The sequence below is a fragment of the Canis lupus genome, chromosome 25 (assembly GCF_011100685.1).
Source record: "Canis lupus familiaris isolate Mischka breed German Shepherd chromosome 25, alternate assembly UU_Cfam_GSD_1.0, whole genome shotgun sequence".
Lineage (NCBI taxonomy): Eukaryota > Metazoa > Chordata > Mammalia > Carnivora > Canidae > Canis > Canis lupus.
Window position 1 is genome coordinate 24,709 of NC_049246.1, and position 144,179 is coordinate 168,887.

At 42.5% G+C, this 144,179-nt stretch overlaps 2 protein-coding genes, 2 long non-coding RNA genes and 1 pseudogene across 4 annotated transcripts; 3 read left to right on the forward strand and 2 right to left on the reverse strand.

Annotated features, from left to right (window-relative positions):
- Window positions 1-21,765: 21,765 nt before the first annotated feature.
- Window positions 21,766-108,213, forward strand: LOC119865888. Its single transcript, XR_005378299.1, has 3 exons — window positions 21,766-22,078; window positions 30,937-31,076; window positions 107,896-108,213. It is a non-coding gene; the product is annotated as an uncharacterized LOC119865888 (long non-coding RNA).
- LOC606761 (cell division cycle-associated protein 7) lies at window positions 56,277-58,786 on the reverse strand. The gene is given in 2 exon segments (XM_038573105.1): window positions 56,277-58,586; window positions 58,589-58,786. Coding segments are annotated over 2 exon segments (1,266 nt in total). The 5' UTR covers window positions 58,737-58,786; the 3' UTR covers window positions 56,277-57,468.
- LOC119865887 lies at window positions 73,664-87,727 on the reverse strand. The gene is made up of 4 exons (XR_005378300.1): window positions 87,671-87,727; window positions 81,846-82,029; window positions 78,135-78,221; window positions 73,664-73,834 (listed from the first exon to the last, which is right to left on the reverse strand). It is a non-coding gene; the product is annotated as an uncharacterized LOC119865887 (long non-coding RNA).
- Window positions 108,214-115,235: 7,022 nt separating the features above from the next.
- LOC119877548 (tubulin alpha chain-like) lies at window positions 115,236-123,368 on the forward strand. Its single transcript, XM_038574482.1, has 2 exons — window positions 115,236-115,578; window positions 121,708-123,368. Exons 1-2 carry the CDS (start codon window positions 115,236-115,238, stop codon window positions 122,184-122,186), a joined length of 822 nt encoding a protein of 273 aa, XP_038430410.1. The 3' UTR covers window positions 122,187-123,368.
- Window positions 123,369-130,326: 6,958 nt separating this feature from the next.
- LOC119865881 lies at window positions 130,327-131,299 on the forward strand (annotated as a pseudogene).
- The last annotated feature ends 12,880 nt before the right edge of the window (window positions 131,300-144,179 follow it).

The following is a 144,179-nucleotide window of genomic DNA, read 5'->3' on the forward strand; positions in this document are numbered from 1 at the left end:
CAGAGTATCCAGTATATAAGTATATAAATGTTTGTGCATTTCCACGTCACTGAGATATCCCCACCTCTTCCCTGTGTAATCACCTATCTTGTTTCCAGAAGTCTTCTTTATTCATAAAAATGAATTTTCTCTTTGTACTTAGCAATGCCTACGGGTAGTAGACAAAATATGTCCTTATACAAAGGAAAGCAATGTGCGTCCGTATACATACCAGTTATAATTCTCAACATTGATATAAGTAGCTATACTCTTAGAGAATTATACATGGATATGTATGTGCACGTGCCTGGGTGCATTTATCTACATGTTCAGATTAGTAGAGAAGAGGGAAAGGATATACTTTGTAATAGACAATATAGCCTCTGTTGGAGTATAGATGATAAATAATAATAAGGTGTGGCCTTTGAGTCATTTTGGAAGTCACCCTTCTTCTCAAATATAAGGGAATCAAGTCAAATTCTTTAATTTGAAAAAAATTTTAAAAATTTGACGACAATTAAGACTCATGTTTCTAACAAGGGCCCATTTGTTGGGCTGTCACAATAAAAATTAACACCAGCATTTATGAGGTCCTGGCTCTTTTCTCCTGGAGGAACTATCTTGCCCATTGTTTGTCATGACCCCTGGCTCTACATGTCAAGAAACTCTTCTTTCTCTGTTGTGCTCTTTGGTCACAGCTTCTGTGAACGGGTATTCTGGGACCCTCCATCCTTGGTATCATACTCCCTCTAAAGACTACTGCTTATGGAAGACTAATGGTCTGTGATTCCAAAAGTCAGTGGTGCAAACGCACCTCATGGAAACCTCATGGTTTCTTTGCTAACAAGATCCCTTCACAAGTTCAAGTTCACTAGACATTGCAATTGTCACTGATGGCAGGCAGTTTTCCCCAATCATATGTATCAAATCTGCTTTATTTTCTGCTGCTTTGCTCCCATGTGCCCCACCTCAATTCAGTTCTCAAATTTGAGCACTCTCTCGTGCTCCCTTCCTCCCTCCCTCTTTCTCTTCTCTCTCTCTCTCCCTTTCTCTCACACTGTCCAATAGAGATATTTTACTGAAACTCTGGATCTTCCATTGTTTGAAGTTAGAATCGGTGGCTTCAGCTTAGAAAGCCCTTCATCCCTTCATCTGTGCCTGCCAGCTGGCCAGTTTGTTTAGGTATAAACCCGTCTCTTCCCACATGGGTTTTAATCCAGCCCACAGAAGCTCGCACAACCTAGCAAGGGTTCATATTCTGAGTCCTGTTTCTAGTTTCTCCCCTGGAACTTTGACCCAGCAAATACATGTGGGTTTTTTTGTTTGTTTGTTTGTTTTCTTTTTTCTTCCTTGTTGCAGATGATGATTAAGTAAATCTTTTCTGTTACAAACATGGATTACTGTTTTTAAAGTCTCCAGTATTAGTTTTCTCACTTTTTGCCATGCAGCTGTTAAATCAATGCCACATATTTTTGGGGTTGGCTAAGACAGAGCCCTGCTTCAAAAAGTTGCATTCTCTGTGAGCTAGGATCCTAATTTTCCATATTGTTAGGAACTATATTTAATAATGAGAAAGCAAAACTATCCATCCAGTGGCCTCCATCCTGGTAGTTCAAAGAAGTCAAAAGGAATGTTCAAGAAACCAATTATTTAGTGATAAGTATGTAAAAACTGCAAAATATGAGAGGCAACTTGGGAAGTAATGGGAATGAAAGACAGCAAAGGTGACATCCCACTGAAAGAAGAGAGAAACAAACAAACAAAAAATATTAGCCCTTTGAAAATACCTGCATTGCACTTTCTTAAATTATGAGTTGGATATGATGCTTAAATAACTAAGTCTTCCTCCAGATATCAAGGAGGCAGATGAAAAAAAAGAAAGCCTTCAAATAGAATAAGTAGATTGTTTGCTTATTATGCCAACAACTTTAGAAGGTCCTGACTTTTTAGAAAGAATAATAAGTAACAAAAAAGTTGTTTAGAAATGGCTAGTAGTACCATTCTCTGTGAACCAAATAAGGACAAAAACATTAGCTACGGCGTACTTACGCATATAGTTGTATATATAACATGGGATTAATTAAAGGCACCTAGGGCATTATTCAAAGGTGGAGAGAGGCAAGTTTGAGGGAGGACCCCCTAAATATAAACAGAGTAGAGAAAAGGAAATTAGTCTGTTAAAGCAATGAGCTTCAAGAAATTGATTTTTACTAATGATAACAAATAGAAATGTTCTCAGGAAAGCAAGTTCAAAAGGTAAATGAGTCCCGGAAATCACAAAGCCGACTTTCGGAAATCATTTCAGCTGTACTTTCTAAAAGTTTATATTGAATAAGAAAAAGAATGAAAATAAACCATCCAAACTCATAGCTACATAATACTGTGAAATTTAAATCTGATAACATGGACATAAGGAAAGAACAATCAGGATAAAGGTAGTTCAAAGATATGCTTCTCCCAGAACACAAGGCAGAGGAACATCCTTTAAGATGTATTTTGTATTTAGGAAGAGATAACCAAAATAAAGCATCAGTACTGTCCTTTAATGTAAACGATATCTGGGAAACGAACTAGGGGTGGTGGAAGGGGAGGTGGGCGGGGGGTGGGGGTGACTGGGTGGCGGGCACTGAGGTTGGCACTTGACGGGATGAGCACTGGGTGTTATTCTGTATGTTAACAAATTGAACACCAATAAAAAATAAATTTATTAAAAAATAGATTTGATACTGGTGGAGCAATTAAAGTGTATAATCCTTTTTATATATTTTTTCCTTTTTATATTTTATTAACATTTATTTTATTTTTTTGCCATTGCTAACAGTAATACGTGCAGATCATGACCTGAGCCCAATGCAGACACTCAACCATCTGAGCCAACCTGGGTGCCCCAAGTATAATACTTTAATATATTATTGGATTTTATATACAAATAGTTTGTTGAGAGCTTCTGCATCTGTATTAAAGAAGGATATTGACTATGGTTTTCCTTTTTTGTAATGCATTTCCCTGCTCTGGTTATTAGTAGGTCATGAAATTATTTAATAGCTATAGGTCCATTTCAATGATTGATTTCTCCTTGTTTGAGTTTTGGTTTGTGCTTTTCAATTATTCTATTTCATCTATATCATTAAATTTGAGGGCATGGAACTATCTGTATTATTCCATTATAATCCTTTTAAGGTCCATGAGATCCGAAGTGATGACACTTTCTCATATCTGATATTTGTGATTTATGTCTTCTCTCCTTCATTTTTGTTAGACTGCTTATGGCTTTTCAATTTTCTTAGTCTTCTCAAAGAACTACCTTTTGATTTTGTTGATTTTCCTCATTATTTTCTTGTTTTCAGTTTTATGTATTCTGTAATTTTTATTATGTCTTCTCTTCTGTTTGCTTTAGATTTAAAATTGTTCTTTTACTCTCATTTCCTGAGGAAGAAGTTTAGGGTATTGATTTTGGATCTTTTTTTCTGATATGATGTAAATTTCCCTCTAAACACTGCTTTTGCTGCATCACACTCATGTTTTTAATATGTTTACATTTTTCTTACATTCAAAATATTTTTTTTCAAAATATTTTCTAATGAGAATTTTTTCACTAAGTCATGTGTTGTTTGGGCAGCCTGGGTTGAGCTTGGAGGCACTAGTCTTGTGTGCCGGGACATTCCAATTACCTCTCCCAACACTTCCGTCACGCAGCGAGCCTAGGCCTTTTAAAAGCGAAGGGTACCTGCAGGCAGGATGTGGAGGTACAGGCCATAAGCTCAACTCTCAGAATTGTGTATGCATGGGAGGCAGATGTCTGCTACCCACTCGGACATGGGAGTTGGAACCTAGCTACACTCTGATTGAAGAAGGCCTTTGGAAATCGCTGTATTCAACTCAGATACGCGTGAGTTCAGGCCCAATGCTTACACATGCTTTTCTCCCAACCTCTCCCAGCCACTAACATAAGGATGTTAGCAGCTACGTCTACACTCAGGCAGGATGCGGGAGGGTAATGCCCTGACTTCAGCTCTCACAGGGAAGCATGCCTAGAAGCCAACTCTCAACTAGCTGTGTTCTTCTGGCAGTGAGAAGGTAGCAGTATTCTGAATCAGGATGTTCCAAGATTACCACTCTACTGCACCTGGAGATACCGTCCAGGTCTGCGTTGTTAACTTGCGTCTTAGAAGCCTCTGGCAAACGTCTCTGGTGAAGACGTGTGAAACTCACCCTGCAGGCAGTGTGGAACTGTGAGGGACTGAGGGTCAGCTCAACTCTCAGGAGTAAGATTCTTTTGGACAAGGCGTTCAGCTACCTTCTCACGTATGGAACTTAGCGTGTAGCACCAGTCTACCACAGGAATTACTAGGAAATCGCTGGATTGATCTTGGTGGCACTAGTCTTGTGTGCCGGGACATTCCACTTACCTCTCACAACACTTCCGTCACGCACCGAGCCTAGGCCTGTTTGCAGCGAAGTGTACCTGCAGGCAGGATGTGGGAAGTACAGGCCATAAGCTCAACTCTCAACGGTGTGTACACCTGGGAGGCAGATGTCTGCTAGGCACTCGCACATGGGAGTTAGAAACTAGCTACACTCTGATTGGAGAAGGCCGTTGGAAATCGCTGTATTCAACTCAGATACACGTGAGTTCAGGCCCAACGCTTCCACATGCTTTTCTCACAACCTCTCCCAGCACCTAACATAAGGATGTTAGCAGCTACGTCTACAGTCAGGCAGGATGCGGCAGGGTCCTGCCCTGAGCTCTGCTCTCAAAAGGAAGCATGCCTGCAAGCCAGCTTTCCACTAGCTGAGTTGTGACCGTGAGAACGTAGCAGCATTGTAAGTCAGGACGTTCCGTCAATACTGCTCCACCGCACCTGGAGACGCAACCATTGAAGCCTGCAGCTTGCCCCTTGCGTCCCATGAGCTTCTGACAAACATGTCCAGTGAGGATGTTCGTAGCTCCATGTGCAGGCAGTGTGGAACTGGGAAGGACCGCGTGTCAGCTCACCTCGCAGAAGGAAGTTCCCCAGAGAGACAGCTTTCAACAAGGTACTCAGGTTTGGAAGTTAGTATGCAGCTCCCTTCTGAGGGAGGAATTCCTCCGAAGTCGCTGGATTGAGCTAAGAGACACTTGCCTCTCACAAAGCTTGCGTCCCGGATCGAACGAAATCCTTTGGAAGCGAAGCGTACAGGTGGTGAGCATGAGGGAGGTACAGGCCACAAGCTCAACCCAAAGGAGTGTGCATGCCTTGGAGGCAGCCGTCTGCTAGGCGCGAACCTGAGAAGGCAGACACTTGGTTCTCACTTCGCTACTGTCCCGCATACAACGAAATGCTGTGGAAGCAGACCGTACAGGCAGTCATGATGGGGGAGTTGTGGGCCATAAGCTCAAGTCTCAGGAGTGTGTATGCTTTGCAGGCCGATGTCTGCTAGACACTTATCCAGGGGAGCTAGAACCGAGCTACACTCGAATTGAACAAGGACGTTGGCAATCGCTGTATTGAACTCAGATAAAGGAGAGTACGGGCCTGTCACTTCCACATGCATTTCCCCCAACCTTCCCAGCACCTAACATAAGGATGTTAGCAGCTATGCCTCCAGGCAGTCAGGAGGCCGGAGGGTCCTGTCTTGAGCTCACCTCTCAATAAGAAGCATGCCTCAAAGGCACCTTTCCACTAGCTGCGTTCTTATGGCCATGAGGACTCACTCTGCAGGCAGTGTGGAACTGTGAGGGTCTGAGTGAGAGCTCAACTCTCAGAAGTAATTGGAAATTAGATTGTGTATATAGGCCCCAGAGCTCAAGACAGGTAGAGAGGATGAACAGAACATTAAAGGAGACCTTAAGGGATCCCTGGGTGGCGCAGCGGTTTGGCGCCTGCCTTTGGCCCAGGGCACGATCCTGGAGACCCGGGATCGAATTCCACGTCGGGCTCCTGGTGCATGGAGCCTGCTTCTCCCTCTGCCTGTGTCTCTGCCTCTCTCTCTCTCTCTCTGTGACTATCATAAATAAATAAAAATTAAAAAAAAATAAATAAAGGAGACCTTAACTAAATTAGCCCTGGAGACTGGCCGGGACTGGGTGACTCTCCTCCCCTTCGTCCTATAGGTGCTTGCTGAATTTGATGATCGCCAACTTCTTTTCTCCCTCCAAATGTCTTAAACCCATGAGCAGGTGTGGCCTAAGCTGAGGGCCCTCTATGAGACTGGGCCACCCCCGATCCCCATCGATATCGGCCAGGTGACTGGGTGTACGTGTGTACGTGTGGAGATACCAACACCGGACACTTCAACCTCGCTGGAAGGGACCTTAACCGTGATCCTGACCACTCCCACCACTCTCAAGGTCGACGGGATTACTCCCTGGGTCCACTACACCCACGTCCAGCCAGCTGACCCACACACCGTTCTCAAGAACTTTGTTCCAGAATGGAAAAGCCAACCGTACAAGGACAATCCCCTAAAGCTAAGAGTGCGCCGTTCTCACTAATTTCCCACCTCCAAGTCTCCCTAGTCTGAGGTTGTCCTTCAAAATAGAAAGGGATTAGACTTAGTCTTCCTACAACAAAGGGTGTGTATGTGGGGGGGGGGGGGTTATGTGCTGCCTTAAACGTAGAATGCTGCTTCTTCACTGGAATATAAATGGGAGCGAGAACAGCAACAAGGTTGGTTAAAATCCTGGTTTAATCATTCCCCCTGGCTCACTCTAAGAGCAACCTGGACCCTTGATTGGATTCTGCATAGGATCCTCTGAAAAAGAGGGGAATGTGGGACCCAGGAAATTTAACAAAAATCCCCTACCCCTGGACAAGCAGAGGAGGACTGATTCCATTTTGTGCTACACCTGCCACCTCCTGTATGACCCCCACATAACCTGCTTATTGCTTAAGGCGCTGCCCCACCCTAGTCGAGCAGCTGGGCACACCCTAATCGGAAATCGGCTCAGAACAATGTAACCCTGCTTTGTGCCCACCAAAACTGCGCGCCAATTCTGACCAAAGTAATAGGCCAGCTCAAATGGATACTATAGGGTAAGATGTAATTCAATCGGCCACCTGCGTGTGGACCGACATGACTGTGCACCTTTCTGTGTATCCCATGGGCCACTGGCCCCTATAAAGCTGCTATGCCTCTTAGTCTCGGGGTCCAAGTCCCTGCTCCGCAGTGTCGGGTATATTTGGACCCAAGCTCGAGCTTGTAAATAAACCCTCCTGCGTTTGCATCGGTGTCGGCTCCTTGGTGATTTCTCGGATTTGCAATCTTGGGCACAAGACCTGGGCCTGCTGCCCTGACCTCCCTTCCAGGGCCACACTGACCGCCCCACAGGCCCTCTGTGCCCAAGGCACACAGACACGGGGATGCGGGGAGGGGAGGAAGTGCCCCAGAACCCGGCCAGCCCAGGCCCCCAGGACAGAGGGAGCACAGACCTCCTAGGTCGCTTTGCACAGACCCTGGTGACCTGAGGCTCCCTGACTGTCACTCTGTCCCAGCCCCTCCTGGCCCGCGGGGCACAGGCTGGGTCCCAGTAAAGTCCGTGGGGTCCTGACCCTGGTGTCTGGCCGCCCCTGGTAGGCACGTGGGGACGTCAGCTGTGTGTGCTGGCGGCGCCCCTGCAGGGGCTGGTTGGGGCCTGGGTGGTGCCCCCTCCTCCTCTATGGGGGTCTCTCCACACCCCGTGCACAAAGTTCCTGGAGACACAGAAACGGGCTGGCTGTGTATTTTCGCACAACACTTTCTTGACTTTCTACAGCAAAGGGGCTCAGAGCCGAGAGTGCGCGCCCTCCCCTGGGGAGGGAGACCTTTCTGTCCTTTAGGCGAGGGCAAGAATCACACGGGGTGGGGGGGCGGGGGCTGGAGTCCCACACCTGGGAGCATGTGTGGACTCCGGGTGGGGGCGTGTGTCCTGAGGTTTCAGCCTGAGAGACGGTTCTGAGGACAGCAGAGCTGACCTGGACCTGCAGCTCATGGGCTCCTGCGCTGGGTCCCCACAGGGCAGCTGGACCCCGGCCTCGGGCCCCCTGGGGCCCCAGCACCTGGAGGAGCCTGCCTTCTGCTGTGGGTGTTGGTGGGGCCCACCGGCCTACCCCTGCTCTCCCCACCCTGGGGTGTCCCGGGATCCCCAGGGCTGCCCTAGGTCAGCGACCTGGATCTGTGAGGCACACCCAGGGCCCAGGAGGCCACATCAAGCTGTGAGAGGGCTGGCTCAGCCCGGGGCCAGAATCCAGGCCTGGCCAGGGCCATGGGGGGCTGGATCCCTAATGGGATCAAATCACCCCAGCCCCCACAGAGCCCGGGGCCAGGCCAGCCCAGGTCCCTCTGGGTTAGGGGCTGGTGTCCTGTGCAGGGTGTGCTGCCCTCCAGGAGGGACAGTGGGAGGAGGCAGGGCACAGTGCATCCTGTGCTCCACCCACCTGCACCCACCCTGTCGGGGGCTCCAGGCATTCCCTCCTCCTTGCAACCCCTGGGTACTCTATGGGACACTAGGGCTTCTGATGGGAGCAGGCTGTCCAGAGAACCCCGGGGAGGCTGAGCATGTCCTACAGGGGGCAGCTGCACCAGGTCCTTGCTGGGGGCGGATGGTGTGGGGGCAGAGGTATGATGGTGGTGGAGTGTGGGGGATGGTGTAGGGGGGATGGTGTGGGGGTATAGTGTGGGTGGGGATTGTGTGGGGGTGTGAGGGGGATGGTGTAGGGGGGATGGTATGGGGGCGATGCCATGGGGGATGATGATGTAGGGGGATGGTGTGGAGGTGGGGAATGAGGGGGATGGCGTGGGGGGCCTGCGGACAAAAGGGCATCCCCTTTCTCTAAGATGCACACGGAGACGTGTACAGATAAAGGCGACCCCAGTCTGGGGTTTGCTGTGACACCTGCCCCTCGGGCCCCGCGTGGTCAGTGCAGGGCCCTGGCTGGACCGGGGGCATTATCTGGGGGTCATCATACTATGTATGTTTACAAATTGCAAATTGTCTCGAATAAAATGCATAGACTTTAGAAATATATAAAGCATCGAGGGTGGGTGTCACCCTGAGCCGTCTGGCCCTCATCGGATCGAAGTGTGTGTCCTGCTCCAGCCACGGCCATGCTGCCTGGCCCCCAGGTCCCCTTACTGCCCCCCACGGCCCCCACCCCAGCCCCCTGCTTTTCAGGGAGCCATCCCTCACCCCTTTGGGGTTCAGCTCACGTAGCAACCCCTGGAGGCCCCATCCTAGTGGCCTCCTCATCCCTGAACCCCGGGGGTGGGGTCACGGGGGTCATCCCCAGCACCCTACCATGCAGCGGTGTGTTGTTGGCTGCTGTTGCTTCCCCCAGCCTCAGAAACCCCGTGTTTCCTACCCAGAAGCCCCCAGGCCTCCCCTGGGGCCCCGAACCCTCCTGGCCCAGCAGCCTCACCCGACCCGGTAGCAGTCCCAAAACATGGTGTGGCTGCCGAACGTGCTGTTGACGTCCAGGCCTATCTGCGAGATGTCCCTGGAGGAGACCAGGGCCTCCTCCTTCATTTCCTGCGGGAAAACCGGGGAGGAGGAGCCGGCGTCAGGGACACAGACCCTGACCTGTCACCAGCTGCCATCCTGGGCAGGGAGCCCTGGGGCCACCATGGGAGTGTGTCCTGCCAAAACCTCCTGCCTTCCCCTGGGAGGCCGGGGACTGCGGCAGTGCCCACGGTGCCCATGGGACCTGTGTGAGGGCCTGTGCCCAGCTGTTGTGGGCGGGGAGGTGACTGAGGGTCAGCCTGGGTGGGAGGGGACAGGGGGTCAGCCCAGGTGGGGAGGGGACATGGGGGTGTTGTGCTCAAGATTGCGAATCCAAGAAACCACTAAGGAGCCGACACCAATGCAAACACACGAGGGTTGATTTACAAACTCGAGCTTGCATCCAAGTACACCCGACACAGTGGAGCAGGGACTTAGACCCGAGGTGGGTTTTAGCTTAGTTTTTTTTTTTTTTAGCTTAGTTTTAAGGGCTGGTCTCAGGGACCTCCAGAAGGGCTGGAGCAATTCCTCAAGTTCTGTTTACATTTTGATATGGGGCCTTCAAGGGCATTGAGCTCTGTTCTTATTCTAATAGGGGCTTCCTGCCCTTGGCTTGGGCTCAGTTTTTATTCTAATGTGGGGCTTTCTAGGACATTAAGCTGTAAACTTTTGGTTTTTTTTTCCTGTAACTGAAGTAATGTAAATTTCAGCTCTTATTCACAGGGGCCTGGGATGGCTGGACATGTGCTAACGCTGAACTTAAAGTGGAATGGCCTTAATTTTCTTGGCCTCCACATGTCCCATCCTATCTAGCTCCTTCCCCCTTCCCCTGAGCTCCTAAGAGAGCAGTTGCAAATGACCTCTGGTGGTAGCGTGTGTTGGGGGACAGGCCCAGGGGTTTGGGATCAAGAAGACCTGGAGAACCGGCGTCCTGGCTGGCTGTGCAGTGGGATTCAATGCTGCAGACTCTTATTCCCTAAGGCTATCTTGACAACTGACTTTGTACATAGAAAAGCTCTCCTTTATCTTTAAAAGATGAAGAGCCAGTCAAAGCCTTTTTTCTCTGCCCATCTGATTGCTCAGATTCCAATGTGAGACATATTTCCTGTTAATAAGGATAATTTACTATCCGTAGTACTATGGTTAAAATATTCTGACACACGTAATTCAGAGGGATGAGGGTTTCTCATCTCTTTCTTCACAGTTCAGTCACTCATCAAGAAATGCATCTTTATGGATTTGGAAAGAACTGAGACACATTATTACCAATGGTCCTATTATTATGTGAAGGATTCTTCCCTGAGATTCTTCCCCTGTTTCAACTGACACTGAAACACTGTGAACTCTTTGGAAGACAAATGTCCAGGAAATAAATGTTATATGCATTGCTAATTTTAAATGCACTTGCAATATGGTGTCTATTATAATAGAAGTATTTTTATCTGATTTTTGCTATTTATCATCCTTTCCTGCTTTCAGGTTGAGGAGGCGTTATACGTGCTCATAAGTGTTTTTCTTTCCTTCTGATATAAAATTCTTACTTTGTTCCCATCGAAGGAACTCTTTAAGAATAAGGCAAAAATTGGGATCCCTGGGTGGCGCCACGGTTTGGCGCCTGCCTTTGGCCCAGGGCGCGATCCTGGAGACCCGGGATCGAATCCCACGTTGGGCTCCCGGTGCATGGAGCCTGCTTCTCCCTCTGCCTGTGTCTCTGCGCCTCTCTCTCTCTCTCTGTGACTATCATAAATAAATAAAAATTTAAAAAAATATTTAAAAAAAAAGAATAAGGCAAAAATTAATCTATTCTTAAAATGTCTCCACACTTGGAGCCTGATTCATTTATGTCAATTTTCAAAATAAATCTTATTGATTAGAAAAAAAAAACAAAGATTTATAGGGAAATTGAGAAGATAGTACAGATAATTCTCATGCACTCGCAGTCAATTTCTCCAATTATCGATATCTTATGTTAGTACGGTACAAATATTAGCTAATGAATCAATATTAAAATATTCGCATTAACCAAAGACCATACTTTATTCAGATTTCCTTAGTTTTTGCTAAGTTACCATCCCTCATATCACATTACACTTGACATCATGTTTTCTTAGGCTTCTCTGGATTTTGACAGTTTTTCAGCCCTTTCTTTTAGTTGTTGAACTGGAACACTTTGAGAAGCAGAGTAGTTTATAAAATTTCTCTCAGGTGGGACATGTCTGTTGTTTATATCATGATTGATCTGTGATTGTGGATCATATACAGAGATATACTGCCATTTTTATTATATCATATAAAGGATAGATACTATCAACATGATTTATCAGTCTCGGGAGGCAGATGTCTGCTACCCACTCGTACATAGGAGTTAGAACCCAGTGACACTGATTGAAGAAGGCCGTTGGAAATTGCTGTATTCAACTCTGATAACGTGAGTGCAGGCCCGACGCATCCGCATGCTTTTCTCACAACTTCTCCCAGAACCTACAAAAGGATGTTAGCAGCTACGTCTACAGGCAGTCAGGATGCTGGCGGGTCCTGACTTGAGCTCACTCTCAAAAGGAAGCATGCCTCGAAGGCACCTTTCCACTAGGAGCATTCTTATGGCCATGAGAACTTTGCTACATTGTAAGTCAGGAGGTTCTATGTACACTGCTCTACTGCACCTGGAGACACAAGCATTGAAGCCTGCAGCTAGGCCCTTGTGTCCAAAGAGCATCTGACAAACATGTCTAGTGAAGATGTTCGAAATTCCATCTGAAGGCCGTGTGGAACTGTGAGGCACTGGGGGTGAGCTCAAGTCTCAGAAGCAAGTACCTTTTGGACACTGCGTTCAACTAGCTTTTCATGTATGGAACTTAGTATGTAGCACCAAACTGAGAAAGCAGTTCCTCACATATCTCTGGATTGGGATTTGAGACACGAGTCGTGTTGGCCAGCACCTTCCACTAACCTCTCACAACCCTTCTGTCACGCATCGAGCCTAGGCCTGATAGGAGTGAAGTGTACCTTCAGTCAGCATGTGGGAAGTACAGGGGATAAGTTCAACTCTAGAAGTGTGTATGCATTGCAGGCAGATGTCTGCTAGACACTTATTGATGGGAGCTAGAACTGAGCTACACTCTAATTGAACAAGGATGTTGGCAATCACTGTATTAAACTCAGATGCCCGTGAGTACAAGCCTGTCACTTCAACATGCCTCTTTCAGCACCTAACATTAGGATGCAAGGACCTATGTCTACAGGCAGTCAGATGCGGGAGGGTCCTTCCCTGACCTCAGCTCTCACAGGGAAGCAGGCCTAGAAGCCAGCTTTCAACTCCCTTATTTCTTACGGCAGTGAGAATGTAGCAGTATTCTAAGTCAGGAGGTTCCAAGATTACCACTCTACTGCACATTGAGACACCTCCCAGGTCTGCATTATTCCACTTGAGTCTCAGAAGCCTCTGAAAAACGTCCACGGTGAAGATGTTCGAAACTCATTCTGATGGCATTGTGGAACTATGAGGTACTGGGTGTTAGCTCAAATCTCAGAAGTACGTTGCCTTGGAACAAGGCGTTCAGCTAGCTTCTCTCCTATGGAACTTAGTATGTAGCACCAGTCTAACACAGGAATTACTAGGAAACCGCTGGATTGATCTTGGAGGCACTAGTCTTGTGTGCCGGGACATTCTACTTACCTCTCACAACACTTCCGTCACGCATCGAGCCTAGGACTGTTAGAAGTGAAGGGTACCTGCAGGCAGGATGTGGGAAGTACAGGCCATAAGCTCAACTCTCAGAAGTGTGTATGCCTGGGAGGCAGATGTCTGCTACCCACTCGAATATGGCAGTTAGAACCTAGCTACACTCTGATTGAAGAAGACCTTTGGAAATCGCTGTATTCAACTCGGATACACGTGAGTTCAGGCCCGACGCTTCCACATGCTTTTCTCACCACCTCTCTCAGCACCTAACATAAGGATGTTAGCAGTTACGTCTACAGTCAGGCAGGATGCGGGAGGGTCCTGCCCTGAGCTCAGCTCTCAAAAGGAAGCATGCCTCGAAGCCAGCTTTCTACTAGCTGCGTTGTTATGGCCCTGAGAATGTAGCAGCATTCTTAGGACGTTCCATCAATTCTGCTCTACCGCACCTGGAGACACAACCATTGAAGCTGCAGCTTGCCTCTTGGGTCCCATGAGTTTCTGACAAACATATCTAGGGAGGATGTTCATAACTCCATGTACAGGCAGTGTGGAGCTGGGAAGGACCACGTGTCAGCTCACCTCGCAGTGGGAAGTTCCCCGGAGAGACAGCTTTCAACTAGGTACTCAGGTTTGGAAGTAAATATGTATCTCCCTCTGAGGGAGGAATTCCTCAGAAGTCGCTGGATGGAGCTAAGAGCCACTTGCCTCTCGCAAAACTTTTGTCCCATTTTGAACGAAATCCTTTGGAATTGAAGCGTACAGGCCATCAGCATGTGGGAGGTACAAGCCATAAGCTCAATCCAAAGGAGTGTGCATGCCTTGCAGGCAGCTGTCCACTAGGCACGAAAGTGACAAGACAGACACTTGGTTCTCACTCCGCTACTGTCCCGCATAGAACGAAATGCTGTGGAAGTGAACCGCACAGACAGTCAGGATGAGGGAGGTACAGGCCATAAGCTCAACTCTCAGAAGTGTGTATGTCTGGGAAGCAGATGTCTGCTACCCACTCATACATGGGAGTTAGAACCCAGCTACACTGTGATTGAAGAAGGCCGTTGAAAATCGCTGTATTCAACTCAGATAACGTGAGTGCAATCCCGTCACTTCCACATGCTTTTCTCTCAACGTCTCCCAGCACCTAATATAAGGATGTTAGCAGCTACGTCTACGGGCAGGCAGGATGCGGGAGGGTCCTGCCCTGAGCTCAGCTCTCAAAAGGAATCACGCCTCGAATGCAGCTTTCTACAAGCTGCGTTCTTAAGGCCGTGAGAACGTAGCAGCATTTTAAGTCAGGACGTTCCCTGAATACTGCTCTATTGCAGCTGGAGACACAACCATTGAAGCCTGCAGTTTGCCCGTTGTGTCCCATGAGCTTTTAAGAAACATGTCTAGTGAGGATGTTCGTAACTGCATCTGCAGACAGTGTGGAGCTGGGAAGGACCCCGTGTCAGCTCGTCTCACAAAAGGAACTTCCCCAGTGAGAGAGATTTCAACTAGTTACTCAGGTTTGGAAGTTAGTATGTAGCTCCCATCTGAGGGAGAAATACCTCAGAAGTAGCGTGATTGAACTAAGAGACACCTGCCTCTCACAAAACTTGTGTCCCATCTCGAACGAAATCCTTTGTAATTGAAGCGTACAGGCCGTCAGCATGTGGGAGGTACGAGTCATAAGCTCAATCCAAAGGAGTGTGCATGCCTTGGAGACAGCTGTCCGCTAGGCGCGAAATTGACAAGGCAGACACTTGGTTCTCACTCCGCTACAGTCCCGCATAGAAGGAAGTGCTGTGGAAGTGAACCGCACAGGCAGTCAGGATGGGGGAGGTAGAGGCCATAAGCTCACCTCTCAGAAGTGTGTATGCTTTGCAGGCAGATGTCTGCTAGACACTTATTGAAGGAAACTAGAATCGAGCTACACTCTAATTGAACAAGGACGTTGGGAATCGCTGTATTGAACTCAGATACACGAGAGTGCAGGCCTGTCACTTCCACATGCTTGTCACACAACCTCTTCCAGCACCTAACATAAAGGTGCTAGGACCTATGTCTACAGGCAGTCAAGATGCGGGAGGGTCCTGCCCTGACCTCAGCTCTCACAAGGAAGCATGCCTAGAAACCAGCTTTCAACTGCTGCGTTCTTATGGCAGTGAGAACGCAGCAGTATTCTGAGTCAGGAGGTTCCAAGATTACCACTCTCCTGCACCTGGAGATACCGTCCAGGTCTGCATTGTTCCACTTGAGTCTCAGAAGCCTCTGACAAACGTCTCTGGTGAAGACGTGCGAAACTCACTCTGCAGGCAGTGTGGAACTGTGAGGGACTGAGGGTCAGCTCAACTCTCAGAACTAAGATGCTTTTGGACAAGGTGTTCTGCTACCTTCTCACGTATGGAACTTAGTATTTACCACCAGTCTAACACAGGAATTACTTGGAAATCGCTGGATTGAGCTTGGAGGCACTAGTCTTGTGTGCCAGGAGTTTCCACATACCAGAAACAACACTTCAGTCACGCATCGAGCCTAGGCCTGTTAGGAGCGACGTGTACCTGCAGGCAGGATGTGGGAGATATGACCATAAGCTCAACTCTCAGAAGTGTGTTTGCCTGGGAGGCAGATGTCTGCTACCCACTCGTACATGTTAGAATCTAGCCACCCTCTAATTGAAGAAGCAGTTGGATATCGCTATATTCAACTCAGATACACGTTAGTTCAGGCCCGACGCTTCCACCTGCTTCTCACAACCTCTCCCAGCACCTAACATAAGGATGTTAGCAGCTATGTCTACAGGCAGTCAGGATGCCGGAGGGTCCTGTCTTGAGCTCATCTCTCAAATGGAAGCATGCCTCGAAGGCACCTTTCCACTAGCTATGTTCTTATGGCCATGAGAACGTAGCTACATTGTAAGTCAGGAGGTTCCATGAATACCGCTCTACTGCACCTGGAAACACAAGCATTGAAGACTGCAGCTAGCCCCTTGCGTCCCATGAGCTTCTGGCCAACATCTCTAGTGATGATGTTCGAAACTCCATCTGCAGGAGTGTGGAACTGTGAAGGAATGGGTGTGAGTTCACTCTCAGAAGCAAGTTCCCTTTGGACACTGCGTTCAAATAGCTTCTCATGTATGGAACTTAATATGTAGCACCAATCTATGACAGAAATTCCTCGGAAATTGGTGGATTGAGCTTGGAGAGACTAGTCTTTTGGGCCTGCACCTTCCACTTACCTCTCACAACACTTCTGTCACGCATCGAACCTAGGCCTGTTAGGAGGGAAGTGTACCTGCAGGCAGGATGTGGGAGGTACAGGCCATAAGCTCAACTCTCAGAAATGTGTATGCCTTGCAGGCAGATGTCTGCTTGCCACTCGTTCATGGGAGTTAAAACGTAGCATGACTCTAATTGAACAAGGCTGTTGGAAATCCCTGTATTGAACTCAGATACACGTGAGTACAGGCCTGACACTTCCACATGCTTTTCATGCAACCTCTTCCAGCACCTCACTTAAGGATGATAGGAGCTATGTCTACAGGCAGTCAGGATGCGGGAGGGTCCTGCCCTGAGCTCAGCTCTCACTAGAAAGCATCCCTAGAAGCCAGGTTTCAACTAGCTGCGTTTTTATGACTGTGGTGTCCTTCTAACCTAACCTATACTTGGTCACTCCAGTCCCCAACTGGGCCTCAGCTGGACCTGGTGCCTCTGGTACTTAGTTTGGCCTCACCTGGACCTGGTGACTGTGTTCCCACCTGGGCCTCAACTGGTCTTATGACTTTTGTCCCCACCTGGGCCTCACCCAGACCAGGTGACTGAGTTCCACCTGGGCCTTACCTGGACCTGGTGAATCTGGTCCCCTCCTGGGTATCACCAGGACCTGGTGACTCTGGTCCTCACGTGCGCCTCACCTGCACCTGGTGACTCTTGTACCCACCTGGGCATCATCGGGATATGTTTAGTCTGTTTCCCAAGTGAGACTCTGGAACATTTAACTTTGGTCCTCACCTGGGCCTCACCTGGACCTGGTGACTCTGTTTCCCACATGAACCTCACCTGGACCTGGTGTCTCTGCTGTTCTTCTAGCCTCACCTGTACCTGGTGACTCCAGTCCCGCTCTCCCCAGGCCTCACCTGGATTTGGTGACTCTGGTCCTCAGCTTGGTTTCATCTGGACCTGGTGACTGTGGTCCCCACCTTGGCCTCACCCGGACCTGCTGACTCTGGTTCCCACCTGGGCCTCACCTGTACCTGGTGATCTGGTTCTCACATGGACCACACCTAGACCTGGTACCCGTGCTGTCCTTCTAGACTCACCTTTAACTGGTAACTCTGGTCTCCACCTGGGCCTCACCTGGACCTGGTGAATCTGGTCCCCACTTGGTCCTCAAGTGGACCTGGTGACCCTGGTCCTGAGGTGGATATCATTGGGACATTGTTATTGTGTTCCCCACCTGGGACTCACCTCGACCTGGTAACTCTGGTCCTTACCTGGGCCTCACCTGGACCTGGTGATTCTGGTCTGCACCTGAGACTACCCTGGATCTGGTGACTGTGGTCCCCACCTGTGCCTCACTTGGACCTGGTGACTCTGATCCCCATCTGGGCCTCACCTGGCCCTGTTGACCATGGTCATCTACTGGGCATAATTGGGACCCGGTGACTGTGTTCCACAACTGGACCTCACCTGGACCAGGTGACTCTGGTCCCCCTCTGGGTCTCACCTGGTGACTATGAACCCCACTTTGGCCTGACTTGGACCTGCTGACTCTGGTTGCCACCTGTGCCTCACCTCGAACTGTTGACTCTGGTTCTTTCAAGGGCCTCCCCTGTACCTGGTGATTCTGGTCCCCACCTGGGCCTCACCGGGACCTGGTGAGTGTGGTTGCCACCTGCACCTCACCTGGACCTGATGATTCTGGTCCCCACCGGAGCCTCACCCATACCTGGCGACATAAGTCCCCACGTGGACCTCACTTGGACCTGGTGAATCTGGTCCTTGTCTGGTCCTCACCCGGACCTGGCCACTCTGTCCGGGTGTTGGGCTCCGTTTCAGTGAGACGTTTCTGAAGCTCACAGGCCTCAGCTGGAGCCTGGAAGGAGGCAGGTGTGGCCCCAGGGACGGGGACGCCGCCTCCTGCATGGCCTCCTGCAGTGCGTAAGTGTCCCGCAGATGGCGCCCGAATCCAGGCCCTGCCCAAGGAGCGTGCATGCGCAGTAAGCCTCCTCCGCCTGCACTAACAGGAACCCGCCTGTGCTTGTGAGGCCTGAGGAGGACGTGGGGTCGCGTCCACGCTGATGAGCCCCAGCCTCCTCAGGACCCGCGGTGAGGCTTCAGGAAGCTGTGGGCCCGCATCCACGCTGACAGGAGCCCCTGGGCCTCCTCAGGATCTGCGGTAAGGCTTCAGGAAGATGTGGGCCCGCATCCACACTGACAGGAGCCCCTGGGCCTCCTCAGAACCCACGGGGAGGCTTCAGGAAGATGTGGCGCCACGTCCACTCTAGCAGGAGCTCCCGGGCTCCTCAGGACCCAAGTTGAGGCTTCTGGAAGATGGGGGCCACATCCATGTTGACAGGAGCCCCGGCCTCCTCAGAACCCACGGTGAGGCTTCGGGAGGATGTGGGGCCACGTCCACACTGACAGGACGCTGACCTCCTCAGGACCCCCGGTGTAGACTTTGGGAAATATGGGGATGTGTCCATGTGGACAGAAGACCCCAGCCTTATCAGGGCCCGTGGTGAGGCCTAAGAAAGATGTGGGGACCTCATCCAACTCAGGACCCACTCTGAAGTTTTGGGAAGATTTGGGGCCACATCCATGCTGACAGGAGCCCCCAACCTCCTCAGGTCTTCTGGTAAGGCTTGAGGAAAATGTGGGGCCACGTCAACACTGACAGGACCCCCGTCCTCCTCAGGACATGCAATTGGCTTCGGGACATATGGGGCTGCGTCTATGCTGACAGGAGCCCACAGCCTCCTCACGACCCGCAGTGAGTTTTCGGGGGGATGTGGGGCCATTTCCAGGCTGACAGGAGCCCCCGGCCTCCTGAGGACCTGCTGTGAGGCTTCCAGAGGATGTGAGGCATAGTCCACAGTGACAGGAGCCCCGTCGTCCTCAGGACCCGCTGACTATGACTCAGGAACACATGGGGCCGCGTCCGCACTCACAGGAGCCCGGCTTCCTCAGGACCCCCTGGAGGACTCTGGAGGCGCCATTGGGGGCCACGTCCACATCAGAAGGGACTCCTCAGAACCACAGGGTAAGTGAATGGGTAGGATGAATGGTAGGGTCAGGGGAGGGGAGGCAGTTAGTGGTTAGGGTTAAGTTAGATGTTAGGGGTTAGTGATTAGGCTTATGGTTACAGATTAGAGGTTAGGGTGAAGGATAAGGGTAAGGGTCAGTGGTTAGGAGTTAGGATGGGGGTTAGGGATTAGGGAAAGGGGTTAGGGTTAGGGACAGGATTTAGAGTTAAGGTTAGGGTTTAGGCTTTAAGGATTAGGGCAGGAGGTTAGGAGTTGGGGTTAGGGTTATGGTTACAGTTAGGGTTGGGCTTAGGTTTGCAGTTAGGGTTAGGGAAGGGCAGGCTCCCCAAAGGGAGAGCAGGCTCCACAAAGGGAGGGCGATGTGGGACTCGATCCTGGGATCCCAGAATCACACCCTGAGCTGAAGGCAGATGCTCAACCACTGAGCCACCAGGCGTCCCCCAGGGTTTGGTTTCAAATCTAGTTTGTCTGATATAAGTACGGGTCCTCCAGCTTTCTTTTGCTGTCTATTAGCGTGATAGATGATTTTCCATCCCCTGGCTTTCAATCTGCTGGTGTCTATAGGTCTAAGGTGAGCATCTTGTAGCAGCATACAGATGGATCTTGTTGTTTTGATAAAGATTTTATTTAAGAGAGAGAGAGAGAGGCAGAAAATTAGGCAGAGAGAGAAGCAGACTCCCCACCAGGAGCCCAATATGGGACTCAATCCCAGACTCCAGGATCACACCCTGAGTCAAAAGCAGAGGCTCAACCCCTGAGCCACCCAGGCATCCCGGATCATGTTTTTTAAGCCACTCTGATACTCTTTATCTTTTGATTGGAGCATTTAGACTATCAGCATTCAGAGTGATTATTGAAAGATATGAACTTAGTGACTTTGTGTTACCTGTAGAGTTGGTGTTGCTGGTGATGTTCTCTGGTCCTTTCTAGTTTTTTGCTTTTTGGTCTCTTTTTTTCCCCCACTAGAAGAGTCCCTCTTAAAATTCCTTACTGGACTGGTTTAGTGGTCATGAACTCCTTTATTTTTTGCCTGTCTGAGAAACTCTTTATCTCTCCTTCTATGCTGAATGACAGCCTTGCTGAAGAAAGAATTCTTACAAATTGAACTCCAATAAAAAAAATTAAAAACATAAAAAAAATTTTGCTATTATGATTGAGGAAAATGGCATTTTATGTTCAGAAAATTTTAATTTCTTCCTAGGGAGATTAAATAAATTTTGATGATTATTCTTAAAAAAAACAAAAGAAAGAATTCTTGGCTGCATACTTTTCCCATTCAGCATATTGAATATTTCCTTCCACTTCCTTCTGGCTTGCCAAGTTTGTGGACAGATCTGCTGCAAACTGATTCATCTTCCCTTGTAGGTTAAGGACTACCCCCCCTAAGCCCCACCTCCACTGCTTTCAGGATTCTTTTCTTGTCTGTGTATTTTGTGACTTTGACTCTGAGGTGCCTGGGTGATGGTCAGCTTCTGTTGAATTTATTGGGAGTTCTCTGTCTCTCGATTTCAGTGTCTGTGTCCTTCCTCAGGTTATAGAAGTTTACATAATAATTCATATAAAACTTCTACCCCCTTTTCTCTCTCTTCATCTTCTGAGTCTCCTATGATAGGAATGTTATTGTTTTAATAAGTGGCTGAGTGCCCTCAGTCTGCCTCTGTGGTCCATAACCTTTCTTGTTTTTAAGGCTTCCACTTGGGACTGCATCTCAGTTATAGCATTTTTAACGTTGGCCTGACTAGATTTTAGTTCTTTTAGTTCTACAGTAAGGGATTCTCTAGTTTTCTTCTGTGCTCTTTTTCCAGCCCAGCTGCTATCTTTCTAATCATTGTTTTAAACTGTAGTTAGACATCATATATGTGTATTGATGAACTTCCTGACTGTGAGTACTACCTCATGTTATTTTTTGGAGGTGAATTTCTCCATCTCATTATTTTTTCCAGAAAAGAAAGAAGGAAGAAAAAGAAAAACCAAGAAAAACAATAACAACTGCCCTCCCCCAAAAAACACCAGATTATTTTGGCCTGGTTGTTAAAAGATTCTAAATCCCAAAATAAGAAACACAATTAAAGTACCATGTGAGTAAAAATAAGAAATATATAAGGTACATACATAAAAATTAAAATAAAGCAATTAATAAAAAAGAATCAAAGTAAATAAATGAAAAAAGCACAAAGTACAAAGGAAGCTAGACCCTACTTTCCAGGCAGAGCTGAAGCTCTGCAGCCTCTGTGATCCGACAACTTGGTGGCAGCGAGTGGTCTGTGCGGGGTCTGGGGATGGGCCTTGGCGCTGATTCTCAGGTGCACATCTGCGGGGTCAGAGGCGGGGTGGGCATCAGCGCCTCTGGCCTCCAGCGGGCGGCGCTGTGCTGCTCCCTGAGACTCGGCGCTGATGGGCGGGATGCGGGTGGGGACGCTGGGTCCTCTGGCTCTGGGGCTGAACATCCCGCCCCCCCAGTCTGCAGGGGCCTCCACAGAAGAGCCCCCAAGCCCCCGGGTCTCCGCCGCTTCTCTCAGAACCCTGCGTTCACTCTGCCTGCGTCTGAGCTTCTTTTGGTTTTGTTTTTTTTATCTCAGACTGTTGTGCCCAAGATTGTGAATCCGAGAAACCACTGAGAAGCCGACACCAATGCAAACGCACCAGGGTTTGTTTACAAGCTCGAGCTTGCGTCCAAGTACACCTGACACAGCGGAGCAGGGACTTGGACCCCGAGGTGGGTTTTAGCTGAGTTTTAAGGGCTGGTCTCAGGGACCTCCAGAAGGGCTGGAGCAATTCCTCAAGTTCTGTTTACATTTTGATATGGGGCCTTCAAGGGCATTGAGCTCTGTTCTCATTATAATAGGGGCTTCCTGCCCTAGGCCTGGGCTCAGTTCCTATGCTAATGTGGGGCTTTCAAAGACATTAAGCTGTAAACTTTTGGTTTTTTGCTGTAACTGAAGTAATGGAAATTTCAGCTCTTCTTTGCAGGGGCGTGGAATGGCTGAACGTGTGCTAACACTGGACTTAAAGTGGAATGACCTTAATTTTCTGGGCCTCCACACATCCCGTCTCCCTTTCTAGCTCCTTCCCCCTTCCCTGGAGCTCCTAAGAGAGCAATTGCAAATGACCTCTGGTGGCAGCCTGTTTTGGGGGACAGGGCCAGGGATTTGGGATCAGGAAGACCTGGAGCGCAGGCGTCCTGGCTGTGCAGCCAGATTCCATGCTGCAGACTCTTACTCCCTAAGGCTATCTTGACAACTGACTTTGTACATAAAAAAGCTCTCCTTTGTCTTTAAAAGATGAAGAGCAAGTCAAAGCGGTTTTTCTCTGCCCATCTGATTGCTCAGATTCCAAACTGAGACATATTTCCTGTTAATAAGGATAATTTACTATCCGTAGTACTATGGTTAAAATATTCTGACACACGTAATTCAGAGGGATGAGGGTTTCTCATCTCTTCACAGCTCAGTCACTCCTCAGGAAATGCATCTTTATGGATTTGGAAAGAACCGAGAGACATTAGTACCAATGGTCATATTATTAATTTAAGGATTCTTCCCTGAGGTCCCAAGAAGGCAGTTTTTCCTCGGGCTTGAGGAGGCCTCTTGGAGTGAGGTTAAAATCAGAAATTGTGAGTTTGGGTTTCAGATAATGAACTGGTTAGTTACATAAACACGGACAGGCACTTAGGTTCTTTTTGAATTTCAATTCCCTTAAAAGCTATAGAATAATTTCTAAACACCTCATTGGACTGTTGTAGGATTTCTTTATTGTTAATATAAGTTAACATTCATATGGCACATATATGTGCCAAGAATTGTGTCATGCTTCACATAAAAGAACTCATGGGATCCTCCAACAACCCTATGGGCAGATACTGTTATCTTGATGGGCCAACTAAAGGATTCGAACTCAGGAAGCCTGGCTCCAGGCCGTTATGGCCACCAGAAAATATTTATTAAGTACTTACTAACGTCCTAGATATTGTACAAATAAAGTCCAACTCTTTACTCATTAGAGCTCTATGGCACAGGCATTATTACTGTCACAGTTTTGCAGAGAAAGAAGTAGGTTCAGAGCCTAAGCTCAAGGGATTTGTCCAGAGCCCTAACAATTCAGAGGCAGAAACCTTCCTTTTCCTCATAATATTCTCCTTCCACCACTTACCTTCTCCTTTCTCTAAGTCTTAAGATAAATGTTGCTTCTTCTGGTCATCTTCTCTGAGGCCCCAGTTAGACTAAGCCTTCTTATATATGTACTTGTAGTAAGCTGTATATTTACCTTTATATTGGCTACTATAATCTTGTTTAGTTGTCTTTCTGTCACTTTTTGGTTAGTATCCGTCTCTCCCACCAGCATGGCCTGGAGGGAGCTAGGGACTGCATCTATGTCTGGTTAACTTGGTATTCCTAGGACCTTGCACATAGTAGCTATGCACCAAAGACTTAATTAATTAATGGATCCCTAAACTTCTTGAGTTGATGTTGATAAACATTAGAACATGAAATGGACAAAGATAAGAATGAAATTGCTGAATGAAATGATAAAAAGCAATTTTATCCATTCACTCATTCAGTATTTTATCAGGGGCCTACTGTGTGCCATATCTGAGCGAAGGAAAACGATACGTGATTCCATTAGGGTATTATAATAGCAACTTAAAAATTGGCCTTCTAAGGCATTTGCTATAGTTGAAAGCTCTAACTAAAAGGCTCAGTGACTAGGAAGGAACTCAATAAAATCAAAATAAAGTATTATCTGGGCAGTAATTTCCCAGTAAATTTGGTTTAATAAAAATTTCACATGAATCATTTCTTAACTGACACTGAAGCACTGTGAACTCTTTGGAAGACAAATGTCAAGGAAATAAATGTTATATGCATTGCTAATTTTAAATGCATTGCAATATGGTGTCTAATATAAAATAAGTATTTTTATCTGATTTTTGCTATTTATCATCCTTTCCTGCTTTTCAGGTTGAGGAGGCATTATACGTGTTCCTAAGTGTTTTTCTTTCCTTCTGATATAAAATTCTTACTTTGTTCTCATCGAAGGAACTCTTTAAGAATGAGGCAAAAATTAATTAAACTATCCTCAAAATGTTTTCACACTTGGAGCCTGATTCATTTAAGTCAATTTTCAAAATAAATCTTGTTTATTAGAAAAAAAAAACCAAAGATTTATAGGGAAATTGAGAAGATAGTACAGAGAATTCTCATGGACTCGCACTCAATTTCTCCAATTATCAATATCTGATATTAGTACGGTACAAATATTAGCTAATGAATCAATATCAAAATATTCGCATTAACCAAAGACCATACTTTATTCAGATTTCCTTAGTTTTTGCTAAGTTACCATCCCTCACATCACATTACACTTATCCTCATGTTTTCTTAGGCTCCTCTGGATTGTGACAGTTTTTCAGCCTTTTCTTTTTGTTGTTGAACTGGAACACTTTGAGAAGTAGAGTATTTTGTAAAATTTCCCTCAGTTGGGACATGTCTGTTTATCTCATGATTGAACTGTGATTGTGGATCATATACAGAGATATACTGCCATTTTTATTTATTTTTTTATTTTATTTTATTTTTTTAAATTTTTATTTATTCATGATAGGCACACAGTGAGAGAGAGAGAGGCAGAGACACAGGCAGAGGGAGAAGCAGGCTCCATGCACCGGGAGCCTGACGTGGGATTCGATCCCGGATCTCCAGGATCATGCCCCGGGCCAAAGGCAGGCGCCAAACCGCTGCGCCACCCAGGGATCCCCCATTTTTATTATATCATATAAAGGATAGATACTATCAACATGATTTATCAGTCTTGGTATCGATCTGATCATCTTGCTGAGGTAGTGTTTGTCAGCTTTCTCCCTAGTAAAGTGATTCTTTATTATTATTATTATTATTGTTGTTGTTATTGTTATTGTTATTATTATTATTTTAAACTTTTCATAATATATTTTGTAGAAGGAAGTTACTATGTGTATCCCACACATCAGAGTGGGAAGCTATGCTCATCAACTTGAGGGTGGAATGTCTGCACAAATTGTTTGAAATTCTTCTACATGGGAGATTTCTCTTTCTTCTGTGTTTGTTTGTCTGTTTTTCAAAGATGTTATTTATTTATTTGAGAGAGAGAGGAGAGAAAAAGCATGAGCGAGAGGGGCAGAGGGAGAGGGAGAAGCAGGTTCCCTGCTGAACAGGGAGCCTGTCTTGGGACCTGGATCACGATCTAAGGCAGAAGCTTAACTGACTGAATCACCCAGGTGCCCCTCTTTCTTTCTTTTACAATTTTTAATATTAGTATAGATTCATGGATATTTATTTTACACTTTGGGTTATAATCCAACACTACTTATTTTGTTGCTTATATTGTCTCCGCTCTGGCCACGGGAGCTCTTTCAATTGACACCTGTGTCCCTTTAACATATTTCCATCAGTATAGAGTCTTTTGTGCGTTCATAAATTTTTGAAAGACAAACTTTATGTAAATCTCATTTTTGATTGGCACTTTGTTTCTGTTTGCCTCCTTCCCTCTCCCTTCGCTGTTTCATTTCTTTATTTATTATGAACCGAAAATAGGAAGGGACATAGGATTTCAAATTTTGCTATTTTAAGGTAAATCAATTCTTCTTGGTGCCTAGCCAGTGGTTCTTAAATGTTAGTGTGCAAAAGAATAACCTGGAGAGCTTGTTAATATGGCCAGCCAACATTTTAATTTTTTTTAGGTTAAAGGAAGGGGCAGGTTAGGATTCTACATGTTAACCGGTACCCTCAGAAAATAATAATGGAGTTCTTTGAGGGCTTTGCTTTGAAAAGCAGGGAGCATGAGGGTAGATGGCTGTTCTGATACACATATTTATTATTTCTAGTGGCTTGGACCCATATACCCACCGCCTGTGATAAAAAGGGATATAGATTTGGGGATTTTCTATCGCCATAGGAGAGAACCCTTAAATACTCAGGATCTATGCTCAGAGTTAGTTTTATATTTTAGCATTTGAGTATATAAGATCCCCCGTCTTTTTGTGTTCAGTATAGAGTGTTTAGGACCCCACAGCAGCATTTTAGGTCTGAGAGGGAATTGAGGGATCATCAGCTCTGGTCCTCTCTTCTGAGGCACAGGAAAGAAACTGAGAGTTCCGGAGGATTGGATTGTCCAAGTTCACATGCTTATTGGTCGTGGAGCTAGGTCTGAAAAAGGTCTTCCTAGAGATTGTTGTATCAAGACAGACACCATTGAAATAACTAGTTTAGATAGGCTTTTGTGAAATAGACAATTTTGGGTTACTCTTTCTGCTTTTATACTTTCCCTCTCCCTCGTTTTTTGCATTTTTCCATTCTGGAACTTTGATTTGCTTTTCAGAATACTTATTTATTTGAACTGGGAAAGAATTTCAGGTCATTTTCCATTCACATTCGTAACTTTTTTATGATCTACTGAAGGCCATTTCATAAATGAATTGCTGAGGACGGCTGAGCCTTCCAGTACATTTTTTTAAATTTTAATTTAAATTTAAAAAATTTTTTATTTAAATTCAATTTGTCAACAAGTAGTATAATATCACATCACATGCCCTCCTTAATGGCCATCCCCCAGTTACACTATTCTCCCACCCACCTCCCCTTCCGCAATCCTTTGTTTCCCTGAGTTAGGAGTCTCTCATAGTTTATCTTCTGTGAGACCCAGGAAATTTAACAAAAATCCCCTACCCCTGGACAAGCAGAGCAGGACTGATTCCATTTTTTGTTACACCTGCCACCTCCTGTATGACCCCCACATAACCTGCTTATTGCTTAAGGCGCTCCCCCACCCTAGTGAAGCTGCTGGGCACACCTTAATCGGAAACACTTGCCACCTCCTGTATGACCCCCACATAACCTGCTTATTGATTAAGGCACTGCCCCACCCTAGTCAAGCCGCTGGGCACACCCTTATCGGACAGCACTTAGCCCTTCACCCTGAAGGCCAAGGGTCCTGGGGGATGGTCCTGTCCCCACGCCAGGTGGAAAGGAGATGCAGGCACCCTCCCACATCCTCAGTTCCCATCCTTGGGCCCTGCAGGCCTCTCACCATTCTAGGCAGACTGGGGGTCACAGATGTCCCCCCGACCCCCAGAGTTCACAGCATGGGGTTGCACTTAACATTTGAGGGGCTCCTGGGTGGTTCAGTCCGTTCCACGTCGACTCTTTAGTTTGGCTCAGGTCAGGATCTCGAGGTTGTGGCGTGGAGCCTTGCGTGGGGCTCGGGCTCCGTTGGGTGAGGAGTCCGCTCCAGGTTCCCCCTCTCCCTCTGCCCCTCCCTACCACACCCTCTCTCAAATAAATCTTCTAAAAATTAACATGAAGACACGTGAGCATCTTTATCCCCTCTGCAGAGGTGCCTTCGTGTGTGTAACGACCGTGTAAATGCCTTTCACGGACCCACCGGGAGTCCTACCAGAAACCCCTTTTCCTTGATATTTACTGAAGTACAGTCAACACACAATGTGACAGTAGTTTCAGGGCTACAACTAGTGACTTGACAATTCTGTGCCTTACTTAGCTCCCCCCATGAGAAGCGGCGTCACCGTCTGTCCCCGTACAAAGTTGTCACAACAGTACTGACTCTATTCCCTAGGCTGTATTTTCTAAATTCCTGTGACTTATTTTATTTACGAACTAGATGCTTATAGCTGTTACTATTGTTCATCTATGTCGCCCGTGTCCTACCCACGGCCCCTCTGTCCATCAGTCAGCAGGATCCATCACATTAACCAGAGAAAGGACATGGGGCAGCCCCGGGTGGTTCAGCGGTTTAGAGCCTGCCTTCAGCCCAGGGCATGATCCTGGAGTCCCGGGATCAAGTCCCACGTCGGGTTCCCACAATGGAGCCGCCTTTTCCCTCTGCATGTGTCTCTGCCTTTCTCTCTCTGCCTCTCTCTCTGTGTCTCTCAAGGATATATAAATAAAATCTTAAAAAAAAGAAAAAGGAGAGAAAGGACAAAAAGCATACGATCCTCTCAAGAGTTGCAGAAAAAGCATTTGACAAAATACAACATCAAAAGCATAGTGGGTTTTGAGGAAATGTCTATCAACAGAATAAAGGCCTTTAGGAAGGTCCGCAGCTGACATCATCTTCAAGGGTGAAAACCTGAAATCGTCTCCCCTAAGAGCAGGAAGAAGCCAAGGAGGTCCCCTCTCAGCACTGGAAGTCCTAATGTAGTCAACAGACAGGAAACAGCAAAGGTTCCACACCTGGAAGGGGAACGTCACACTGTCCCTATTTGCTGGAGACGCGGTACTAGAAACAGGGAACCCGAGAGCCCACACCAAAACCTGTTAGAACTAATGATTGAATTCAGTAAATTCACGGGACACCAACTGAACCTACAGAGCTCAGTAGCCTTGCTGTGTCCCGACAATGAGCACTCAGGAAGGAAATGAAGGACGTGACTCCCTTCTCAGGAGCATCACAGAGAATAAATAATGAGACTGAACCAAAGGAGCACAAGACTTGTGCACTGAGCCATACCAGGCTCTGGGAGGTCGTCCTTGGCTCGTGGGGTGGAAGCCTCATCTTGTGAAAGTGTCCGCAGTTCCTGAAGCCACCCTCGGTTTCAATGTCATTCCTATCAAAATCATGGTGGTAGATCCTAGAAATAGGAAAAAAAAAAAAAAAACCCTAACATCCGTCAGCCCCCACAAATGACCCCGGACAGCAAATCAGTATTGGAAAAGCAGGACAGAGCGGGACGCAGCACTTTCCTATTTCAAACGACGTCACAGAGACACAGGATAAAGCAGTGTGGTTCTCGGACCCCCGGCTGGCTCTGTCGGTTAAGCATCGGACTCCTGACCTCACCTCTGGTCCTGATCTCGGGGTCGTGAGTTCTAGCCCTGGGCTGGGCCATGGACGAGGTGTGGCGCCTACTTAGACCCACAGGGGGTGGTTCCAAGCTGAAGGAGCAGAACAGAGAGTCCAGAAGGAAATGTGCTCTGATACAACTGATTTTTTTTAACTTAATTTAATTTAAACCCAATTAATTAACGTATAGCGTATTATACTTTCAGAGGTAGAATTCAGGGATTCACCTGTTGGAGAGAAAAGCAGTGCTCGTGACATCACCTGCCCTCCTTCGTGCCCGTCCCCCCTTTACCCCTCCCCCCCTCCCCTCCAGCTATCTTCAGTTTGTTTCCTATGATTAAGAGATGGGGCAGCCCCGGTGGCGCGGCGGTTTAGCGCCGCCTGCAGCCCAGGGCGTGATCCTGAAGACCCTGGATCGAGTCCCACGTCAGGCTCTCTGTATGATGCCTGCTCCTCCCTCTGCCTGTGTCTCTGACTCTCTCTCTCTGTCTCTATGAATACATAAATAAAATCTTTAAAAAAAAAAGAGTCTGTATTTCCTGCATCTGTTTTCATCTTATTTGTTTTTCCTTCCCTTCACAGTAGTTCATCTGCTTTGCTTCTTTAATTCCACCTATGAATGACACCACACGGTCATTCTCTTTCCCGACTGACTTATTTCACTTAACATGATCCCTCTAGTTCTATCCGCGTCATTGCAAATGGCAAGATTTCCTTCTCTTTGATAGCTGAGTTCCATTCCTCTCTCTATGACCATCATCTATCTCCCATCCTCTTTATCCATCATCTGTCTGAAGGCACCGAGGCTCCTCCCACAGTGTGGCTACTGTGGACCCGGCTGCTGTAGACATTGGGGCGCAGGTGTCCCGGCGTTTCATTGCATCTGTATCTTCGGAGTGAGCTCCAGGCCGTGCACCTGCCGGTCGCAGGGCAGGTCTATCGGTAACTTCCTGAGGAGCCTCCACACTGTTTCCAGGGCGGCTGCACCAGCCCACGGTCCCGCCCACAGTGGAAGAGGGTTGAGTGAGTCTTGGCGGACGTGGTAAAAGTTTGGTCCACATTTCATTCGCATCCTGTGGGTTCCAATTCATTGTCCTTAAGTATTTCTGGGGAAGCCGGGTGTTGGGCTCCATTTCAGCGCGACGTTTCTGAAGCTCCTAGGTCTCAGCTGGAGCCTGGAAGGAGGCAGGTCCGGCCCTGGGTGCGGGGACCCCGCCTCCTGCAGGGCCTCCTTCAGCTCCTGAGCATCCCGCAGGGGGCGCCCGAACCCAGGCCCCGGTCAAGGGCGCACATGCGCAGTAGGCCTCGTCCGCCAACAGTAACAGGAGCCCCTCTGCGCTCTGGAGGCCTGAGGAGGACGTGGGGCCGCGTCCACGCTGACAGGAGCCCCGGCCTCCTCAGTACCCGCGGGTAGGCTTCAGGACCATGTGGGGCTGCCTCCACGGTGACAGGAGCCTGGTCTCCTCAGGACCCGCGGTGAGACTTCAGGAAGATGTGGGGCCGCGTCCTCGCTGACAGGAGCCCCGGCCTCCTTAGGACCCACGGTGAGTTTTCGGGATGACGTGGGGCTGTGTCCGCGGGGACAGGAGCCCCAGCCTCCTCAAGACCCGTGGTGAGTCTTCGGGATGACGTGGGGCCGCGTCTACGCTGACAGGAGCCCCGGCCTTCTCAGGACCCGCGGGGAGGCTTCTGGAGGATGTGAGGCATAGTCCACAGTGACAGGACCCCTCTCGTCCTCAGGACCCGCTGTCTATGACTCAGGAAGACATGGGGCCACGTCCGCCATGACAGGAGTCCAGCTTCCTCAGGACCCGCTGGAGGACCCTGGAGGCGCTGTTCAGAGTCACATCCACCTCAGCAGGGCTACTCAGAACGACAAGGTAAGTGAATGGGGAGAATTGAGATAGGGTTAGGGTTTAGGGTGAGCAATAGGTGGTTAAGGTTAGCTTAGATGATATGGATTAGTGATCATGGTTATGCGTACGAGTTACTGGTGAGGGTGAGGGATGGGGTAAGGGTCAAGAGGTAGGAGTTAAAGTAAGGTATTAGGGATTAGGAAATTGAGTTAGGGTCTGGATTAGGGTAATGTTACAGATAGGTTATAGGGTTTAGGGTTAGGGAATGGGAGGGAATACGGTTAGAGATAGAGTGGGGGATGGGGTTAGAGTTTAGGGTAAGGGGTGAAGGCAGGGTTAGGGTTGTGGGTTAGGGTTTGGGCTAGGGGTTTGGGTTAGGGTACGGGTTAGGTGTTAGGGTACGGGTTAGGTGTTAGGGTACGGGTTAGGGATTAGGGTACGGTTAGGTGTTAGGGTATGGGTTAGGGATTAGGGTACAGGGTAGGGTTAGGGTACGGGTTATGGTACGGATTAGGGTACGGGTTAGGGTATGGGTTAGGGTTAGGGTTAGGGTATGTGTTAGGGTACCGGTTAGGGTACAGGTTAGGGTACGGGTTAGGATTAGGGTACGGGTTAGGGGTTAGAGTTAGGGGTTAGGGTTAGGGTACGGGTTAGGGTTAGGGTATGGGTTAGGGTATGGATTAGGGTTAGGGTTAGGGTACGGGTTAGGGTTAGGGGTTAGGGTTAGGGTACGGGTTAGGGTTAGGGTACGGGTTAGGGTTAGGGTATGGGTTAGGCTTAGGGTTAGGGTCAGGGTACGGGTACGGGTTAGGGTTAGGGTTAGGGTTAGGGTACGGGTTAGGGTTAGGGTATGGGTTAGGGTTAGGATACGGGTTAAGGGTTAGGGTTAGGGTACGGGTTCGGGTTAGGGGTTAGGGATTAGGGTTAGGGGTTAGGGTTAGGGTGCGGGTTAGGGTACGGGTTAGGGTTAGAGTACGGGTTAGGATTAGGGTTAGGGTTAGGGTACGGGTTAGGGTTAGGGTTAGGGTACGGGTTAGGTTTAGGGTATGGGTTAGGGTTAGGGTTAGGGTACGGGTTAAGGTTAGGGTTAGGGTTAGGGTACTAGTTAGGGTTAGAGTACGGGTTAGGGTTAGGGTTAGGGTACGGGTTAGGGTTAGGGTTAGTTTATGGGTTAGGGGTAGGGTTAGTGTTAGTTTACGTGTGAGGGATACGGTTAGGGTGAGTTTTAGGGTTAGGTTAGGGTGAGGGTTTGGGTTAGGTTTAGAGACAGCGTTAGGTTTATGATTAGAGTTAGGGTTAGGTTTAGGGGTAGTTTTAGTGTTAGGGGACAGGTTATGGTTAGGGTTAGGGTAGGGTACGGTATAGGGTGAGGGTTAGGGTTAGGGTTAGTTTTGGGTTAGGATTAGGGTTCGGGTTAGGGTTAGTGTTAGGGTACCATTTATGGTTAGTGTTCGGGTTAGCGTTTGGGTTGGGGTTAGTGTAAGGGTTAGGGCACGGGTTAGGATTAGGGTACGGGTTACGGTTAGGGTTTTTTTTTTTTTTTTAATTTTTATTTATTTATGATAGTCACACAGAGAGAGAGAGAGAGGCAGAGACACAGGCAGAGGGAGAAGCAGGCTCCATGCACCTGGAGCCCGACGTGGGATTCGATCCCGGGTCTCCAGGATCGTGCCCTGGGCCAAAGGCAGGCGCTAAACCGCTGCGCCACCCAGGTATCCCACGGTTAGGGTTTGGTTAGGGTTAGGGTACGGGTTAGGGTAAGGGTTAGGGTTAGGTTTAGGGTTAAGTGTTGAGGTTAAGGGTTATGGATAGCATTAGTGTTTCAGGGTTAGGGGTTAAGGGTAGTGTTAGGGTTAGGGTTAGGGTTAGGGTTAGGGGTTTGGGTTAGGGTTAGGGGTTAGGTTTTGGGTTAGGTATAGGGTTAGTGTTAAGGGTTCGGGTTAAGGGTCAGGGTTAGGGTCAGGTTTAGGGGTTATGGTTTAGGGGTTAGGTTTAGGGTTAAGGGTTAGGGGTTAGGGTTAGGGTTGTGGTTAGGGTTAGGAATTAGGTTTAGGGTTTGGGTTAGGGTTAGGGTTAGTGTTAAGGGTTAGGGTTAAGGTTTAGGGTTAGGGTTAGGGGTTTGGATTAGGGTTAGGGGTTAGGTTTTGGGTTAGGGTTAGGGTTAGGGTTAGGGTTAAGGGTTCGGGTTAAGGGTCAGGGTTAGGGTCAGGTTTAGGGTTTATGGGTTAGGGGTTAGGTTTAGGGTTAGGGGTTAGGGTTAGGGTTACGGTTAGGGTTAGGAATTAGGTTTAGGGTTAGGGTTAGGGTTAGGGTTAGTGTTAAGGGTTAGGGTTAAGGTTTAGGGTTAGGGTTAGGGGTTTGGGTTAGGGATAGGGTTAAGGTTAGGGGTTAGGGGTAAGGGTTAGGTTTAGGGTTGGGGTTGGGTTTGGTGTTGGGTTGGTTTTAGGATTAGGGTTAGGTTTAGAGTTAGGGGTTAGGGTTAGGTTTAGGGATAGGGGTTGGGTTAGGGTTAGGGTTAGGGTTAGGGTTAGGGTTAGGGTTAGGGGTTAAGGGTTAGGGTTATGGTTAGGGTACTGTTTAGGGTTAGGGTAGGATACGGGTTATTGTACAGTTAGGATACGGTTTAGGGTTAGGGTATGATACGGGATAGTGTACGGTTAGGATATGGTTTAGGGTTAGGGTATGGTTTAAGGTTAGGTTAAGGGTTAGGGTTAGGGTACGGGTTACAGTACAGGTTAGGGTTAGTGTTAGGTTTAGGGTATGGGTTAGGGTTAGGGTTAGGGTACAGGATAGGGTTAGGGTTAGGGTACGGGTTATGTTTAGGGTTAGGGTTAGGGTATGGGTTAGGGTTAGGTTACGGGTTAGGGTTAGGGATAGGGTTAGGTTACGGGTTAGTGTATGAGTTAGGGTTCGGGTTAGGTTTAGGGTTAGGTTTAGGGTTAAGGTTAGGGTTAGTGTTAGGGTTAGGTTTAGGGTTAGGGTTAGGGTTAGGGTTAGGGTCCGGGTTAGTGTAAGTGTTAGGGTTAGGTTTACTGTACGGGATAGGGTTAGGGTTAGGGTACGGGTTAGGGTTAGGTTTAGGGTACGGGTTAGAGTTAGGGTACAGGTTAGTGTTCGGTTTAGGTTATGGGTGAGTGTTAGGGTTAGGGTAGGGTTAGTGTATGGGTTAGGTTTCAGGTTAGGTTTAGGGTTATGTTTAGATTTAGGGGTTAGGGTTAGTGTTAGGGTTAGGGTTAGGGTGAGGGGTAGGGTTAGGGTTAGGGTTAGGGGTTAGGGTTAGGTTTAGGGTAGGTTTAGGGTTAATTGTTAGGTTTAAGGGTTAGGGGGATCCCTGGGTGGCGCAGCAGTTTGGCGCCTGCCTTTGGCCCAGGGCGCGATCCTGGAGACCCGGGATCGAATCCCACGTCGGGCTCCCGGTGCATGGAGCTTGCTTCTCCCTCTGCCTGTGTCTCTGCCTCTCTCTCTCTCTGTGACTATGATAAATAAATAAAAATAAAAAATTTATAAAAAAAAAGAGAAAAAAAAAGAAGGGTTAGGGATAGGATGTGGGTTAGGGGTTGGGGTAGGGTTTGGGTTAAGGGTTAGTGTTAAGGGTTAGGGTTAGGGGTTAGGGCTAGGGTTAGGGCTTAGGTTTAGGGTTAGTGTTAATGTTAGGGTTAAGGTTAGGGGTTAAGGTTAGGGTTAGGGGATAGGTTTAGGGTTTGGGTTAGTGTTAGGATTAGGGTTAGGGTATGGGTTAGGGTATGGGTTAGGGTACCGGTTAAGGTTGGGGTACAGGTTAGTGTTAGGGTACCTGTTAGGGTTAGGGTATGGGTTAGGGTTAGGGTACGGATTAAGTTTAGGGTTAGTGTTTGGGTTAGGGTTAGGGGTTAGGGTTTGGGTTAGGGTTAGGCTTAGGGCTAGGGTTAAGGGTTAGGGTTAAGGGTTAGGGTTAGGATAGGTTTAGTGTTAGGGGTTAAGCGTTAGGGTTTAGGGTTAGGGATTTGATTCAAATCGATTCTTTTCAATTCGATTTGTTTCGATTCAATTCTTTTCAATTCGAATCAATTCGATTCAATTGTTTCAATTCGATTCTTATCGATTCGATTCTTTTCGATTCAATAGATTCTTTTCTATTCGATTCAATTTGATTCGATTCAATTTGATTCGATTCGATTCTTTTCGATTCGATTCGTCTTTTTGATTCGATTTGTTTCAATCAATTCTTTTCAGTTTGATTCGATTCAAATCTTTTCAATGCGATTCAATTCGATTCTTTACGATTCGATTCTATTCTTTTCAATTCGACTCGATTTTTTCGATTCGATTCGATTCTTTTCCATTCGATTTCATTCGATTCTGTTCGATATGATTCGATTCTATTCTTTTCTATTCGATTCTCTTTGATTCGATTCGATTCTATTCTTTTCGATTCGATTCGATTTTTTCGATTCGATTCAATTCCTTTTGATTCGATTGAATTCGATTCAAATCTTTTGTTTCGATTCTATTTTCGATTCGATTCGATTCTTTTCGATTTGATTCAATTTGATTCGAATCTTTTCAAATCGATTCTATTCTTTTCGATTCGATTTGATTCTTTCCAATTCGATTCGATTCTTTTTGATTCGATTCTTTTCGATTCGATTCGGTTCAATTCTGTTCGATTCGATTCGATTCAATTCGATACTTTTTGATTCGATTCTATTCGATTCGATTCTTTTCGATTTGATCGATTCTTTTCGATTCGATTCAATTTGATCTTTTCGATTCGATTCGATTATTTTTGATTCGACTCAATTCGATGGTTTGATTCGTTTATTTTCAATTCGATTTGATTCTATTCTTTTCGATTCGATTCAAGTCTTTTTGATTCGATTCGTTTCAATCGATTCTTTTCAGTTCGATTTGATTCAAATCTTTTCAATGCGATTCAATTCGATTCTTTACGATTCGATTCGATTCTTTTCAATTCGACTCGATTTTTTCGATTCGATTAGATTCTTTTCCATTTGTTTTGATTCGATTCTGTTCAATATGATTCGATTCTATTCTTTTTGATTCGATTCGATTTTTTCGATTAGATTCGATTCTTTTCGATTTGATTCAATTCGATTCGAATCTTTTCGAATCGATTCTATTCTTTTCGATTCGATTCGATTCTTTTCAATTCAATTCGATTCTTTTTGATTCGATTATTTTCGATTCGATTCGGTTCAATTCTGTTCGATTCGATTCAATTCAATTCGATTTGATTCGATACTTTTTGATTCGATTCTTTTCGATTCGATTAGATTCTTTTCAATTTGATCGATTCTTTTCAATTCGATTCGATTCAATTCGATTCAATTTGATCTTTTCGATTCGATTCGATTATTTTTGATTCGACTCAATTCGATGGTTTGATTCAATTATTTTCGATTCGATTTGATTCGATTCTTTTCGATTCGATTCTTTTCGATTCAATTTGATTCTATTCGAATATTTTCGATTCGATTCGATTGCATTAGGTTCGATTATTTTTGATTCAATTCGATTCGATTTTTTTATTTGATTCGATTCATTTCAGTTCGATCCGATTATTTTTGATTTGAATCGATTCGATTCTTTTCAATTCGATTCTTTTTGATTCAATTCGATTATTTTCGATTCAATTCGACTGTTTTCGATTCATTTCAATTCTATTATTTTCGATTCGATTCAATTCGATGCGAATCGATTATTTTCGATTCGATACGATTCGATTATTTTCGATTCTATTTGATTTGATTCGATTCTTTTCGATTTGATTTGATTATTTTCAATTGGATTATTTTCGATTCGATTCGATTATTTTGATTCAATTCGATTCGATGCAATTATTTTCGTTTCTTTTTTTTTTTTTTTTATTTATTGGTGTTCAATTTACTAACATACAGAATACCCAGTGCCCGTCACCCATTCACTTCCACCCCCCGCCCTCCTCCCCTTCTACCACCCCTAGTTCGTTTCCCAGAGTTAGCAGTCTTTACGTTCTGTCTCCCTTTCTGATATTTCCCACACATTTCTTCTCCCTTCCCTTATTTTCCCTTTCACTATTATTTATATTCCCCAAATGAATGAGAACATATAATGTTTGTCCTTCTCTGACTGACTTACTTCACTCAGCATAATACCCTCCAGTTCCATCCACGTTGAAGCAAATGGTGGGTATTTGTCATTTCTAATAGCTGAGTAATATTCCATTGTATACATAAACCACATCTTCTTTATCCATTCATCTTTCGTTGGACACTGAGGCTCCTTCCACAGTTTGGCTATAGTGGCCATTGCTGCTAGAAACATCGGGGTGCAGGTGTCCTGGCGTTTCATTGCATTTGTATCTTTGGGGTAAATCCCCAACAGTGCAATTGCTGGGTTGTAGGGCAGGTATATTTTTAACTGTTTGAGGAACCTCCACACAGTTTTCCAGAGTGGCTGCACCAGTTCACATTCCCACCAACAGTGTAAGAGGGTTCCGTTTTCTCCGCATCCTCTCCAACATTTGTTGTTTCCTGCCTTGTTAATTTTCCCCATTCTCACTGGTGTGAGGTGGTATCTCATTGTAGTTTTGATTTGTATTTCCCTGATGGCAAGTGATGCAGAGCATTTTCTCATATGCATGTTGGCCATGTCTATGTCTTCCTCTGTGAGATTTCTGTTCATGTCTTTTGCCCATTTCATGATTGGATTGTTTGTTTCTTTGGTGTTGAGTTTAATAAGTTCTTTATAGATCTTGGAAACTAGCCCTTTATCTGATATGTCATTTGCAAATATATTCTCCCATTCTGTAGGTTGTCTTTGAGTTTTGTTGACTGTATCCTTTGCTGTGCAAAAGCTTCTTATCTTGATGAAGTCCCAATAGTTCATTTTTGCTTTTGTTTCTTTTGCCTTCGTGGATGTATCTTGCAAGAAGTTACTATGGCCGAGTTCAAAAAGGGTGTTGCCTGTGTTCTTCTCTAGGATTTTGATGGAATCTTGTCTCACATTTAGATCTTTCATCCATTTTGAGTTTATCTTTGTGTATGGTGAAAGAGAGTGGTCTAGTTTCATTCTTCTGCATGTGGATGTCCAATTTTCCCAGCACCATTTATTGAAGAGACTGTCTTTCTTCCAATGGATAGTCTTTCCTCCTTTATCGAATATTAGTTGCCCATAAAGTTCAGGGTCCACTTCTGGATTCTCTATTCTGTTCCACTGATCTATGTGTCTGTTTTTGTGCCAGTACCACACTGTCTTGATGACCACAGCTTTGTAGTACAACCTGAAATCTGGCATTGTGATGCCCCCAGATATGGTTTTCTTTTTTAAAATTCCCCTGGCTATTCGGGGTCTTTTCTGATTCCACACAAATCTTAAAATAATTTGTTCTAACTCTCTGAAGAAAGTCCATGGTATTTTGATAGGGATTGCATTAAACGTGTATATTGCCCTGGGTAACATTGACATTTTCACAATATTAATTCTGCCAATCCATGAGCATGGAATATTTTTCCATCTCTTTGTGTCTTCCTCAATTTCTTTCAGAAGTGTTCTATAGTTTTGAGGGTATAGATCCTTTACATCTTTGGTGAGGTTTATTCCTAGGTATCTTATGCTTTTGGGTGCAATTGTAAATGGGATTGACTCCTTAATTTCTCTTTCTTCAGTCTCATTGTTAGTGTATAGAAATGCCACTGACTTCTGGGCATTGATTTTGTATCCTGCCACGCTACCGAATTGCTGTATGAGTTCTAGCAATCTTGGGGTGGAGACTTTTGGGTTTTCTATGTAGAGTATCATGTCATCGGCGAAGAGAGAGAGTTTGACTTCTTCTTTGCCAATTTGAATGCCTTTAATGTCTTTTTGTTGTCTGATTGCTGAGGCTAGGACTTCCAGTACTATGTTGAATAGCAGTGGTGAGAGTGGACATTCCTGTCTTGTTCCTGATCTTAGGGGAAAGGCTCCCAGTGCTTCCCCATTGAGAATGATATTTGCTGTGGGCTTTTCATAGATGGCTTTTAAGATGTCGAGGAATGTTCCCTCTATCCCTACACTCTGAAGAGTTTTAATCAGGAATGGATGCTGTATTTTGTCAAATGCTTTCTCTGCATCCAATGAGAGGATCATATGGTTCTTGGTTTTTCTCTTGCTGATATGATGAATCACATTGATTGTTTTACGGGTGTTGAACCAGCCTTGTGTCCCAGGGATAAATCCTACTTGGTCATGGTGAATAATTTTCTTAATGTACTGTTGGATCCTATTGGCCAGTATCTTGTTGAGAATTTTTGCATCCATGTTCATCAGGGATATTGGTCTGTAATTCTCCTTTTTGGCGGGGTCTTTGTCTGGCTTTGGAATTAAGGTGATGCTGGCTTCATAGAACGAATTTGGAAGTACTCCATCTCTTTCTATCTTTCCAAACAGCTTTAGGAGAATAGGTATGATTTCTTCTTTAAACGTTTGATAAAATTCCCCTGGGAAGCCATCTGGCCCTGGACTCTTGTGTCTTGGGAGGTTTTTGATGACTGCTTCCATTTCCTCCCTGGTTATTGGCCTGTTCAGGTTTTCTATTTCTTCCTGTTCCAGTTTTGGTAGTTTGTGGCTTTCCAGGAATGCGTCCATTTCTTCTAGATTGCCTAATTTATTGGCGTATAGCTGTTCATAATATGTTTTTAAAATCGTTTGTATTTCCTTGGTGTTGGTAGTGATCTCTCCTTTCTCATTCATGATTTTATTAATTTGAGTCTTCTCTCTCTTCTTTTTAATAAGGCTGGCTAATGGTTTATCTATCTTATTAATTCTTTCAAAGAACCAACTCCTGGTTCTGTTGATCTGTTCCACAGTTCTTCTGGTCTCGATTTCGTTGAGTTCTGCTCAAATCTTTATTAACTCCCTTCTTCTCTTGGGTGTAGGATCTATTTGCTGTTTTTTCTCTAGCTCCTTTATGTGTAAGGTTAGCTTTTGTATTTGAGTTCTTTCCAGTTTTTGAATGGATGCTTGTATTGCGATGTATTTCCCCCTTAGGACTGCTTTTGCTGCATCCCAAAGATTTTGAACGGTTGTATCTTCATTCTCATTAGTTTCCATGAATCTTTTTAATTCTTCCTTAATTTCCTGGTTGACCCTTTTATCTTTTAGCAGGATGGTCCTTAACCTCCATGTGTTTGAGGTCCTTCCAAACTTCTTGTTGTGATTTAGTTCTAATTTCAAGGCATTATGGTCCGAGAATATGCAGGGGACAATCCCAATCTTTTGGTATCGGTTCAGACCCGATTTGTGACCCAATATGTGGTCTATTCTGGAGAAAGTTCCGTGTGCGCTTGAGAAGAATGTGTATTCAGTTGAGTTTGGATGTAAAGTTCTGTAGATATCTGTGAAATCCATCTGGTCCAGTGTATCATTTAAAGCTCTCGTTTCTTTGGAGATGTTTTGCTTAGAAGACCTATCGAGTATAGAAAGAGCTAGATTGAAGTCACCAAGTATAAGTGTATTATTATCTAAGTATTTCTTCACTTTGGTTAATAATTGATTTATATATTTGGCAGCTCCCACATTCGGAGCATATATATTGAGGATTGTTAAGTCCTCTTGTTGAATAGATCCTTTAAGTATGATATAGTGTCCCTCTTCATCTCTCACTACAGTCTTTGGGGTAAATTTTAGTTTATCTGATATAAGGATGGCTACCCCTGCTTTCTTTTGAGGACCATTCGAATGGTAAATGGTTCTCCAACCTTTTATTTTCAGGCTGTAGGTGTCCTTCTGTCTAAAATGAGTCTCTTGTAGATAGCAAATAGATGGGTCCTGCTTTTTTATCCAGTCTGAAACCCTGCGCCTTTTGATGGGGTCATTAAGCTCGTTCACATTCAGAGTTACTATTGAGAGATATGAGTTTAGTGTCATCATGATATCTATTCAGTCTTTGTTTTTGTGGACTGTTCCACTGAACTTCTTCTTAAAGGGGAATTTTAAGAGGCCCCCTTAAAATTTCTTGCAGAGCTGGTTTGGAGGTCACATATTCTTTTAGTTGCTGCCTGTCTTGGAAGCTCTTTATCTCTCCTTCCATTTTGAATGAGAGCCTTGCTGGATAAAGTATTCTTGGTTGCATGTTCTTCTCATTTAAGACCCTGAATATATCCTGCCAGCCCTTTCTGGCCTGCCAGGTCTCTGTGGAGAGGTCTGCTGTTACCCTAATACTCCTCCCCATAAAAGTCAGGGATTTCTTGTCTCTTGCTGCTTTAAGGATCTTCTCCTTATCTTTGGAATTTGCAAGCTTCACAATTAAATGTCGAGGTGTTGAACGGTTTTTATTGATTTTAGGGGGGGATCTCTCTATTTCCTGGATCTGAATGCCTGTTTCCCTTCCCAGATTAGGAAAGTTTTCAGCTAGAATTTGTTCAAATACATATTCTGGCCCTCTGTCCCTTTCGGCGCCCTCGGGAACCCCAATTAAACGTAGGTTTTTCTTCCTCAGGCTGTCGTTTATTTCCCTTAATCTATCTTCATGGTCTTTTAATTGTTTGTCTCTTTTTTCCTCAGTTTCCCTCTTTGCTATCAACTTGTCTTCTATGTCACTCACTCGTTCTTCCACCTCGTTAACCCTCGTCGTTAGGACTTCTAGTTTGGATTGCATCTCATTCAATTGATTTTTAATTTCTGCCTGATTAGCTCTAAATTCTGCAGTCATGAAGTCTCTTGAGTCCTTTATACTTTTTTCTAGAGCCACCAGTAGCTGTATAATAGTGCTTCTGAATTGGCTTTCTGACATTGAATTGTAATCCAGATTTTGTAACTCTGTGGGAGAGAGGACTGTTTCTGATTCTTTCTTTTGAGGTGAGGTTTTCCTTCTAGTCATTTTGCTCAGTGCAGAGTGGCCAAAAGCAAGTTGTATTGGGAAAAAGAGAAAAAGAGAGGAGAGAAAGAAGGAAAGAAAAGAGAAAGAGAAAAAAAAAGGGGAAGAAAAAGAAAAAAAAAAAAAACGAAAAAAAAAAAAAAAAAGAAAAAGAGAAAGAAAAAGAAAGGAGAAAAAAAAAGGGGGTGGGGGAAGGAAACAAATCAAAAAGCAAAACAAAACAGAAACAAAAACAAAAACAAAAACAAACAAACAAAAAAAGAACCACCGGCGAGTATCTTCTGATTCTGTGTACTTTAAGTCCCTTGGCTTCTCCTGGAAGTTGTCCGTCTAGCTGGTGTTCTGGGGGAGGGGCCTGTTGTGCTGATTCTCAGGTGTTAGCAGTTGGGGGAGCTGTTGTGCCCCTGCCTGGTGCAGGGCTCAGTGGGGGTTGTTTACCCCGTGAGGCCGCAGGAGGAACAACCCCAGTGGCGGGGCAGCTCTGGAAACCTGGATTCAGCTCCGGCAGGAACTCCGTCTGCAGGGCCTGGAGGCTCCGGGGCGGGGCCGCTGATCTGCTCAGCTGGGGCAGGAGCGTCCTCGCTGTCCTGGGCCCTCCCGGCCTCTGCCTGTCCCGGGGGAGGCGGGATCCTGGGCTGTGTCCCGGCGCCCTGTGCTCCGGAGCCTGCGCTGGTGGATTCGCGCTCCCGGGCCGCGCAACCCCAACCGCGGAGCCGCCGCCCGAGCCCCTCCGAGCTGCTCCCGGGGCCGCGCAGCCCCCTCCGCGGAGCCGCCGCCCGAGCCCCTTCAGCTGCTCCGGGTCCCGCCGGGTCCCGCCGTGCGCGCTGCAGCCCTTAGGGAGCTCGGCGCACTCTCCTGGGCGCGCAGTTGCTGTTACTGTCCCCGGGAGCCCGAGGGCATCCCCTCCCTTCTGGGTCCTGCTCCAACTCCCCGCGAGCCCCTTTCCGCCCGGGAAGGTCGGTGCAGCTCCTGCTCCTCCGGGACGGGGCTCTCCTGTCCTGGGGACACTCGCCCCGGCCTCAGCCCGGCTCCTCGCGGGGCCCCTTCCCCTTGGAGGCCTTTGTTTCTTTACTTCTTTTTCCCCGTCTTCCTACCTTGATAGAAGCGCGAACTCTTCTCACTGCAGCATTCCAGCTGGTCTCTCTTTAAATCTCAGGCCGAATTCATAGATTTTCAGGATAATTTGAAGGTTTTCTAGGTAGTTTGGTGGAGACAGGTGATTTGGGGACCCTACTCTTCCGCCATCTTGCTCCTCCCCTCTATTTTCGTTTCAATTCAAATCAATTTGCTTATCTTTGATTCAATTTGATTGGATTCGATTCCATTATTTTCGATTCGATTCAATTATTTTTTATTCGATTCGATTCTTTTATTTTTGATTCAATTCGGTTCGATTTGAATCGATTATTTTCGATTCAATTTGATTTGATTCGGTTCGATTATTTTCGATTCGATTAAAATATTTTTGATTCGATTTGATTTGATTATTTTCGAATCAATTCGGTTCAATTTGATTCGATTATTTTAGATTCAATTCGGTTCGATTCGATTCGATTATTTTAGATTCAATTCGGTTCGATTCGGTTCGATTATTTTCGATTTGATTTGATTCGATTCGATTATTTTAGATTTGATTCAATTGGATTAGTTTAGATTATTTTCGATTCGTTTCGATTCTTTTCAATTCAATTCAATTATTTCCGATTCGATTCGATGCGAATTGATTATTTTCGATTCGATTACAATCGATTCAATTCGATTATTTTTGATTCGATTCGATTCGATTCTTTTCAATTCGATTCAATTCTTTTCAATTCGATTCGTTTCTTTTCAATTCGATTCAATATTTATGATTCGAATCGACTCAATTCTTTTCGATTCGATTATTTTAGATTCGATTCGATTATTTTCGATTCGATTTGATTATTTTCGATTCGATTCAATTCGATTATTTTCGATTCGATTCAATGTGAATCGATTATTTTCGAATCGATTCATTTTAATTCGATTCGATTCGATTCAATTCGATTTTATTATTTTCAATTCGATTCGATTATTTTTTATTTGATTCGATTCGATTATTTTTGATTCGATTCGGTTTGATTATTTTTGATTCAATTCGATTTATTCGATTATTTTCTATTCGATTCGATTCTTTTCGATTTGATTCGATTGTTTTCGTTTCCATTCTATTTAATTGTTTTCGATTTGATTGATTCGAATCAATTATTTTCGATTCGATTCGATTCTCATCAATTCCATTCTTTTTTTTAATTCCATTCTTTTCCATTCGATTCGATTCGATTCTTTTCGATTCGATTTGATTATTCGATTCGATTATTATCGATTCAATTTGATTCGATTCTTTTTGATTCAATTCGATGATTCAATTCGATTATTATCGATTCGATATGATTCGATTCTTTTCGATTCGATTTGATTATTTTCGATTCGATTCGATTATTTTCGATTCAATTTGATTCAATTATTTTCTATTTGATTCGATTCGATGCATATCGATTATTTTCGATTCGATTCGATTATTTTCGATTCAATTAAATACGATTCTATTCTTTTCGATTCGATTCTTTTTGATTTGATATGATTCGATTTGATTCTTTTCTATTTGATTCGATTCAATTAGATTCTTTTCAATTCGATCGATTCGATTCGATATTTTCGAATCGATTCGATTCTTTTTGATTCGATCTATTCGATTCTTTTCGATTCAGTTCGATTCGATTCGATTCTTTTCGATTTGATTCGATTCTTTTCCACTCGATCTGATTTGATTCGTTTGATTTTTTCTGATTCATTTCTATTCGAATCTATTCGATTCCTTTCGATTCAATTCGATTCGATTTGATTCTTTTTGATTCAAATAGATTCGATTCAATTCCATTCGATTCGATTCTTTTCAATTCGATTCGGTTCGATTCTTTTCGATTAGATACGATTCGATTCTTTTCAATTCGATTCAACTCAACTCGATTCTTTTCGATTTGATTTTTTCGATTCGATTCTTTTCGTTTTGATTAGATTCTTTTCGTTTCGATTAGATTCTTTTCGATTTTATTTGATTCGATTCTTTTCAATTCGATTCGGTACTTTTCGATTCGATTCTTTTCGATTCAATTCATTTGGAATCTATTCTATTCGGTTCAATTTGATTCGATTCGATACGATTCTTTTCGATTGTATTCGATTCGATTCTTTTCGGTTCTATTCGATTCGATTCTTTTTGATTCAATTCGATATGATTCGATTCTTTTCGATTCCATTAGATACGATTCGATTCTTTTCGATGCTATTCAATTTGATTCTTTTCGATTCGATTCGATTCGTTTCGATGCTATTCAATTCGATTTTTTTCGATTTGATTCGATTCTTTTCGATTCGATTCGATACTTTTCATTTCGATTCGATTCTTTTCGATTCGTTTTGATTCTTTTCGATGTATTCAATTCTATTATTTTCGATATGATTCAATTCTTTTCGTTTCGATTCGATTCTTTTCTATTCGATTCTTTTCGATTTGATTCGATTCGATCATTTGGATTCGATTTGTTACATTTCAATTTGATTCTTTTCGATTCAGTTCAATTCGATTCTTTTCGATTTGATTGGATTCTTTTCTATTCGATATGATTCGATTCGTTTCGATTTTTTTCGATTCGTTTCGATTGGAATCTATTCGAATCTTTTCGATTCAATTCGATTCGATTGATTCTTTTCGATTCAATTCGATTATTTTTGATTTGATACGATTCGATTTGATTCTTTTTGATTCGATTCAACTCAACTCGATTCTTTTCTATTCGATTTTTTCGATTCGATTCTTTTCAATTTGATTCTTTTTGTTTCAATTCGATTCGATTCTTTTCAATTCGATTCGATTCGATTCTTTTCGTTTCAATTATATTCTTTTCGATTTTATTTGGTTCGATTCTTTTCAATTCGATTCGGTACTGTTTGATTTGATTCTTTTCGATTCAATTTGATTGGAATCGATTATTTTCGATTCAATTCGATTCGATTCGATACGATTCTTTTCGATTGGATTCGATTTGATTCTTTTCGGTTCTATTCGATTCGATTCTTTTCAATTCAATTCGATATGATTCGATTCTTTTCGATTCAATTCGATTCAATTCTTTTCATTTTGATTCGATTCATTTAGATGTTATTGAATTCGATTCTTTTTGATTCAATTTGATTCGTTTCGATGCTATTCAATTTGATTCTTTTCGATTTGATTCGATTCTTTTCGATTCGATTCGATTCAATTCTTTTCGATTCGATTCGATTCTTTTCGATTCATTTCCATTCTTTTCGATGTATTCGATTCTATTCTTTTCGATTCGATACGATTCGATTCTTTTCGATTCGATTCGATTCAATTCGATTCTTTTCAATTTGATCTTTTCGATTCGGTTTGATTCTTTCCGTTTCGATTAGATTCCTTTCGATTCGTTGCTTTTCGATTCGATTCAATTCGATTCTTTTCAATTCAATTCGATTCGATCCTTTTCATTTCGATTTGATTCTTTTCTATTTTATTTGATTCAATTCATTTCAATTAGATTCGATACTGTTCGATTCGATTCTTTTCGATTCATGTCGATTGGAATCTATTCGATTCTTTTCAATTTGATTCGATTCGACTCATTTTGATTCCTTTTGATTCTCTTTGACTTTTTTGATTCGATCTTTTCAATCGATTTGATTCGATTAGATTCTTTTCGATTCAATTCTTTTCGATCGATTTGATTCTTTTCTATTCAATTCTTTCCAATCGATTTGATTCTTTTCGATTCGATTTGATTCTTTTCGTTTAGATTCGATTCTTTTAGATTCGATTCGATTCGATTCGAATCTTTTCATTTCAATTAGATTCTCTACAATTCGATTCTTTGGATTCGATTATTTTTGATTCGATTCGATTTGATTCTTTTCGATTCGATTCGATTCTTTTCATTTCGAATCAATTCAATACGATTCGATTTGATTACTTTTGATTCGATGCAATTTGATTCGATTTTTTTGAATTGATTTGTTTCGATTGGATTATTTTCGATTTGACTCGATTTGATTCGATTCGATTATCGATTCAATTCAATTCCAATTATTCTCGATTCGATTCGATTCAATGATTTTTTATCCAATTCGATTCAATTCTTTTCGATTCGATGCGATTCGATTTGATTCGATTCTTTTCGATTCTATCAATTCGACTTGATTCTTTTCAGTTCGATTAGATTCTTTTCGATTTGATTGCATTCGATTCAATTCTTTTCGATTCGATTTGATTCGATTCTTTTCATTACGATTCAATTTGATTCGATTCTTTTCGATTCGATTTGATTCTTTTTGGTTCAATTCGATTCTTTTCGATTTGATTTGAATCTTTTCTATTCTTTTCAATTCGATTCGATTCGATTCTTTTCGATTCGATTCTATTCAATTCGATTCGTTTTTTTCGAATCGATTCTTTTCGATTCCACTCCTTTCGACTCAATTTATTTGGATTCGATTCTTTTCGATTCGATTCGATTCTATTCTTTTTGATTCGATTCAATTCGATTCTTTTTGATTCGTTTATTTTCAATTCTATTCGAATCTTTTCTATTCAATTAGATTGTTTTGACCCAATTCGATTCGATTCGAAACTCTTCGATTCAATTCTTTTTGATTCGATTCGATTCGATTGTTTTCGATTCGATTCAATTCTTTTCGATTTGATTCGATTCTTTTCAATTCTTTTCGATTTTTTCCATTCAATTATTTTTATTTGATTTGTTTCGATTATTTTCAATTCGATTTGATTCGATTCTTTTCGATTCGATTCGATTCTTTTCTATTTGACTTGATTCTTTTCTATTCGATACGATTCGATTCGATATTTTTTTATTCGATTTGATTCTTTTCGATTCAATTCGATTCGATTTTTTTCATTTCGATTCGATAGCTTTTGATTCGTTTCTTTTTGATTCGATTCGATTCGAATCTTACGATTCGAGTCTTTTTGATTCAAATTCCTTTCTTTACCAAACGAGTCAATTCGATTCGATTCTTTTCCATTCGATTTGATTCTTTTCCATTCGATTCGATATTTTCGATTCAATTAGATTCCTTTTTGTTAGATTTTTTCTATTCGATTCGATTCTTTTCGATTTGATTTGATTCTTTTCTATTCGATACAATATGATTTGATCCTTTTCGATTCGATTCGATTCTTTTCAATTCGATTGGATTCGATTCTTATATTCAATTCGATTTGATCTTTTTCGATTCGATTCGATTCTCTTAGATTCGTTTCGATTCGATTTTTTTCGTTTCCATTCTATAGTTTTCTAATCGTTTCTTTTCTATTCGATTCAATTCGATTCTTTTCTATTCGATTTGATCGAATCTTTCTATTCGAGTGTTTTTTATTTGAATTCCTTTATTTTAGAATCGATTTGATTCGATTCTTTTAGATTTGATTCGATTCAATTCTTTTCGATTTGATTCTATTCTTTTTGATTCGATTTGATTCAATTCGATTATTTTCACTTCCATTCGATTCGATTCTTTTGATTCGGTGCGATTCGATTCAATTTTTTTTGTTTCCATTCTATTCGATTTTTTTGATTCGAATCTATTTGATTCTTTTGATTCGATTAGATTCTTTTCCATTCGATTCTTTTCGATTCGATTCGATTCTTTTCCATTCAATCTGATTTGATTCTATTCGATTCGATTCGAATCTTTTTGATTCAATTCGATTCTATTCGATTTGATTCTTTTTGATTCGATTCAGTTAGATTATTTCATTTCGATTTGATTCTTTTCGATTCAATTCTTTTCCATTGAATCTGATTCGATTCGTTTCGATTCTTTTCTATTCGATTCTTTTCGATTCAATTCTATTCGATTCTATTTGATTCTTTTCGATTTGATTCGATTCTTTTCCATTCGATTCTTTTCCATTCGATTCGATTCTTTTCAATTCGATCTGAATCGATTCATTTCGATTCTTTTTGATTCGTTTCTTTTCGATTCAATTCGCTTCGATTCTTTTCTATTCGATTCGATTCGATTCTTTTCAATTTGATTCAATTCGATTCTTTTCGATCGATTCATTTTGATTCTTTTCGATTCTATTTGATTTGATTCTTTTTTATTCGATTTGACCGATTCGATTCTTTTCGATTCGATTCAATTCGATTCTTTTCATTTAGATTCGATTAGATTCAATTCGATTCTTTTCGATTCGATTTTTTTCGTTTCGAATCGATTCATTTCGATTCGATTTGATTCTTTTTGGTGCGATCAATTCGAATCTTCAATTCTATTCTATTCGATTCTTTTCTACTCGATTCGATTCTTTTTGATTCGATTCAATTCGATTCTTTTCGATTCGATTCAATTCGATTCTTTTCATTTAGATTCGATTAGATTCAATTCGATTCTTTTCGATTCGATTTTTTTCGTTTCGAATCGATTCATTTCGATTCGATTTGATTCTTTTTGGTGCGATCAATTCGAATCTTCAATTCTATTCTATTCGATTCTTTTCTACTCGATTCGATTCTTTTTGATTCGATTCAATTCGATTCTTTTCGATTCGATTCATTTTGATTCTTTTCGATTCTATTTGATTTGATTCTTTTTGATTCGATTTGATTAGATTCTTTTCGTTTAGATTCGATTCTTTTCGATTCGATTCGTTTTGATTTTTTTCATTTCGATTCGATTCTTTTCGATTTGATTTGATTCTTTTCGATTCGATTGATTTGATTCTTTTCAATTCTATTCTATTCGATTCGATTCTTTTCAATTCAATTCGATTCTTTTTGATTCGATTCGTTACGATTCTTTTCGATTCTATTCGATTCTTTTTGATTCGAATATTTTCGATTCTTTGATTTGTATCTATTCGATTCTTTTGATTTGAATCGATTCTTTTCTATTCGATTCCATTTGATTCTTTTTGATTCGATTCGATTCAATTCTTTTAGATTTGATCTGATTCGATTCTTTTTGAATCGATTAGATTTTTTCGATTTGATTCTTTTAGATTCGATTCGATTCTTTTCATTTCGATTCGATTCATTTATATTCAATTCTTTTCGATTCGATTCGATTCTTTTCATTTTGATTCGATTCTTTTCGATTCGATTCTTTTCTATTCTATTCATTTCAATTCTTTTTGATTCGATTCTATACGATTGGATTCTTTTCGATTCTATTCGATACGATTCGATTCTTTTCGATTCGATTCGATTCGATTCTTTTTGATTCGATTCGATACAATTCTTTTCATTTCGATTCTAATCGATTCTTTTCGATTCGATTCAATTAGATTCTTTTCAATTCTATTTGATTTTTTCGATTTGATTCTTTTTGTTTCAATTCTATTCTTTTCGATTCGATTCTTTTTTATTCAATTCAATACGATTCTTTTAATTTGATTCCATTCGATTCTCTTTTACTCAATTCGATTCTATTTGACAATTTTAGATTCGATTCTTTTTGATTTGATTTGATTCGATTCTTTTCACTTAGATTCGATTCTTTCAATTCGATTCTTTTCAATTCTATTAATCGATTCGATTCTTTAGGATTAGATTTGTTTTCTATTCAATTCGATTTGATTCTTTTCGATTCGATTCGAAATGATTCTTTTCAATTTGATTCGATTCGATTCTTTTTTCATTTCTATTCGATTCAGTTTGATTCTTTTCGATTCAATTATTTTCTATTCGATTCGGTTCGATTTATTTCAATTCGATTCGATACGATTCTTTTTGTTTCGATTCGATTCTTTTCGATTCGATTTTTTATTCGATTCTATTCGATTTTTTCGATTCGATTCTTTTCGATTCGATTAGATTCGAATTGATTCTTTTCGATTCGATTTGATTCTTTCGTTTCAATTCGATTCTTTTCGATTCAATTCGATTCTATTCTTTTCAATTCTATTTGATTTGATTCTTTTCGATTCGATTCTTTTAGTTTAGATTTGATTCTTTGCGATTCGTTTCTTTTTGATTGGATTCTATTCTTTTCGTTTCGATTCTTTTCAATTCGATTCAATTCGATTATTTTCGATTCGGTTAGAAACTTTTCAATTCTATTCGATTCTTTTCGATTCGATTCGATTCTTTTCGATTCGATTTGATAATTTTCGATTCCATTCGATTCTTTTCCATTTGATTCTTTTCTATTCGATTCTTTTTGATTCAATTCTATTCGATTCTTTTGATTCGATTCGATTCTTTTCGATTCGATTCAATTCTTTTCCATTCGATCTGATTCGATTCATTTCGATTCTTTTCGATTCTATTCGATTCGATTCTTTTCTATTCGATTCGATTCGATTCTTTTCGATACGATTCAATTCGATTCATTTCGATTTGATTTGATTTGATTCTTTTTGATTCGATTTGACCGATTCGATTCTTTTTGATTCGATTCGATTCGATTTTTCTGTTTAGATTCGATTCTTTTCGATTCGATTCTTTTCGATTCATTTCGATTCAATTCGATTCTTTTCAATTCGATTCATTTTGATTTTTTTCATTTCGATTCGATTCTTTTCGATTTGATAGATTTGATTCTTTTCAATTCTATTCTATTCGATTCGATTCTTTTCTATTCGATTCGATTCTTTTTTATTCGATTCGTTATGATTATTTTTAATTCGATTCGATTATTTTTGATTCAAATCTATTCAATTCTTTTTGATTTGTATCTATTCAATTCTTTTGATTTGAATCGATTCTTTTCAATTCGATTCGATTCGATTCTTTTGGATTCGATCGATTCAATTATTTTCAATTTTATTCTATTCGATTCGATTCTTTTCTATTCGATTCGATTCTTTTTGATTCGAATCAATTCGATTCTTTTCAATTCGATTCATTTCGATTCTTTTCGATTTGATTTGATTTGATTCTTTTTGATTCGATTTCACCAATTCGATTCTTTTCGTTTAGATTCGATTCTTTTCGATTCGATTCAATTTGATTCTTTTCGATTCGATTCGTTTCGATTTTTTTCGTTTCGATTCGATTCGATTCTTTTCGATTCGATAGATTCGATTCTTTTGAATTCTATTCTATTCGATTCGATTCGATTTGATTCTTTTTGATTCGATTCGTTACGATTCTTTTCAATTCGATTCGATTCGATTCTTTTTGATTCGAATCTATTCAATTCTTTTTGATTCGTATCTATTCGATTCTTTTGATTTGAATCGATTCTTTTCAATTCGATTCGATTCAATTCTTTTCGATTCAATTCGATTCGATTCTTTTCGATTCGATGCTTTTCGATTCAATTCGATTCTTTTCGATTCGATTAGATTCTTTTCGTTTAAATTCGATTCAATTCATTTTGATTCGATTCGATTCGATTCTTTTCATTTCGATTTGATTCGATTCTTCTCAATTTGATTCGATTCTTTTCGATTCCATTCTTTTCAATTCGATTGGATTCAATTCCCTTCGGTTCGATTCATTTCAATACGATTCGATTCGAATCGATTTTGTTCGATTCGATTCGATTCTTTTCAATTCGGTTCTTTTCGATTCTATTTGAATCTTTTCGATTTGATTCGATTTGATTCCTTTGGATTCGATTCGATTCGATTTGATTCTATTCAATTCAATTGTTTTCGATTCGATTCGATTCTCTTCGATTCGATTTGATTCTATTCGATTCTTTTCTATGCAATTTGATTTGATTCAAAACTATTTGATTCAATTCTTTTCGATTCGATTCTTTTCGATTCGATTGTTTTCGATTCGATTTGATTCTTTTCAATTTGATCGATTCTATTGTTTTTTATTCGATTTGATTGGATTCGATTCTTTTCGATTCAATTCAATTCGATTCAAAACTATTCGATTCAATTCTTTCGATTCGAATATTTTCAATTCGATTCAATTAGATTCGATTTGATTCTTTTCGTTTCCATTCGATTCGGTTCTTTTCTATTCGATTCGATTCTTTTCTATTCGATCCGATTATATACAAATCTATTCGTTTCGATTCTTTTCGATTCAATTCTTTTGATTCGATTTGATTTGTTTCAATTCAATTATTTTTTATTCGATTAGATTCGATTCGAATTCCGATTCAATTCGATTCTTTTTGATTCAATTTGTTTCGATTCTTTCCGATTCGATTCGATTCTTTTCGATTCATTTCGATTCGATTATTTTTGATTCGATTCGTTTTGATTTGATTCGATTGGATTATTTTCGATTCGATTCTATTCGATTCGATTCCTTTCGATTCGATTCTTTTCGATTCGTCGATTCGATTCTTTTGTATTCGATTCTTTTCGATTCGATTCTTTTCATTTGATTCGATTCAATTTGAATCGATTCTATTCAATTCTTTTGGATTCGATTATTTCTATTCAATTAGATTCGATTCGATTCTTTTTGATTCGATTCTTTTCGATTCAATTCGATTCAATTTGATTTTTTTCGATTCGATTCTTCTTTATTTGATTCATTTCGATTCTATTCGATTCAATTTGATTCGATTTGATTTGATTCTTTTCTATTCGATTCGTTTCGATTCAATTCTTTTCTTTTCTATTCAATTTGATTCTTTTTGATTCTTTTCTATTCTATTCGATTCGATTTGATTCGATTCAAATCTTTTCAATATGATTTTATTCTTTTCGATTCCATTCAATTCAATTCGTTTCGATTCTTTTCTATTGGATAATATTCGATTTGATTTGATTGTTTTCTATTGTATTCGATTCAATTAGATTCTTTGCTATTCTATTCAAATCGATTCAATTTGATCCGATTCGATTTGATTCTTTTCTATTCGATTTGATTCGATTCAAATCAATTCAATTTGATTCTATTCTTTTCGATTCGATTGTTTTCTATTCGTTTCGATTCTATTCTTTTCTATTCTATTCTTTTCTATTCTATTCGATTTGATTCTACGATTCCATTCTATTCTATTCTATTCTATTCTATTCTATTCTATTCTATTCTTTTCTTTTCTCTTCGATTCGATTGGATTCTATTCCATTCGATTCTTTTCTATTCTATTCGATTCGACTCAACTCGATTCGATTATTTTCTATTCTATTTGATTCGATTCCATTCTTTGCTATTCTATTTGATTTGATTCAATTTGATTCGTTTCGATTCAATTCTTTTCAATTCAATTCCTTTCTATTCGATTTGATTTGATTCAATTCAATTCGATTTGATTCTATTCTTTTCGATTCAATTTGTTTCGATTCGATTCGATTCTTTTCTATTCTATACGATTTGATTCTTTTCCATTCTATTCTATTCGATTCGATTATTTTATATTCTGTTTGATTCGATTCATTTCGATTCCTTCGATTCGATACTTTTCTATTCGATTCAATTCGATTCTTTTCGATTTGATTCGATTCGATTCTTTTCTATTCGATTAATTTGATTCTTTTCTATTCAATTTGATTTGATTCTTTTCTATTCTATTCGATTTGATACTATTCGATTCGATTCAATTTGATTCTTTTCTATTCGATTCGATTCTTTTGTATACGATTCGATTCAATTCAATTCTATTTTTTCTATTCGATTCATTCGATTCTATTTGATTCTTTACGATTTGATTAGATTCGATTCGATTCGATTTTTTTCTATTCTGTTCGATTGGATTCGATTCTTTTCTATTTGATTCGATTATATTCAATTCAATTCTATTCTATTCGACTCGATTTGATTCTTTTCTATTCTATTTTTGATTCGATTCGTTTTGATTCTTCTCTATTCTATTCTATTCTTTTCTATTCTATTCCATTCGATTCATTTCGATTCGATTCGATTCTTTTCTTTTTGATTTGATTCGGTTCCATTCGATTATTTTCCATTCGATTTGATTCTTTTCGATTCTTTTGTATTTGATTCGATTCGATTCTTTTTTATTAGATTAGATTCGATTCGAATCGATTCTTTTCTATTCGATTGTATTCGATTCGATTCAATTCTTTTTTATTCTACTCTATTCTATTCGTTTCTATTCAATTCGTTTCGAGTCGATTCGATTCTTTTCTATTCGATTTGATTCTATTCTCTTCTTTTCGATTCTTTTCTATTCTAGTCACTTCAATTCGATTCGATTCATTTCGTTTAGATTCCTTTCTATTCGATTCAATTCGATTCTTTTCAATTCTACTCTATTCTATTCTATTCTATTCTATTCTTTTCGATTCGATTCGATATATTTCTATGCGATTCTCTTCGATTCTATTCGATTCGATTTTTCTCATATCGGTTCGATTCTATTCGATTCGATTTTGTTCTATTCGATTCAATTCGATTCTTTTCTATTCTACTCGATTCGATTCGATTCTTTTCTATTCGATTTGATTCCATTCAATTCTTTTCTATTCTATTCGATTCTTTTTTATTCTATTCGATTCGATTCGTTTCAATTCGATTTGTTTCTTTTCTATTCGATTCGATTTGATTCGATTCTTTTCTATTCTATTCTATTCTATTCTATTTAGTTCGACTCAATTCTTTTCTTTTTGATTTGATTCGATTCAATTCCATTCTTTTCTATTCATTTCATTCGATTTGATTCTTTTCTATTCGATTCGATTCGATTTTTAATTCGAATTGATTTGATTCGAATCGATTCTTTTCTATTCGATTGTATTCGATTCGATTTGATTTGATTCTTTTTTATTCTACTCTATTCTATTCTATTCGTTTCTACTCAATTCGATTCGATTCGATTCTTTTCTATTCGATTCAATTTGATTCTTTTCTATTCTATTTGATTTGATTCAATTCTTTTCGACACTTTTCTATTTGATTCAATTCGATTCTTTTCAATTCTACTCTATTCTATTCTTTTCTATTCGATTCGATTCTCTATTTTTCTATGCGATTCTCTTCGATTCTATTCGATTGGATTCTTCTCATATCGATACGATTCGATTCGATTTTTTTCTTTTCTATTCGATTCAATTCTATTCTTTTCTATTCTATTCAATTTGATTCCACTCGATTCGGTTCTTTTCTATTGTATTCGATTTGATTCTTTTTTACTCTATTCTATTTGATTCGATTCGATTAGTTTCTTTACTATTTGATTCGATTTGATTCTTTTCAATTCTATTCTTTTCTATTCGATTTGATTCTTTTCTATTCTATTCTATATGATTCGATTCGATTCTTTTCAATTCTACTCTATTCTTTTCTACTCTATTTGATTCGGTTCTTTTCTATTCGATTCGATTCGATATTTTTCTTTTTTTTTAGGATAAAATGTTTTATTATTAAAATAAAAAACTTTGTATAAAAGCATTACAGATCTAAAGCTCTATTTACACTTATTGATTCAATGTCCAATTAGGCATCAAACACTGAACATGCACAGCATCAGGCTGCACATGCAAAGAAAATGGACACACAAACACTTAGATTCCACCTCTATAAAATGATTTGATTAATGCAAAAGGGGAGGGGGCAGGACACGTGGAATCTGCCCAGAAAACTAAAAGGGCAGAGATGTCCAGTTAACAAACTGTTGAAAGTCACCCAATTCCAAAAAGGCACTTCTCATTGTTATAAAAGTGCTTAAAACCGGAATGTGAACCCTGTGCCTGGTTTATAACTTCAAGAAAGCGAATACTGCAAAGACTGGTAGTAGTACTATCAATTTTCCATACAAAATGATCAGGAATTAATTTGAAACACCTCACAAACAAATGGAAATAAACCTGGCCAACTAAAATTACAATGAAGTGTTAGAGCATGAATCCAAGCTGGCCTTTTCCTGAAGCCTCAGCATCCTAATTCCCTGGGGGGTCTTTTCTACGATGATTTTGAGCATAGCAATGCCCACAGACCACGGCGCAGGGACTGGGAGAGCCAGATGTACCACTTAACCTCCTAGCGGAAGAAAGCATCAGCAACTAAGTCTCAACTGGGACACCGTGTAAAAGCAGCACGATACACAGAATACTCTCACAAGAGGCATCCAAAGTAATATACTCCACTTTCCGACAATTACTCCAATTTCTCCACATGGTTTTAAGACTTGTGTGCCTTGATTCTGTTAAAAAAACATCAACTAGTATGAACGCTACATCTTAAATTATACTGCTTTCTTGTAAACAAGCTAGAAGGCTGTTCTCTGGAATTCAATAGATGTAGTTAGTAAACATTACTACTGTGTTTCTAAGTGCTTGGTTTTATGGGTAGATTCCGGGGCTATTTCAACGCCAATTAAATCAAACATGCTTTCGTAAAATTGCCATTTAAGAAGAATTCAGGAATAGAACGGTGGGAGAGAACCACTGGAAGCAGAGGGGGATGGTATGGGGTAGGGAGGAAAAAAAGCAGAGGAGAAACGGCAGGAGGGCAAAGTATAGCTGGCTATATACCTCTGTGATGCTCAGAAACACATGTCTAACGAAATTAATGTGATTTGCTTTTCCTATAAAACTGACTGATCATCCAAATTCTTAACTCGGGTTTCAAGCACATGACAAAATGGAAAACTTCAGGAAGATTTGCACAGTGGAGGGACGGACAGTGGATCTTCAAAATGCTATGCTTGCATTTCGAATTCCTGTTTCAGGCTTTTCAAGTAAGCATGCATGTTCCCAAAGCCATGATATTTGGCTAAATACACAAGGACCCCAGTTGCACACCTCCCATCTCGCTGTCGGCAGAAACTGCAGTTGCAGATCCTGCGGCAAGGTGGGCAATGCCAGTTTGGATCTAGGAGAGCATCCTTGACCTCTTCACCATAACGGTTTCGAAGGCAGGGACCACAGAACTGGCCTCGAACGCCCCAGCACTCCGGGTTCCTGCAGTTTGTTTTGGTATCAATAGTTTTCTGGCGGCATTGATGGCAAGTAGATCCCAATGTACGGTTATAGATCTTCTCTCGAGAATTGTTGCAGATGTTCTCCAGCTCTTCCTCTGTAATTTCTTCCACCGGGCGAATTATATGTGGAAGGGTCATGGATCCAGTGCAACGACTTCTGGGCATGTCATCTTCATTCATGTAGTTGTCCACGGTCTTCCTCTTTCTCACCAACATATACTTATCCTCCTCCTCCTCCTCCTCCTCTTCTGTGGGTAGAGCACTAAGAGACCCAAGGATCCGGGACCTTGACCTGGTAAGAGGACGAGCTCTTCGTTCAGGGTTTCTCCTGGAAGCAACACCCGGGAATGTACGCCTTCGGGGTGTCTTTGACTGTGAACTGGGGCCTGGTAGGGAACGCCTTCCAGGGAATGAGCCAGGGAAGCTTTCTAATTCCGACATTAGTTTTGCAAGCATTGCTTTGTTTTGCTTTATATTTAAAGCTCTTTTCTCCAAAAAGTTCATTCCATTTTCATCTTCTGAATCGGAATTAGAATCAGTCACAGAATTCTCAGAGGGTTCGGGGGGCACTGCTCTTTTGCTGGCGGCTCCCCTGGTGTTCTGAGTTGGAAACTTCATGGCCACTCGGAGGGGTCCGGACCGTCTGCACTGGCTGCGGGTCTTACAGCCAGTGTGGTCTGACTGCAGTCTCATTCCATCTTGTATCTCACTCTCTGAGAAACCGCAAAATGATTCATCGTCAGAGTCGGCATGAAAAATACTGGCCAGTTCTTTAGTGACATCTGGCCTTGGTTTCTGTAAAAATCCACAATGGTCTAACACATCTTGCACCTCACTTTTGTGTTTGCAAAATTATCAGAAGCAAAGCTGTCACAACTGTCATCAGAGGATGACGACGTTTCCATGGAAATCAACTTCACATATCTAAATTTCTTTACGTTCTTCTTTACTCCGTGATCCTTTTGCCGCACGCGGCGAGCGTCCATGCCGGCGGCGGGCGCGGAGCCGGAGAGCCGAGCACGGCGAGCGCCGCGGTCCCCCGATTCGATATTTTTCTATGCAATTCTATTCGATTCTAATCTATTCGATTCTTCTCGTATCGATTTGATTCGATTCGATTCGATTTTTTTCTATTCTATTCGATTCAATTCGATTCTTTTCTATTCTTTTCAATTCGATTCAATTCTTTTCTATTCAATTCAATTCGATTCGACTCGATTGATTCTTTTCTATTCTATTCGATTCGATTCGATTTTTTCTATTTAATTCGATTCGATTCAATTCTTTTCTATTCTATTCGATTCAATTCTATTCTATTCTATTCGATTCGATTCGATTCTTTTCTATTCAATTTGATTTGATTCTTTTCTATCCTTTTCTATTCGATTTGATTCAATTCTTTTCTATTCGATTCGATTCGAATCTTTTCTTTGATTCAATTCGATTCTTTTCATTTTATTCGATTCGATTAGATTCGATTCTTTACTATTCTATTCGGTTCTATTCGATTCTTTTTATTCTACTCTATTCTATTCGTTTCTATTCTATTCTATTCGTTTCTATTCATTTCGATTTGATTTGATTCTTTGTATTCGATTTGATTCGATTCAATTCGATTCGATTCTTTTCTATTCGATTTGATTCAATTCGACTTGATTCGATTCTTCTCTATTTGATTCTATACTATTCTATTCATTTCGATTCTTTTCAATTTGATTCGATTCGATTTTTTTCTATTCTATTCTATTCTATTCGATTCTTTTCTATTTGATTCGATTTGATTCATTTCAATTCTTTTCTGTTGAATTCGATTTGATTATTTTGTATTCTATTCGATTCAATTAGATAGGATTCGATTCTTTTCTATTCTATTCAATTCAATTCTATTTCTTTCTATTCTATTCTAATTGATTCGATTCTTTTCTATTCTATTCTATTCAATTCGATTCTTTTCTTCTTGATTCGATTCTTTTCTATTCGATTCGGTACGATTCGATTGTATTCTATTCGATTCTATTCAATTCATTTCGATTCAATTTGATTCTTTTCTATTCGATTCGATTCAATTCTTTTCTATTCAATTCGATTTGATTCAATTCTATTCTATTCGATTCGATTCTTTTCTATTTGATTCGATTCTATTCGAATCGATTCTTTTCTGTTTGATTCTATTCTTTTCGATTCGATTCGATTCTTTCATATTCTATTCGATTCGATTTGATAGATTCGATTCTTTTCTATTCTATTCTATTCTATTCTATTCTATTCTATTCGATTCGATTCCTTTCTATTCTATTCTAATTGATTCTTTTCTATTCGATTCGATTCGATTGTTTTCTATTTGATTCGATACGATTCGATTCAATTCGATTCAATTCGTTTCGATTCAATTCTATTCGATTCGATTCAATTCTTTTCTTTTTTTTAAATTTTTATTTATTTATGATAGTCACACACACAGAGAGAGAGAGAGAGAGAGAGAGGCAGAGACACAGGCAGAGGGAGAAGCAGGCTCCATGCACCAGGAGCCTGACGTGGGATTCCATCCCGGGTCTCCAGGATCGCGCCCTGGGCCAAAGGCAGGCGCTAAACCGCTGCGCCACCCAGGGATCCAGATTCAATTCTTTTCTATTTGATTCGATTCTATTCTTTTCTATTCTGTTTGATTCGATTTGATTCGATTCTTTTCAATTCCATTCGATTAGATTTGATTTGATTCTTTTCAATTCAATTCCATTCCATTCTTTTCTATTCGATTTGATTCTATTCGATTCGATTCTTTTCTATGCGAATCAATTCAGTTCGATTCTGTTTTTTTCTATTCTATTTTATTCTATTCGATTCGATTCTTTTCAATTCGATTAGATTCTATTCGATTTTATTCGATTTTTTTCAATTCTATTTGATTGGATTCGATTCTTTTCTATTTGATTTGATTCTATTCAATTCGATTCTATTCTATTGAATTCTATTCTACTCGATTCAATTCTTTTCTATTCTATTTTCGATTCAATTCGATTCAATTCAATTTGATTCTTTTCTATTCTACTCAATTCGATTAGACTCGATTCTATAATTTTCTATTCTATTCGATTGTTCTCTATTCTATTCGATTCTTTTCTATTCTATTCTATTCTATTCTATTCTTTTCAATTCGATCCTTTTCTATTCGCTTCAAATCGATTCGATTCGATCCTCTTCCATTCGATTCGATTCGATTCGATTCCTTTCTATTCGATTCTTTTCTTTTTTTAATAAAATAATTTTTTATTGGTGTTCAATTTACCATCATACAGAATAACACGCAGTGCTCATCCCGTTACGTGTCCCCTTCAGTGCCCGTCACTCTCTCACCCCCACCCGCCGCCCTCCTCCCCTTCCACTACCCCTATTTCGTTTCTCAGAGTTAGGAGTGTTTATGTTCTTCCTCCCTTTCTGATATTTCCCACACATTTCTTCTCCCTTCCCTAATATTCCCTTTCACTATTATTTATATACCCCAAATAAATGAGAACAGACATTGTTTGTCCTTCTCTCATTGACTTACTTCACTCAGCATAATACCCTCCAGTTCCATCCACGTTGAAGCAAATGGTGGGTGTTTGTCGTTTCTGATGGCCGAGTAATATTCCATTGTATACATACACCACATTTTCTTTATCCATTCATCTTTCAATGGACACTGAGGCTCCTTCCACAGTTTGGCTATTGTGGACATTGCGGCTAGAAACATCGGGGTGCAGGTGTCCAGGTGTTTCATTGCATCTGAATCTTTGGGGTAAATCCCCAACAGTGCAATTGCTGGGTCGTAGGGCAGGTCTATTTTTAACTCTTTGAGCAACCTCCACACAGTTTTCCAGAGTGGCTGCACCAGTTCACATTCCCACCAACATTGTAAGAGGGTTCCCTTTTCTCCGCATCCTCTCCAACGTTTGTGGTTTGCAGCCTTGTTAATTTTCCCCATTCTCACTGGTGTGAGGTGGTATCTCATTGTGGTTTTGATTTGTATTTCCCTGATGGCAAGTGATGCAGAGCATTTTCTCATGTGCGTGTTGGCCATGTCTATGTCTTCCTCTGTGAGATTTCTCTTCATGTCTTTTGCCCATTTCATGATTGGATTGTTTGTTTCTTTGGTGTTGAGTTTAATAAGTTCTTTATAGATCTTGGAAATTAGCCCTTTATCTGATAGGTCATTTGCAAATATCTTCTCCCATTCTGTAGGTTGTCTTTGAGTTTTGTTGACTGTATCCTTTTCTGTGCAAAAGCTTCTTATCTTGATGAAGTCCCAATAGTTTATTTTTGCTTTTGTTTCTTTTCCCTTCGTGGCTGTATCTTGCAAGAAGTTACTGTGACCGAGTCAAAAAGGGTGTTGTCTGTATTCTCCTCTAGGATTTTGATGGAATCTTGTCTCACATTTAGATCTTTCATCCATTTTGAGTTTATCTTTATGTATGGTGCAAGCTAGTGGTCTAGTTTCATTCTTCTGCAGGTGGATGTCCAATTTTCCCAGCACCATTTATTGAAGAGACTGTCTTTCTTCCAATGGATAGTCTTTCCTACTTTATCGAATATGAGTTGACCATAAAGTTCAGGGTCCACTTCTGGGTTCTCTATTCTGTTCCATTGATCTATGTGTCTGTTTTTGTGCCAGTACCACACTGTCTTGGTGACCACAGCTTTGTAGTACAACCTGAAATCCGGCATTGTGATGCCCCCAGATATGGTTTTCTTTTTTAAAATTCCCCTGGCTATTCGGGGTCTTTTCTGATTCCACACAAATCTTAAAATAATTTGTTCTAACTCTGTGAAGAAAGTCCATGGTATTTTGATAAGGATTGCATTAAACGTGTAAATTGCCCTGGGTAACATTGACATTTTCACAATATTAATTCTGCCAATCCATGAGCATGGAATATTTTTCCATCTCTTTGTGTCTTCCTCAATTTCTTTCAGAAGTGTTCTATAGTTTTTAGAGTATAGATCCTTTACCTCTTTGGTTAGGTTTATTCCTAGGGATCTTATGCTTTTGGGTGCAAATGTCAATGGGATTGACTCCTTAATTTCTCTTTCATCAGTCTCATTGTTAGTGTATAGAAATGCCATTGATTTCTGGGCATTGATTTTGTATCCTGCCACGCTACCAAATTGCTGTATGAGTTCCAGCAATCTTGGGGTGGAGGCTATTGGGTTTTCTATGTAGAGTATCATGTCATCGATGAAGAGGGAGAGTTTGACTTCTTTGCCAATTTGAATGCCTTTTATTTCTTTAGGTTGTCTGATTGCTGAGGCTAGGATTCCAGTACTATGTTGAATAGCAGTGGTGAGAGTGGACATCCCTGTCTTGTTCCTGATCTTAGGGGAAAGGCTCCCAGTGCTTCCCCATTGAGAATGATATTTGCTGTGGGCTTTTTGTAGATGGCTTTTAAGATGTCGAGGAATGTTCCCTCTATCCCTACGCTCTGAAGAGTTTTGATCAGGAATGGATGCTGTATTTTGTCAAATGCTTTCTCTGCATATAATGAGAGGATCATATGGTTCTTGGTTTTTCTCTTGCTGATATGTTGAATCACATTGATTGTTTTATGAGTGTTGAACCAGCCTTGTGTCCCAGGGATAAATCCTACTTGGTCATGGTGAATAGTTTTCTTAATGTACTGTTGGATCTTATTGGCTAGCATCTTGTTGAATTTTTGCATCCATGTTCATCAGGGATATTGGTCTGTAATTCTCCTTTTTGGTGGGGTCTTTGTCTGGTTTTGGAATTAAGGTGATGCTGGCCTCATAGAATGAATTTGGAAGTACTCCATCTCTTTCTATCTTTCCAAACAGCTTTAGTAGAATAGGTATGGTTTCTTCTTTAAACGTTTGATAGAATTCCCCTGGGAAGCCATCTCACCCTGGACTTTTGTGTCTTGGGAGGTTTTTGTCCATCTCAAATTTAAATTTTAGTTTTCTGAGGCAGAAACTCTATCTACAGCTCAGTATTTAGTCAACACTGTGCTTTTCTGAAAATGTAGCTTCCTCTGACATTTTTTTAAAATATGAGATTGATTCCTTTATTTCCAGGTCCACTTCAGTATCATAACTTTTCATACTGTCTTGTAAGTTATATTAGCTGAACTAATTAATTAATTCTTTTTTATTTTTTTATTTTTATTTTTAAAAATTATTTATTTATTTATTTATTTATTTATCTATTTATTTATTTATTTATGATAGTCACAGAGACAGAGAGAGAGAGAGAGGCAGAGACACAGGCAGAGGGAGAAGCAGGCTCCATGCACGGGGAGCCCGATGTGGGATTCGATCCCGGGTCTCCAGGATCGCGCCCTGGGCCAAAGGCAGGCGCCAAACCGTTGCGCCACCCAAGGATCCCAATTAACTCTATTTAACTTGTGGGGTTTTTTTTAAAGTAACGTAAAATTTACCATCTTCGTTGTTTTAAAGTGTGCAGTTTGCAGTATTAAGTATATTTACAGTGTTGTACAACAGATCTCCACAGCCTTTTCATCTTGCAAAACTGAAATTCTGTAACCCATTAAATAGCAGCTCCCCATCTCTTTCTCCCTAAGGTCCTGGCAGCCACCTTCCTACTTTCTATTCCTATGAATTTGACTACTTTAGATAGCTCGTATAAGTGGCATTTTAAACACAATATGATCTATATTTTTATTGCATATACAGTCACAAAAGCCATGGCAATATGATTTTATATGTTAGTATATTAGCACGTTAATTGTTTCAAAGAGCTTGCATGATATTAAGTCCCCCTTTATTCAGTACTTTCTCTCCTGTCACCCTCTTTCTCAGACTTCCCACTCTTCACACCCTTTTCATCATGGCCTTCAAAACTCAATCCCACTGTAAGCAAGCATTCTGTACCCTTAGTCTTAACTGAAACCCCACTTTCCCTGGAGAATCTTTTCTCTCTCTAAACCTTTAAGGAAGGCTCTTTGTTCTCTTATAACTCACACAGTCCAAGGCCATGGTGATAAGGTATAGGAAGGAGTATATTAGTTAATAGTTAATAGTCTTTTGGTTAGTAGTAATAGAGACTCAGACTAATGTCTAGCATAATCTTAAAAAATTATGGACCTATATAACTGAAGAGAGGTATTCTCAAAGATGCAAACAAATATCAGAAATATTATTCCAACTTTCAGCCATTATTTCTACTTGTCTCTGCTCAAAATAATTTTCTCAGGATTCTATGGCCATCTTCTAGGCAGTGGGCAAGATGGCTGCTGATAACAAGGTCACATCATCTTTACCCTCATCTTGAAGAGTACATCTACAATTCAGAAGTACTGTAGTTGAATAGCTTGGGTAATAAAGTTATTCTTTGATCCAGTTACTTTCTATGCAAACACTTTCCATAACTTTCTATTGGTCCAGCCTGGAACATAAGTCCACTAATTTGTGAGGCTGAACACCAAAATAGATAGCTCCTCCAAAATCACATGAAGTTCATATCTTCAAAGAAAAACATAACAGGCTATCTACTAGAGAAGAAGTGGCATTCTTTAGCACCTCATGTTAGTTTTAAATCATTTCTTATCTTCCTCTAATAAAAGCTAACAAACCTCTCCTCCTTTGAGACATGTTACCCAGCTCCTATTCTCAGCCATCTACTGCCATTGGTCAATACTTAACTTAGATGGGTTTGGCACAAGTTTTTCAAAATATTTATCATCATAGTGTACTACTTCCTTGTCCATTTGGATGACTTCTCCAATAGCCTAAAGTCTTAAGTTCATAGTTCTTTGGTCCCCTAAACTATAGTCATCTTAATTTTCTTTTTTCTAAATCTTATCAACCATGGAAATCTTCTTTTTAAAAAAACCTTAAGATTCTACTGTTAATCTCTCTGACCACAAATTCTGACTTTCTCCCAACATGTCCACACAGACATCCAACAGAAACATAAAGCCTGATATGTCTAATTGATAAATCATGGTAGACTGTATTAAAATTGTGCCCCAGGCACTGCTACAGTTCACACACCTTGTCTCTGACCTGCTTGCCCACCTGACAAAGAGCCGCTGCCCATCAACAGTGATTCCAGCTCTGACCGGATCTCCTCCTTTGGGTTTTCTGAGTACCAATCTAGGTGTACATGCAATAACATGTAAAAGGCACCAGCTTTAATCTCAGGTCATCCAGATGTTGTGAGCATCAAACAAGTTCCCTCTGGCCACATGAGTTCCAGTTTGTTTCCTCAGGTTCCACTCTGTCCCTGTGGACCTCAGCTTGCATTTTCCTTTCCTATGTGTCCTGCTGACCTACACTAACTGCAAGCCCACCATCATATGCAGAGGGGACTTAAAGATATTATTTCTCCAGTTTCCCTTCATGATGATTAGCAACTTTTCTCTGATCTTCCAACATCACTGTTAAGATTTCTGTGCCTCCAGGTTCTTGTACACTTTGTACGATCTAATCCCTACAATACCTCTATTTCCTATCACTCATAGGGGTACTCCTTCCCTAATCAAGCTGTAACTGAGACACCTGATTGGAGGTTATTGCACAAAACTTTGAGAAGTATCTATAGAAAAATAAAAGTCCTTAAGAAGCAAAAGAATTCACATCAAAGGAGAATTTATATTCTTAGATGTGTTTGAAAAGTTCTGTATGATTGGAAATGAGAGGAATAGCAGGACTGAAAAACACTCATAAATTTTATGTCTCAAATCACTTAGGATGCTATTTCTATGTAACCTCATCCCTTTTTCCATTCCACATAAAATCAAGAATCATTAACAATTTTTTACTAACTGGTCCTATGCTTTTCCCCACCAACCTCAACCAAACATTTTATGTTACATTTCAGTACAAAATGGTAGATTCAGCCTATTTTCCACTTTTCTTCTTCTGTATACCCTGTAAGATTATAATAAGGGTTATCTAAAATTATAAAAACAGAATAACTAAAAGAAAATAGTGGGAACATACAAAAACAAGTACTTTAACATATTTCTTGAATATGGAAATTGAGAAAGAATACCTCTTGTGCTAAAGCTCTAGCCCAAAATAAGAGAGAAGGAGGCTTCAGCAGATATGGGAAACACCTTGTCCAGCAGAAATCAAGATGCTTCAGAATAGAGACTATAGGTAGAAGAAAGGTCAGGAGAAAGTGGACATGAAAACGAGATTAAATGAAGACCTGTCTGTATAAGACATAGACACCTGTCTTCTCACACAGACTTGTAGTTAGACATTTCACTGGTGCCAGAAAGCAAAACCCCTCTCCTTCTAGTATTAGCTAAAAGCAAAGGCATTTGGCTCACTTCCCTCTAACTATAATGTAAAGCTTCTAGCCACCAAACCTCTTCACATACAGAACACACCATAACCTTTTAATCCCCTCAGTTTTAAATACAAATGGGCAACACATGACTACCAGAAAACTGAGGGAAGGTTGCAGTGTAACAGAAAGACCAAGATAAATAGCAAAATTTTCCCCTAAACAAAAAGAATATCCAGGAAACAGCAGAAGAGAGCTTTAAGTAAAACTTTAGTGTCCTTATACAGAAAATACTAAAGATCAACAAAATTGAGAATCAATATAAAGTCTAATTATTAAGAATTCTAAAGAGATGAGAACAATTTATCAAAGAATTAAAATAAGATAATTCTCCAGAGATGAAAGGAAGACCTGTCTCCAATCTCGTAGGGTCCTCTTGCAACCAATGGTATGAATTTAAAAAGAACCACACTTGGGCACATTATTATAAAACTTCATAACTCCAAAAGTTAAAAGTTATTAAAAAGTTTCCACAGAGGACTGGGAAAGACAATTGTGTACACAGAAATTAGATCAGAAGCATTGATTCCTGGGATGCCTGGCTCAGTGGTTGAGTGTCTGCATTTGGCTCATTCTGAGGTCCTGGGATAGAGTCCTGCATCAGGTTCCCAGCAGGGAGGCTGTTTCTCCCTCTGCCTGTGTCTCTGCCTCTCTCTGTGGGCTCTCATGAATAAATTAATAAAATCTTTTAAAAAAGCATTGATTCCTTTTTGTTTTATTAGCGACACCACATAGTACAGCAATATTTTTAAGGTTCTGTGGGAAGCTTTTTTCCAACTTAGCATTCTCTACCCAGCCAAACCATTAATCAAGTGGGAGAGAATGAAAAAGAACTTTTTGGGGATCCCTGGGTGGCGCTGCGGTTTAGCGCCTGCCTTTGGCCCAGGGCGTGATCCTGGAGACCCAGGATCGAATCCCATGTCGGGCTCCCGGTGCATGGAGCCTGCTTCTCACTCTGCTTATGTCTCTGCCTCTCTCTCTCTCTCTCTCTCTCTCTCTGTGTGACTATCATAAATAAAAATTAAAAAAAAAAAAAGAAAGAAAAAGAACTTTTTGGTCTGAAAGCACTGATAGATTTATCTCCATACCCCCTTCCTTGGGAAGTTCCATGAGGAGTGGTGACAGATGTGAGAGTTGTGTGAGGTAAACCCTCATGACCATTAGCAGGATGACACTAGGAAGTGTCAAAGTTGATAAGTCAAGAAATCGCATTATACATGATTTATTGGAGACATGGATTAACCACCAGAATAACAAAAAAAAAAAAAAAATGAAGTTGTAAAAGTAGCGACTTCTAAAGATGGACTTAGATGGTAGGGTCAACCCTTCAGTAAAACTTTAACCACGTACATATATTAACCTGAAGTAATTTTTAAATGTACTACCAGAGCTCCAATTAAAATTCTTTGTCTAATGTTTTATAATATTAACTACATGGACTGTGGTGAGCAGAATGATACCCACAACGAGGACCACATCTTGTGAATATGTTATCTTATGTGGCAGGAAGGGACTTTGCAGATATGATTAAGGTTCAGGATCCTGAGATGGGGAGATTAGCATAACTTATCTAGGTGGGCCTGACATAATCACAAGGTCCTTAAAAGTAGAAGAGGAGGGCAGCCCCGGTGGCTCAGCTGTTTAATACTGCCTTCAGCCTGGGGTGTGATCCTGGAGACCCGGGATTGAGTCCCACGTTGGGCTCCCTGCACAGAGCCTGCTTCTCCCTCTGCTTGTCTCTCTCTGTCATGAATAAATAAGTAAAAAATTTTTTAAAAAAAGTAGACGAGGAAAGCAGAAGGGAGTCAGAGGAGATGTGACTAAGAAGAGTAGGTGGAGAGGTGTAACTTTGCTGGCTTTAGAGATGGAAGAAGATGCCAAAAATGTAGGCAGTCTCTGGAAACTGGAAAGGCAAAGACATTGATTCACCCCCGGAGACTCCAGAAGGGAATACAGTCCTGTTGACCCCTCAATTTTATTTCAGCAAGATCCATGGCATGCTTCTAACCTGCCAAAGTATAAGAAAGATTTTTGTTTTATTTTACCATGTTTGTGGTCGTTTGTTACAGCAACAATAGAAGACTAATACATGGACTTACATCTGACCGGAATTAACTCCTTTTGATGTTTTCCCATCTTAGACTATTATTTTCCCTTCAGCTATTATGATAAGGTTTTCCATTTTAAAGGGTAGCAAAACAGACTCTTTGCTTTTCCTATTTTATAGGTACTGGCTTTTCTGTTTAGTATTTCAGGCAGTTTACCACCATAGTATCAAATCTTCCTTGGTATCAATTTTGGATTAATTATAATGTGTCTATTTTCAGTGAAGCCATGATGGAACATTTTGTGATGATCTTCTTTCCTAGAAACCTGAATAATTTCATCTGATTGCCCGTGTCTTTTTTCAAGAGCTTCAACATCCAGAAACCACATTTTCAGACACAAAAAAGAAAGTGATTAAGTGAAAGAAAAAGTGATTCTGTTTTTTCTGACACAATTAGTTTTATTTCTCTGTATCGAGTCTTCTAGACATAACTTCAGGTTGTGTCAGCAAGATCAGAAGCTTTTGCTAAACACTCCACTTAACAATCATGTATTTTCATTTAATTATACCTTAACGTAATTTTATGGTTGTCATTATATATGTACTAATCTTCACTTTCTCTAAACTGAAATTCTCTTTGCCTCTTTATGGGGAAAACATGGACTTTGAGCGAAATATATCTAGATTCCGGACCTGGCTCTCTCATTTACAGTCTACATAACCTTGGGCAAGTTATTTAACCTCTCTGAGCTTTCTCCAACTATAAATACAGAGGTTGTAATACTTTATACTGCCTACCTCACCTCTGCACTACTGACATTTTGTTTTTAATAATAAATTTATTTTTTATTGGTGTTCAATTTGCCAACATACAGAATAACACCCAGTGCTCAACCTGTCAAGTGCCCCCCTCAGTGCCCGTCACCCATTCACCCCCACCCCCCGCCTTCCTCCCCTTCCACCACCCCTAGTTCGTTTCCCAGAGTTAGGAGTCTTTATGTTCTGTCTCCCTTTCGGATATTTCCCACACACTTCTTCTCCCTTCCCTTTTATTCCCTTTCAGTATTATTTATATTCCCCAAACGAATGAGAACATATAATGTTTGTCCTTCTCCAGTTGACTTACTTCACTCAGCATAATACCCTCCAGTTCCATCCACCTTGAAGCAAATGGTGGGTATTTGTCATTTCTAATGGTGAGTAATGTTCCATTGTATAATAAACCACATCTTCTTTATCCATTCATCTTTCGATGGACACCTAGGCTCCTTCCACAATTTGGCTATTGTGGACATTGCTGCTAGAAACATCAGGGTGCAGGTGTCCCAGCGTTTCATTGCATCTGTATCTTTGGGGTAAATCCCCAACAGTGCAATTGCTGGGTCACAGGGCAGGTCTATTTTTAACTCTTTGAGCAACCTCCACACAGTTTTCCAGAGTGGCTGCACCATTTCACATTCCCACCAACAGTGTAAGAGGGTTCCCTTTTCTCCGCATCCTCTCCAACGTTTGTGGTTTGCAGCCTTGTTAATTTTCCCCATTCTCACTGGTGTGAGGTGGTATCTCATTGTGGTTTTGATTTGTATTTCCCTGATGGCAAGTGAGGCAGAGCATTTTCTCATGTGCATGTTGGCCATGTCTATGTCTTCCTCTGTGAGATTTCTCTTCATGTATTTTGCCCAGTTCATGATTGGATTGTTTGTTTCTTTGGTGTTGAGTTTAATAAGTTCTTTCTAGATATTGGAAACTAGCCCTTTATCTGATACGTCATTTGCAAATATCTTCTCCCATTCTGTAGGTTGTCTTTTAGTTTTGTTGAGTGTATCCTTTGCTGTGCAAAAGCTTCTTATCTTGATGAAGTCCCAATAAATAGTTCATTTTTGCTTTTGTTTCTTTTGCCTTCATGGATGTATCTTGTAAGAAGTTACTGTGTGTGCTAAGATATTTGATCTTCATCCTGGAGATGATTGTTTTTCCAATGTGGATTAGCCTTCAATGCCAAGTGTGTTAACATTGATCAGATGCTGTTTTATCTATAGCTGTAAATTTTTGTTGTAAAATGTTTACCTTATATGCCCAAAAGCCAAGCAAAATTTTATCACCCCACAATAGTATTCTAACCCTAAGGACTCTTTCTACACGGAGCTTCAAGAACAGAAACAGTTCCTTGGAATAAAATGAACCTGAATGCTCATTATACTCGCATTAGACCTAATTGCTTACCGTGAATACAGATAGGTGTTTTCAGAGTATTTCTTCCACGGCTCACTTGTAATCGTCTTTCTTTTTCCTTCTGGACCCACAGAGTTCTTGGGCCAAACCTGATGTACTAATGTGCAGTATAAATCAATGATAGGGGATCCCAGGGTGGCGCAGCGGTTTGGCGCCTGCCTTTGGCCCAGGGTGGCGCAGCGGTTTGGCGCCTGCCTTTGGCGCGATCCTGGGGACCCGGGATCGAATCCCACATCGGGCTCCCGGTGCATGGAGCCTGCTTCTCCCTCGGCCTGTGTCTCTGCCTCTCTCTCTCTCTCTCTCTCTGTGACTATCATAAATAAATAAAAATTGAAAAAAAAAATTAAAAATAAATAAATAAATCAATGATAGCTTTTTGGTGACTCATTATTGTCTGGAAGCTCCAAAGTCAAATGAGATGATAAAAACCGCTTTAAGAAATCATGTCTAATCAATAATAATGTATTTTAAGGTTGTTTGTTGTTTTATTATATTTAGAAAAGATGTAGAATTGAGTATAGCTCAGCCAAGGATGACTAACACTTTCTCAGTTTTCATTATGAAAATTATGAGGAAAACTTACAGTTTGTACAAATGAATAGTTTCCGCTTCAAATTATTAGCTTGTCTATGCTATGAAAGGGGACTTCTTTCTGGTTTCAAAAAATATTTGCTATGGCAGTAAAAACAAATATGTATTTAGATGATTGTCGGGAATAATTTTGAGAATGTTGTTTTAATCCACTATCTGAGGTTGTGAGCTAAATTATAAATAATGCAATATAATCAACCCCACCTGTGGAATGGGTCATGTCAAACTGATTACTTTAGCTAGTCAAAGCTGAGTAGCAAACCAAATGTTTGCAGAAAGTTAAAGTGTCACTTTATGAAACTTGGTCATAGGTAAAGGATTTCTGAAAACATTGGCCAGATAAAAGTATAAGTATAGACACTAAAGTTAGTCAGATGCTAAGCAAATATCTGTAATATGAATGTGACCCATTGCACAGGAATCTGAGTTAGGTGTGGCACCACACCACACATTCCTGTGAATGCTTAACCAAATCCTTGACTTCTAGGATACTTGCTAAATGTACATGTTTGCACTTACATCCTTCATATACGGCTCCTCATCCCTGCTTACCTGCTTACCAGCGTTCCTAGGTTCAGAAATCTGTCAGGAAGTAAGAAAGCCTGCTACTTTTTGTTTGTTTGTTTTTGCTTTTAATGTTAATCCTATTTTAAAGAAAAAACCAAGTTTTCCATCCATTCAGTTCATTCAAGAAATAATTACTGTGCACCCATTATTTGCAAGGCATTTGCCTAAATTCTGCAGATACAGCAATGACCCAACACAAACAAAATCTGTCCTTATGAAGCTCAGGTATTAGTGTTTTGGTTTATAGGAAGTTATACTTAACTCGGAAAGCTACTGTTTTAGTACTAGGCAGTGAGAGGCAGTTGCTAGGAGGGTCCTCATCAGGCTGGATATTCATTAGAATAAACGTCAATCCATCATCTCTAAAACAAAAGTCCATTAAAAGCCCCTCTTCTAGTTCTACAAAGACTTCATCTGTATGTATTCCGGAAGTGATTATCCTGTCTATGAACTCAGCACCTTGCTATAAGACTTCTTGTTATGTGTTTACTCAATTTCTTAATTGACATTTTGCTATAACTGAAACTTGAAAGAAAAAACATGGCAAGAATCATCAGATCAATCAATTTTGTTAACTCATTAGCAGTTCAGACATAGAAGTGACAAGCCAATATAATAGTTAATATTTAAGGAACACCACCTGACAAAAAAATGAGCCTCTATTACATACATAAAATCTGAAGTGAATATATGTATATATCCATGTATATATTTTAAATGAGTATCATTTATATATCTTAAGTAGATATATATAATCTTAATATATATCCAAATACAAAGTAATGCATATAAAATTTGACCTATATCTCTTAATTGTAGATATATATACATATGTATACAGATACATACAGATACAAACCCACAGATTTTACTTAAACCTCTAGCAACCCTCCTTTTACAACCAAGACAATGAAACTGAAGCCGGAAGAGGTTAAGTAACTGCCCAAGTCATACAGCTATTTAGACCTGAATCCAAGTACTCTGTACTCCAGGGTCTGTTCTTAACAGCAACACTGTCATGCCTCTGTCTACTGACTGCAATGATTTTGGATCTTCTACGGATTTTGCCTTACAGTTTGTATTTCTCTTCCCTTTCACTATCACAAATGCAAGTGTAGATGTCTAAAAACCAGGCACTACTAACAAAAACACTCTATTCCATGGGAAATAACAAGGATTTATTAATACCAGGACACATAACTGAAAATCAGCCTAGTACTAATTCCTCAGGTAATAGTCTTATATTTAAGCAGAGCTCTGAAGTGGAGTTCTTCATTTGAAGTCAGGCAATCTTGATCGAAGAATAATACACCAAGAGGCATGATACCTTATATCACAAGCTAGGAAAAATACATAATTATTGTTACTAGCATTTGGAAGGATCATCATTGTGAGAGCTAAATGCCCCAAAAGTTAAAATTAAATTTTTTGCACCAACATTTATTCTGAGTTGGATTAAATACCTTAAAGTCTAAGGAGTCCTGAACAAAAAACATGGAAGAAAAGTAACAAGTATGATTTTTGCTCTATGTTTAACTTCAACAACACTGCAATTTTCTTCTAAAGGTGATTTAAATTTTAAATCAATTCTATCTGGGCACTGTATCTACAGAGAAATATGATCTTTTAAGTTTCTCATGTTAACAATGACATTTTTAGGTTCTGCAAAGACTCCAAAAGGTTGATAATCCATATCAATATTTCAGACATTTCGGTGTACCTAACTTTGAATATTTTATCAATATTTGACATTTCATGTTTCGACTCAGCAAAACACAACTTAGAAAAGTATGACCTGTCCTTTGTTATTTAATAAATGTTTCTAACTGGTTAATCCTATCCTTTTGAAAAAATAGTTTTCCCATACTGTTTTGAAATAGACTCCATTGACATAATGGACCTGGTTCTATTTAAGAGGGCTGGTGAAGAATTTTGGTAGACTGTTTTGGTTCTTTTTCCACTTCCATAATACAGTTAAAAATCAATATACTTGGAAAGGAAGTTATAGTCATGCTACAGACTTGGAGTGATAAATAAATGATTGTATTGTAATATCTGAAAGCATTTTAATAAAATCAATTTTTGTTTATATTAAAAAGCATTAAAAACACTTTACATTTTAAATTAATTTTAAATATACTATCTCCAATATGTTTTCCAACATTGTTTAATGGAACTAAGCTCCTTTACTGAGGGGAAATAAAAGAAACACTCTTTCCCTCCCTCCATCAAACACATGCCTCAGTTTATGCTGAAGAGAAAGATGGCTGTAAAAGATGATGTTGTTGTGTTGCCAGGTTTTTTTTTTCTTTCTATTCTTAGACTTGGTACCAGAGGAACCAACAAAAGCAGCAATTGTTTGTGTGGACTTCTATTCACTAGAATTTGCCTCATTCTGATTTTTAACATTGAGGTATGAAACCATCACAGAGGCTTTGGCTTCTAGACACTAGCAACCCAATTGTAAATTAAACTGGGATGAGTGTACCGAATTTTTCCCTTGAGACTTTTTCTCTTAATATAAAGAGAACATAAATTTAGAGACCTTTCCCCTTAATTTTTAAATTCTCTTTGCACAAATGGTCTATTTTTAGGTAGCCGTTAGAGGGAAAGAGAAAGAAAGAAAGGGTGGGAGTGAGGGACTGGTCTTTGACATACAGAAAGACTTGATTTTCATCTTATAATGATTCCATTAGAATCCAAACATCACATGGACCAACTTTCCCATTTGGAAAAAATGAATTTTTACCATGGTTAAGGAGAGTCAAGGTTTGAAAGAAAGCTGGTTAAACTGGTTAAGAACCAGTTCCATTCCAGGCAGGAATTATTGACATAACATCTCTGACAGATGGTTTCTCAACTCAGCTTGGACTATTCAAGGCAGTATTAATTATGTTTTTCATGCAAGACTGAATGAAGGGAAAGCTGTCAACAGCTGAGCTGATAAAACCCACTCTCTGTCAGTGAAGGAAAAGGCTTTTTTCAAGGCTTTCAGGAGCTAATATATCTTGTGTATTGCACATTGCTAATGTATTGCTTAATACATTGCTTGTGTATTGGAATGAAACGTTTTATAAGACACTTTTCTTGTCATTAAAAAATCAGTGTTTCATTCTTTTATCATGATACGTATGGTCTTACATCTTTCCAAATGATGCCTTCATTCACTGAGTCTAAGCAGCAAGGCTTTGAGAACTTTGAGAGTAACTGACATTATTTCAGAGAAAGAGGAAAAAAGAAACATTGGCTGTAGATAGAGGAGTTGAAGGTTAAATGGTAGGGACCCTGCGTCGGTTGCTGGAGTCTCAATGTGGCTGGACCCAGGAAAAGCCTTTGGTTGCTTCTCAGGGCTACCTACAGAAAGTCAACTGGGGGACTTTCCTGATAGTTTCCTCTGGCAGGCCTAAACAGCTGCATTAAGAAAGGAATTGAGAGGCCACAGGTGTCACAGAAGCAAGTAGCTAGCCAGGAAGGATGAAAGATGCCAATCGGAAAAAGAGAATTATATATTAAAGGGAAAGCTAGCTCCACTTTTGATGGGATTCCAACAGACAGTTAGGTTATATCTGAGATACTTTATTAACGTATTATTAAGATCCATGATGAAAATAAGACTTGTTTCACAGGATCTCAGATTCAGAACTTTAAATATTTGAAAGGTAGTTGTTGTTGGAGAAAAATGGTATTGAGAAGAATATGCAGAAAGTTTACATCATCTAATTTTGATTACCCACTAACTTTTAGATACTAAAGCAAAATTAAATATGCTGTTGTACATTTCTGAGGGAGAACTATTTTAGTCTTAACCTTTTATTAGAAACAATGAATGGACAGGAAGATAAAATAAATAAGAAAATTCCCTGGAGTACATCAGAGCAAGTACTCAGATCCTAAGTACTCAAATGCAAATATTTAACAAAATTTATCATTGTTCTTACTTGTAATGAGGATATTTTCAACAAACAAAACAGAAACAAAAGAATAATAAAGGCATTAATAGGAGATATAATGAAAAGGATAGTATTCAGTAGCTTTAGAGAGCCCATGGATTATCTTTCTATGTAAAATAATTCAGATTATGAATGTTTTTCTAGGTCTTTATATCATGTAAGATTTGAATTAAAAGAAAATGTTGAGTTCATGAAATACTGTACACCTTTAGTTTGGTGAGGTATCAAAATGTGTACTTTATTATGTTAACATTTATTCAGCAAATTTTCTGAGTTTTTTTTTTTTTTGCATGTGTAATGATGTGATTGGACATACTATAAAAGTTTTAATAATGTGCTTTTAAAGTCTCTACAAATGTACAAGTAAACAGTCCACAACTTACTAAAACCTAAAATTATGGTATTTCAGGGGCACCCGGCTGGCTTAGTTGGTAGAGCATGTGACTCTTGATCTGGGGTTGTAAGTTCGAGCCCCACATTGGGTGTAGAGATTAATTTTAAAAAATTAAATCTTAGGGAAATAAAAATAAATAAAACCATGGAGTTTCAGAATTTGAGGAGAGAACTAAAGGTCATCTAATTTAACTTCCAGACAGTAGAATAATTCTTTCTAGATCCTCTTTTACAGGTGTCGTCCACTCTCTTCTTGATCACATCCAATGAGATTATGATACTTACTCAGCTCTCGCAGGCCAAGAGAGCTGAGTCAGTATCATTTCTTTGTTCTATTGTTTTAGTTGCTAGAAAGTTCTTAACAGTAAGAGATATCTGTAATTTTCACACATTTCCCAAGTTTTCACCCATCGAAAGAGGACCAAAGGTTTGAAGAAAGTTTCCAAGTGTGTCTTAATTGTTTTACTCCAGGTGAAATATCCAAGATCTTTCAGCAATAGATAATAAAGTGTACAATTAGAAAATTATTATCTACTTCAATCAGGGCACTTTATTTCTGCAAATGGGAACAACATTAAGAACTATTAGCTTTTTTAGCAGCTCTGACCACTTAATTGTTTCTTTTCTTTTTTTAAGGAGATTTATTTATATGAGAGAGGGAGCAAGCTTGGGGGTAGGGGAGGGGCAAAGGGAGAGGAAGAGAGAGTCCTAAGCAGACTCTGCACTGAGAATGGAGCCAGGCTTGTGATCTCAAGATTCTGAGATCACCACCTGAACTGAAACCAAGAGTCTGACTGATGTTCAACTGACTGTGCATCCCAGGTTCCCCCCACTTCAATTGTTTCAATTGAACTTTTATTTCTCCAAACACCCCAAGTCTCTTGTAAACTGCTGTTAAGCCTGTGATCACTTTGTGTATATGCACATTTGTATAAAAATAATTGGCATGGATCTGTGCTATTCCCATACTCCATGAATTGGCTTGAAGGTGAATGATAGAGAAATGAAGGCAAGTTGAGTGAAGATTAGAGAATCGACCACTGAATTCACTCTTCATTTCCTTCATTCCTCTGATTTTCCTACTCTCATTTTGAGAATGAGCATTTGTCATTCTTATGTTTTCTCCACAGTTAAGAAAGAACCTAGCACAGAGCCGTACTCAAATTTTGTTGTTGATGATGAACTTATCTGAGCTTTCATGTCAGACAATTCAATAGTGGAAGCAGGAATTAGGAATGTGCCACATGGCCACATGGCCACACAGGACATTAATTTATGGAACATACACGAGACTCACCACGTGCCTAGAATTAGGTGGAATTTGCTTAATCTCTCCTCTCCTTCCCTCATCTGTTCAGCAACTTCTTTTGTCAGGTGCAGAACTCTATAAGAGATTTTAGCTACATTATAGATTAAAATTTGTAAGCTATTTATAGACCCTAAGTACCCTTTGAAATGTTATTTTGGAAATATGAATTTTAAAAAACCGACGTGCACATGAACTAGTTGGTGGTATAAGTATTACTACATGACACTTCCCTAAAGACTGTCTTGCTCAGTTTGCAGCTTACTGATACCTGTCTTGATTATTGTTGCTTTTTTTGCTGATGACTTTCTGGATTTTGGCAATTTTTGAATAAAAAAGAAAAACAAAATTCAAATTTAGTTATATTTAGAAAATTGCTGCTAGTGACAGGAGGTAAACATTTATGTTTATTATCTATGTATCTGATCACTTCTTGGTATATTTCCAACTCCAAATATTATTGACAGATTTTATTAGTCAGGATTCTTCAGAGAAACAGAACCAATAGGAGATATATATGTATAGGTAGACAGATATTGTGATAGATAGATACAGAGATAGATAGAGATATACAAAGAGAGAGGCTTATTATAAGGAATTGGCTCACACAATTATGGAAGCTGACAAGTCCTGAGACCTGTGGGGTGAGTCTACAAGCTGGAGACCCAGCAGGGACAATGGTGCAAGTTCTAGTCTGAGCCCAAAGACCTAAGAACCATGAGAAACAATAGTGCACTTTCAATTCAAGACTGGCAGGCTCAAGATAGGAAGAGCTGATGCTTCAATTGGAGTCTGAAGGCAAGAAAATACCAATGTCCCAGCTAGAAGGCAATAAGGCAGGAAGAATTTCCTTTTATTCAGAGATGGTCAGTCTTTTTGTTCTATTCAGGACTTCAGCGATTGCATGAGGCCCACCCACATTAGGAAGGACAATCTGTTTTACCTCATCTATTGATTTAAATATTAAACTCGGGGCACTTGGGTGGCTCAGTCACTGAGCATCTGCTCAGATCATGATCCCGGGATCCTGGAATCGAGTTCTGCATCAGGCTCCCTGCAGGGGGGAGCTTCTCCCTCTGCCTATGTCTTTGTCTCTCTGTGAGTCTCTCAGGAATAAAATGAAATCTTTAAATATATATGTTTATATACTATATGTCAGCCAGAAATATCTTCACTGAAATATTCAGAACATTTGATGAAATATTCAGGCATCCTTGGCTCCGTCCAGTTAAGACATAAAATTTACCATCATACGGAGCAAAGCAATTGAACCAAAGGATTAAAAATGAGCATAAGGAAAATTGAGGAGGGTTTATTCACTCACCTGTTCAACAAATATTTAAATGTGTATTGTGTGTTGAAAGCCAAAGGAGACATAGATAATTCTTCTTCTCATGGAGCAAAGATACAGATTTTAAAACAAAATTTTATGTCAGAGAAAGATGCTATTGGAGGAGAAATAACAGACCACCACCTAGACTGAAGAACATGGTGGCAAAACTCTACAAAGAGGGTCCAGGATGCTAAAGGTCCTGGCAAGAGTGAGTATCAGACACTGAGTAACTCAAAGCCCATGGAGTGTAGATTAAGAGAGAGTAGTATAGCAGGGTGCGTGAGAGCTGAGCTAGAAAGGTAGGCAAAAGGCAGGTCCTGAAGCCTTCCTGGCACATTAGAGTAGGAGAACCATTTCCTAAGGGTGTTGACAAGTTACTTAGAGAGTTCAAACAGACAAAGGACTGATCCTCTTTGCATTTTTGAAAGGAAACCGAGAGAGGACAAGATGAGAAATAGAAAAAGCCAGCTATGGGGCTATTATACAAAAAAGTGAGAGGGGCACCTGGGTGGCTCAGTGGTTGAGCATCTGCCTTTGGCTCAGGTTGTGATCCCGGGGTCCCTGGATCAAGTCCCACATCGGGTTTGCTGCAGGGAGCCTCTTTCACCCTCTGCCTGTGTCTCTGCCTCTCTCTGTATGTCTCTCATGATGAATGAATGAATGAATGAATGAATGAATGAATGAATAAACAAAAAATACTTTTAAAAAAGTGAGAGATGGATGCTGGGCTGGGCCAGGATTGATGGTGGAGATGGACTAGCATAATACATCTGAGAGACACGTAAGAGACCCAGCAGATGGTGTGTGGTGATTAGATGGTTGTGCAAGGAGAAGGAGAGAAGCAGATGCAGTTGGCTGAGAAGTGACTGTAGACTCAGAGCCTTGAGGACCTCCCAAAGCAAGTGAAAAGAGGAAGTCTGCAAGAGATGCAGGGATAAATGGTCAGATAAGCAGGTGGTCCAGAGAATGTGGTTTGGAAGACAACAGAAGAGAGAGAAGGAGGATGTGTTCAGTATCATTAAATTGAGCTTGAAATTAAAGCAAATTAAGAACAGAATCAATGACCATTGTATTCCAAGATATTCAGGAAGAGGAAGTGTAGGCAGGGATCTGAGATGTGAAACTGAAATATACTGAGGGTTGCAACCTGGGAAAATGATGATGGTGGTATATGTGACTGGTCTGAAAAGTGGCTGTGGGGGCACCTGGGTGGCTCTGTCCCCTAAGCTGCTGGCTCCTGGTTTTGGCTCAAGTCATGATCTCCTGGTAGGGGAGGGTGGGGAGATTGAGCCCCATGTGGAGCATCACATAGGACTCTCTGCTGAGTGGAAGTCTGTCCCACTCCCCTGTCCTCTGTCCCTTCTTCCCTACCCCACCCCATCCACATGTCTTTCTCTCTCTCTCAAATAAAAAAATCTTTTAAAAAATGTAAAAGCAGAGGGAAAGGACTGGCCTGTAGGCAAAGAGAGGTAAAGGGTAAAGGGAGAATTTTTTATCTTCTAAATCGGGAGATTTGTTCATATATAAATGTTGCTGGGAAGGAGCCAGTATAGAGGTTGAAGGTACAAAAGGAAGGAGATATTAGATCTCTGGTTAAAGTAGGTTTAAGAATAATTGATAACTATGAGTGATGAGAGCTCACTATTTGTTTTCTATGCATGACATGTATCAGTTTAATTCCCCCAGCAACCTCCTCATAGGTACTATAATTATCTCCATTTTTACACATGCTATTATTGGCACATGGGGTAGTTAACCACCTTGCCTAAGGCCACGAGAGGTAGAGCCAGGACTTGGGCCCAGGCAGTCTGGATCCCAAGCTGCATTCTCTGAACACCTACATAGTCAAATGGAGGAAAAACGTAAAGGGGCAGATAGAAAGGGAAGAAGAACCTGGGATTGGCTCTACACTGAATGTCCATGCTGCCCATATACAATCTAATAAATAAGCCAGAGAATGCATCTGAAACCAGTTCTACTCAAAGAGAATTCAGATGCTTATCTGTTGACTAACTTTTGTATTTTGGATTCAATTATAGATTTGTTTATTCAGTAAAGACTTTTTGAGCACCTACTATTTAATAGGCACTGAAAATGCTCTGGGATTAAAAAATGAGCAAATCTAGGAATGCCTGGGTGACTCGGTCAGTTAAACATCTCCCTCTGGTTCAGACACAATCTCTGGGTCCTGGGATCGAGCCCTGAGTCCATTGGACTCTCGGTGTCTCCCTCTCCCTCTGAACTTCCCCCCTTTCTTTGCTCTTCCTTGCTCTCTCTCAAATGAATGTATAGAAAAAATCTTTTAAAAAATATGAGCAAGTCTAACATGGACCCTACCCTTGATACCCTAACTTATTGTATTACTCAACTCAGGCTGCAGACTGGTACTGTGAGCAGCAGAAACTTATTTTCTCTGTTCTGGAGGCTGGAAGTCCAGGATCAAGGTCCAGCAGGATGGGTTTCGCATGAGAGTGCTCTTCCCGGCTTGCTGATGGCTGTCTTCTCACTTGTCCTCATATGGCAGAGAGAGAGCAAGGTCTCTGGTGTCTCTTCCTATAAGGACCAATCCTATCAAGATCAGAGTCTTTCCCTTATGATCACATTTAAACATTACCTCCATAAAGGCCCTGTCTCCAGATATAGTGACATTGGGGGTTAGGGCTTCAACATATTCATTAGGGTGGGGAGGAGGGGAGATAAAATTTGGTCCATAGTATATATTCTTTCTTAATTCCCCCAATGACCCTGTATGGTGGTGGTTGTTTTTATTTTTTTATTATCGTTATTAATTTACAGTTCACAGACGAAGTGATTGAAACCTATCTGCCACACAGCTAGTAAGGGACAGGAATGAGACTCCATTTCAGCATTCTTTATAGGCAACACATCAGTCTCTTAGAAAGTCCAGGGTGGTATTATTAGTCAAGAGGGAAAGACACTAAAAAAGAAGGAGCATCCTGTTAGTCTTAACCCTCTATAGTTATATAAACCAATCATCATTGGTTTTTATTCTCTCTAGAGATAAGTTCTATTTTGTCCGTGCCTAATTTTAACCTTTCTTAGTATTTATACACAGATTTCTAAGTGAACCCCTCCCATTTTTATTTTATTTTTTCTCCAGAGTCTATTTGTTACCCAGAAAATTATCTCTCTGGAAGCATCTGACCACAGACACTATGTCTCCAGGACTTTCCGCAAGCTAACACAGAGGTTTTAAAGGGCAACTACACTCAGAGCCAATTCGTTTCATTTCATACAATATATCTTGAGATTAGTGTTTAATATAGTTGCCCAGTGGTATTCAAGAGTACAAAATCAATTTTCGATGTATTATAACTTTTATTGGGTAATCACATTTCCATTAAGTTTATAGGGTATTTATTTCCATTTCAGAAACATGAATTCCTAATATTATTTCTAGATGATCTATAAATAACTGTAGATATGCTTGCCAATGTGTTGCTTTGCCTTTGATGGCATAAAATGGAAAAACATAAATAACAACGTATTTCATTTTCTTAGCCAAAGGAAAGAATATCTTTTTTAAATCCAGAAAATTGTATATTACTTTGGAGGCTGTATGCAAATCAGACAATTTAGACGCAATATCAGAAGGAAAGGCGGTCTCCTAGGAAACTCTTGGCAGTTTAAATGTTTGGTAGGTTCCTTCTTCAATTAAAGCAGAGTACAGTAAAGGGACATATCCCTTGAGTCACCCCATGTAGTAGAAGTCATCAGCCTTCCCAAAACACTAGAGGTAGTCTGAGTGAAAACTTTTTGTTGGAGCAACTGGGTGAAATCCTGGAGCATAAATAAATCCCAGATTTTAAACTTCACCACACAAATCACATTTTGGGGGATAATATGTTTAATTTCATGGTAAGAAATTCTGTCGAGGGTCAACTTGCTGCCCCCAAGTAGTTGAAGTAGGTCAATGGAAACTTCTCAAAAATGGTAAAGGTCAGTGAATGGCCTTTCTACAAAAATACTTTCTTTTCCAATACTAGACTTTCTTGAATAGGCTCATTCACTAAACCAGATAAATGTTGATAAATAATTTGATAGTCAGCTTTACACCAGGATGAACCAATAGAACACTTGTTTTGTTTTGTGCTTTGGCCTTTTATAAAACACAGTTGGGAAAGGGTTGCCCTAAATGGATCAACTAACATTCAGCCTATGCCATGACTCACTCTGATCTTCTTACTGTTGGAAACTCTACAACAAAAGCACTCCTTTTGCCCAGGATTTAAATGTATTAAAAAAGTTTCTCAAAATTTAAGAGTAGTTGAGATTCCTCCTTTTTATATACCTTACATACAGCCAGGAACCCAGAATCTCCTCTGAAATTGTCATTTGCGTTAATTTCTTTCCATTCCCTCAGCCTCCAGAGCAAACAGAAATCAATTGTAAGGGTCTCATACATTACCTCCCTCACCCCAATTTCTGTACAGTTCAATGTCTAAACTAATTTTAGAGGACAGTGTCAGGAGCTACATCTTCTACTGTATACCTAGTACCTGTAGTTGACTTTTAGCAAAGCAACATCATCCATCATATTAAACCGTTTATTTTTTATGTTATTGCTTTATATTAATATATAGATGCATTTCAGTTTTACCTTCATGTAGAGCCATGAATACAAGGTTTCATCCCCATTTTTGTTTATTCATTATTTAATATCCCTGATAATTTTTTCTCCCTCAAGGACATTTCTGGAAGTTTCTTTCATGCAAGTGCCAGAAACATACTTTCTGCAATTTCCAGTTTTCATATACTGTTTTGTAGAAAAGCTTGGTACTTTAAATGGAGGCATTTTTTTAAAGGGTTTTATTTATTTATTCATAAGAAACATACAGAGAGAGAGGCAGAGACATAGGTAAAGGGAGAAATAGGCTCCCTGCAGGGAGCTTGATGTGGGACTCCATCCCTGGACCCTGGGATCACGACCTGAGCCAAAGGCAGATATATGCTCAAACACTGAGCCACCCAGGTGCCCCGAAATAACAGAATTTAAAGACTGGTGCTGGCAAGTTCCAGGATTTGGGGTCAGCAAATAAGCAGACGCCACACTTCCAAGCAAGGTACACTGTCTACTTCTCATCCTCTGTTATCACCCCTCAGGCTGCCACAGGCTACATTTTGGAGTGTGCATTTTTAGTAGAAGTAAGACAGCCCTCCTAATTGCAGCTTGCAAGAAAGCACTAGGACCAGAACTATGTTAAGGACACTTTCCCAGGAGGGCACAGATGTTCTGGGTGAATTCCAGGTCTAATAGTTATGAATCCTTCAGTGGATCCATATTTTTCTATTCCAGAAAGTGTGTGTATGATCTGATTCTGAGCCTATGTACAGACATACATGGGAGATCTAACAAGGGAAAGTCCTGTTACCTGACCTATTTCCACATTGTCTAAACCAAAAGTGAAAAATACATTTAGCCATAGGCTATAGAAATACAAATAAGAAAGATTTATAAGTAGAATATCTCTGACTAGATTTATGATTGTAAAAAAACACTATGTTTTTCTCCTTGTTTTTCTTGTTATCTGAGAGTTGAAAGATATCCACTTTAAAACAAATACAGCATCATAGAAACATAACTTATTATATTACCTAATAAATAATAAATGGAAACAATACTTATAAATATATATTAATAACTTTCTAGTATTAGTCTGGGGCTTCTTTTGATTACCTTGCATAGCATATTAAGTGATTTATACAGTTGAACTCTTTTACATGTTTTAGAAGACGAGCATATCCTAAAGTAATATGCTTAACGTTTTCTTTTTTTCTTTTTTTTTTTTTTTGCTTTTTTTTTGCTTGCTTAACGTTTTCAAACAGAAATTTGCAGTCTTTCATCTTTTAAAGTATCCTTGCTCTCTTTTTTGAATGTATTTATCATTCAGTGGCCCATAAGAAATGGTTACATTAGCACATTATAGTAGCATGTTTTAAAAATCTGTTGTTATAAATTTGTTGAGTATGGATATGGCTTAACTTAAGGAATATTAATTTGGAATAAAATTGATTTGTGTATTTTTATCATTCAAATATTAATGTAGTCTAAGAACAAGATACTTTAATACTCTCTAAAAGCAAGATACTTTAATACTCAGAGTTACTATTGAAAGATATATATTTACTGTCAGCATACCTATTCAGTCCCTGTTTTTGTGGATTGTTCCCTTGAACTTCCTCTATTACAGAATCCCCCTTAGTATTTCTTACACAGCTGGCTTTGTGGTCACATATTCTTTCAGTTTCTGCCTATCTTGGAAGCTCTTTATCTCTCTTATTCTAAATGAGAGCCTTGCTGGATACAGTATTCTTGGCTGCATATTCTTCTCATTTAGGACCCTGAATATATCCTGCCAGCCCTTTCTGGCCTTACAAGTCTCTGTGGAGGGTTCTCCTGTTATGCTAATACTTCTACCCATAAAATTTAGAGATTACTTGTCTCTTGCTGCTTTAAGAAAATTCTCTTTATCTTTAGAATTTGCAAGTTTCCCTATTAAATGCCCAGGTGGACAGCAGTTTTTATTGATATTGGGGTGGGAACTATCTCTTTACAGGATCTGAATGCCTGTTTCCCTCCCGAATTTAGGGAAGTTTTCAGCTATGATTTGTTCAAATACATATACTAGGCCTCTGTACGTTTTGGTACACTAGGTAACACCAGTTAAATGTAGATTTTTCTTTCTGAGGCTACTATTTTTTCCCTTAAACTATCCTGATGATCTTTTAGTCGTTTTCTCTTTTTCCCTCAGTTCCCCTCCATGCCATCAACTTGTCTTCTATGTCACTCACTCGTTTAATTGATTTTTAATTTCAGCCTGATTAGATCTAAATTCTGCAATCATGAAGTCTCTGGAATCATTCACGGTTTTTTCGAGAGCCACCAGTAGCTTTATAATTGTGCTTCAGAATTGGCTTTCTGACATTGAATTGTAATTCAAATTTTGTAACTCTGTGGGAGTTTCTCATTCTTATTTGAGGTGATTTTTTCCTTCTAGTCATTGTACTCAGTGCAAATTGGCCAAAAACAAGTTGTATTGGGAAAATGAGAAAAAGAGTGAAGAGAAAGAAGAAAAGAAAAAGAAAGAAGAAAAAAGAGTAAAAAGAAAAAAGAAAAGAAGGAAAAAAGAGAATAGAATAAAAAGGGGGAGGTAAGCAAACAGAAATCAAAAGACAAAAAACAAGGGAGAGCATACTCTCATTTTCTATGCTGTAAATCCCTTGGCTTCCCCTGGAACTTTCCAGTGCATCTTGGTCAGTAATTAGTTTTTCCCCTGTCCGTCTAGCTGATCTTATGTGGGAGAGGCCTGCAGTGCTGATTTTCCGGTTTTAGCACTTCGGGGAGCAGCTCAGCCCCCTCCCTGGTGTAAGGCTCAGTGAAAGATTTTTAACCTCTTTATCCCTCGAGGTCACTGTGGGGCTGGTGGGGGGGGGGGGGTTGTTTATCCTGTGAGGCCCCAGAAGGAACAACAACAGTAGAGGCGGCCAGCTCTGGAGCCCTGGAGTGAGCTCCGGCAGTAGCTATTGAGTTTGCAGTCTGCAGAAGCCTGGATGCTCTGGGGGCAGGAGCCGCTGATCTGCCCAGCTCGGGGCCACCCGGCGGCAAGGGTGTCCTTGCTGTCCTGCGCCTTCCTGGCTTCTTCCTGTCCCGGGGGAGGCGCCAGATCTTGGGCTGTGTCCCCAGCGCACTGTGCTCCCAGGCCTGAGCTGTTGGAATCCTACTCCAGGCCGCCCAGCCCCCTCCATGTGGAGCCTCTGCCCTAGCGCATTCTGAGCAGTTCCCAGGGCCGCCCAGCCCCCTGCGCAGAGTCTCTGCCTGAGCCGCTTCCGAGCTGTGCCCAGGGCCTCAGCTCCCTCCCAGCGGAGCCACTGCCTGAGCTGCCTCCAACCTTCTCCAGAGCCTTGCCATATGCACCCTGCAGCCCTTTAGGGAGCTTGGCGGTGGTGTGGGGCGCTGGTGCTCTGTTAGTGTCCCAGGGAGGCTGAGGGCATCCCCGCCCCTCCTGGGATCTTGCTCCAACTCTCGGGAAGATTGGTGAAACCCCTGCTTCTCTATGACGGGGCTTTCATGTCCTGGGGACACTGGCCGTGGCCTTAGCCCGGGTCCTCTCGGGGCCCCTCCCACTTGGATGCCTTTTGTTTCTTTATTTCTTCCCTTGCCCTCTCTTCCTACCGTGATAGAAGCGTGAACTCTTCTCACATTAGCATTACAGCTGTTCTCTCTTTAAATCTCAGGCGGAATTAGTAGGTTCTCAGGATGATTTGAAAGTTATTTATGTAATTTAGTGGGGACAGGTGACTTGGGGACCCTACTCTTCCACCATCTTGCCCCCTCCTACTCTGTTTTCCGTTTAAAATTGTTTCTAGGCAACAGTATCAGGAGGGTCAATGAGAAAGCCATCTGACATTGGCCACCTGAGCTGCTTGGTGATTGGCCACCTGAACCAGGCCACCAGGAGAGCATGCGTGATTGGCCGGGGCATGGCAGTGACATCACAGAGGGGCACTCTGATGCACCTGGGCTGATATAAAAGCATGACAACCGCTCACGAGCTGATCCAGGGGCCGTGCAGCCTCCTCCCCACGGAGCCTCTGCCAGAGCCACTTCTGAGATGCTCCTGGGGCCGAGAAGACCCTCCTGGCAGCGCCGCTGCCTAAGATGCCTCCGAGGTGTTCCCGTGACCGAGCAGTCCCCTCCCCTCGGAGCCTCCGCCCGAACCGCCTCCGTGCTGCGCCCTGGCCGCTGGGCGGGCGCTCCAGCCATTTTCGGAGCTCCATCCTTTTGGTCTGTGGTGCGCTCTCCCCATTTCCTATGTTCGAGACCCCGGGAACCTGGGGGCGCCACTGCCCCTCCTGGCAGATGGAGAGCTCCGTAGTTACTGCGGGAGCTGAATCCAGGGCTCCAGAGCAGGCCGCCGCCACTGTTGTTCCTTGCGGGGCCTCGCAAGGTAAACAAACCCCACTGAGCCCTGCACCAGGCAGGGGACAGAGCAGCTCCCCCAAGTGCTCACACCTGAAAATCAGCACAACAGGCGCCTCCCCCAGAAGACCAGCTGGACGGACAAGTTCCAGGGGAAGTCAAGGGACTTAAAGTATACAGAATCAGAAGATATTCCCCCCTGGGTTTTTTTGTTTGTTTGTTTGCTTGCTTGCTTGTCCCACCCTTTTTTCTTTCTCTTCTTTTTCTTTTTTCTTCCTTTTTTCTTATTTCTTTTTCTCTTTTTTTCCTTCTTTCTCTCGTCTCTTTTTCTCCTTTTCCCAATACATCTTGTTTTTGGCCATTCTGCACTGAGCAAAATGCCCAGAAGGAAAACCTCACCTCAAAAGAAAGAATCAGAAACAGTCCTCTCTCCCACAGAGTTACAAAATTTGGATTACAATTCAATGTCAGAGCCAATTCAGAAGCACTATTATAAAGCTAATGGTGGCTCTAGAAAAAAGCATAGAGGACTCAACAGACTTCATGACTGCAGAATTTAGATATAATCAGGCAGAAATTAAAAATCTATTGAATGAGAAACAATCCAAACTAGAAGTCCTAACTACAAGGCTTAACGAGGTGGAAGAACGAGTGAGTGACATAGAAGACAAGTTGATGGCAAAGAGGGAAACTGAGGAAAAAAGAGACAAACAATTAAAAGACCATGAGGATAGATTAAGGGAAATAAATGACAGCCTGAGGAAGAAAAACCTATGTTCAATTGGGATTCCCGAGGGTGCCGAAGGGGACAGAGTTCCAGAATATGTATTTGAACAAATCCTAGCTGAAAACTTTCCTAATCTGGGAAGGGAAACAGGCATTCTGATCCGGGAAATAGAGAGATCCCCCCTAAAATCAATAAAACCGTTCAACACCTTGACATTTAATAGTTAAGCTTGCAAATTCCAAAGATAAAGAGAAGATCCTTAAAGCAGCAAGAGACAAGAAATCAATTGACTCATTTCACTCAGCATAATACCCTCCAGTTCATTCCACGTTGAAGCAAATGGTGGGTATTTGTCATTTCTAATGGCTGAGTAATATTCCATTGTATACATAAACCACATCTTCTCTATCCATTCATCTTTCGATGGACACCGAGGCTCCTTCCACAGTTTGGCTATCATGGCCATTGCTGCTATAAACATCGGGGTGCAGGTGTCCTGGCGTTTCATTGCATTTGTATCTTTGGGGTAAATCTCCAGCAGTGCAATTGCTGGGTCATAGGGCAGGTCTATTTTTTTTTTTTTTTTTTTTTTTTTTAGGAGGGCAGGTCTATTTTTAACACTTTGAGGAACCTCCACACACTTTTCCAGAGTAGCTGCACCAGTTCATATTCCCACCAACAGTGTATCGCATCCTTTCCAACATATGTGGTTTCCTGTCTTCTTAATTTTTCCGACTCTCACTGGTGTGAGGGGGTATCTCATTGTGGTTTTGATTTGTATTTTTCATGGACAGTGATGCGGAGCATTTTCTCATGTGCTTGTTGGCCATGTCTATGTCTTCTTCTGTGAGATTTCTGTTCATGTCTTTTGCCCCTTTCATGATTGGATTGTTGTTTCTTTGCTGTTGAGTTTAATAAGGTCATTATAGATCTTGGAAACTAGCCCTTTCTCTGATACGTCATTTGCAAATATCTTCTCCCATTCTGTAGATTGTCTTTTAGTTTTGTTGACTGTATCTTTTGCTGTCCAAAAGTTCCTTATCTGGATGAAGTCCCAATAGTTCATTTTTGCTTTTGTTTCTTTTGCCTTCGTGGATGTATCTTGCAAGAAGTTACTATGGCCGAGTTCAAAAAGGGTGTTGCCCGGTTCTCCTCTAGGATTTTGATGGACTCTTGTCTCACATTTAGATCATTCACCCATTTTGAGTTTATTTTTGTGTATGGTGCAAGAGAGTGGACTAGTTTCATTCTTCTGCATGCGGATGTCCAATATTTCCGGCACCATTTATTGAAGAGGCTGCCTTTCTTCTAGTGGATAGCCTTTCCTCCCCTATCGAATATTAGTTGACCATAAAGTTCAGGGTCCATTTCTGGATTCTCTATTCTGTTCCATTGATCTATGTGTCTGTTTTTGTGCCAGTACCACACTGTCTTGGTGACCACAGCTTTGGAGTACAACCTGAAATCTGGCATTGTGATGCCCCCAGATATGGTTTTCTTTTTAAAAATTCCCCTGGCTATTCGGGGTCTTTTCTGATTCCCCACACAAATCTTAAAATAATTTGTTCTAACTCTCTGAAGAAAGTCCATGGTATTTTGATAGGGATTGCATTAAACGTGTAAATTGCCCTGGGTAACATTGACATTTTCACAATATTAATTCTGCCAATCCATTTGCATGGAATATTTTTCCATCTCTTTGAGTCTTCCTCAATTTCCTTCAGAAGAGTTCTATAGTTTTTAGGGTATAGATCCTTTACCTCTTTGGTTCGGTTTATTCCTAGGCATCTTATGCTTTTGGGTGCAATTGTAAATGGGATTGACTCCTTAATTTCTCTTTCTTCAGTCTCATTGTTAGTGTATAGAAATGCCACTGACTTCTGGGCATGATTTTGTATCCTGACACACTACCAAATTGCTGTATAAGTTCTAGCAATCTTGGGGTGGAGTCTTTTGTGTTTTCTATGTATAGTATCATGTCATCGGCGAAGAGGGAGTTTGACTTCTTCTTTGCCAATTCGACTGCCTTTAATGTCTTTTTGTTGTCTGATTGCTGAGGCTAGGACTTCCAGTACTATGTTGAATAGCAGTGGTGAGAGTGGACATCCCTGTCTTGTTCCTGATCTTAGGGGAAAGGCTCCCAGTGCTTCCCCATTGAGAATGATATTTGCTGTGGGTTTTTCGTAGATGGCTTTTAAAATGTTGAGGAATGTTCCCCTTATCCCTACACTCTGAAGAGTTTTGATCAGGAATGGATGCTGTATTTTGTCAAATGGTTTCTCTGCATCTAATGAGGGGGTAATATGGTTCTTAGTTTTTCCCTTGCTGATATGATGAATCACATTGATTGTTTTACGAGTGTTGAACCAGCCTTGTGTCCTGGGAATAAATCCTACTTGGGCATGGTGAATAGTTTTCTTAATGGATTGTTGGATCCTATTGGCTAGTATCTTGTTGAGAATTTTTGCATCCATGTTCATCAGGGATATTGGTCTATAATTCTCCTTTTTGGTGGGGTTGTTGTCTGGTTTTGGAATTAAGGTGATGCTGGCCTCATAGAACGAATTTGGAAGTACTCCATCTCTTTCTATCTTTCCAAACAGCTTTAGTAGGATAGGTATGGTTTCTTCTTGAAACGGTTGATAGAATTCCCCTGGGAAGCCATCTGGCCCTGGACTTTTGTGTCTTGGGAGGTTTTTGATGACTGCTTCAATTTCCTCCCTGGTTATTGGCCTGTTCAGGTTTACTATTTCTTCCTGTTCCAGTTTTGGTAGTTTGTGGCTTTCCAGAAATGTGTCATTTTCTTCTAGATTGCCTAATTTATTGGTGTATAGCTGTTCGTAATATGTTTTTAAAATTGTTTGTATTTCCTTGGTGTTGGTAGTGATCTCTCCTTTCTCATTCATGATTTTATTAATTTGAGTCTTCTCTCTCTTCTTTTTAAGAAGGCTGGCTAATGGTTTATCTATATTATTAATTCTTTCAAAGAACCAACTCCTGGCTTTGTTCATCTGTTCCACTTTTCCTCTGGTTTGTAATTCATTGAGCTTTGCCCGAATCTTTATTAGCTCTCTTCCTCAGCTGTGTTTAGGATCTACTTGTTGTTTTTTCCTCCAGCTCCTTTATGTGTAAGGTTACCTTTTGTATTTGAGTTCTTTCCAGTTTTTGGATGGATGCTCTTATTGTGATGTATTTCCCCTCAGGACTGCTTTTGCTGTTTCCCAAAGATTTCCAATGGTTGTATCTGCATTCTCATTAGTTTCCATGAATCTTCTTAATTCTTCTCTAATTTCCTTGATCCTTTCATCTTTTAGCGGAATGGTCCTTAAGCTCCACGTGTTTGAAAACCTGTTGATTGCAGGAAGCTCTACATTCAAGTCACCACGTAGAAGTGTATTATTTTCTAAGTATGTTTTAACTTTGGTTATTAATTGATAGATATACTTGGCAGCTCCCACTTTCGGGACATAAATATTGATGATTGTTAGGTCCTCTGGTGCGATAGGTCCTTTAAGAATGATATAGTGTGGGATCCCTGGATGGCGCAGCAGTTTGGCGCCTGCCTTTGGCCCAGGGCGCAATCCTGGAGACCCGGGATCGAATCCCATATGGAGCTCCCAGTGCATGGAGCCTGCTTTTCCCTCTGCCTGTGTCTCTGCCTCTCTCTCTCTCTCTGTGTGACTATCATAAAAAAAATAAAAAAAGAATGATATAGTGTCCTTATTCATCACTTACTACAGTCTTTGTGAAGAAATGTAGTTTATCTGATCTAAGAAAGGCTACCCCTACTTTCTTTTGAGGAACATTGGAAGGGCTTGTTATTCTTCAACCTTTTATTTTCAGGCTGTAGGGGTCCTTATGTCTAAAATGAGTCTCTTGTAGACAGCAAATAGATGGGTTTTGCATTTTTATCCAGTCTGAAACCGCAGCTGTGCCTTTAATGGGGTCATTAAGCCCATTCACGTCCAGAGGTACCATTGAAAGATCTGTATTTCGTGTCATCATGATACCTATTCAGTCCCTGTTTTTGTGGATTGTTCCCTTGAATTTACTCTATTACAGAATCCCCATTAGTATATCTTGCAAAGCTGGCTTCGTGGTCACATATACTTTCAGTTTCTGCCTATCTTGGAAGCTCTTTATCTCTCCTTCTATTCTGAATGAGAGCCTTGCTGGATACAGTATTCTTGGCTGCATATTCTTCTCATTTAGGACCCTGAATATATCCTGCCATCCTTTTCTGGCCTTCCTGGGCACTGTGGAGGGCTCTCCTGTTATGCTAATACTTCTACCCATAAAATTTAGAGATTACTTGTCTCTTGCTACTTTAAGGAAATTCCCTTTATCTTTCAAATTTTCAAGTTTCGCTTTTAAATGTCCAGGTGTAGAGGAGTTTTTTTTTTTTTTAGAGGAGTTTTTATTGATATTTGGGTGGGAACTATCTATTTCCTGGATCTGAATGCCTGTTTCACTCCCCAGTTTAGGGTAGTTTTCAGCTATGATTTGTTCAAATACCTATTCTAGACCTCTGTCCCTTTTGGTACCCTCGGTAACACCAGATAAACGTAGATTTATTTTCTGAGGCTGTTATTTTTTCCCTTAATCTATCCTCATTATCTTTTAGTCATTTTCTCTTTTTTCCTCAGTTTCCCTCCTTGCCATCAACTTGTCTTCTATGTCACTCACTCGTTTAATTGATTTTTAATTTCGGCCTAATTAGATCTAAATTTTGTAATCATGAAGTCTCTGGAATCCTTCTCGCTTTTTCAAGAGCCACCAGTAGTTTCATAATTGTGCTTTTGAATTGGCTTTATGACATTGAATTGTAATTCAAATTTTGTAACTCTGGGAGAGAGAGCTGTTTCTGATTCTTATTTGAGGTGAGTTTTTCCTTCTAGTCATTGTACTCAGTGCAAATTGGCCAGAAACAAGTTGTATTGGGAAAATGAGAAAAAGAGAGGAGAAAGAAGAAAAAAAGAAAGAAAAATAAAGAATATAAAGAAAAACAGAAAAGAATGAAAACAGAGAATAGAATAAAAGAAAAAAAGGGGGGGGGTTAAGCAAATCAAAATCAAAAGACAAAAAACAAGGGAGAGCATACTCTCATTTTCTATGCTGTAAATCCCTGGGCTTCCCCTGGAACTTTCTAGTGTTTCTTGGTCAATAATTTGTTTTTCCCCTGTCCGTCTAACTGGTCTTCTGTGGGAGAGGCCTGTTGTGCTGATTTTCCTGTTTTAGCACTTGGGGGAGCTGCTCAGCCCCCTCCCTGGTGCAGGGCTCAGTGAAAGATGTTTAACCTCTTTATCCGTCCAGGCCACTGTGAGGCTCAATGGGGGTTGTTTATCCTTTGAGGTCCCAGGAGGAACAATAACTGTAGAGGCGGCCAGCTCTAGATCCCTGGAGTAAGCCCCCACATAGTAAGCTATGGAGCTCTCAGTCTGCAGAAGCCTGGATGCTCTGGGGGCAGGAGCCGCTGATCTGCACAGCTCGGGGCCACCCAGCTGCAAGAGTGTCCATGCTGTCCTGCGCCTTCCTGGCTTCTGCCTGTCCTGGGGGAGGCGCCGGATCTTGGGCTGTGTCCCCAGTACACTGTGCTCCCAGGCCTGAGCTGTTGGAATCGTGCTCCAGGCTTCCCAGCCCCCTCCATGTGGAGACTCTCCCCAGTGCATTCTGAGCAGTTCCCATGGCCATGCAGCCCCCTGAGCGGGGCCTCTGCCAGAGCCGTTTCCAAGCTGCTCGGGGCCCCAGCCAGGATGCACCCCGCAGTCCTTTCGGGAGCTCTGCCACGGTGTGTGGCCCGCTCTACCTGGGGCTCTGGGGCTCTGTTAGTGTCCCAGGGAGGCTGAGGGCATCCTCACCCCTCCTGGGATCCTGCTCCAATTCTCGGGAAGATTGGTGAAACCCCTGCTTCTCCAGGATGGGTCTTTACTGTCCTGGGGACACTGGCCATGGCCTTAGCCCGGGTCCTCTCGGGGCCCCTCCCACTTGGATGCCTTTTGTTTCTTTATTTCTTCCCTTGCCCTCTCTTCCTACCGTGATCAAAGCGTGAACTCTTCTCACATTAACATTCCAGCTGTTCTCTCTTTAAATCTCAGGCGGAATTAGTAGGTTTTCAGGATGATTTGAAAGTTATTTAGATAATTTGGTGGGGACAAGTGACTTGGGACCCTACTCTTCTGCCATCTTGCAGCCTCCTACTCTGTTTTCCGTTTAAAATTGTTTCTAGGCAACGGCATCTGGAGGGTCAATTGTTTCTAGGCAACGGCATCTGGAGGGTCAATGAGAAAGTCATCTGACATTGGCCTCCTGAGCTGCATGGTGATTGGCCACCTGAATCAGGCCCCTCTGAGAGCATGCGTGATTGGCCGGGGGCGTGGCGGTGACATCACAGAAAGGCATTCTGATGCACCTGGGCTGATATAAAAGCATGACAACCGCGCAGGTCCCCGTTATGACAGAGATGGCACTTCAGCCACAGATCTCCCTCCTCTCCCTCAGGTTGTCTGCCCTGTTTTCTGCCCATGCCCATGGCAAGCCCCCGGACCACCCTCTTGCCCCTGACCTCTCGCCAAGACTTTGGGCTCCACCTGCATGTTTGCACATCCATTCATCCCCCTCTGTGTTCCTGAGAGTCCACGAACCACAGCAGGAGACTCCTGCTCCCTTTTCCCACTGAGAGGTTGGCCTGGCTGCTCACGGACATATTCTCATGTGGACTGTGGGATCAGCACACCGGGAATCGGTACCATGGATACTCAGGCAGAGGGGAACTGCCTCTCCGACACCTCTGGGGTCAACCTGGGGCTCAACACAGGAAAGCTGTGAGTCCCCATCCTGAGGGAACCAGGCACTCACTGCTTCTCTGGAGCTCTCCAACCCAGCTCAGCACAGGGCACATGAATGCCCTAAACCTCCACTCCACCCCCATGTGTACAGTGTCTGCAGTGCCTCCAGGCACCCGGCAGAGAAGGCATTGTATGAAACAAGTAAGTCCTTGGAGAAGGAGTCACCACATCACTGGACACGGTGGGGTTTATGGAACATGGGACCTCAGACCACGAGCTGCCTGCCCCAGCTCAGTAGTGGACAAATGGATGCTCAAGATCCCTGGCTGACCAGGCGCCCATACACCACAAACCCTCGAACACAGCAGAACATGGAGAAATTCAGTACCCAGAACAGAGCACCTACCAGGATCCCTCAGACTGGTAACCCTCTTAACTCTAGTGCCCCCGGGCATGTGAGTCACCCAGACACTGGATCCCTATCAAAATACCATGGACTTGCTTCAGAGACTTGCAACTAATTATTTTAATATTTGTGTGGAAACAGCAAAGACCCCAAATAGCCAGGTTAATATTGAAAAACAAAACCAGAGCTGGGGGCATCACAATTCCAGATTTCAGGCTGTACTAGAAAGCTGTAGTTATCAAGAGAGTGTGGTACTGGCACAAAAACAGACACATAGATCAATGGAACAGAATAGAGAATCCAGAAGTGGACCCTCAACTATACGGTCAACTAATTTTCGAAAAAGGAGGAAAAACTATCCACTGGAAAAAACAGTCTCTTCAATAAATGGTGCTGGGAAAATTGGACATCCACATGCAGAAGAATGAAACTAGACCACTCTCTTTCACCATACACCAAGATAAACTCAAAATGGATGAAAGATCTAAATGTGAGACAAGAGTCCATCAATATTCTAGAGGAGAATTCAGGCAACACCCTTTTTGAACTTGGCCACAGTAACTTCTTGCAAGATACATCCATGAAGCCAAGAGAAACAAGAGCAAAAATGATCTATTGGGACTTCGTCAATATAAGAAGCTTTATGCAACAAAAGATACAGTCAACAGGATGGGAGAAGACATTTGCAAATGACGTATCAGATAAAGGGCTAGTTTCCAAGATTTATAAAGAACTTATTAAACTCAACAGCAAAGAAACAAACAAGCCAAACAGGAAATGGGCAAAGGACATGAACAGAAATCTCACAGAGGAAGACATAGACATGGCCAACAAGCACATGAGAAAATGCTCCGCATCACTGTCCATGAGGGAAATACAAATCAAAATCACAATGAGGTACCACCTCCCACAAGTGAGAATGGGGAAAATTAACAAGGCAGGAAACCACAAAAGTTGGAGATTTTGTGGAGAAGGGGAAACCCTCCTGCACTGTTCATGGGAATGTGAACTGGTGCAGCCACTCTGGAAAACTATGTGGAGGTTCCTCAAAGAATTAAAAAGAGATCTGCCCTACGACCCAGCAATTGCACTGCTGGCGATTTACTCCAAAGATACAGATGCAATGAAATGCCAGGACACCTGCACCCCGATGTTTATGGTAGCAATGTCCACAATAGCTAAGCTGTGGAAGGAGTCTCGGTGTCCATCGAGAGATGAATGGATAAAGATGATGTGGTTTATGTATCCAATGGAATACTACTCAGCCATTAGAAATGACAAATGCACACCATTTCCTTCGATGTGGATGGAACTGGAGGGTTTTATGCCGAGTGAATAAGGCAATCAGAGAAGGACAGACATTATATGGTCTCCTTCATTTGGGAAATAGAGAAAATAGTGAAAGGGAATAAAGGGGAAAACAGAAGAAATGAGTGGGAAATATCAGAAAGGGATACAGAACGTTAGTGACTCCTAACTCTGGGAAACGACTGGGGGTGGGGGATGGTGAGGTGGGCTGGGGAGGGGTGGTGGTGACAGGGTGAGGGGCACTGAGGGGGGCACTTGATGGGATGAACACTGGGTGTTATTTTATATGTTGGCAAATTGAACACCAATAGAAAATTTAAAAATCCCCAGCAGTGCAATTGGTGGATCACGGGGCAGTTTCATTTTTAACATTCTTTGACAAACCTCCACACAGTTTTCCAGAGTGGCTGCACCAGTTCACATTCCGTCCAACAGTGCAAAAGAGTTCCCCTTTCTCCACATCCTCTGCAACATTTGCTTCCTGTCTTGTTAATTTTCACCATTCTCACTGGGGTGAAGAGGTATCTCATTGTGGTTTTGATGTGTAAATCCCTACACATAGCAAACATATAGCATATCACCCAGAGCTCATCCCATCAAGTGCCCCCCTCAGTGCCCGTCATCCAGTCACTGCAACCCCCAAAGTACCTCCCATTCCACTACACCTTGATCCTTTCCCAGAGTTAGGCATCTCTCATATTCTGTCATCTTCAATTGATATTTCCACTCATTTTCTTTTTTCTCCTTTATTCCTTTATTCCTTTTTCCTTTATTCCTTTTCTCTATTTTTTATATTCTCCAAAAGAATGAGACCATATAATGATTGCCTTTCTCCGTTTGACTTTTTTCCCTCAGCATAATACCCTCCAGTTCCATCCACATTGAAGGAAATGGAGGGTTTTTGCGGTTTCATTTCGTTTCATTTTTGTTTTTGAACTTAACAAATATATTCAAAACATTTCTTCCTAAAAGAGCAGGATACACAGTCTTTCTGAGAGCATATCAAACATTCTCCAGAATAGACCACATACCCCGTCACAAATCAGCCCTTAACAAGTACAGAAAGATGAAGATTATACCATGCATATTTTCCAACCACAATAATATGAATTTTAAGGTCAACCACAAGAAAAAATTTGGAAATACCACAAATGCAGGAGGGTTAAAGAATATCCTCCTGCTATGAATGCCTGGGTTAAAGAGGAAATTAAAGTATAAACTTAAAAATACATGGAAGAAAATGAGAATGAAAACATGAAGGTAATATTAAAAGATGTCTTAAGTGATCCCTGATTTTTTTTAATAAATTAATTTTTTATTAGTGTTCAATTTACCAACATACAGAATAACACCCAGTGCTCATCCCGTCAAGTGCCCCCCTAAGTGCCCATCACCCATTCACCCCCACCCCTTGCCCTCATCCCCTTCTACCACCCCTAGTTCATTTCCCAGAGTTAGGAGTCTTTATGTTCTGTCTCCCTTTCTGATATTTCCCACACATTTCTTATCCCTTCCCTTATATTCCCTTTCACTATAATTTATATTCCCCAAATGAATGAGAACATACACTGTTTGTCCTTCTCCGATTGACTTACTTCACTCAGCGTAATACCCTCCATCCAGTTCCATCCATGTTGAAGCAAATGGTGGGTATTTGTCGTTTCTAATGGCTGAGGAATATTCCATTGTATACATAAACCACATCATCTTTATCCATTCATCTTTCGATGGACACCGAGGCTCCTTCCACAGTTTGGCTATTGTGGACATTGCTGCTAGAAACATCGGAGTGCAGGTGTCCCGGCGTTTCACTGCATCTGAATCTTTGGGGTAAATCCTCAACAGTGCAATTGCTGGGTCGTAGGGCAGGTCTATTTCTAACTCTTTGAGGAACCTCCACACAGTTTTCCGAGTGGCTGCACCAGTTCACATTCCCACCAACAGTGTAAGAGGGTTCCCTTTTCTCTGCATCCTCTCCAACATTTGTTGTTACCTGCCTTGTTAATTTTCCCCATTCTCACTGGTGTGAGGTGGTATCTCATTGTGGTTTTGATTTGTATTTCCCTGATGGCAAGTGATGCAGAGCATTTTCTCATGTGCATGTTGGCCATGTCTATGTCTTCCTCTGTGAGATTTCTCTTCATGTCTTTTGCCCATTTCATGATTGGATTGTTTGTTTCTTTGGTGTTGAGTTTAATCAGTTCTTTATAGATCTTGAAAACTAGCCCTTTATCTGATCGGTCATTTGCAAATATCTTCTCCCATTCTGTAGGTTGTCTTTGAGTTTTGTTGACTGTATCCTTTGCTGTGCAAAAGCTTCTTATCTGGATGAAGTCCAATAGTTCATTTTTGCTTTTGTTTCTTTTACCTTTGTGGATGTATCTTGCAAGAAGTTACTGTGGCCGAGTTCAAAAAGGGTGTTGCCTGTGTTCTCCTCTAGGATTTTGATGGAATCTTGTCTCACATTTAGATCTTCCATTCATTTTGAGTTTATCTTGGTGTATGGTGAAAGAGAGTGGTTTCATTCTTCTGCATGTGGATGTCCAATTTTCCCAGCACCATTTATTGAAGAGACTGTCTTTTTTCCAGTGGATAGTCTTTCCTCCTTTATCGAATATTAGTTGACCATAAAGTTCAGGGTCCACTTCTGGGTTCTCTATTTTGTTCCATTGATCTATGTGTCTGTTTTTGTGCCAGTACCACACTGTCTTGGTGACCACAGCTTTGGAGTACAACCTGAAATCTGGCATTGGGATGCCTCCAGACATGGTTTTCTTTTTTAAAATTCCCCTGGCTATTCGGGGTCTTTTCTGATTCCACACAAACCTTAAAATAATTTGTTCTAACTCTCTGAAGAAAGTCCATGGTATTTTGATAGGGATTGCATTAAACGTGTAAATTGCCCTGGGTAACATTGACATTTTCACAATATTAATTCTGCCAATCCATGAGCATGGAATATTTTTCCATCTCTTTGTGTCTTCCTCAATTTCTTTCAGAAGTGTTCTATAGCTTTTAGGGTATAGATCCTTTACCTCTTTGGTTAGGTTTATTCCTAGGTATCTTAGCAATCAGACAACAAAAAGACATTCAAATTGGCAAAGAAGAAGTCAAAACTCCCTCTTTGCCGATGACATGATACTCTACATAGAAAACCCAAAAGCCTCACCCCAAGATTGCTAGAACTCATACAGCAATTTGGTAGCGTGGCAGGATACAAAATCAATGCCCAGAAATCAATGGCATTTCTAACAACGAGACTGAAGAAAGAGAAATTAAGGAGTCAATCCCATTTACAATTGCACCCAAAAGCATAAGATACCTAGGAATAAACCTGACAGTGTTAAACTTGATGTAAGTACACAAGGCCCTTGAAAGGGGAATGCTGTCTGCCTGTTGTCTCACAAGGCATGCCAACATGACTTTAAAGAAACTAATATATTGAAAAAGTATATTTGAACCCTTGATTACTTTAATTGCACCATTAAAACATTTGACTTAAATTATTTGATCATTCCAGTTGGTGGACTGTTTTCTAATTTCTCAATGTGTATGCCAATTTGCCTGTCAGTCCACACATCTTGTTCACTGGTCTATAATTCTTGTGCAATTACTAAAGGCAAAGGACTAGATGCACTACTGTGTAAAGAGATTACACATGACTACCCTATTGCACTTAAATAGTATGTGGGGATTTACAATCGCTTGCATTGTTTCACAAAATAAATATCTCAATGTCAAATACTAAAAAAAAATGCCATCAAGCAGGTCACCATGAAGAAGGATTACCAGCAGCGCAAGATGGAGAAGGAGCTGAGCCCTCAGAAACCTGTCATTACCCAGAGTGCAATCTTTTTGTGTGCATACGAAATATTCTCCAGAATAGATCACATACCAGGTCACAAATCAGACCTTAACAAGTACAAAAAGATGAAGACTATACCATGCATAGTTTCTAACCACAATGCCATGAAACTTAAGTTCAACCACAAGAAAAAATTTGGAAAACTCAGAATTACATGGGCGATAAAGAATATCCTCCTGCTCATAATGAATGGGTGAACAGGGAAATTAAAGTGTAAATTAAAAATACATGGAAGGAAATGAAAATATGAAATTAATAATAAAAGATGTCTTAAGTGATCCTATGATTTTCACACATGCTCTTCCTAACCTCCATTATGGATTACAACTGATTTCTCCGAGGTATTTGAGATTAATCACCCAGCCAGGTGGTAACTTCCTTCCTTGCCTATTGACTCAGAAGCATAAAGAGCTCAAAGTGTCCAGGCACCAGTTTCAATTTCCAGCTCAGAACGATTGTTTTTGTGCCTCTCTTTGAAAATGAGACCTCTCAGCCAGGGGAATTTAAAATCGTGGGAACACAAATTAAACACTTTGCAAGTAGACCTTGAAGGGATATAGTGAGCAGTACCCCTCCGTGTTCCAATCCTTGATTCCTGCACCTGTGAATGTGAGCTATGGGAGAAACAGCATCATATATTAGAAGCTGATTTGGAACATATAGAGCCGTCTTCTTTTTTTTGTTTGTTTTTTTTAGAGCCGTCTTCTGAACCTTGTCCTAGCCTGCAAGGAATTGCCACCGAGCTGGCACTACAGCTGCAGCTTCATTTCTTGAATTTATTTTTTATTGGTGTTCAATTTGCCAACATATCGAGTAACCCCCAGTGCTCATCCCAGCAAGTGCTGCCGTCAGAGCCCGTCTCCCATTCCCCCCACTTCCCGCCCACCTCCGTTTCTACCACCCCTAATTCATTTCCCAAAGTAAGTAGTCTCTCATGTTCTGTCTCCCTTTCTGATATTGCCCGCTCATTTTTCTCCTTTCCCCTTTCTTTCCTTTCACTATCTTTTATATTCCCCAAATGAATGAGACCATATAAGTTTTGTCCTTCTCCGATTGACTTATTTCACTCAGCATAATACCCTCCGGTTCTATTCACGTCGAAGCAAATGATGGGTATTCGTCGTTTCTAAAGGCTGAGTAATATTCCTTGTGTACATAGACCACAACCTCTTTATCCATTCATCCTTCGATGGACACTGAGGCTCCTTCCACAGTTTGGCAACTGTGGACATTGCTGCTATAAACATTGGGTTGCAGGTGTTCCGGTGTTTCAGTGCATCTGTATCTTTGGGGTAAATCCCCAGCAGTACAATTGATGCGTCATAGAGCAGTTCTATTTTTACCTTCCTTTGACAAACCTCCACACAGTTTTTCAGAGTGGCTGCACCAGTTCACATTCCCACCAACAGTGCAAGGGTTACCCTTTTCTCCACATCGTGTCCAACATTTGTTGTTTCCTTCCTTCTTAATCTTCACCATTCTCACTGGGCTGAGGTGGCATCTCATTGTGCTTTTGATGTGTATATCCTTGATGGACAGTGATGCAGAGCATTTTCTCATGTGCTTGTGGCTGTGTCTATGTATTCCTCTGTGAATTTTCTGTTCATGGCTTTTGCTCATTTCATGATTGGACTGTTCGTTTCTTCGCTGTGGAGTATACTAGGTTCTGTAGAGATCTTGGATACTAAAACTTTATCTCATAGGTCACTTGCAAATATCTTCTCCCGTTCTGTAGGTTGTATTTTAGTTTTGTTGACAGTTTCTTTTGGTGTCCAGGAGCTTTTTATCTTGATGAAGTCCCAATAGTTCATTTTTGCTTTTGTTACCCTTGCCTTTCTAGATGTATCTTGCAAGAAGTTGCTGTGGCAAAGTTCAAAAAGGGTGTTGCCTGTGTTCTACTCTAGGATTGTGATGGATTCTCATCTCACATTTAGATCTTTCATCCATTTTGAGTTTATCTTTGGGCATGGTGTAAGACAATGGTCTAGTTTCCTTCTTCTGCATGTGGATGTCCAGTTTTCCCAGCAATATTTTTGAAGACATGGTCTTTTTCCAGTGGATAGTCTTTACTGCTTTGTCAAATATTAGTTGACCATAGACTTGAGGGTCTATTTCTGCATTCTCTATTCCGCTCCATTGATCTATGTGTCTCCTTTTGTGCCAGTACCACACTGTCTTGATGACAACAGCTGTGTAGTACAATGTGACATCTGGTATTGTGATGCCCCAGGCTCTGGTTTTCTTTTTTAATATTCCCCTGGCTATTCGGGGTCCTTTCTGATTCCACAAAAATCGTAAGATGATTTGTGCCAACTCTCCGAAGAAAGTCCATGGTATTTTGATAGGGATTGCATTAAATGTGTTAATTGCCCTGGATAGCATTGACATTTTCACAATATTAATTCTTCCAATCCATGAGCATGGAATGTTTTTCCATCTCTTGGTGTTTTCCTCAAATTCTTTCAGAAGTGTCCTGTAGTTTTAAGAGTATAGATCCTTTACCTCTTTGGTTAGGTTTATTCCTATCTATCTGATGCTTTTGGGTGCAACTGTAAATGGGATTGACTCCTTAATTTCTCTTTCTTCAGTCTTACTGTTAGTGTATAGAAATGCCACTGACTTCTGGGCTTTGAGTTTGTATCCTGCCACACTGCCAAATTGCTGTATGAGTTCTTCCAATCTTGGGGTGGAGTCTCTTGGGTTTTCTAGGTACAGTATGATGTCATCTGCCAAGAGGGAGAGTTTGACTTCTTCTTTGCCTATTTAAATGCCCTTTATTTCTTTTTGTTGCCTGATTGCTGAGGCTAGGACTTCCAGTACTCTGTTGCATAGCAGTGGTGAGAGTGGTCATCCCTGTCTTGTTCCTGATATTAGGGGAAAGGCTCCCAGTGTTTCCCCATTGAGAATGATATTTAATGCAGGCTTTTCATAGATGGCTTTTGAGATGTTGAGGAATGTTCCCTCTATACCTACACTCTCAAGAGTTTTGATCAGGAATGGATGTTGTATTTTGTCAAATGCTTTCTCTGCATCTATTGAGAGGATCCTATGGTTCTCATTTTTTCTCTTAATGATATGATGAATCACATTGACTGTTTTACAAGTATTGAACCAGCCTTGCTTCCCGGGGATAAATCCCAATTTGTCATGGTGAATAATCTTCTTAATGCACCGTTGGATCCTCCTGGCTAGTATCTTGTTGAGAATTTTTGCATCCGTGTTCATCAGGGATATTGGTCTGTAATTCTCCTTTTTGGTGGGTTCTCTGTCTGGTTTTGGAATTAAAGTGATGTTGGCCTCATTGAAAGTATTTGGAAGTGCTCCATCTCTTTATCTTTTGGAACAGCTTTAGGAGAATAGGTATGGTTTCTTCTTGAAACGTTTGATAGAATTCCCCTGGGAAGCCATCTGGCCCTGGACTTTTGTGCCTTCGGAGGTTTTGAGAACTGCTTGAATTTCCTCCCTGGTTATCAGCCTGTTCAGGTGTTCTATTTCTTCTTGTCCCAGTTTTGGTAATTTGTGGTTTTCCAGAAATGTGTCCATTTCTTCTAGATTGCCTGATTTATTGGCATATAGCTGCTCCTAATAAGTTTTTAACCGTCTGTATTTTTTCATGTTGCTGTTGATCTGTCCTTTCTCATTAATGATTTTATTAAATTGAGTCCTTTCTCTCTTATTTTTAATAAGGCTGGCGAATGATTTATCAATCTTATTAATTCTTTCTCTTTTTTTACCTTTGAAGTTTTCTTTTTTTAAAATGAATTTTTTTATTGGTGTTCAATTTGCCAACATATAGAATAACACCCAGTGCTCATCCCATCAAGTACCCCCCTCAGTACCATCACCCAGTCACTGTCACACGCCGGCAACCTCCCCTTCCATCACCCCTAGTTTGTTTCCCAGAGTTCGGACTCATGTTCTGTCTCCCTTTCGGATATTTCATGCTCATTTTTTCTCCTTTCTCCTTTATTCCCTTTCACTATTTTTTATATTTCCCAAATGAATGAGACCATAGAATGTTTGTACTTCTCTGATTGACTTATTTCACTCTGCGTATTACCCTCCAGTTCCATCCACATCGGAGCAAATGGTGCATATTTGTCATCAGATAATAGGCTAGTTTCCAAGTTTTATAAAGACTTATTAAACTCAACACTAAAGAAATAAACAATACAATCATGAAATGGGAAAAACACATGAACAGAAATCTCACAGAGGAAAACATAGACATGGCCAACAAGCACATGAGGAAATGCTCTGCATCACTTGCCATCAGGGAAATATAAATCAAAACCACAATGAGAAACCGTCTCACACCAGTGAGAATGGAGAAAATTAACAAAGCAGGAAACCACAAATTTTGGAGTGGATGTGGAGAAAGGGGAACCCTCCGGCACTGTTGTTGGGAATTGAATTGGTGCAGCCACTCTGGAGAACTGTGTGGAGGATCCTCAAATAGTGATAAATAGATCTGCGCTCTGACCCAGGAACTGCACTGCTGGGGATTGACCCCAAAGATAGATGCAATGTAATGCTGGGAGACCTCCACACTGATGTTTATAGATGCAATGTCCACAAAAGCCAAACTGTGGAAGGAGCCTTGGTGTCCTTATTAATTCTTTCAAAGAACCAACTCCTGGCGTTATTCATCTCTTCCACATTTCCTCTGGTCTCTATTTCATTGACTTCTGCCGGAATCTTTATTAACTTTCTTCTTCTGCTGGGAGTAAGATCTATTTGCTATTTTTTTTCCTCCAGCTCCATAAGATGCAAGCTTTTCTTTTGTATGAGAGTTCTTTCCAGTTTACGCATGAATGCAAGCTCGTATTGCGATGTATTTCCCCCTGACGACTGCTTTTGCTTTATCCCAAAGATTTTAAATGGTTGTATCTTCATTCTCATTAGTTTCCATGAATTTTTAAATTCTTCCTTAATTTCCTGGTTGGCCCTTCAACTTTTAGCAGGATGGTCCTTATCCTCCACGTATTTGAAATCCTTCCAAACTTCTTCTTGTGATGTAGTTCTAATTTCAAACCATTATGCCGGGGATGATCCCAATCATTGGGTGTCGGATTATACCTGATTTGTGACCCAGTATGTTCTCTAATCTGGAGAAAGTTCCATGTGCACTTGAAAAGAATGTGGATTCAATGGTGTTTGGATGGAAAGTTCGGTAAATATCTGTGAAATCCATTTGGTCCAGTGTAACATTTAAAGCTCTTGTTTCTTTGGAGATGTTTTCCTTAGAAACACCTATTCAGTCCATTTTTGTGGATTATTCCCTTCGACTTCCTCTATTATAGAATCCCCGTAGTATTTCTTGCAGAGCTGGCTCCGTGGTCACATATTTCAGTTTCTGCCTATCTTGGAAGCCCTTTATCTCTCCTTCTATTCTGAATGAAAGCCTTGCTGGATACAGTATTCTAGGCTACATGTACTTCTCATTTAGGACCCTGAATATATCCTGCCAGCCCTTTTTGCCCTGCCAGTTCTCTTTGAAGAAGTCTGCTGTCATGCTAATCTTCTCCCTACAAAATTTAGAGATTTCTTTTCTCTTGCTGTTTAATGGTCTTCTCTTTATCTGTGGAATTTACAACTTTCACTATTAAATGTCGAGGTGTTGAGCCGTTTTTATTGATTTTTTTGGGGGGATATCTCTATTTCCTGGATCTGAAAGCCTTTTTTGCTCCCCAAATTAGGAAAGTTTTCAGCTATGATTTGTTCAAATACATATTCTGGACCTCTGTCCTTTTTAACACCCTTGGGAACTCTAGGTAAACAGATTTTGCCTTCTGAGGTTGTCATTTATTTCCATTAAGCTATCCTCACAATCTTTTAGTCGTTTTTCTCTTTTTTTCTCAGTTTCCATCCTTGCCATCAACAGGTCTTATATGTCACTCACTTGTTCTTCTACCTCGTTGACCCTCATCGTTAGGACCTCTAGTTTGGAGTGCATCTCACTTAATTGATTTTTAATATCACCCTGATTAGATCTAAATTCTCTAGTCATGAAGTCTCTTGAATCCTTCATGCTTTTTTCGAGAGCCACCAGTAGCTTTATAACTGTGCATCTGAATTGGCTTTCTGACATTGATTTGTAATCCTAATTTTGTAACTGTGGGAGAGAGGACTGTTTCTGATTCTTTCTTTTGAGGAGATGTTTTCCTTCTAGTCATTTTGCTCAGTGCAGAGTGGCCAAAAACAAGTTGTACTTGATTGAAGTGTGGACTCTTCTCTAAATGTAGCATTCCAGCTGTTCTCTCTATAAATCTCAGGCCAAATTCCTAGGTGATTTGAAAGTTATCTAGGTAACTGGGTGGGGACAGGTGACTTGGGGATATTAGTGACCCACCATCTTGCCCCCTCTTCCTCTTTTTTCTGTTTAAGCATGGCTTCTAGGCAATGATATCAGGAGGGTCAATGAGAAAGTCATCTGACATTGGCCACCTCAGCTGGATGGTGATTGTCCCCCTGAAACAGGCCAACCAGGGAGCCTGTATGATTGGCAGGGGCATGGCGGTGACATCACAAAAAAGCAATCTGATGCACCTGGGCTGATATAAGAGCATGGAAACCTCACTGGCCCCCGTGACAACAGAGATGGCATTTTAAGTTTTTAACTGTCTGTATTTTTGATGTTGCTGTTGATCTGTCCTTTCTCATTAATGATTTTATTAAATTGAGTCCTTTCTCTCTTCTTTTTAATAAGGCTGGCGAATGATTTATCAATCTTATTAATTCTTTCTCTTTTTTCTACCTTTGAAGTTTTCTTTTTCTTTAATAAAGTTTTTTATTGGTGTTCAATTTGCAACATATAAAATAACACCCAGTGCTCATCCCATCAAGTGCCCCCCTCAGTGCCCATCACCCACTCACCCGCACACCCTGGCAACCTCCCCTTCCATCACCCCTAGTTTGTTTCCCAGAGTTCGGTTTCTCTTATGTTCTGTCTCCCTTTCTGATATTTCCCACTCATTTTTCTCCTGCTCTGCTTGTCCAGGGGTAGGGGATTTTTGTTAAATTTCCTGGGTCCCACACAGTTGTACCTTTATATGAAAGTATTAAAGCAGAAAGAGTAACCCAAAATTGTCTATTTCACAAAAGCCTATCTAAACTAGTTATGTTCAATGGTGTCTGTCTTGATGGAACAATCTCTAGGAAGACTTTTTTCAGACCTAGCTCCACCACCAATAAGCATGTGAACTTGGACAATCCAATCCTCCAGAACTCTCAGTTTCTTTCCTGTGCCTCAGAAGAGAGGACCAGAGCTGATGATCCCTTAGTTCCCTCAGTTCCCTCTCAGACCTAAAATGCTGCTGTGGCGTCCTAAACACTCTATACTGAGCACAAAAAGAAGTGGGATCTTATATATACTCAAATGCTAAAATATAAAACTAACTCTGAGCATAGATCCTGAGTATTTTAGGGTTCTTTCCTATGGCGATAGAAAATCCCCAATTCTATATCACTTTTTATCACAAGCGGTGGGTATATGGGTCCAAGGCACTAGAAATACTAAATATGTGTATCCGAACAGCCATCTGCCCTCATGCTCGCTGCTTTTCGAAGCAAAGCCCTCAAAGAACTCCATTATTATTTTCTGAGTGTACCGGTTAACATGCAGAATCCTAACCTGCCCCATCCTTTAACTTAAAAAAAATTGAAATGTTGGCTGGCCATATTAACAAGCTCTCCAGGTTATTCTTTTGCACACTAACATTTGAGAACCACTGGCTAGGCACCAAGGAGAATTGATTTACCTTAAAATAGCAAAATTTGAAATCCTATGTCCTTTCCTATTTTCAGATCATAATAAATAAAGGAATGAAACAGTGAAGAGAGAGGGAAGGAGGCAAAGATAGGGACAGGGACAGAAACAATGTGCCAATCAAAAATGAGATTTACATAAAGTTTGTCTTTTAAAAATTTATGAACAGGGATCCCTGGGTGGCGCAGCGGTTTAGCGCCTGCCTTTAGCCCAGGGCGCGATCCTGGGGACCCGGGATCGAATCCCACGTCAGGCTCCCGGTGCATGGAGCCTGCTTCTCCCTCTGCCTGTGTCTCTGCCTCTCTCTCTCTCTCTCTCTGTGTGACTATCATAAATAAATAAAAAAATTAAAAAAAAAATAAAAAATAAAAATTTATGAACAGACAAAAGACTCCATACTGATGGAAATATGTTAAAGGGACACAGGTGTCAACTGAAAGAGCTCCCTTGGCCAGAGCGGAGACAATATAAGCAACAAAATAAGTAGTGCTGGATTATAACCCAAAGTGTAAAATAAATATCCATGAATCTATACTAATATTAAAAATTGTAAAAGAAAGAAAGAGGGGCACCTGGGTGGCTCAGTCACTTAAGCTTCTGCCTTAGGCTCAGATCATGATCCAGGTCCCAAGGCAGGCTCCCTGTTCAGCAGGGAACCTGCTTCTCCCTCTCCCTCTGCCCCTCTCGCTCATGCTTTTTCTCTCCTCTCTCTCTCAAATAAATAAATAACATCTTTGAAAGAGAAACAAACAAACAAACCCAGAAGGAAGAGAAATCTCCCATGTAGAAGAATTTCAAACAATTTGTGCAGACATTCCACCCTCGAGTTGATGAGCATAGCTTCCCACTCTTATGTGTGGAATACACATAGTAACTTCCTTCTACAAAATATATTATGGAAAAGTTAAAATAATAATAAAATAATAAAGAATCACTTTACTATGGAGAAAGCTGACAAACACTACCTCAGCAAGATGATCAGATTGATACCAAGACTGATAAATCATGTTGATAGTATCTATCCTTTATATGATATAATAAAAATGGCAGTATATCTCTGTATATAATCCACAAAAACAGTTCAATCATGAGATAAACAACAGACATGTCCCAACTGAGGGAAATTTTACAAAATACTCTACTTCTCAAAGTGTTCCAGTTCAACAACAACAAGGAAAGGCTGAAAGACTGTCACAATCCAGAGGAGCCTAAGAAAACATGAGGACAAATGGAATGTGATATGAGGGATGGTACTTAGCAAAAACTAAGGAAATCTGAATAAAGTATGGTCTTTGGTTAATGCAAATATTTTAATATTGATTCATTAGCTAATATTTGTACCGTAATAATATATCAATAATTGGAGAAATTGAGTGCGAGTGCATGAGAATTCTCTGTACTTTCTTCTCAATTTCCCTATAAATCTTTGTTTTTTTTCTAATAAATAAGATTTATTTTGAAAATTGACTTAAATGAATCAGGCTCCAAGTGTGAAGACATTTTAAGAATAGTATAATTAATTTTTGCCTTATTCTTAAAGAGTTCCTTCGATAAGAACAAAGTAAGAATTTTATATCAGAAGGAAAGAAAAACACTTATGAACACGTATAATGCCTCCTCAACCTGAAAAGCAGGAAAGGATAATAAATAGCAAAAATCAGATAAAAATACTTCTTTTATATTAGACACCATATTGCAAGTGCATTTAAAATTAGCAATGCATATAACATTTATTTCCTGGACATTTGTCTTCCAAAGAGTTCACAGTGTTTCAGTGTCAGTTGAAACAGGGGAAGAATCTCAGGGAAGAATCCTTCACATAATAATAGGACCATTGGTAATAATGTGTCTCAGTTCTTTCCAAATCCATAAAGATGCATTTACTGATGAGTGACTGAGCTGTGAAGAAAGAGATGAGAAGCCCTCATCCCTCTGAATTACTTGTGTCAGAATATTTTAAGCATAGTACTACGGATAGTAAATTATCCTTATTAACAGGAAATATGTCTCACATTGGAATCTGAGCAGATGGGCAGAGAAAAACCGCTTTGACTTGCTCTTCATCTTTTAAAGACAAAGGAGAGCTTTTCTATGTACATGGTCAGTTGTCAACAAAGCCTTAGGAAATAAGAGTCTGCAGCATCGAATCCCACTGCACAGCCCGGACACCCGTGCTCCAGGTATTCCTGATCCCAAATCCCTGGGCCTGTCCCCCAAAACAGGCTCCCACCAGAGGTCATTTGCAATTGCTCTCTTAGGAGCTCCGGGGAAGAGGGAAGGACCTAGATAGGATGGGACAGGATGCGTGGAGGCCGGGAAAATTGAGGCCATTCCACTTTAAATTCAGCGTTAGCACACGTCCAGCCATCCCAGACCCCTGCGAAGAAGAGCTGAAATTTACATTACTTCAGTTACAGGAAAAAAACAAAAGTTTACAGCTTAACGTCCTAGAAAGCCCCACATTAGAATAAAAACAGAGCCCAGGCCAAGGGCAGGAAGCCCCTATTAGAATGAGAACAGGGCTTAATGCCCTTGAAGGCCCCATATCAAAATGTAAACAGAACTTGAGGAATTGCTCCAGCCCTTCTGGAGATCCCTGAGACCAGCCCTTAAAACTAAGCTAAAACCCACCTCAGGGTCGAAGTCCCTGCTCCGCTGTGTCGGGTGTACTTGGATGCAAGCTCGAGTTTGTAAATCAACCCTCCTGTGTTTGAATCGGTGTCGGCTCCTCGGTGGTTTCTTGGATTCGCAATCTTGGGCACAACACCCGCATGACCCCTCCCCACCTGGGCTGACCCACTGTCCCCTCCCACCCAGGCTGACCCTCAGTCACCTCCCCGCCCACAACAGCTGGGCACAGGCCCTCACACAGGTCCCATGGGCACCGTGGGCACTGCCGCAGTCCCCGGCCTCCCAGGGGAAGGAAGGAGGTTTCGGCAGGACACACTCCCACGGTGGCCCCAGGGCTCCCTGCCCAGGATGGCAGCTGGTGACAGGTCAGGGTCTGTGTCCCTGATGCCGGCTCCTCCTCCCCGGTTTTCCCACAGGAAATGAAGGAGGAGGCCCTGGTCTCCTCCAGGGACATCAGCAGGTGGACCTGGACGTCAACAGGACGTTCCGCAGCCACATCAGGTTTTGGGACAGCTACGGGGTCGGGTGATGCTGCTGGGCCAGGGGGCTTCGGGGCCCCGGGGGAAGCCTGGGGGCTTCTGGGTAGGGAACACAGGGCTTCTGAGGCCGGGGGTAGCAACAGCAGCTAACAACACACCACTGCATGGTAGCGTGCTGGGGATGACCCCCGTGACCCCACCCCCGGGGTTCGGGGATGAGGAGGCCACTAGGATGGGGCCTCCAGGGGTTGCCATGGGAGCTGAACCCCAAAGGGGAGAGTGACGGCCCCCTGAAAAGCAGGGGGCTGGGGTGGGGGCCATGGGGGGCAGTAAGGGGACCTGGGGGCCAGGCGGCTTTGCCGTGGCTGGAGCAGACACACATGGATCCGATGAGGGTCGGACGGGTCAGGGTGACACCCACCCTTGGTGCTTTATATATTTCTATATTCTATGCATTTAATTTGAGACAATTTGCAATTTGTAAACATACATAGTATGATGACCCCCAGATAATGCCCCCGGTCCGGCCAGGGCCCTGCACTGACCACACAGGGCCCCAGGGGCAGGTGTCACAGCAAACCCCAGACTGGGGTCGCCTTTATCTGTAGACGTCTTCGTGTGCTTCTTAGAGAAAGGGGATGCCCTGTGTCTGCAGGCCCCCCCCACACCATCCCCCTCATTCCCCACGCCCACACCATCCCCCTACATCATCATCCCCCATGGCATCCCCCCTACACCATCCCCCTCACACCCACACACCCCCACACAATCCCCACCCACACTATACCCCAACACCATCCCCCCACACCATCCCCCACACTCCACCACCATCATACCCCTGCCCCCACACCATCCACCCCCACACCATCGGCCCCCAGCAAGGACCCAGTGCAGCTGCCCCCTGTGGGACATGCTCAGCCTCCCCACGGTTCTCTGGACAGCCTGCTCCCATCAGAAGCCCAGGTGTCCCATAGAGTACCCAGGGGTTGCAGGGAGGAGGGGAGGCAGGGAGCCCCCGACAGGGTGGGTGCAGGTGGGTGGAGAAGAGGACACACTGTGCCCTGCCTCCTCCCACTGTCCCTCCTGGAGGGCAGCACACCCTGCACAGGACACCAGCCCCTAACCCAGAGGGACCTGGGCTGGCCTGGCCTCGGGCTCTGTGGGGGCTGGGGTGATTTGAGCCCCCCCCCAGGCCCAACACAAAGACTAATGGGATCCAGCCCCCCATAGCCCTGGCCAGGCCCCTGGCTGAGCGAGCCCTCTCACAGCTGGATGTGGCCTCCTGGGCCCTGGGCGTGCCCCACAGATCCATGTCGCTGACCTAGGGCAGCCCTGGGGATCCCGGGACACCCCAGGGTGGGGAGAGCAGGGGTAGGCCGGTGGGTCCCACCTGCACCCACACCAGGAGGCAGACTCCTCCAGGTGCTGGGGCCCCAGGGGGCCTGAGGCCAGGGTCCAGCTGCCCTGCGGGGACCCAGAGCAGGAGCCCATGAGCTGCAGGTCCAGGTCAGCTCTGCTGTCCTCAGAACCGTCTCTCAGGCTGAAACCTCAGGACACACGCCCCCACCCGGAGTCCACACATGCTCCCAGGTGGGGGACTCCAGCACCAGCCCCCCACCCCATGTGATTCTTGCCCTCCCCTAAAGGACAGAAAGGTCTCCCTCCCCAGGGGAGGCGCACACCCCCGGGTCTACAGGGTGCGCGCAGTTTGGGCAGCCAGTTTGCTGTAGAAAGTCAATAACGTGTTGTGGTGTGAAAATGCACAGCCAGCCCATTTCTGTATCTCCTAGAACTCTGTGCACGGGGCGTGGAGAAGACCCCCAGAGAGGAGGAGGGGTCACCACCCAAGCCCCAACCAGCCCCTGCAGGGGCTCCGCCAGGCACACACAGCTGACATCCCCACGTGCCTTCCAGGGATGGCCAGAAGCCAGGGTCAGGACCCCACAATCTTTACTGGGACTCAGCCTGTGCCCCTCGGGCCAGGAGGGGCTGGGACAGAGTGACAGCCAGGGAGCCTCAGGTCACCAGAGTCTGCAAAGTGGCTTGGGAGGTCTGTGCTCCCTCTGTCCTGGGGGCGGGGGCTGGCTGGGTTCCGGGGCACTTCCTCCCCTCCCCACATCCCCATGCCTGTGTGCCTGGGGCACAGAGGGCGTGCGGGGCGGTCAGCGTGGCCCTGGAAGGGATGTCAGGACAGCAGGCCCTTGTGTTGTGCCCAAGATTGCAAATTCGAGAAACCACCAAGGAGCCGACACCAATGCAAACACACGAGGGTTTATTTACAAGCTCGGGCTTGGGTCCAAGTGCACCCGACACAGCAGAGCAGGGACTTGGACCCCGAGACTAAGAGGCGTAGCAGCTTTAGAGGGGACAGTGGCCCATGGGATACGCAGAAAGTTGCACAGTCATGTCGGTCCACACGCAGGTGGCCGATTGAATTACACCTTACCCTATAGTATCCATTTGAGCTTGTTTCCTTGCCAAGTACCTATTACTTTGGTCAGAATCGGCGCACAGTTTTGTCGGGCACAAAGCGGGGTTACATTGTTATGAGCCGATTTCCAATTAGGGGGTGCCCAGCGGCTTGACTGGGGTGGGGCAGCACCTTAAGCAATAAGCAGGTCATGTGGGGGTCATAGGGGAGGTGGAAGGTGTAGCACAAAATGGAATCAGTCCTGCTCTGCTTGTCCAGGGGTAGGGGATTTTTGTTAAATTTCCTGGGTCCCACACTTGCAGCTCACACCCCGGGCCACCCTCACCAGGTGGACTCAGTGCACACCTTGTGGTGCTGGATCTCACACCAGCGTGTGGAGGGCACCCTTCTCACCCTAGTGAGTAGAGGCTAGGTGAGCATGGGGCTCGGTCTGAAGGCCAGGCAGCACAGGGGACCGAGGAAGCCCAGCCCATCCACACCCCACTCCCTCCCATGGGCAGCCAGATCCTCAGGAGCTCCCCCCAGGGCGGCCCCGAGGTCTGGCTCCCTGCTGGAGAGGCATCGGAGAGAAGAGAAGCAGCTGGCGCTCGGCGGGACCCACTGCCAGACATGGGAATGTGGCCGAGCCAGGCCTTCCAGCTCAGCTGACCCTCCAGCAGAAAGTCACTGCACGAGCCAGCCCCGGGTCGGCCAGGAGAGCCCAGCTAGCCGCCCAGCTCCAGCACCAGAAATGATGTTGTGCCAACCATTTCGGCGTTTGGGTGATGCACCCAGAGGATCAGACAGCTGCACGTGATAGCTGCATGTGACAGACACACACACACCCCAAAACCAACAAAAGTCGGAATCCCCCCAATGATGTCAAACAGCAGCTGGATGGTTACATACATGACGCTGTGGTCCCCAAAAGGATACATGGAAGACGCTATAAATCACGACTGCAGACGTGCTGGAGGCACGGAGATGTGCCTGCTGAGTTCCAACAAGGAGCGCAGAGGGGCAGGAAGCATCCTACAGAGGGGAGGCCCCTCCTAGGAAAGGACACCAGGTCCCTGTGAAGGCTACGGATGGTGAAATCTGTCCTCCTCTCTTTCAGGTTCTGGTTTTCCTCCTCTTTTGTTCTTCCTAATTCTAGTTTAGCCTCCACCCTGCATCCAAACCAATGAGCAAAGAGGGTTCTTTATGACATCGGGTCCTAAAAGGAGGCTGAGCTCTGGCTACTGGGTTCAGGAATGATCATTGCTTAGGTTTATGCTGATCCCCCGAACTTGTGCCTTTACGGCTCTTCTCTCCCTGCAGACCGAGGGGAACCACAGGTCTTACAATGAAAGAGGCCCACTTCCACTCGGGCGGGACTGTCCCTTGTGGAGGACGTCATCTGGGCCAAGTAGTGCAAGCGGGGCGATAAAGAATAGGTCTCAGGTGAGACATAAGCAAGCACTTACCTTTGATGTCATGCTTTATTTGTTCATCCATTTATTATTTGTTAAATATTTTAGTCTTATGTCCTCTCTATACCCAACATGGAGTTCAAACTCACAACCCTGAGATCAAGATCCCCCAACCAGGCCAGCCAGACACCCCAGTGCCGTGTTTCATAACTCTTTGCTTCCTTGCCTATCTCTGCATCAAACTGGAACACTGAGTCCTTGACGGGGAGCTTTAGTTACCTCCGAATCCTAGAACGTTCTCACTGTATCCCAATCCTAGATTGACATTTACCATTGAATAGCACTTTAAATAAAGAGTCAGTAAAATAACTACTACAGCAAAGGAAATTATCAACTTTTCACGTGTGTGGGCCCTGCTCCCTGGGCTTCCAGGGAAGCTATGGTTTCTTTAACATTGATCAAGGTCCAAATGACTCCACCACACCTCAAAGCGTGGGCTCAGTTACTGCCCTGACACATGCAACACCCCTGCTTCAATTAACATGTATCAATCAATCAAAGGGAGCCTGACCAGCTCGGTGTGGTTCGTAAGAACATGGGACTCTTGTTCTTGGGGTAGAAAGTTCAAGCCCCATGTTGGGTGTAGAGATTACAGAAAAATAAAATCTTAAAAAAAATCAATCAGTTGATCTTGGGGAGACACAGCCCTGGATCCCACAAGGGCAGGGAGCCAGCTGACGGGTCTACGCACAATATTATAAGCAGCAGAGCACAAAATCTGAACTTTCAGAAGTCTGCTAGAGTGGGGGACACACCAGCCTTAAGGTGTTCAGGTGGAGAAGTGGGGGGCAGTCCCTGGAGCGACAGGGTGGGCTCAGGATCCCAGGGGTCCCAAGGATGGTGGCGCCAACTGTTCCCAGGCACAGAAGCGGGAACCCCGATGAGAGCAGCGGGACTCGGGCCAGCTGTCTGCCCTGTGTGGCCATAAGCAGCAAACCCCTGTGCAGTCACCGGGCCACGTTCCTGGGACAGGCCAGCAAAGGCCAGGAGTGCGAGGACACCCTCCCGAGCAGGAAGAGCACAAGTCTCCACCAGGGCAGCCCCTAAAATTTGGAGTTTTAAAAATCAGTCACTTGTCTGTGTGGAGGCTGAGAAAATTAAGGCCGTTCCACTTTAAGTTCAATGTTAGCACAAGTACTGCCATCCCAGGACCCTGTGAATAAGAGCTAAATTTTACATTACTTCAGTTACAGGAAAAAAAAAAAAAAAAAGCTTACAGCTTAAGGTCCCAGAAAGCCCCATATTAGAATGAGAACAGAGCTCAATGCCCATGAAGGCCCCATATCAAAATGTAAACAGAATAGAGGAATTGCTCCAGCCCTTCTGGAGGTCCCCAGACCAGCCCTTAAAACTCAGCTAGAACCCACCTCGGGGTCCAAGTCCCTGCTCCGCTGTGTCGGGTATACATGGACCCAAGCTCGAGCTTGTAAATAAACCCTCGTGTGTTTGCATCGGTGTCGGCTTCTCGGTGGTTTCTCGGATTCGCAATCTTGGGCACAACAGTCTGAGATAAGAAAACAAAACCAAAAGAAGCTCGGACTCAGGCAGAGTGAACGCAGGGTTCTGAGAGCAGCGGCGGAGACCCGGGGGCTTGGGGGCTCTTCTGTGGAGGCCCCTGCAGACTGGGGGGCGGGATGCTCAGCCCCAGAGCCAGAGGACCCAGCGTCCCCACCCGCATCCCGCCCATCAGGGCCAGGTCTGAGGGAGCAGCACAGCGCCGCCCACTGGAGGCCAGAGGCGCTGACGCCCACTCCGCCTCTGACCCCGCAGGTGCCTCTCCCAGGCAGATGTGCACCTGACAATCAGCGCCAAGGCCCATCCCCAGACCCCGCACAGACCACTCGCTGCCACCAAGTTGTCGGACCACAGAGGCTGCAGAGCTTCAGCTTTGCCTGGAAAGTAGGGTTTAGCTTCCTTTGTCTAGCTTCCTTTGTGCTTTATTTTCATTTATTTTCTTTGATTCTTTTTTATTAATTGCTTTCTTTTAATTTTTATGTATGAACCTTATATATTTCTTATTTTTGTTTACTTTCATGGTACTTTAATTGTGTCTTATTTTGGTATTTAGAATCTTTTAACAAGCAGGCCAAAATAAACACAGAATCTGGTGTTTTTTTGGGAGGGCAGTTGTTATTGTTTTTCTTGGTTTTTCTTTTTCTTCCTTCTGTTTTTTCTGGAAAAAATAATGAGATGGAGAAATTCAACTCCATAAAATAACATGAGGTAGTACTCACAGCCAGGAAGTTCATCAATACACATATATGATGTCTAACTAGAGTTTAAAACAATGATTATAAAGATAGCAACTGGGCTGTAAAAAGAGCACAGAAGAAAACTAGAGAATCCCTTACTGTAGAAATAAAAGAACTAAAATCTAGTCAGGCCAACGTTAAAAATGCTATAACTGAGATGCAGTCCCAAGTGGAAGCCTTAAAGACAAGAAAGGTTACGGACCACAGAGGCAGACTGAGGGAACTCAGCCACTTATTAAAACAATAACATTCATATCATAGGAGACTCACAAGATGAAGAGAGAAAAGGGGGCAGAAGTTTTATTTGAACAAACTATGTTAACTTCTTCTTCCACAACCCAGCACAGGGCTAGAACTCATGACCCCGAGATCAAGACCAGGTGTGAGGTCAGGAGTCAGATGCTTAACCAACGGAGCCAGCCAGGGGCCCGAGAACCACACTGCTTTATCCTGTGTCTCTGTGACAGTGCTGCGTCCAGCTCTGTCCTGCTTCTCCTCTACTGATTTGCTGTCCAGGGTCATTTGTGGGGGCGGATGAATGTTCCGAGTGCTTTTCCTATTTCTAAAATCGGCCACCATGATTTTGATAGGAATGACATTGGAACTGCGGGTGGACATTTTAACAAGATGAAGGCTCCGACCCACTAGCCCAGGATGTCCTCCCAAAGTCTTGTAATTTTCAGTGTACAAGTCTTGCACTCCCTGGTTCAGTCTAATTATTTTGTTCTTTTGGATGCTCCTGATAAGGGAGTCATGTCCTTAATTTCCTTTCTGAGTGCTCATTGTCGGGACACAGCAAGGCTACTGATCTCTGTTCATTTTGTGTCCCACAACTTTACTGAATTCACTCATTAGTTCTAACAGTTTTTGGTGGAGTCTCTCGGGTTTCCTGTTTCTAATGCCACATCTTCAGCAAATAGGGACAGTTTGACATCCCCCTTACAGGTGTGGAACCTTTTCTGTTTCCTGTCTGTTGACTACGGTAGGACTTCCAGTGCTGAGAGGGGACCTCCTTGGCTTGTTCCTGCTCTTAGGGGGACGATTTCAAGTTTTCACCCTTGAGGATGATGTCAGCTGCGGGCCTTCCTACACGGCCTTTATTCTGTTGATATATGTTTCCTCAATACCCACTATGCCAAAAAAAAAAAAAATTAAAAACCCGCTATGCTTTTTATGTTGTATTTTGTCAAATGCTTTTTCTGCAACTCTTGAGAGGATTGTATGCCTTTGTCCTTTCTCTTGTTTTTGTTTTTAAGATTTTATTTATTTACCCATGAGAGAGAGAGAGCGAGAGAGCAAGAGAGACAGAGAGAGGCAGAGACACAGTCAGAGACATAGACAGAGGGAGAAGCAGGCTCCAGGTAGGGAACCCGACTTGGGACTCAATCCTAAGAATCCAGGATCACGCCCTGGGCCAAAGGCAGGCGCTAAACCGCTGAGCACCCCCGCCCCCCGCGCTGCCCCATGTCCTTTCTCTTGTTAATGTGATGGATCATGGTGACTGATAGCCAGAGGGGCCGCCGGTGGGAGATGGGCAAAATAGATGAAGAATATTAAGAGCAGGATCCCTGGGTGGCGCAGCGGTTTGGCGCCTGCCTTTGGCCCAGGGCGCGATCCTGGAGACCTGGGATCAAATCCCACGTCGGGCTCCTGGTGCATGGAGCCTGCTTCTCCCTCTGCCTGTGTCTCTGCCTCTCTCTCTCTCTCATTCTCTCTCTCCCTGAGTGACTATCATAAATAAATGAATATTTAAAAAAAAGAATATTAAGAGCTATAAGCATCTGGTTCTCAAATAAATAAGTCACAGATATTTAGAAAGTACAGCCTAGGCAATAGAGTCAGTACTATTGTGACAACTTTGTATGGGGACAGATAGTGATGACACTTCTCGTGGGGAGATCTGAGTATGCACAGAATTGTCAAATCACTAAGTCGTAGCCCTGAAACTACTGTAACATTGTGTGTTGACTGTACTTCAATAATATCAAAGAAAAGGGGTTTCTGATGGGACTCACGGTGGGTCCATGAAAGGCATTAAAATGGTCATTACACATATGAAGGCACCTCTGAAGAGGGGATAAAGATGCTCACATGTCTTGATGTGAATTTTCAGAAGATTTACTTGAGAGAGGGTGCAGTGGGGAGGGGTGGAGGGAGAGCAGGAGTCTGGAGCAGACTCCTCACATACCAGTCACCAGGTATGGGTGAGGACCACAAGAGGACCACAGTCACCAGGTACAGGTGAGCCCCATGTGGGACCCAGAGCCACCAGGACCAGATGAGGCTCAGGTGGGGACCAAAAAGACCAGGTCCAGGAAAAAAATAAACCTTTTATCTTTGGCCTTTTTAACCATCTCATACAAACCAACTACTTAGAGTACAGCTAAGCACATACACAAAAAAAGTTACCGGAATGCTCGGAATAAGATTGTTTTTTTGTTGTTTTTGCTTTTTTTTACAAGTTTTTTTTTCTCCTTCGAGATTATAATGAACATGGTCACACCACAAGTAAAGTCAGAAGTAGGACAGAGAATGCTCCGAAGGCTGGTTTGGTCATCCGAGATCATTAAAAATGGCTGACCCCTAACAATTCCATTCTTTGAAACGGTTTTTTCCTAAGTGTACAATTCAGTTTTCTGAGACTCATCCTATATATAACCTTGACTTAGATTTTTAATGTCTAGTTTCCTCTGCTGACAGAACTGGAATCCTCTTCTAGACAGAAGCATTGACCTGATGGTAGGTAATTCTACAAGCCTTAGTAGAACTTGACCAATAAAAAGCTGAGAAGGGGATCCCTGGGTGGCGCAGCGGTTTGGCGCCTGCCTTTGGCCCAGGGCGCGATCCTGGAGACCCGGGATCGAATCCCACGTCGGGCTCCCGGTGCATGGAGCCTGCTTCTCCTTCTGCCTGTGTCTCTGCCTCTCTCTCTCTCTCTGTGACTATCATAAATAAATTTTAAAAAAATTAAAAAAAAAAAAAAGCTGAGAAGGCCACCTCTTCCTCCTCTAGAGAACCACATAGTCTTACTGAAATGGGGAGCCATACACGTCGGTACTGGCATATTCTACCTGTGTGACGTGGTTTATTACCTATGCAGGTCTGTTCAGATCACCCGATGTAATCGCCATCTATCACTCAATATATTCTTAAAAACTCAAAAAAAAAAAAAAAAAAAAAAAAAAAGAGATCACCAACGCCTGCTTCGAGCCCGCCAACCAGATGGTGAAGTGCGATCCCCGCCACGGCAAGTACATGGCCTGCTGCCTGCTGTACCGGGGCGACGCGGTGCCCAAGGACGTCGACGCCGCCATCGCCGCCATCGAGACCAAGCGCAGTATTCAGTTTGTGGACTGGTGCCCCACGGGCTTCGAGGTGGGGATCAACTACCAGCCACCCACCGTGGTGCCCGGGGGCGACCTGGCCGAGGTGCAGCGCGCCGTGCGCATGCTGAGCAACACGACCGCCATCGCCCAGGCCTGGGCCCGCCTGGACCACAAGTTCGACCTGGTGTACGCCACGAGGGCCTTTGTGCACTGGTACGTGGGCGAGGGCATGGAGGAGGGGGAGTTCTCTGAGGCCCGGGAGGATATGGCTGCCCTGGAGAAGGATTACGAGGAGGTGGGCATCGACTCCTATGAGGAGGAGGATGAGGGAGAAGAATAGAACAGCTGCCTGGAGCCCACGCACTATGTTTATTGCAAAATCCTTTCGAAATAAACAGTCTCCTTGCAAAAAAAAAAAAAAAAAAAATGCTTTATAATGCTTTTGCCTTAATATCGTCAGTTCTTAAGTGTTACAACCCTTTCGGAATATAGCTTCAGGGTAGTTTATGCTTAATGTATGTTTTTTCTTCATATTGGTGGCTTCTGTATGCTGATAGAAAACAGGTGTGAGAAGTGGTCTTTGAAGTAATTCAGCATAGTTTTGTTTATTGTAAATGAGTTTTCTCCTTTATTCATCGCATATTAAAGTACTGAAGTATTATAACCAATTTGCTAAAATGTGGTGTTAACACATGAGATCTTCCATTAGAAGGGGAAGCATACAAAATCAATGACTTGACGAGATCCAAGCAATGACAGTGATAGTTGTCACCATTTTGATAGTTAACAGTCTGTGTAAATAGTGCAGTCATAGTAAAGTAGGCCTGATTTAAGCTGGAGGTATAAAATAAGTCCTTTTTATTTTTTAGGGTCAACTATATAAGATGAACATTTATTTAGAATACTAATGTATGATTTTGGGTAGATTTCTGATACTTTTTTTGACTTCCTATAACAATCCATTTGCTATGTGGGCAAACAAAAACATTCTGAATTCCAGTTTTTGAAATCCCTTTTATAAATGTGCAGATACTATGGAGTTCTCATCACCAGTATAAGCATGTAAAGAGAACACCAGTTAAAACCCAGTAATTATAGAAGCAAAAAGTCGGTATTTCATAATGAGGCAAGTAAGCTTTAATATCCTTGTTAGTGTTTCCCAAAAGAAAAATGAATTCTCATAAAAATATGGCTATAAGAGTGATTAGTCAAGAGGCACCATAGCATATCGTTAAAAGCCAGACAGATCCTGCTGGAGCCTAGGCTCCACCACTGGAAAAAAAAAAAAAGAAGAAGAATTTTTTTCTTTTAAAAAAGAAGAATCCAAGAAGAGATTCTGAGAGAATCATACAAACCCAGGCCTCCCTACAATTATTTCTTGTCTCTTGTATACCTAGTGGATCTGAGATAAAACCTTTGCAAAGTGTCAGTACTCTGTGTATGCTGCTAAAATGAAGTTAAGTTGGAATGAAGTGTTAAAAAAAAAAAAAAGGAAGGTGCAGCAGATGAAACAGAGGCTAAATGAGACTGAACGAAAAAGGAAAAGGCCAAGATTGACAGACACCTAAATATTCATGACTTGAGAATATTCTGCAGCTATAAATTTTGAACCATTGATGCGCAGAGCAAGACCTGAAGCCCACTCCGGAAACTAAAGTGAGGCTTGATAAACCTGTAGATTGCCTCACATTTGTCTGTTTACAAAGTAAACTTTACATCCAGGGAATGAAGAGCATCACCAGCAGAAGACTGCAGAACCCTCTAATTTGATGTATTGTTAAGTTTTTTAATACATGTATGAAATGTAGAAAGATGTAAAAGAAATAAATTAGGAGAGGCTACTTTGTATTGTACTGCCATTCCTACTGTATTTTTATACTTTTTGGCAGCATTAAATATTTTTATTAAATAGAAAAAAATTAAAGTAAGTGCATCATTGGATTGATTGTATTGTTTCATGGAAATTTTACTTGAGACCCATCCCTTCCCCCAACATACACAAAAGTAGTTGTGTTAAGTAAATGCATATATGTTTACTTTATCTTAAGGCCTGTCTTAAGGATGCACATAGGATCTGAAGGGCTCACTTGAAACCCATACTGCATTCATTATAAGTATTTTATCTTAACATTAGAAAGTACAAGGGCCAACCCAGCTTTCAAATTATGTCTAAACAGAAATGGTACAAAGAGAAATCAAAATATAAAAGATTTATACCCCTGCATGTGTGGAGTCCCATGGCAAGTCATGTGTACCTCATTATTATTCCTTTTGACCTCCAAAGAGAATGAGCATCACCAATAAAGACAAACCTATATATATAAAAAAAAAATCAGTACTTCTATTTAAGTTCTGACAAATTAAGACACCCCTATCTCAAACTAAGTAACTTCCTAGACATGGGGAGTTAAAATAACATTTATGGAATGGCAGTAGAGCTATTATAAAAAACCCAGATTGTTTTTCTGAATTGCCACTAGCAGTTATAAAGTAATAATAGTAACTATTTGTAAATGGGAGAGAATTCTAAGTTTAAAAGTATTTCATAAAACTTAAATATTTCCTAACTGCTTGTATACTTTAATAGCAAAAGATTGTAAATTTCTAAATTTACAATAAGTATGATAGAATTTCTAAATGGTACACATGTGAGGGGCCTTTTTATGCACTCTTGTGGCCCAGTGGGTGTTCACCGTCCATAGTGGCATGCTGACCATAGTGGCATGCTGACCAGAACATCAGCCAGTGAACTGCAGAGAAAGGATTCCTTTTTCTAAATAGTTATTTACAAAAACAATATTTATTAATAAACTGAATTATAAGTAATATTTCACATAAAAAATAAATTTAAAAAATAGGCGAATTTTGCTCTCTAAACCCAGTTTGGCTGCCTTGTGAAATGATTCTCTGCAGTAAACGGACTTTTCATGTATTTAGTCATTCAAACTCCCATTCACGCCTGCATGATTACAGAAAACATGGGGTATGTAGGCTAGTAACACATAAGAAAATTGCAGTAAGATGGTAATGAGACCCCGTATTCATCTTAACATGTTTCCAATGGAAAATATTTTGTTTTGAGTTGTTTATTTGTTCGGTTTATTATTTTTCACTTGATTAAATGTTTTTTGTTGTTGTTGTTGTATTAAACCATGTATGTTGCAGCTTAACAATAAAGAAACATCTATGAATCCTTTTGTGAGCAGTTAGGCTCCCAAATCTAAGCAAGTAAATATACATATTTTGCCTTTCAAAAAAAAAAAAAAATCGCACTGCGGTGCACTGAAAGCACAGGACTAGGGAGCATTTGCTCCAAAATGAAGATTTTTTAAATTTTTTTTTAATTATTTTTTCAGGCAAGAGCACAACTTTATTTTCACCTATAATAAATCACAATTGACAACAACAAAGGAGACTGTGCAGTTCAACTTTTTATTTTAATAAAATCAGAATATGCACAGCACATGGAGTGCTAGCATCTAAACTAATACAATAAGCAATTACTAAAGCTACAGTGACTTGAAGTTCAATCTTTACATTCAGCAAGTTTAAATCCATTCTTATGTGATTTTTGAAATGCTTATTTAACTGAAAATATTGCTTACTGATAAAACTTGCTTAAATGCTGCCGCTGAATGTACAAGTCACTGAATATGCCAATACAACAAAGATAACCACATGTTTGAGGATTGCAATGCGCCAGACATTCACTGAAAAAAAAAATACACACAACTAAACAAAACTCACGCAACAAACATCTGAGAATCTGGACACTTCTTATTAGTGTTTTTGAAGTGTATCATTAATATCTTAAGACAAGTGTATCAAAACCTTGGCATGATTTAATTTCAAGTCGCCAATTTTGTTTTTACTAACATCAGAAAGTTATGGCTACACTGCCAATGCCGGGTCTGCTTAATTTGACTTAAGAGTTTAATATGACTTAACATTAAAAGTTCACACTACCCCAAAATACATAATTTCACGCCAACGGTGAAAGAAAAAGCCATAAAGGAGCTAGAAGAATGGTATGCGAGGCAGGATGAGCAGCTACAGAAAACAAAAGCAAACAACAGGGCAGCAGAAGAAGCCTTTGTAAACGACATAGTTGAGTCGTCCCCAGGCACTGAGTGGGAACGGGTGGCCCGGCTGTGTGACTTTAACCCCAAATCCAGCAAGCAGGCCAAAAATGTCTCCCGCATGCGCTCTGTCCTCATCTCCCTCAAGCAGGCCCCCTTGGTGCACTGAAGAGCCACCCTGTGGAAACACTACATCTCAATATCTTAATCCTACTCAGTGAAGCTCTTCACAGTAATTGGATTAATTATGTTGAGTTCTTTTGGACCAAACCTTTTGTCTTTAGAGTTGATCATTGTTTGTGATTGCATGTTTCCTTCAGCTGTGTTCTCCCTGGCAGGCAGAGAGGAGGGGGAGGAAAAGAGGGGGGAAGCCTCCCAAAGGTAGCCTCAACCTCTACTTTTGTGCATTATTCTCAGAATAAATTTGTTTCAAACAAAAAGAAAGAAAGAAAGAAAGAAAGAAAGAAAGAAAGAAAGAAAAAAGAAAGAAAAAAAAGAAAAAGAATTTTTTCCCAAGGATTATAAATCTATAGTTTTATTAAGACAAAACTGACAAATGTGGTATGAAGTTTATATTTAAACAAAGTTTTCACAGAAACCTAACACATGCCTAAAAAGATTTTACAATGGAGTTCTAGAATGCAAGTCTAGATGATGTCAAGAACTGATGGATCTCATGATTCAAGACAGCATTTTGGGTATTAGTTCTTAGGATTAAAAAATTTTTTTGTTTTGTTTTGTGTTGTAAAGTGAACCACTGCCCCAGTATGAAAGTTTAATCTTCTCCTGAGACCAGGGCTTTTGAAGTCATTCAACTTTTGAAGTGATTCAATGAACTTGTGCTGTCAGTGATTGAATCCTGCCACCAATGAACAACATCTTTGATCGCTGGTCTTTTTGTTGGATTTTTGGCTGGCAATGGAGCTTACCGTGTCTCCAATGACAAGCGAGATGTCAAACTGTCACTGTTTACAGCTTTCTTCCTGGCCACCATAATGGGTGTGAGGTATAAGAGATCTAAGAAAATCATGCCAGCTGGGCTGGTTGCAGGTTTAAGCCTCATGATGATTCATTCTGAGACTTGTCTTACTGCTGCTTTGAAAATCCGAAGGAACTGAAGACTAAATTCATATGATTCTACTGTAATGGGCAGAGCATACAGTTTGTATTTAAAAGATAATCTTCAACTTGGAATGTGAAGTGTCTTATTTTACATTAGAAACAACAGAAACAAAAGAAGAAAAAGAAAGAAAGAAAGAAGAAAGAAAGAAAGAAAGAAAGAGAAAGAAAGAAGAAAGAAAGAAAGAAAGAAAGAAAGAAAGAAAGAAAGAAAGAAAGAAAGAAAAAAAAGAAAGAAAGAAAGAAAGAACAGAAACACTCCAAAATGAATGCTAGTTTGAGGAATTTTTTTTTAAACCAAAAACTCGACCGTTTTCTACTTGTCAGATAATGGTTTCATTAAAGATATTTAATAAATCATTTATACACTCTTTAAAAAAAAAAGAAAGTGATTGAACCCTGCCACCACAAAAAACATAGAAGGAATGAGGAGGGGCTGCTGACGCACAGTGAGGAAGAGCTGGAGCACAGCCAGGACACAGACGCGGAGGATGGGGCCTTGCAGTAAGCAGCCTGACAGGAGCGATGGCCACCGGCAGGAGAAGGGCGTGCACTGTACCAGGCCTAAAGCTGGGCACCCACCACTGGAGACCACCCCCGGCAGGTCCCAGGAGAGCTGGCAGCAGGCACCTCCTCCCCCACACATCCCAGCCAGTGCCACATCCTCTGCAGGTGGAGTTATCAGCCTCCCGTCCCCACATGCCCTCCCTGTTGGCACTGCCCAGGCCAGAGGGCAGAACACAGAGGTTTCCCCACACTCTACCTCCCCTCACAGAACACTCCCAGGCTTGGAGTTTTTCTATAGGTTTGGAGTTTGGAGGGTTCCAGGGAGGGTACCCGGACAATAAAGAGATTGGATCCCCCCCCCAAAAAAAAAGTGCAGGCTTTTTTTTTTCTTAAACTTCTAAACATAAAACTTTATTACACTTCTAGATATGTCCTTTTGTGTGATATACTTAGGACCAAGTAGTTAAGAGAAGTCCTAATTACACCCTCGGGCTGATTTGGTTTCCACCCCCACAACAGTGACGCTTGTTCCCCCTTCCCCTTCCCCCCTTGAGGCACTTGGTGTCACAAAGAAAGAGGCAGGTTTAAGGCTCAAGTCTAAAATCCTCCAGCACAAACTTTGAGGGGAAATCTTTCACTCAAGGTCCTCCCCAGGTTAATGTAAAGAAAGAACATAGAAGTTTCCATGGACATCACAGGAGGCTTTCATTTCCCTCAGACCAGGTGGAGGACCCCCAGGGCATTTTCCCTGCCCCCACCCTGGCCTCTCTTCACCCTGGTTACTCCCTGGCCAGGATCCTACAAACCACCCCACCGCCTGACCTTCGCTCCTCACCTTCTGCTGAGCAACCTGGGCAACAAGAAGCAAGAGGTCTCTGATCAGAGATCTCAGAAGCACCCAGGGAGGCCCCAGGCAGCTTTGGAGAATGGGGACCAGACAGCTGCCAACATGGCCTGTCCTCTCTACCACCAGAAGCCATGAGAAGCCCAGGGTAGATGCTGCTTTTTATTGCCCCCTGTGCTTGACTTTGCTGACTCTCCTCTTCCTCCCCCACTCCAAACAAACAGCACATACATGCCATCAAAAGAAGAGGGATTGAAGCAGGGGAGACCCATGGGCACAGATCTCGTCTATCTTTGTAAGCTGGAAGGCGCCAAGGGTTGTCAAAGGAGTATAGGACAGTGGCCTAGGAGCGCAGGAGGCTAGGGACAGAGCTCTCTGGCTTTGTTGGGGGTTGAGGGCAGAAATAGCTCTGGCTATTATGTAGAGCCCAGAAGCCTAAGGCAGAGGTGGGAGGGGATACCTCATCACCTCAAAGTCACTTCTACCTCTCATATTCCTTTTTGGCTATAGAATAGGCTCTCCTTGTCCCTCCCTGCAACCACAGCTGCTAAGAAGAGTTTGGTGCCAGGTAGCAGGTAGAAGAAGGCAGGCTTTTTTTTTTTTTTTTTTCAGGTTCATCTCTGTTTATTGTTTTCAAAACAAAACTAAAAATCACCACTCAAAATGTTTGAGTGCTCTGCTCCATCACAGTTAAAAGCTTTATGTAATTTGCAGCCAGAGCATCGAGGACTGGTGGTCACCAACAGGAGCTTCCGGCGTGGCCCAGACAGGGCCTGGGGCCTGGGACGGCAGCTCCCGCCCGGGGAGCCCCAGCTCGGTCCTCTGCACGCACCATCCAGGGGCACCCATAGAGGACAAGGACAGCTCAGCCCCCACCGGGCTTGCCAGTTGCCCATCCGGCACCTCCCTCCCCCACCAGAGGTCCCAAAACGTCCACAAACAAAGGCGGCAGGCAGGTGGAAGCCCAGGTGCTAGTGTTGTCAGGCTGAAGGCCAAACCGCAGCTGGGCCGCCTGCGTGTTCTGGAAGGGGGAGCTCCTGGCTCCGGGCTCAGAGGCGGAGGAAGAGATCTGGTGCCATCATCGCTCGTGCTTAATGTTGGCTTCGCTTCGCTCCAGGCTCCCCAACAGTCTGGCCTACAGCCTCAAGAAGTACTGAGGCCCCTGGCCCTCTTGTCAGTCTCAGCCCCTATGCGTGTCTGCCCGCCCCTCTGTTGGTCTGGCGCCATCCTGCCTGGTATTCTGCCTCTGGGGTTTTGTCCACGTGTATAGAAATGTTCTCCGTGTGCTGCAGGTAGAACGTGGCCCAGACCTGTTTGGAGGCTGCATTTGGTGGGTGGTTGGGGGAGAACCATCCCAGCCCCACCTGACCTGCAGACAGCACTCTGTAAATAGATTGTTATAATGCAGCTGAATTTTAGCTTCTAGTGTTCAAGAGCTAGATTAATAAAGTCTGTTCCTTTTAAAAAAGGAAATTTTTTTTTTAAAGGCAAAATAAAAGTTTAAAAACACAGAGAAAAGCCCCTGGGGCAGTGATGGCAGCTGTGCGTGTTTCCTGCCGCTACGGCATCAGTGGCGGTGGGCAGCACTGCTCACTCGCCGATGCTGGCGGAGTAGGAGAACTGGGGGAAGTGGGTCCGCTGGTCCAGTTCGAGGGAGCCCAGGCTGTCATAGCGGTCCGGGGGCGTGATTGTGATGGACTGGGCAGTGAACTCGTCGTCAAAGTTCCTGGTGTCAACCTCAGAGGTGACCTGAGGCTTGAAGGGTGGCAGAAGCTTCTTCTGTACCACGTCCTGCCAGCTGACGCTGAGGAAGAACCTGTGCTCCATGACCTCCCTGGCGTCGCTGGGCCCCCCGCGGAGCCTCTGCTTGGGGTCCTTCTTAAGCAGCCCAGCAAGCAGGGACTTGGCCTGGGGCTGAGTGTGCGCGGGAAATGGATCTCCTCTATGAGGATGAGCACGAAGAGGCGCTCGTGGTCCTGGTTGTAGAAGGGCAGGCGGCCGCACATCATCTCGTACATGACCACGCCCAGCCCCCACCGGTCCACCGCGCAGCCCTAGTCGTTGTCTTCCAGCACCTCGGGTGCCAGGTACTCGGGCATCCCACAGAAAGTTTTCATGGTGGCCCCGTCACTGATGCCCTCTTTGCACAGGCCGAAGTCTGTGTGCATGGAGTGCCAGGGCCATGGGGAACGGATCAGTCCTAAAGATAGATGTAAAAGCTGCAACGAAAGGAAGATAGTTCAAGAGAAGAAGATTCTAGAAGTGCATATTGACAAAGGCATGAAAGATGGCCAGAAGATAACATTCCATGGTGAGGGAGACCAAGAACCAGGACTGGAACCAGGAGATATTGTCATTGTTTTAGATCAGAAGGACCATGCTGTTTTTACTCGAGGAGGAGAAGATCTTTTCATGTGTATGGATATACAGCTGGTTGAAGCCCTGTGTGGCTTTCAAAAGCCAATATCTACTCTTGACAACCGAACCATCATCATCACCTCTCATCCAGGTCAGATTGTCAAGCATGGGGATATCAAGTGTGTGCTAAATGAAGGCATGCCAATTTATCGTAGACCATATGAGAAGGGTCACCTAATCATCGAATTTAAGGTAAACTTCCCTGAGAACGGCTTTCTCTCTCCTGATAAACTTTCTTTGCTGGAAAAACTCCTACCTGAAGGAAGTAGAAGAGACTGATGAAATGGACCAGGTAGAACTTGTGGACTTTGATCCCAATCAGGAGAGATGGCGCCATTACAATGGGGAAGCATATGAGGATGATGAACATCATCCTAGGGGTGGTGTTCAGTGTCAGACTTCTTAATGGGGCCGGTGAATAACACTGCTGCTGGCATTTTATATGCAGTAGGGGATGAGTGAAGGACTATAATCATAGCTCACTACTTGCTATTGTTTTTAATATTCAACTATAGTAGTGTTTTAAAAGTTAAATGAAGAATAAACTCAAATATAAAAGCTCAAAAAAAAAAAAAAAAAAAAGGCCCAGGTGGAGCCCAGAGGCACCAGGTCCAGGTGAGGCCCAGGTGGGGACCAGATTCACCAACTCCAGGTAAGGCCCAGGTGGGGACCAAAGTCACAAGGTCTGGTCTGGACTCTGGTCCTCAACTAGGCCTCAACTGGACCTGGTGAATCTACTCCCCACTTGGGCCTCATCTGGACCTTGTGACTCTCGTCCCAGCTGGGCATCATTGGGACATGGTTACTCTGTTCCCCACCTGGACCTGATAACTTTGATCCACACTTTGGCTTCACCTGGCCCTGATGACTCTGGGCCTCACCTGGGCCTCAATCTGGACCTGGTGACTGTGGTCCCCACCTGGGTCTCACCTGGACCTGGTGACTCTCGTTCCCACAGGAACGACACCTGGACCTGGTGACTGTGGTGTCCTTCATATTTACCTGGTGGCTCCGGTCCCCACCAGGGCCTCACCTGGATCTGGTGACTCTGGTCTGCAGGTTGGCCTCACCTGGACCTGGTGAGTGTGGTCACCACCTGGGCCTCACTCCTACCTCGTGACTCAGGTCCCCACGTGGGCCTCACCCGGACCTGGTGAATCTGGTCCCCATCTGGGCCTCACCCAGTCCTGGTGACTTTGGTCCCCACCTGGGCCTCACCTGGACCTAATAGCTGTGGACTCCTTCTTGGCCTCACCTGGAACTGGTGACTCTGATCCTATCTGGGCCTCACCCAGACCTGGTGACTCTGGTCCTCACCTGGGCATCATTGGGACCTGGTTACTCTGTTCCACACCTGAGCCTCACCTGGACATGATGACTCTGGAACCCCTCTGGGCCTCACCCTGACCTGGTGACTCTGGTCCCCATCTGGATGTCACCTGGACCAGGTGATTCTGGTACCCCTCTGGGCCTCAACTGGACCTGGTGACTCTGGTCCTCAACTGGGCCTCACCTGGACCTAGTGAATATGCTCCCCACCTGGGCCTCATCTGGACCTGGTGACTCTGGTCCCTTCCTGGGCATCATTGAGACATGGTTACTCTATTCCCCACTGGGACTCACCTGGACCTGGTAACTCTGGTCCTCACTTTGGCCTCTTCTGTACCTGGTGACTCTGGCCCCACCTGGGCCTCACCTGGAACTGGTGACTCTGATCTTCAGCATGGCCTCACCTGACCTGGTGACTGTGGTTCCCACCGGGACCTCACCTGGACCTCATGTCTCTGGTCCCCACCTGGGCCTCACCTGGACCAGGTCCAACTCCCATAAATGAGTGGCTATCAGACATCTGCCTCCAAGGCATACACACTTTCGAGAGTTGAGCTTATGGTCTGTACCTCCCACATCCTGACTGCCTGTACACTTCGCTTCTAACAGGCCAAGGTTCGATGCATTACAGAAGTGGTGTGAGTGGTAAGTGGAAAGAGCACGGCAGAAGACTAGTGTCTCCATGCTAAATCCAGTGATTTCCAAGGAATTCCTCTCATACGTTGGCACTACATACTAACTTCCATACAAGAGAAGCTAGTTGAACGCAGTGTCCAGGGGAACTTGCTTCTGAGAGGTGAGCCCACACGCAGTCCCTCAGAGTTCCACACTGCCTGCAGATGGAGTTTCGAACATCCTCACTAGAGATGTTTGTCAGAAGATGCATGTGGAAAACTGCAGACTTGGAAGGTGTGTCTCCAGGTGCAGTAGAGCGGTATTCATGGAACCTCCTCACTTAAATGCTGCTACATTCTCACTGCAATAAGAATGCAGCGAGTTGAAAGCTGGCTTCTAGGCATGCTTCCTCGTGAGATCTGAGCCCAGAGCAGGACCCTCCGGCATCCCGAATGCCTATACACATAGCTCCTAACATGCTTATGTTACACGCTGGAAGAGGTTGTGTGAAAAGCATGTGTAACTGTCAGGCCGGTACTCACATTTACCTGAGTTCAGTACAGTGATTTTCAATGACCTTCTTTAATTGGAGTGTAGCTAGGTTCTAACTACCATAAATGAGTGGCTAGCAGACATCTGTCTCCAAGGCATACACACTTCTGAGAGTTGAGCTAATGGCCTGTGGAAGTGTCAGGCCTGTACTCACATGTATCTGAGTTCAATACAGCGATTTCCAACATCCTTGTTCAATTAGAGTGTAGCTCGGTTCTACCTCCCGTCAATAAGTGTCTAGCAGACATCTGCCTGCAAAGCATACACACTTCTGAGAGTTGAGCTTATGGCCTGTACCTCCCACATGCTGACTGCAGGACACTTCGCTCCTAACAGGCCTAGGTTCGATGGGTGACAGAAGTGTGAGAGGTAAGTGGAAGGTGCAGGCCCACAAGACCTGTGTCTCCAAGCTCAATCCAGCGATTTCTGAGGAATTCCTGTCTTAGATTGGTGCTACATACTAAGTTCCATACATGAGAAGCTAGCTGAACGCAGTGACCAGCAGACCTGAAACCTGGTCAAGATCCTGCTGGCCACAACCATGGACAAGAAAGCGAGAAAGACGGGGTGGCAAAAGGGGTCCTTGTCCGGTACTTAGGTCCCTGGAAGAGACCTATAGCCTATCTCTCCAAAAAGCTGGACACGGTGGCTGCTGGATGGCCCCCATGCTTAAAAATTATTGCTGCAGTAGCCACTATGGTCAAGGATGCAGACAAACTGGCCATGGGGCAAGAAATGCATGTCATCACCCCACATGCTATTGAAGGGGTACTCAAACAGCCCCCAGATCTGTGGATCAGCAATGCCCATCTGACCCATTATCAGAGCCTACTGCTAAACCCCACCAGAATTTCATTTAAGCCACCGACAACCCTGAATCCGGCAACCCTACTCCCTAACCCAGACTGGGACCCCCCTCTGCATGACTGTCAAGAAATTTTGGCACAGGTGTACGGAATCAGCGCTGATCTCCAGGACCAGCCACTGCCGGATGCCGATGCCACCTGGTACACGGACGGCAGAAGTTTTTTTTTTTTTTAATTTTTATTTATTTATGATAGAGAGAAAGAGAGAGAGAGAGAGGCAGAGATACAGGCAGAGGGAGAAGCAGGCTCCACGCACCGGGAGCCCGACATGGGATTCGATCCCGGGTCTCCAGGATCGCGCCCTGGGCCAAAGGCAGGCGCCAAACCCCTGTGCCACCCAGGGATCCCGGACGGCAGAAGTTTTGTCCGAGAAGGAGTCAGATATGCGGGGGCAGCCGTAACCACAGAAATGGAGACCGTCTGGGCGGGGCCACTGGCAGCCGGAACGTCAGCTCAAGGGGCAGAACTGACCACACTGGCCAAGGCGCTGACCATGGGGGAAGGTAAACAAATAAACATCTACACCGACAGCAGGTACGCCTTTGCCACCGCTCGCATTCACAGGAGCCCTTTACAGAGAGAGAGAGAGCTTCTGACAGCAGAGACAAAGACTGTTAAAAACAAAACGGAGATTCTTGAACTCCTGAGGACCCTCTGGCTGCCCAAGGCCCTAGCCATCATCCACTGTCCGGGGCACCAAAAGGCAGACACACCAGTAGCCAGGGGAAACCGGCTAGCCGATTTAAAAGCAAAGGAGGCGTCCCTTTTGGTGACCCAGGTCTTAGCAACCACGCTACCTGATCCGGGGGAGTGGACCCTGCCGGACACCCCCAACTATAGTGATGCTGACTTACACTGGATCAAACACTTGCCTATGACCCAGTGATTGTGTGGCTGGTGGAGGGCCGCAGACTCCAGCATCATCTTGCCAGAGGAACTGGGACGGCGAGTCCTATCCAAAACGCATCGGAGTACTCACACGGGAACAAGGAAGGTGGAAGACCTCATACGACATGCAAAGATCACTATTAAAGACTCTCGAGCAAAGATCGAGCAGATCGTGGCAAGCTGCCACTCATGCCAGTTAACTAATGCCACCGCCCAACAGGCACCTGGCTCCGGGGGGACCGCCCAGGAGCCTACTGGGAAGTGGACTTCACTGAGGTAAAACCTGGAAAATACGGATACAGGTATTTACTAATGTTTGTAGATACTTTCTCAGGGTGGACAAGAGGCATTTCCCACCAAACATGAAACAGCACAGACCGTGACCAAGAAACTGCTGGAAGACATCTTACCGAGGTATGGTTTTCCTATTAAGATTGGGTCAGACAAGGGCCCAGGATTCGTCTCTAAGGTAACAAGGGGAGTGGCCCTAGTACTTGGGGCAGATTGGAAATGACATTGTGCATAGAGGCCCCAGAGCTCAGGACAGGTAGAGAGGATGAACAGAACATTAAAGGAGACCTTAACTAAATTAGCCCTGGAGACTGGCGGGGACTGGGTGACTCTCCTCCCCTTTGCCCTATATGGGTGAGGAACTCCCCATATAAGATGGGACTGACTCCCTACGAGCTCATGTTCGGTCTTCCTCCACCTGTTATGCCCAATTTAAAACCTGAGGTGCTTGCTGAATTTGATGATCACCAACTTCTTTTCTCCCTCCAAATGTTACAACAAACCCATGAGCAGGTGTGGCCTAAGCCGAGGGCCCTCTATGAGACTGGGCCACCCCCGGATCCCCATCGATATCAGCCAGGTGACTGGGTGTACGTGTGTACGTGTGGAGATACCAACACCGGACACTTCAACCTCGCTGCAAGGGACCTACACCCTGATCCTGACCACTCCCACCGCTCTCAAGGTCGACGGGATTACTCCCTGGTCCACTACACCCACGTCCAGCCAGCTGACCCACATACCGTTCTCAAGAACTTTGTTCCAGAATGGAAAAGCCACCCGGACAAGGACAATCCCCTAAAGCTAAGACTGCGCCGTTCTCACTTATTTCCCACCTCCAAGACTCCCTAGTCTGAGGTTGTCTTTCAAACTAGAAGGGGATTAGATTTAGTCTTCTTACAACAAAGGGTGGTGGTGGGGTTATGTGCTGCCTTAAACGTAGGATGTTGTTTCTTTGCTGGAATATAAATGGGAGCGAGAACAGCAACAAGGTTGGTTCGAATCCTGGTTTAATCATTCCCCCCGGCTCACTCTGAGAGCAACCTGGACCCATGATTGGGTCCTGCGTAGGATCCTCTGAAAAAGGGGGGAATGTGGGGCCCAGGAAATTTAACAAAAATCCCCTACCCCTGGACAAGCAGAGCAGGACTGATTCCATTTTGTGCTACACCCGCCACCTCCCCTATGACCCCCACATGACCAGCTTATGGCTTAAGGTGCTGCCCCACCCTAGTCAAGCCGCTGGGCACACCCTAATCGGAAATCGGCTCATAACAATGTAACCCTGCTTTGTGCCCAACAAAACTGTCCACCGATTCTGACCAAAGTAATAGGCTAGCTCAAGTGGATACTATAGGGTAAGATGTAATTCAATCGGCCACCTGCGTGTGGACCGACATGACTGTGCAACTTTCTGCGTATCCCATGGGCCACTGGCCCCTCTAAAGCTGCTACGCCTCTTAGTCTCGGGGTCCAAGTCCCTGCTCCGCTGTGTTGGGTACACTTGGACCCAGGCTCCAGCTTGTAAATAAATCCTCGTGTTTTGGGATCCCTGGGTGGCGCAGCAGTTTAGCGCCTGCCTTTGGCCCAGGGCGCGATCCTGGAGACCCGGGATCGAATCCCACGTCGGGCTCTCGGTGCATGGAGCCTGCTTCTCCCTCTGCCTGTGTCTCTGCCTCTCTCTCTCTCTCTCTGTGTGACTATCATAAATAAATAAAAATTAAAAAATTTAAATCCTCGTGTGTTTACATCGGTGTCGGCTCCTCGGTGGTTTCTCAGATTCGCGATCTTGGGCACAACAGTCTGCTCTAGCTCATCATTACATGTGGGATCAAGGCCATAAGAGCTATTTTGAGTTGGTAAATTTTCTTTAGTGGCGACAGGGAACCTCGAGAAGCGGATACAAACTGAGGTGCAGGGATCCCTGGGTGGCGCAGCGGTTTGGCGCCTGCCTTTGGTCCAGGGCGCGATCCTGGAGACCCGGGATCGAATCCCACGTCGGGCTCCCGGTGCATGGAGCCTGCTTCTCCCTCTGCCTGTGTCTCTGCCTCTCTCTCTCTCTCTCTGTATGACTATCATAAAAAAAAAAAAAAAAAAAAAAAAAAAAAACTGTCTGAGGCGCAGGGTCGGCGTTGCAGGCCCCAGTTCCCACCTGGAGGTGCGGGGTGGACAGGCCCGCTCGGGCGCACCGGCCTTCTTCTCAACATTTTCCAGTGGTATTTGATCTCTGTCTGTGTTCCTATGTATTGCTCGTGAATGCACGCTACAAGGGGAGTGTGGGGCCAGGCACGTCCCCCCCCCTCCCTCTGCGTGGCCCAGGGCAATGGGGGCACCTCCTCTGCCACTGGAGCTGCCCACTGTCTCCACCGTCTCCCTACTCCTTCTTCAAGAAATCTTTTTTGGGTTTTCAATCCAAATAGAAGTTCTCCCTTCCTTGAAACCTTGTACCTACCCTCTAATGACTATACACTTTTCTCTCTAGTCTCCCAATTTCTGTTATCTTCTTATGCTCTGCACTGAAGAATAGACTTCTGAAGGGCAAGGATATTGCTCCACTCCTCCTCTATCCTCTACAATTCTTACACAGTGCCTTGTACAATGTTACTGTTAGTGCATTAATTTGAGTTAAAACAGTACTAATTTGGGGGGCAGCCCCGGTGGCGCAACGGTTTAGCGCTGCCTGCAGCCCAGGGCATGATCCTGGAGTCTCGGGATCGAGTCCAACGTCAGGCTCTCTGCATGGAGCCTGCTTCTCCCTCTGCCTGTGTCTCTGCCTCTCTCTCTCTCTCTCTCTGCATCTCTATGAATAAATAAATAAAATCTTAAAAAATTATTTAAAAAAACAAAAAAACTACTAATTTTGTATTAATTTGGGCTCATACATTTTGAATTGTGAATTTGAGTTATATGGCTCTCCATGTTAATTGAAAGTAACAGTTTTACCTTTTAAAAATATAATTGTTTCTGATCTGGCCTCATTGCTTATGTTGTCTTTGCCCAGACATGCTCCACTTAGACATTACAAGCTAGCAGCTCACAACAGTCTAAACTATATGTGTATTTTATTTGGCTCCCACAATGTTTTTAAGTTGTTACTATTTAAAAACAAGATCTCATCAAATTTTTTAGACTTGTTTCTCTCGTGAAAAAAATAGGACAATCTGGCAGCTCTGTGTTCCTATACCATCATGACAACAAATGCTGGAAACACATGTGCTCTGGTTTGCCATAGTCCCCTCTGGTCTTGCCTCATTTGTTTGTAGTTCATACTTAGACTCTTGACACCTTGGAGTCTGAGACTCCACCTTTACCTGATTTCTACACTGTAATTTCAGCTAGTGATGATCTAATCATAACTACTTAAAGCCACCTACAATCCAACCCAGCCTTATTTGACTTTAAAGTCTGATGTGTGGGGGATCCCTGGGTAGCTCGGTGGTTTAGACCCTGCCTTTGGCCCATGGTGTGATCCTGGAGTCCCGGGGTCGAGTCCCATATCAGGCTCCCTGCATGGAGCCTGCTTCTCCCTCTGCCTATGTCTCTGCCTCTCTCTCTCTCTATCTATCTATCTATCTCGGTCTCTCATGAATGAATAAATAAAACATTTTTTAAAAAGTCTGAAGTGTTTGCATTATCTACCATATTTATGTATAGCAGTATGTACGGCTTTGAAAGAAAGAGGATTGTATAATCTCACAGAAGCTTCAATTTCTTTTCTTTTTGTTGAAAGATTTTATTTATTTATTCATGAGAGACACAGAAAGAGAGAGAGAGGCAGAGACACAGGCAGAGGGAGAAGCAGGCCCCACGTAGGGAGCCCAACGTGGGGCTCAGTCTGGGATGCAGGATCAAGCCCTGAGCTGAAGGCAGATGCTCAACCGCTGAGCCCCCCAGGCGTCCCAGAAGCTTCAATTTCCTTAGGAGCAATACGAGGAGATGAAATTAATATAGAAGTTAGAATGCTTGGGTTCTCTTATTACCTTTTCACAGATTTATTTTGTGATCATTTTACCACTTTGGGCTGTAGTTTTCCTCTACAAAGTAGAAATGGTTAAGTGTTGATTCCTAGGATTCCATCTAGCTCTTACCATCTTAATGAAAAAAATGTTTTCTTGATATGTTGCTTTCAATTATTAACCTAGACATATATAGAGCTGATCAGTCTCTATTCACCTGACATTTGTTCATAGGGCAGTGTCTTCTCTGTGTTATGAACACCTGTTTGATGCTTTCTAGGCACCAAGTGGACATTCAGAAGTGTTAATTAAATTGAATACTACTATTCAAATAACTTCCCCAAAGACTACATTTGTGGAATTGAGCTTTGTCGTTATATTTCTCTTGACATATACTTAGATTTCTAAATGAAAGGGGAAGTACATGGCAACATGTATTTCGGCTTAAAAAAAAATAGTGGGGCCACCTGGGTGGCTCAGCGGTTGAACATCTGCCTTTGGCCCAGGGCGTGGTCCCGGAGGTCCAGGATCGAGGCCCACATCGGGCTCCCCACAGGGAGCCTGCTTTTCCCTCTGCCTGTGTCTCTGCCTCCTCTCTCTGTCTCTCTCTCTCTCTGTTTCTCTCTCTCTCTGTGGGTCTCTCATGAATAAATAAAATTTAAAAATCTTTTAAAAAGGAGATGGTGATGGATTATGCATAGTTTACAGCATGCCTGTATAGTTGGCATATCTTTAGAAAATGGATCACCTGGCCCGTGCTCAAGGGAATTCGGGCCTTCCACTGAACTCGACCTGTCTGAACTCCTCCTTGAAGCACTTGGTGCAGCCTACCCCCTCCCAGTGTGAATCTGTGTTAGACATGAGTGAGTGGTGTGCTCCAGACCATGACTCTTTCTACAGAAGCAGAGAGAAGTTAAGTCCCAGCACATTAAGCATAAGACTTCCTTGCTCCTTAGGCAAGTGTTTTCTTAACAAGGAGTAAAAATGAGACACTCCAGTCTAAGCATGAAAGGAAATCTAAGACACCTTCACACTTGCTTTTTAATTAATGAGGTGGTCAGATGTTGCTTTCCAGCTAGTGTCAGTGTGAAGTGATGTGTACGTAAATATTAGACACCGAGAAATGTAGGTCTGAGCACATAGTATTATGAGTGAGGATGAAAGATTTCTTGATGACCTGCAAATGAATGCTAGAAGGAATATTTTTTTCCCCACTGATGTGAGGCATGGAAATTAATGCTCACCTACTATTTACAGGAAACTCTTTTTGTTAAAAGCTTTGGGACTTGTTTTCTCTCGGAGATATTTGTAGCTATAATTAAGAAATCTGTTTAAATTGTGGTGATTATTATCGTAAATGGTATGAAAATCTGATTGAATACTTAAAGAAGTAAATTGCCCCAGCTGAATTTTATGAGCAACACACTTTTTAAAAAGAGAAGCTAAAGTAGGTAAATAGGTTTTCAAAAATAAAGACCCTGCTAATTTTAAGTAGGTCACATTTAGAAATCTTCTTTGTGTGTCTGTTTATCTTAATTTGGACAACTTGGTGGCCTTGCAATATTTATATCCAAGACTGAAATAAGGTCCCAAATTGCCGTTGAATTGCTTGAGATGCCCTAAGAGGAAAGGTTCTTACGGTCAAGGTGCAGATGCGAAAAGCTCACAGAGTCAGGGAGCTGAGACCAGGACTGAGTGAGGGATGAGATGTGGAGGATCCAGGTAGATCTGTCCCAATCTGCATGAAACAAGTGGTTTTCCAAATGTGTTAGAGGAGCAACTGTAGTATTCTTTAAAATGTATGTTTCCAGTGATTAGCCTATCTGGGAGAAGGACCTGAGAGTCTATTTTTAAAACCTATTTTTTGGTGACTCTTATTAATTCACTTCCAATTCGAGGTCCTTACTGTACAAATTTGACCAAACAGGGCCGATTTCAAGGAGCAGAAAAGAAGGCAAACTATGGGGAAAAGACATTTGAAGCAAGAGTAAAGTAGATTATCTCCCTGAAGAGGAACAGAGGAGTAAAAACGGATGACCTCAAATCATTTATGTTTGCCTTTGGAAGATGTCCTGACCATGTTTTGGCAGCAGATTTACCATCATAACTTAATTTTGCTTAGGATAATAAATAGGTTTTCATTTCCAAAATACACACCCGAGAATGTGTGTGGGTGGAGAGAAATAGCTCCCCACATTGTAAGAGAGTGACGAGGGAAAGCCATTTTGGGATTTAAAGTTTGCCAAGGAAAATCCACAAAGCGAAGAATCCAAATATAGAGAAGTAAGGGCTAACCGTTTACAGGTTAAACACCCTCTACAACACATACCGTTCCTAAAAAGAAGCATATTGCCTTATGTGTGGCTGATGGCAATGTAACTTTTGGTACTTTTCCAGTAAATGGAATACAATAAATCCCTAAGGAACAAGTATTTTTTCATGTGATGGCTACTTTGTAACAAACCCCGAAATAAATGCTTTGTGTGCTGCAGTTGGGGAGAGAGGGTAGAACTGTGAACATTTTGGCCAGTTTGTACTTTTTTTCACAGATTACAATCACTTAAACTATGCCTATTTATCAAAGCAAAATAAAACATTTAGACACTTGAGAAACTGAGGTATTGGCTCCATTTTTCTATTAATTACTTTTTATTAGAGCATTATAAATGTATGTTCACTCATACTACCTCATGTTAATGACCTTATCCGAACTCTGAGTGGACGAGGATGATCCCATCACCTGAAGACATTCTTAATGGATGAAGAGCCTAAGCCTCTCAATTTAAGTAATTCCCAAAGGTCAAAAGCAGTCCTAGAATCCTATGTCTTTGAACTCAAAAACTGGTGCTCTCTACAGTGATTTCCCTCTGTTGCATCTCCGGGTGGTCTAGGTTGGGAATATGATTTGTAGCCACGTAACCCTATAATGACATTTCATTGAATAAACTGGTATCTATGAGAATTGTGATTTGGGGTCAATTATAAATACATACACAAAAATATTAAAGATACACCTGGAGCCTCAATTGAGCAAGCGTAGGTTAGGCTCTGATAGGGATACGGTAACAACATGATTGTAGCCTTGGGGTTTTCATGTCCAAGAGATAATCAGGATTTCTAGATGGACTTACTGCAGGACTGCTTAATAGATCTCTTTTCTGTCTTATTCCTTTTACCTTTCATGGGATTTTTGATAATTCATATTTATCACAAATGGGGAGAATTGATTCTAAAGATGAGAAAACAAATTCAGGAAGGAGATGTCCACATGGATAATAAAATAGTTAAACTAAGGTTTGACAAGGCTTTCATAGGCTCCAAGCATTTGCTGGACACAGCAGAAGCAAATCACTATAAAATCTGGTCTTGTTCTAAAGGAATGCACACGCTGTTTTGGGAAACAGAGCAGACCATTTCAGAAAGATAGTTCTTTTCATTCTTTTAACATTTAGGGAACCAGACTTTTCTATTCACTCTTGCAAAGAGGTCTTCCAGTGTTTCATGATGAATAGAAAACAACCTAAGGTCTCCTGCTGCAACTGAGGTGGAAGTTGTACCGTACTTGTGTTATGACCTGTCTATGCAGTCCCGCAGGAGGGTCTGCAAATCTCCACTTTTCCAGTTCTATTCCCCTTCTGTGGACCCTTCTGTTCACTGTCCTCTCAAGACAATAATCTGACATTTTCAGTAAGCCTGAATCAATCGTAATTCTTTTAAAGTGTTAAAAATAAAGGCTCAGTGATGATGTGAGTTTACAGAAAGCAGGATGATATGGGCTGTATTGGGTTTGAAAATTAAACAGTTTTATTTATAGACTTGAGTTCTGCATGAAATATTAAACTATAAAAGTACAAGGTAAACTTTATTTTTAATTTGTATATATGACATCCTAGACATCTTTTTTTTTTTTTTTTTAATTTTTTTTTTAATTTTTATTTATTTATGATAGTCACAGAGAGAGAGAGAGAGAGAGAGGCAGAGACACAGGCAGAGGGAGAAGCAGGCTCCATGCACCGGGAGCCCGATGTGGGATTCGATCCCGGGTCTCCAGGATCGCGCCCTGGGCCAAAGGCAGGCACCAAACCGCTGCGCCACCCAGGGATCCCCATCCTAGACATCTTATCAAGCTTTAGAATGGTCTGAGCAATTCTGTGGTTTGGGGTCAAATGTACATCTGTTTTCTCTCTATCTTGAGAAGATAACTCATAAAAATTCATTTTCAACAGATGGTTGTAAATGAAGACAGAGCTACCTTATTCGGATTAATACACATTCATGAAGAAAATGTTGCTTTCTGATGAAACTAAGTCATCTCATAAATCCTATCAATAAACTGATCTGGAATTTCTTCAAAATGTATCAAAACATGAACAACAAGTAGTTGGAATTCAGCCTTCCACCATCTATTCCTACCCCTTGGCCCCCTCCCCATTTCCCACATTTGATCATTGATAGCTTTATAGTAGAGACAAAACTTTGTTCTAAAAGACTTAAGTCTTACTGAGGTTGGAAAAACTGAATCATATTTCAAACATTTTCAGGTACCTAATAAACACCGCCAAATGTAAGTTTTAAATCTTTGGTAAGAGAATGAGACTCTTTTTGGAAAAGCTCTTCTCATACTAGGGTTTTAGGAGTAAAAGAACTGTTTTTTCCTTATTCTTTCTAATGGTTTTTAAGCATCTCCTCTTGCCCCAGATTTGATAAAAGAAGGGCCACCTGACTTGCATGAGAACTTCTTGTTTCTCGCTCTGGTTCTGTCTCTTACCAGATCTGACTCCAGGCAAGAGAATTTATGTCTGGGATCCCTAGTTTCACTGCTTTCAGACGGGGGCCCCAAGTGGTCACTGCCATTGCAGTCTTGATGTT

What these genes read in the sequence shown, in the direction of transcription:
- LOC119877548 (XM_038574482.1), top strand. Translation starts at nt 115,236, where the DNA reads ATGGGGCTCGGTCTGAAGGCCAGGCAGCACAGGGGACCGAGGAAGCCC. An exon ending in CCAACCATTTCGGCGTTTGG is followed by an intron (nt 115,579 to 121,707) that starts GTGATGCACCCA and finishes AAAAAAAAAAAG; the next exon opens with AGATCACCAACGCCTGCTTC.